The 144179-nt window shown below is 39.9% G+C and overlaps 4 protein-coding genes and 2 long non-coding RNA genes across 12 annotated transcripts; 2 read left to right on the top strand and 4 right to left on the bottom strand.

Annotated features, from left to right (window-relative positions):
* Nucleotides 1–10068: 10068 nt before the first annotated feature.
* Nucleotides 10069–23058, bottom strand: bmf2 (BCL2 modifying factor 2). 3 transcript variants are annotated; one of them, XM_037751681.1, is made up of 4 exons: nucleotides 22625–23058; nucleotides 19264–19512; nucleotides 17621–17841; nucleotides 10069–13872 (listed from the first exon to the last, which is right to left on the bottom strand). In XM_037751681.1, exons 2-4 carry the CDS (start codon nucleotides 19487–19489, stop codon nucleotides 13753–13755), a joined length of 567 nt encoding a protein of 188 aa, XP_037607609.1. In that variant the 5' UTR covers nucleotides 19490–19512; nucleotides 22625–23058; the 3' UTR covers nucleotides 10069–13752. The 3 variants fall into 3 exon arrangements, with proteins under 3 accessions (XP_037607609.1, XP_037607608.1, XP_037607610.1); XM_037751680.1 differs by lacking the exon at nucleotides 22625–23058 and adding an exon at nucleotides 22289–22597; XM_037751682.1 differs by lacking the exon at nucleotides 22625–23058 and adding an exon at nucleotides 22369–22596.
* LOC119477557 lies at nucleotides 22633–53884 on the top strand. 2 transcript variants are annotated; one of them, XR_005204254.1, is made up of 4 exons: nucleotides 22667–22722; nucleotides 49345–49539; nucleotides 51674–51881; nucleotides 53751–53884. It is a non-coding gene; the product is annotated as an uncharacterized LOC119477557 (long non-coding RNA). The 2 variants fall into 2 exon arrangements; XR_005204255.1 differs by lacking the exon at nucleotides 49345–49539 and having other exon boundaries at nucleotides 22633–22722.
* A 1451-nt stretch (nucleotides 53885–55335) lies between these two features.
* Nucleotides 55336–79082, top strand: ptk2bb (protein tyrosine kinase 2 beta, b). Of its 4 annotated transcripts, XM_037751630.1 has the most exons (32): nucleotides 55428–55464; nucleotides 55729–55811; nucleotides 63574–63809; nucleotides 64088–64266; nucleotides 64743–64830; nucleotides 65086–65165; nucleotides 65603–65665; nucleotides 65903–65957; nucleotides 66076–66216; nucleotides 66331–66405; nucleotides 67038–67139; nucleotides 67286–67403; nucleotides 68432–68471; nucleotides 68684–68715; nucleotides 68849–68890; nucleotides 68983–69080; nucleotides 70490–70571; nucleotides 70663–70763; nucleotides 70878–70993; nucleotides 72937–73037; nucleotides 73262–73351; nucleotides 74266–74470; nucleotides 74888–74996; nucleotides 75089–75148; nucleotides 75258–75386; nucleotides 75536–75688; nucleotides 75926–75961; nucleotides 76317–76341; nucleotides 76458–76492; nucleotides 76752–76886; nucleotides 76986–77066; nucleotides 78117–79082. In XM_037751630.1, exons 3-32 carry the CDS (start codon nucleotides 63612–63614, stop codon nucleotides 78330–78332), a joined length of 2985 nt encoding a protein of 994 aa, XP_037607558.1. In that variant the 5' UTR covers nucleotides 55428–55464; nucleotides 55729–55811; nucleotides 63574–63611; the 3' UTR covers nucleotides 78333–79082. The 4 variants fall into 4 exon arrangements, with proteins under 4 accessions (XP_037607556.1, XP_037607558.1, XP_037607555.1 ...); XM_037751628.1 differs by lacking the exon at nucleotides 55729–55811 and having other exon boundaries at nucleotides 55336–55464; XM_037751627.1 differs by lacking the exons at nucleotides 55428–55464; nucleotides 55729–55811 and adding an exon at nucleotides 55822–55965.
* Nucleotides 77633–78105, bottom strand: LOC119477560. The gene is made up of 2 exons (XR_005204258.1): nucleotides 77894–78105; nucleotides 77633–77794 (listed from the first exon to the last, which is right to left on the bottom strand). It is a non-coding gene; the product is annotated as an uncharacterized LOC119477560 (long non-coding RNA).
* A 986-nt stretch (nucleotides 79083–80068) lies between the features above and the next one.
* chrna2b (cholinergic receptor, nicotinic, alpha 2b (neuronal)) lies at nucleotides 80069–90963 on the bottom strand. The gene is made up of 6 exons (XM_037751656.1): nucleotides 90083–90963; nucleotides 84956–85107; nucleotides 83679–83723; nucleotides 83409–83518; nucleotides 80646–81813; nucleotides 80069–80221 (listed from the first exon to the last, which is right to left on the bottom strand). Exons 1-6 carry the CDS (start codon nucleotides 90150–90152, stop codon nucleotides 80096–80098), a joined length of 1671 nt encoding a protein of 556 aa, XP_037607584.1. The 5' UTR covers nucleotides 90153–90963; the 3' UTR covers nucleotides 80069–80095.
* Nucleotides 90964–92056: 1093 nt separating this feature from the next.
* si:ch211-142k18.1 lies at nucleotides 92057–100140 on the bottom strand. The gene is made up of 3 exons (XM_037751678.1): nucleotides 99987–100140; nucleotides 94240–94784; nucleotides 92057–93569 (listed from the first exon to the last, which is right to left on the bottom strand). The coding sequence occupies exons 2-3, from the start codon at nucleotides 94776–94778 to the stop codon at nucleotides 93431–93433; spliced, it is 678 nt and encodes a 225-aa protein (XP_037607606.1). The 5' UTR covers nucleotides 94779–94784; nucleotides 99987–100140; the 3' UTR covers nucleotides 92057–93430.
* Nucleotides 100141–144179: the final 44039 nt, after the last annotated feature.

Here is a 144179-nt window from a genome sequence, read left to right on the forward strand (position 1 = left end):
TCAGACTTTAAATGTATTTATAAAACTGCTTTCACTGGCTGAGTAGTACTCACCGTGACGATCAAGTGAACATATTTTCATATGTAAAGTATTTTTGTCCAAAACATTTGCACGGAAATATATAAAAACTGATATTTTGGGTTGCTGTGAATGCTTACACACCCCTGCGGAACATTTGTGCCACGAAAAAATAATCGGACGGACCTTAATTTTGGAAATATATGTACGACCAAAGAAATCCTTTCTTCCATTCTGATCGCCGTCATTCTACATTCTTCACACCACATTACATTATTCTGCGGCTTGGAGGTGTGTTCTTTTGTTTCAGTCGAGAAGAGTGTCCTTTTTTGTTGTGTGGAGTGGACACAGGCACTATTTAGGAGGAAAATCATTTGGCCTCATTGACGAAACTGGAACACGGCATCGCGGATAATTCGCACCGGAATCGTTGTGCATAGTCCTCATGTGGAAAAGTGCACTGGTGAGAAACAGCTTTTAATAAACAAAAATACTATAAAAACAAAACACAAACAAGCTCAACCCTTATGTCTTTATATTGGACACCCTACATGCTCACACACTTTAATAGGCTACTCTATCAAAAAGTAAGCACAACTACAAGCCAAGTATACCTATCTGTAGGCCTATAAGACAAGAATACTTCATTATACTCTTCTTAAGTATATCTCGATCAAAAGATTAAGTACAAGTAGGCCTATAAGCCAAGTATACTTAGACTTTTCTAGTATACTATATTTTTGTTAAGTATATCTTTGATAAGTACATAAAAAGTAAACTGAAAGCATACTCTCCTATTCTAAGTTCAAAAGAAGTTTACTAATAGCACACTTGAATAAACTTCTTTTTGGTAAGGGCACACATTCATATACACCAAATAATAACAAAAACGGGACTTTCATACAAAAGTACTGCATTCTTTTAATAATCTCCTGCACATACTGTACAGTGTACTTGGAGTGGAAAAAACGCTATCAATTCAACAAAGAGATTTTTGTTTATCCTGCAATAAATCAACTAGTCAGTGCCTTTGTTCCCATCCCATACTCATCATCAGTCATCATTTCTATGCTTTCTATAAATATCTTGTCTGTCTACATGATCTGTTTGAAAGTACCGCAAAACCTATGTGGTGCTTTCATATAATTCATCTCTGTGAAAACACACAGAATTGTTTTCTGTCTTTCACAAAGCTAATTCATCACGCCAACGATGCACTGCAGGCTGGATATTGTTACTCCGCTGTTCATACACAATTAGTTACATATCACACATGTAGCTGACACGCAGGGCATCGTGTAACCAAGTCATTATGTCACTGTGTAAACTGATACCGCCACCAACTCAGGTTTCTGGAAGTATTCATGGCTGTTTGCAGAGTCAACAAACACGATCATAACAGTTTGACGCTCATCCAACAGGCAGACTGCCATAAACAAAACTTTCCGGTAAGGGACACACTAGATTCGCTATAAACATCTTTCAGATAACATCTGAGTGGGAACCACCGATGCAAATTCTATATCAGACACAGAGAGACATGTAGACACTAGAAACGAGAGCAATAGAGATGTAGTGACCAGGGAAATTGAGTATTTGAATACGACAGAGCAATAGTTTTGATGTTGACCCGTCTGCCAGTAGTGGGTGATACCAGTTAACAATATTTAAAATTTAAAACAGTCCTCATTTGTTGTTCTTTCAAAGTCAAATCTTTCTAAATGTCACAGTTGGGAGGACATCAGTTTAAGTACCGGTGTGTAAAATAACAGTTCTTTTATTTACGCTGGCAGTGTGGCTCTGGTGATGTTGACCATGTTGGTCGGTCCATCACTTTGTTCCAGACTGAAATATAGTAGTGGCTAGAAGGGAACCCACAAACTGGGGAAACTTTCGCAAGATTGTTAAAGTTAATGACCCGGAATGGTTAATGTTAGGATAGGTAGTCTGGCAGCAAGTCTCATGAGAGTTTTTGCAAGGTTTTGCAGATCTCAGGTCAGATTTCACGATTTGCGAACATAAAAATATAATAAAGGCTTAAAATAATTGGATGGATTTCCATGCAATTTGGTATATTGACACATTGATATTAAATTCCCCCACAGGATGAAATGTAGGCATATAATGCTAATTAGCAAAATGTTAGCATGCTCATAAGCCAAAGAAGCATGTTGAACATAATAAACATTATTCTTGCGATGAAATTGGCATGTTAGCACGGTCACTGTGAGCGTGTTAGCACGGTCACTGAAAGCGTGTTAGCACGTCAGCACGGTCACTGGGACTGCGTCAGCACGGTCAATTTGAGCGCATCAGCATGGTCACTGTAACCGCTTCAGCATGGTCACTGTGAGCGCGTCAGCATGGTCACTGAGAGCGCATCAGCATGGTCACTGAGAGCGCATCAGCATGGTCACTGTGAGCGCGTCAGCAAGGTCACTGTGACCGCATCAGCACGGTCACTGTGAGCGCGTTAGCAAAGGTCACTGTGAGCGCGTTAGCACGGTCACTGTGAGCACGTTAGCAAAGGTCACTGTGAGCGCGTCAGCAATGTCACTGAGCGCGTCAGCACGGTCACTGTGAGCGCGTTAGCAAAGATCACTGTGAGCGCGTTAGCACGGTCACTGTGAGCGCGTTAGCAAGGTCACTGTGAGCGCGTCAGCACGGTCACTGTGAGCGCGTCAGCACGGTCACTATGAGCGCGTTAGCACGGTCACTGTGAGCTTGTTAGCACGGCCACTGTGAGCATGTAAGCAAGGTCATTGTGAGCGTGCATGTTGACTCGGGTGACCATATTTTCAAACCCTCAAACCGGGACTCTTAAGTGTACCGCACATGCATGCACCTGCGCACATGCTAATAAGCCCGCACCATAGGCGTTTTCATCAGGATGGCTAACTTGGCGCACCTGTGGCGCCTTTGAGCACAGGGCGGGATATGAGAGAAGGCATTATTATAGGTGGTGGGTGCATTAGAGGCTGTGGCGAGACTTATCACATTCACTACTTTCACCTCTTTTAATCACAGGGCTATCCACGTCATTAGTCATGATGCACTGACAGTTTGGGAATCTTGTACAGAGTTTCCCACAGAGGAAACTTATTGTTGTCTGGGACTACGGAAAAATTATTTTTCAACTTTAGTTTTGAACCCGAACAATCTCTATCACATGTTGCTCGCTACAGCCACAGGCTATGTGATTCACAATGTTTTTGCCTACTTGCCTGTTGATGCACAGAAGAAACTGTGTCGAATAATTAATCAAAATGACACGTTTGATGTGCACATAAGCACGGGGGGGTTCTGTGGTTCAACAATCTGATGCTGGTTGCGGATCTGCTGCGTAATACTGTGAGTAATTGTGGCTTGACAGTGCGCAACATCACTTTACTTAGAGACTGCAGCGGGGTGCGCTGTGCTGTCATGAACATTACATACCACATTATCTGTCTGTGTATCACTAATGTTGTTAGATAAAATACTTGCAATTAGGTTGTAGGTTCTAAGTATTATAAGGTAGCTTGCCCTCTGCCAGATCTTCTCTAAGTCTGGAACAGATACTTTGTGATTTTGAATGGTCTGATGGTATTCTGTAGCACAAAATATATTATCATTTTATTACCTATTATCATATCTTCTTTTTTATCCCAGAGAGACAGAGACAACAAGAGAGAAAGAGGTTGTTCTTCAGTCTCCAGAGACTGTTTGGCCATCTGCTGCAGCCCTTTACCATCTCATCTGTCTTGAATTAGACAGCAGTCACCACAATATAAATACCCACTTATCATCTCAGTAGTTATCCTCCCCTGATACAGGCCTGAGATGACAGAGACAATAGCGGACGCCCATTGCACCAAGTCCCCCTGGAGGCATGTCTCGACTCAGGGGCTGCATTTAGCTTTTATTACCCAAGGAGATGGATTGGCGGCTCCCCACCCTTATTTGGTGGTGCGGTGTGTGTATATGAGGGGCTGTGGTTGTAAAGTGAAGGCAGCCTGGCTCAGCCTGAGCGGAGCCAGGTAACTGAGGAGCCCTGCCACCAATTTTGAAAAAGCTGCTCTCAAAGAAACTATTTTCTTTTTTTGTAGATTGTTTAATTTTGTCATGATACAGTAACTTGCAGCCCTGCAGGTTTGGTTTTGGAAAAAAGGTGATAAGAGCATCTCTAAAGCAGCAGGGTAAGAGGGGTTAACCCAAATCAATTGGCAGGCATCTATGTTGGGATGAAATTATTATTATTGACCTTTAGTTGCAAAAGATTTTTCTTTTGTTTCTGTGACATTTTGCCTCCCAGTCTTTTGATTTCAATTATATAATTAGTTCAACTTACAAAGGCTCACAAACTAAAAAACTAGCTTTAACTTGATTAAGTTCTGTTGTTTTAGCAGAAGGCTAGTTGAATGTTTCTCTGTGACAAAGTACAGCAAAGTATGACTTCTGTTGTTAAAAGAGCCCACAGATGACAGTTACTGCAAATTTGACATGCTGTTTTCTAAAAAAAAAAGAACAAATTTTTATTGCATAATGATTTTTTGATATGGTAAAACAGATTCCAAAAAATCACTCAATTTTGACCAAATATGAAGTTATACTGGCATTATAGGGCTGCATTCACAACACACTAATTGTGATCTTTTCTGACTGTATGGTCTTTAATCCCATTGTTTGATACCATTTTTTCTGCAACACTATTCTGCAGGATGTTTTTATACACATGCAAATAAATTGTCACCTCCAAAACACAGGTAGGCCTATAGGTGTGTTTTGACCCGAGTCAGTTATGGTCCACAGAGCAGAGACTCCTCTGTGAAGGAAGTCATGCTCCCCGAGCCGCCCGTCAGCTGCAGCTGCACCAACGTGTTTTGACCTAACACCCCACTAAAGTGCTACACCTGACATGTGTGCCCTTTCAGAGCGGCAGGGCCTATTCTCTGTGGACGGGAAGTTCATTTCCTCAGAGGATGGAGCCACACCTATTGAATTTTTGAACGCCATATTATTATTTCCCCCTCAAATGAAGCCTATTTCTCTTCTTTGTACTTTTCTTTGCGGCATTAAAAAATAAGCTTTTTACACTAACTGAACTTTAGAATTTTTTTTCTGTATACTATAGTTGAAAGTTTAGTAGCCTATATCTCAAGGCATATATGCACCAATAAAAATTCAGGAGTACAGCTCTGTAGGTGTTGACAAGATTGATTGAGAGTGATTATTTCTCACAGTAAAAACGGATGTTGCTGACATTCGCAGTGCAGGAAGATGCACCTACCGTGACCTCTCTCCCTGACGCCAACTGTAAGACACACAAAGCTTTTAGAAGGTGATAATTGAACTGTCATCACTCTGTGATATATCTCCTGAGATTGTTCTGTGGATTTATAAACCAGGCGAATATTGTGAGCTCATTTTTGTCCTCATTTTCTTAGTTCATCAGCAGCACAAAAAAGATGTGAAACAACTGAACAAAGGAACGAGATTATGGACCTGATTGTATAACAATCTGATAAAACTGCAAATTTGCAGAAACAGAGACACAAGAGAAGCTGGTGTGTGGCTGCTCCAAAGTGGTTAAACCTTCGAAAAGTGATGCACTGTAATTCGTCAATTTGTATGTAATCCACGAAATCGTGAACCATAAGTATAAATTTTTACGAGGTCGGGTTTCGCCCAGGAGACCGATTTCCACACCTCATGTGACACCAGAAGTAAACGTTGTTTTATTTGTCACTTAACTTCTGTACTTAAATTACGCTACTTCCGGAGTTAGTTTAACCTAAACCACGATCTTTTCATAAACCTAACTATGTTTTGTTGCATAAACCTAACCAAGTCCATCTTTTCTTAAACCTAACTAAGTGTTTTTTGTCATGCAACTGCCGTACTTAATTTACGCCACTTCCAGTGTGATTTGAACAGAAACCATGTTTTTTTCCTAAACCTATATAAGTAGTTTTATTGCCTAAACCTAACTAAGTATTTTTTATTGCCTAAACCTAACCAAGTCTATATTTTCCTAAACCTAACTAAGTAGTTTTAGTCACATAACTTCTGTAGGCCTACCTAATTTACGCCACTTCCAGTGTTATTTTAACAGAAATCACAATCTTTTCCTAAACCTATAAGTAGTTTTATTGTCTAAACCTAACCAAGTATTTTTGTTGCCTAAACCTAACCAAGTCAATCTTTTCCTAAACTTAACTAAGTAGGCTGGTTTGGTTGCCTAAACCTAACCATGTTAGGTTTGTTTTTCCAGTGAAGACTGGAAGTTTATTTTTAAAATACTGTATGCATGTAACGAGCAGAAATCAACACATTCGCTATGTGTTGCTGGACATTCATAGGAAAACGCACAAAAAATGAGGAATAACTTTTCGTATCAACCGTTGTATGAGAATATGTTGCATTATTGCCCCCAAAAATACATTTGAGTCTTTCCTTGTTGGCATCATTGCATGCTTATAGTCAGACACCGAAGGATTAATCTGTGACGCTCCCAGGCAGAGAGGCAGAAGTAAACAAAAAGAGCCAGGGACTAGAGCTTCTCTGGTAGCTGAAGTTGAGGCGTGACCCTCGAGATAGGCACCGGGCTATCATGAGGGCGTCTCCCTCAGAGTGACTGGCCAGGAGAACAGAGAGGCCTTTGTCAGGGCTGTGTGCGAAAAAGTGCTGAGCCAAGCAGTCCTTCACCCTCCCTCACCCCTCCTCCCCTCCCTCACCCCATGTTTTTTTTCTCTCTTTCTCCCTGAAGACACACACACACACATGCTCATACACACACTTGTCTGTATTTACCAGCAGTCCCAGGGGACGGCGGCTTTCGCTTCAGCTGGTGGGAGGTTAAGGAGGGGAGTACAGAGCCTGTTTTGTGGTTAAAGCCTGGATATGTTAAGCATTGCATTCTGGGATATGCACATTTAAGCTTCACCATAACCTGGCCCTTTCTAACAGTCTGCAGTTAAATCGACTTTGAGAGGAATGTCATCCTGCCTGGCAAAATGTCTGGTCTGTTATCTGTTAACCATGATGAAGATTAAAATAACTTTGTGCACAACAAACTCTGTGTTTACTGGTCTGCTTGGGATTTTCACAGGGAATTTTTTGCCAAGAGCACACACACAAAAATATAAAAAAAAATCATCAGACATCTTTTTGAGTGAGTTTATTTACTGCTCGGGCAAAATAAAATTGTTTCACCTAAAATAGGACAACAAATTATTCTGAAATTAGAAATGAGAATGAAAACATGTCAGCGTCTCATTAGGTCCATGTATAATGTGGTGTTCTCTGAGGCGTTCTGGGAATACAAACAGTGCAGCATTATTCTTCAAACTTCCAAATGTAGTCGTTTTTCTCATGATGTCTCTAAGACAATTTGTTCTGTGCAAATAAAAAGCAGACAGCCTGTCTGTTTAAACATACGGTTACTCTCATTTACATTAACACACTGTTTGCAAAAGCCTAATTAAGTATGCTTTTTCTGTGTGAGCAATAAAAACTGAAAAAAAAGCTCCGATGGTGGGCTTTTGAAATGATCAACTATATAAATAAATAACAACTGATATCAGTTTGCCCTGCAGCACAACACACTGTAATGTGTTAATCGTTTTGGGGTTCAGGTCAGGACCTTTGGAAACATGAATTTTCTATTTTCCTGAGGCCGTGTGTTTCTGCACACCCTTATCTGACACACATACGTACATATATACACTCCTTTAACCTTCCTCGCTGCCCCTGTCTACACAAAGCAGCTGCCTGAGGGAGATCACTTCAGAGAGAGCTGGTGACAGAAACGTGAATCACAGTTTATGTAAGCTTGCACCTTTACCCCAGAGGAAAGAGCATGTAGAAAAAAAAGAAGATGGGCTGAGCCCCAACACTGCCTCCAGGGCTTATGAAATGCCTCTATTGTTCATGTTAAATGAGCTTTTTCGGGGCTTTCAGTGAGTTGGTGTTTAGTCATAGAACAGGTTTTTATTCAGTGACTTTTTGGGATTGTAGCCTATTGTGAGGTGATTAACATGACATGACTCAGTATGTAAATTAAAATGATCCCATGGATGGCAATGTCCACCACTTTGTTTCAGACTGAAATATAACTACTGGACGGATTGAGATGACACTTTATACAGACATTCATGGTCCCCAGAAGCTGAATCCTAATGACTTTGGTGAACCCCTGACTTTTCCTACAGAGCCACCAGCAGGCCTAGGTTTTCACTTATTCTGTGAAATATCAAGGCGTCAACCTCCAGGTCTGAAAAGTGAAGCCAATGTGGAAATGCCTTAAACTTGCATTCTTTCTAACAGCCAGTAGGGGGCGACTCCTCTGGTTGCATAAATAAGTCTGATTGTACATAAGTCTATAAGAGAATGAGCCTACTTCTCACTTGATTTATTACCTCAGTAAACATTGTAAACATGAGTTTATGGTCTCAATCACTAGTTTCAAGTCTTCTTCAATACAGCATGATGTTCATTTAGTAAATTATGGTCCCATATAGAGTAAAATAGACCATAAAGCAGGGTATGCTTTAGGGCGTGGCTACCTTGTGATTGGCAGGTCGCTACCACGGCGTTGTCCGGTCTGGAAGTTGTCCGTGTTCTCGTCTCACAACTTTAACCCCGTCACAGCGTGTTTTCAATTAAGGAAAGTTAATTATAACTTTTTTGGTCGCCTAGAAATGTCTTATTCAGCATTAGGTTGTACTTAGCTCCGCCCTCTCGTGTCACTTCTGGTTAAAAAAACAAAAACAAGATGGCAACAGCCAAAGTTCCCAACTCGAGGCTTCAAAACGGTATTCCACAAACCAATGTGTGACTTTACGGTGACTACGTCCACTTCTTATATACAGTATGAAAATATCTCAACATCTACCACATGGATTTGCACAAAATCATTCTACAGACATTCGTGGTTCCCAGAGGATGAATGCTACTGACTTTGGTGATCCCCTGGCTTTTCCTCCAGTGCCACTATGGGGTTGGCATTTGTCGTTTTGACTGAAATGTCTAAATGATTAGATGATAACCATAAAATCTGGCACAGACATTCATAGCTACTCCCTCAGGATGAATTTGAATAAGTTGTGAACTCTTGACATTTTGTCTAGCGCCATCATCAGGTCGAAATTTCAATTATTTGGTGATGACACTTCCTTCACCCTCAGCTGTTGTTTGTATTTCTAATCTAAGATGTTAGCAATTCGCTCAAAGCGTAGGCACGTGCGGCCTCACAGAGCCTCTAGCATGGCTGTAGTCTCTAAAGTCTTGATACTGGATGTCTATTTAACTATTCAAATCAATTTCTCTTGCTTCATTGATTATGTTTACATCTGGTTTTGATCATTTGGAATATGACGTTTATTGGAAGATTGATTATTCAGCTCCCTGAATTCATGATGATAACAGCATCCAGGTTTCTGAGTGTGTGTGTTGCTGCAGGCGTGTCTTCGACTCTTTCACACCCAACAAATCTGTCATTTCTGAATCAACTGAGTCAAGAATAGAGTATGAAGTCACTTTAGTTTCTGGCTGCCTGGACTGAACTTACCATAGTGGTGGATTCATTTCTCCATCTGATCATTTAGTAATGGAAGAGATGAGAGCGACAAAAAAAAAAAATCCTTTTGCATTACCACTATCAGCATTTAGACCATCATTACATTGTTATCAGAAACCTGGATAAGCTATTTACAAGGCATAGTATCCCGGTTTCTATCGGAGTACTAGAAACTATGATGTGATGTTTACATGTGCAAACACAACACCAGTCCAGGATCTTTTTCTCCAGCCACATTTCCCCATTATTATTGTGGTTTTAAAATGAATGGGTAGGCTAGTCAAAGACCAGTCAAAACCAGTAATGGGAACCAGCAGCAAAAAGAGCTGCAGTTCTTCCAAATAACAACCAGTTTATGTGGACTGTAAATAGATTAAAAGAGGATTAGCGATGTGGTTTTCTTGCTGTTATTTATAGTAAAACTGTGTGTGTGCTTAAAAAAAACCATCTTTTCAGTTTTGTGTTTAGTAAAAGAAATGAAGCACAAGCCATTTTCAATTGTCCATAAAGTTTTAATGAAAAAAAAAACAGCAATGTACCCATTTAACAACAGAAGAAATTAAGAGAAATTGTAAGATTTTCGAGAGCCAAGCTCTTATGTACAGCATATTGCACTAGAAAAAGAACCAACATCCCCCGTCCTCCTCCTCCGTTCCCTCCATCGCTTCATTTCCTGCGCCGTTTGAAAACTGTGCAGTAGACACAGAGCAGTCCCAAAGATAACACAGCCAGTGCTTTAACAAAAACTGCTACATCTGGACTGGGTCTCGCTTCATTAGGACACGTGAATGTGAAATCCTTGAGACCACTCTGAACGTAAAGAAAGAAATGTGAAGACAATACAAACTCCCCGCGCGCGCAGCGCCAGGAGTCTGAAATAAGTTCCACTGTTCAGTTCATGTATTAAAAGAGATATCGTGGTTTTCACTCCATTAAATTACATTCAAACCCTTAAGATACAGATTTTTTCCAGGAATGTTGGACATGCATTTTTACTCCATTTACATATATTGAAAAAAGCCCTTGAACTGAGAGTGACACAGCAGACTTGGCAAATATCCAAAATTTAAAAAAAATGCCACAACATTGAAAAAAACGCAATCATAGAAAAGCAAAAAAAGTCGTGTTGTTGTAGATCTTTCTTCGTCTTATTACAAAAAGATGTGGAAAAATTTCTTGCTAAAAATGTTTTTATAAAGATAGCAACGATAGCTGTGTCAAATTCATGTCAAATGTATAAAAAAAACACCAAATCACAGCACTTGACAGTTAAGATGCACTCTTTCTTGGATATTCAAAAAAACTGATCGAAGAAATTTGATATTAAAGACACTGAAGGTTGAACGGATAACAAATGTTTCACTTGAGTTGCAACAGTGGTTGGTAACGACAGGCTCAGATCAACGCCGCGCCGACTGGCCGGCTGTTCAACCCGTTTCACGTACAAATAATACTGGGCACCATGGTGGCTCATTCCTCCGTCAAATGTAAACCCACAGCCCTACTAGATTGTAGATAATAAAGCACAAAAAAAACCCAGGCGAGCTGGGCCGATCCAGCATATTACAGATCTTAAAGAGTTTCTAGAAGGGGAAGTTCAGCACAGGAGTAGAAAGAGAGGCGCAAAATACAGTATACAGGTAAAAAAATGTTGTTTTTTTTACAGTGCACATTGATTGCAAACAGTCGTTTCTGATATTAAGAAGGTTCTGCGTGGTGAAACTCGCCGTTCGTGTTGAGAGATATCAAAGGTTGAGCCTGTGCCTCGTGAAACAGAATTTTTTTTTTTTTTGTATCAAGGCACAACGAACACGCCGTACTGTTTGTGCCAAACTCTATCGTATCAGAGCATGTTGTTCTCTCGCGGAGCCCGAGCGAAACGAGAGCAGTGACCAGTGACTTTTGGGTAATCATGCCAAATGTTGATGATGATGATGTGGCAGGTCTGTTACTCACAAGGCACATTTTGTACATTTGATTGTCTGTTGTTCACGTGATTTGTAAAAGACTCACATCAGTTTGTGTGAGGAACGCACACGAGGCACATGGCTTTAGTCCAACCTCCCCACACACAGGCATCAAACACACAACTGAATGCGCATCGGCAAACGAGAAGAAAAAAGGACTGTACACACTGAGATAGCATCTATACAGTAGCACTGAGCAAATATACACAAAATAAATTAGAATAAATTATCTGAAAGAAAGCAAAAAACAAAAATGAAACTTGTTCTCGATAAGGACAGGGAGTAGTTAAAGGTTTTCGGTGACGGAGGGCGAAGCTTTGGACTGGAGACCAGAGAGTGCGTCACGTCTATCTGAAATGGCTCAGCGTTCAGTGTTTGCAGGAAACAAACTTTTGGTTCAGCGTTTGTCGTTACAGAAAAAAACTATCTGTAACTCACTTGTTGATGTTGAGTTTGAAAAACATAAAATAAAACGTCTTTGCTTGTGCAGCGTCGTCTACGCTGCAAAGGCAAATTCATTTTCAAATATAATAAGCGTCAGGTAATTAACATGGCTCTTAACTACTCCCTGAAGAAAACATAAAGTAGGAAAAAAAATAACCCATCAGTGTCTTCAAAAGTTCATATCATGAATCTACAACAGACTGAAATAATACATCAAATGAGGAATTTTTAACATCTTATTTAAAGTCTTTAAAGACTTCTTCCTTGATAAACCTTACGTTGAGAAACAGTGGCTGTGTCGTTGCAAAATGCTAACGTAGCAGGTGTCACGTAAAGGGTGTATAAAACTTCTCCTGTACCCAAATGTGTCCGTGTGTCAGTAAAAATGTGTTTTTTTGAACTGTACAGAAGCTGAATATACCACTGGCAGTTTGGTGAAAAAAGCACTTGAATGAATAGGTTGATACGTACACGTATCAGCACGTCGGGATTGAATCAGTGCTCGAGACATTTACACCTGGAGTGAAATAAAATAAAAATGCATCTCTGTAACTTTAACCTAAAAATGTTTCTGTAACAAAGAGGTGTATATCATTGAGGACATATTTTTGGGAAACGTCCTTCTATGGATGATTGCAAATGCAACAGATCCCTAAGATTTTACTTCCTTCCACTGGCTCGAATATTGCTCGCCCATCAAAAACGCTGATAAATGTCATCTCTCCCACACGATGCAGCACAGGGCAAAATTGCGATTGTCAATCCAGCCAGTGAAAGCAAACAGTGAAAAGCTTTAGAACATGATGAAATTGATCCAAAGACTTTCAGCTGTGTGATTGTTTTTCCAGTTCCCTGATCGTGATCCCACAAAGGAGATTTTGTTTGTGCTTATTTGGTTTCAAAATGACTGCAGATTTTGGAAACAGTAAGCACACACTCCTACATACGCATGATCACAAATTCAAAGAGTAATTATGTCAGGTATTGAAGTCAAATATCTTCAGTACACCTACATTCAAGTATTTCTCCTTTTAAATCAACAGGATCTGAATCTACAGTGGGTCTTAAACATGAGTGGTACTGGAGATGGAGAGGCTGATGGATGAGACAGGCTGATATAACGTCCCTACGTCTACAGTGGAAGCTGGTAAAACGTCACGAAACGTCGTAAAACGACGTCACGGACAACCATTTTTCAAATTAGCCAGTGTGGAACAGTAAAGGATAAGTACAGGGCTTATTGTTTGTGTGAGAATAAATTAGAAATGTGCCTCGAGTCCTCAAGGTTTTTCAGTAACTTCAGCACAGAAATGTCCACGTCCACAGTTTGTCGCCAAAAAAAAGCGGCCTAATCGTAAAAATTAATCTCTTTTTTTTATGATTTCCTTGATGCAAAAGTACTGTGGCAGGAGAGAATAAGGCATTCCCTGGACTGATGGAGGTCCTTCAAGACTTGAAATACCAAATAAAAAGAGTACTGTACAAAATAGGTAATCTTACAAATATTTCGAAAATATCTCTTCAAACGCAATGGCTTCTTCTCGGAGAGGCGAAAAAAACAACCAAAAAAATTAAGAAAAAATTGTAATCGAGTCTCCGTCCAGCGGTGACCAGTGTTTTCTTCATCTCATCTTCAACTATAAAACAAAAAATTCCAAACCCGTGTTCCATCTTACAGTGCCATCTCTTAAAAAGTCTGGTCCCTTGACCCTGTCGGGGCGGGGGAACAAGGGGCTGAGGGGAAAGGCGAGCAGGAAGCCCTCTTCATCTCTGCTCTGCTCCTCTCAGGCGGGGGAACAGAGCCTCTCTGGGAAACAGAAAGCCAAACAGGGCCATCGTAAGGCGCATCCAGGCAGGCAGGTTTTGTCTCTGATGCCTCTGGAACTGCGAGGAGACAGAAAGATAAAACACAAATTAGATTATTCACATCGGGGAGGGCGTGTTAAATCACTATCAGACTTTCATCATTTCAGTAACCGCCGCAGATTTCATCAGGCTTTTGAGGTGAAGCCTCGTGAACTGTGGTAAACCCTGTGAGCTCAAGACCATGTGACCGAGTAGACTGGATGTTTCCACAACATTAGCTTGTGTGTCTAGCAAACATGTCTGTCACACGCACATCCTGCAGAACATACAGTATCAGGTGCTCTTAGGGACTCTCGTTCCCAGACTTAATTTGTTTGATGATAGGATGAAAATGACCGGACTAACAACTTGTAAAACGACCCCCGGGAGCTGCCACTCGTCGTCGGAACATCACTCCTCCCTCGAGTTATATTAAATGTGTTGACTTCTAAACAAGAACCTCAAAAAGTGAAATGCTTTCAGAGAACGCGCCGTCTATTTCATCACAGCTCTCTTGTTATATGAATAATTATCAAAACAAAAGCCGACGGAAAATGAATCTGCTCCCTCCTATGGAGCTGCCTTCTCCCCAGCTCTGTCATTTTCTATCGGGGGGCTGTGGACTACAGACAGATGAAGGGGTTCCTGCTGCAGCCTGCGATCTCCTCTCTCCCCCCATCCTCCTCGTCTCTGATCCTGCACAGCCCCCACCGGCTTTCTCAACAGCCGGGCTCAGATATTGCAGCCTGTTGCATAAGCATTCTTGTTACGATCTCTCTCTCTCTCTCTCTCTCCATCAAGGTCCCTACCAGCCTAGCAATCAGAGTCCGCCACAGGCTATTTGATGCAAAACTGGCAGACTGAACTGAATTGAACCAGCACCGCTAAATGCAACCCTAATTGTCCTTAATTGCCTTAATTCTACACTGCTGAGCTTATTTAAACAGTACCCTGGTTTATTCCACGTGAGGCTCCTCTTTCTGCTGTCATTTCACATGAGTAGTAGAGAATGACGTGTATTTTCTTTGCTCGTTTTTAGGTTAATGCGCCCCTTAAGAAAACTGACACAACATGCATGTTTTTGCACTCAATGTTGAACTTTTTTCCCCTGAAATTTCCCTGACAGTATTAGCATTTTATTGTCCAAAAAACTCAACGTTTAAGTAACTCAAACCACAAATACAATCTGCTTCACATCAACAACAAAAAAAACCACACATTAGCACACACCGGCAACTTCTGCTCGGATAGGCGAGTGAAAAAAAAAGTCTAACAATAGCAGCAGACACAATGCAGAAGGAGTGATATCAAAAAGGATCATTTGTGATTATTCTCCCTTTGGAATATTCCTACAGTATCAGATCCTGCAGGATAAAATAAAAAAACTCGAGTGCAGACAGCAGACAAAAAAGATAATTTTCTCTCTTATCTCTCTGTCACAGAGTTACAAACCAAAACACACACAAAGACACACACACTGAGGCAGTCAGCGGGACAACTGAGGTATTGTGGGTAGCCGTGAGTCAGACTCTATTTTTAGACGGCGTATAAACAGCCGGCCAAGTCTACCCAGACACAGACGTGCTGCTCACTCCTGTTCGTGACAGTCACGTCGATCTCACCTGCTCTTTGTCAATCTTAAGTCAAAATTTCTCACGCCATATATCACTTTCTTTCCGTTCTTTCTCTCGCTCTCTATTTCTGTCTTTCTCTACTCTCTCCTTCTCGGTTAACCACACAGTTAAGTACTTTATGAAACTTATCAACCACACCTTGTTGTCCCACAGACCCCATGGCTAAACGGTCACAACCGCAGATAAGAAACACAATGCCACTCCCAGTAAATTTGTACTTATTAACTAAGTTCAGAGTCATGTGACTCGTGTGGACTCTCAGTCAGACCAGTGGTTGCTTTACAAACACTGATAAAAAACAAGTAACCCCCTGGACCTGTTATCAAACACACTGTGACCTCGCCAAAGGAGACAACAGAAACATGCGAGAGCAGATTGGGGGTGTTGTCATCTGTAAGATTGTGACACAATGCCTGCCATGTTCCCGTGTGGATTTTATTTCTTGATATGCACGCAATTAATTACATATCACGAGCTACACAAGGTGCGTGTGCTGAGCTATTCCCACGGGAGCTTTGCAAACAGTGAGCCTTTACACGCTCAATTACCTTCATCATCAAGTCCCAAATTGTTTCATGCTTCGTGAGGTATGTTCAGCATAAAGAAGTCTACTCAAGACGCATGTACCGATCTGATGGTTGACGTTATCTTTTAAACTATAGAGCGCTGGCAAAGGGATAAAGGGTCAGAAGTGGATGTCATTTAATCTGCTCTTTTTAAAACAGATGACGGAATGGATTTCACTCGTTTGTTTTATTTCCTTCTGTCTTTGTAGACCAAGAAACATATTTCTAATAATCCCATTGACTTCAATGCCATTAGAGATTTTCCGATACCATTTTTTCCTTCCTGATACCGATTCCGATACCTAAACTTGTGGTATCGGCTGATACTGAGTACCGATCTGATACCAGCGTGAGGAAAAAAACATGTAGTTATAATTATAATTATTATTATTATTTAACAGCTGTTTACTACTGACCAGCTATGGATGTGATTTCTATCTTTGTTTTATGGCCTGGCTCAGGTTAAGCCCTGTGTAAAACATAAACAAATAGATACAGTGAATGAATGCTATAGAACTTTCTTTTATTATTCAGTTTTACTTGTGAAATATTGCCAAATGTCTGACATTTTCCTTGCTCCGACTACCGTTACACTCTCCACTAGCACCGCACTGTTGTTGTTCTATCGTCACGTGACAAACTACATGCAATCAGTTCTTCTTCGCTGCTCTAAAACAGTAGTTGCCAGTGGCAGCCATCAGGGCAACAGCACAGTGAAGGCTACTGTTTTGGAGCGTCGAAGTAAAATTGATTTTTTTCTGGGTTAATAAATAATGGTATCAGATCGGTGTATAGACTGGCGTACTCGCCGATACCCGATGCCGAATTTTGGGCAGTATTGGACGCATTTCCGATACTGGTATCGGTATCGGAAAAACTCTAAATGACATGGTATCAGTGTAGTCTATAACCCTCTGCTCAGGCTGAGGTACTGTTTTAGTAGTTTAAAAGACAAACATGACCTTGACCAAAGGGCCAAACTAAAAGTCAATATTTAGATATTGACCGGGACAAAGTGTGTTTGTATGTCCGTTTCATGTCACACCAACTGTGACACTGGCTGAATACATATTAGTTTTGTAGTTTTCATATCCTGTATGAAGTCACAATATCGTGCTGTATTAGTGATTTAGGATTTTTTCCTTCAGTGTGGCCAAGAAAGTGGTTGAATCACTGCACAGTCTATTTTTATCCAGTGTGGGTTGTGGCCAATCCAGCTGGCAAAATGTTCTGCCCCCTTTCTTCCCGAGAGTGAGCCACAAATTGGCACAAGGTAGCCTTGACTTGTGTCTCTAATCAAGTAAAAGCTGACACGCATGAATAGTTCACATGTGACATGCAAAACTTTTTGTCTCCGTCCCATGCTGCTGACACAGGCATACTGTATGTTTAACAGGCTAATAGAGCATTTACAGTACTTAAGTAATATCCATTTCTTCTTTGAGGCAATGTTAGTCCACTTGTGTTCATATTGTTTACACTTTGACACGTGCTTAGAAGTGCATACAGACTCAGCGGCTGCTCGTTTGAAGTGTGTGGGGGGGGGGCACTTAAGGATCCACTTTGCTGCTTGGGAGTGAGGCTTACCAGTTCAACGTGATCCTGATGGAACTTGTCTCCGATCTCCCGAAGTTTCCGACCGATTTGCGCCTCGACGCTCACCCCTGCCTGCTCCTCAGGCCTCTCTGCCATCCTGTCATCTTCCTCCCCTCTGCCCTCTTCCTCCTCCTCCTCTTCAATCTGCCTCTCTCCCCGGTCCTCCATGGGCTCAAACTGAGCGGGAAAATGTGAGCGTAATCCAGCGTTGCCTAAAAGGGAAACATCAAGCTTCTTAAAAACTTGTGTTGTTGTTGGATCTCTACAACACCAGAGAGGCCGTTGTCAGTGTCTGTGCCAAGATGAATATAAAAAGGCTGAGAGACATTACTGATATCAGTTCAGTGAAACCACTTATGTTTTCCTTTTTGACTTAAAACTAGACAGTGAAAAACCTCAGAAAACACTCTAAAGATCTCTAGACAGTCTAAAGATACGCCCTAGTATCTTGATTACTATTAATGGCCTCAAACACAGCTGTGTCTGACCAGCTAAGTCAAATAAACAGTAGCTACTTTACATTATATTGCTTTCTGAAACACAAACAGGTTTTATCAGATCGTGTCAGATGAGCAAATTACAAGGTAGGCACTCAAAGTACAACTGAAGAATCCACAAACAACAAAGAGGGAGAGTGTTGGTAGATGGAAAACTCCTTATTAAATCAACAACAGCCTCGGTGAACTGCTACCTTTCTGTCGTGTCACCGAGTTCACTCATCGCCTCTAGCATGCGCTTCTGCAGTCATGCCACTTGGAAAAACATATTTTTTTTATGTCATCATGTGTGCAGAATAGCCTGCTATTCTGCCTCACAGAGGACCATAATACCTCTAAAGAAACTGAGCGTCCTGGACTTTGTTTGGGAGAAGACATGGCAGCGAGCCGAGTGCATGACACCCATTAGTGGGTAGATTACAATGAATGACAAGGTAATAACAGTCAGTGGTTTTTTATGTATTGGTGACTTTAAACCCGGAACAATGCGCACCTCTCACACACTGACACCGAGTCAACAAACAAAACAACATTCTATGTCAACGTTCGTTCAATTCAATTAGGGTGATGTCACACTGATTTGATTAGAGATGGGAATGCAATATTGGATTAAAAGTGAGGGACCCATTAGTGTAGGTATGTGCCTTTATGTATGTATGAAATAAGTGTTGTCTGTTTTCATGACATGTTCATTTAAAATCCAAAAAAAGAAACGGGCTGGAATGTCTTAATTTATCAGATTTAGGTTATATAAGTATTCGTAAAGATAATTAAAAATCGACACAGTAAACAAGCTGTTTCTTAGAATGTTTCTCAAGTTCTTAGCAAGCGTATAATAAGACATGGGGTTCTCCCAGCTACAAGGAAAATTGATATCTAAGCGTGTCTGTTTTGCAGTAGTAATTCAAAATTTAATTCAGTTTGTCTGATAGTCCAAGAACAAAGAAAGCAGCCGCCTCCCGTTCTCATCCTATCTGACACTCCTCAAATCAGATTGACAGTTTTAATCACTCAGGTCTATTAGGACAGGATGAAAGGATAAAAGGAATGACTAATAATGTAAGGTTGCACTAGAACATTCGATGCATCATCCCACATCACTTTCAGCCGGCTCACATGATCTCGCCTCCTCCTTACCGTGAAAGGGTATGCGAGGCTGCCAGTGCAAACTGCAGGGCAGCGTGTTGACGCAGATGCTGTTGTTGTTGTGGCTGTTGTGCGACGTGGGCACTGCGGCGGTGACGGCAGCGAGGGCCTGTCCGGCCACGATCTGTGTGGCGCGGTCTTCGTATTTGACGTCCCTAAAAGGCGTTCCCCAGACGTGCGAGATGGGCCGTGACATGTCCTCCTCCTCATCGTCCATCCGACGCCTCAGCGGTAAACTCCCTGGAGAGAGGAAAGGGGGACACGAGACGGAAAACTTTAGAATGACACGACAAGTATGTGTGTTAAACCATATTTGTGGGACTTGTGTTTATGATCTTTAGCTGGCAGGTAATTTGGGTGTGATTTGTTTAAAAAAACGTGCCAAATATCATCCTGTTATCAGTGGAAACTTTGCCCTCTGACAGATAGAAAATCATCTCACCCTGTCTGCATTAAATGAAAATAAATCATTAGTCATTAATGCCCAGTAAGAGGCTAATGTGTGAGGTAATACTGAAAACAAACAAGCACGGATGGATAGACTCGAAGGCACAGATGGACCTGCCAATGTAAACATACAAGATGTAGCTACGGCGATCATCTCTTATGATAAAGTGACGAGTAGCAACAGGAGCCAAACGTATGGAAACACCCTATGTAGGGGGTAAACAGTGAGCAGCTAGAAATGCTACGCCAAATCTGCCACCCTCCCACAACAGAAGTGTTCCTGCCAAATTGTAATTGAGTGCCAAAAGATCCAACGAAGAGGCTATTTTCCACCTTAATCTGGAACAGTGTTGCCACAGAGCAGAGTCGGGAGATTAGCTTCCTCCTGCACTATTCTACAGCCCAACATTAACACCTATGCTCGTTGTTCCCTCTCTATCTCTCAACCACACAATCACTGGATAGCTGCCTGTCTATAAACACCAACACACACATGCAGCAGCGGGTGGTGTGTGAGTGAAACCTCAGTGAAACCAAAGTCCTGGCTAGACTGTCATGTGCTGCATGCAGCAGCCGTTTCATGAGGGAGATAACGAGTTTCACTCCATTCTGCCTGCCGAACGCAAACACTCTTCTTCCTCCTTGGCCACATGCCACAATCTGAACTAGTGTTTCATCTTTTTTGTCAAGGGTGAGTGTATTTTTCCTTTTGTTGTGTGAGTGGGAGACAAATGGGTTGGGTTTGACTGGCAAATGCAAAAGTCGAAACTGGAAACTGGAAACTGGATTTGTGTTTACTGAGCGACACTTTGTGAAAGTGTCCATGTGCATGATGTCATATCATAGGGAGCCAAATGAGGAAACTACATTATAAACAACCTTGGAAAAACACTGTCTAACTATCCAGGCCTCATTATTATAACGCAAGTCTCTGAATATGGAGCTTTTTGGTAAACAAAAAAAATAATTGACCCACACATCCTCTGGCCTCCATTATTCCCAGGGCATTAAATAGTGAAACTGCACACTAATTAGTTTTGCATTACAGAAACTCAAAACAACCCTCATCTGCATTAACTTCTCCTCCAGGCCAGTTAAGTAGTACATTAATTAATGCTATGCAAGCAGTAGCCTAAGACCCTCTCTCTGCAGCTGTACCACAAGTTTCACTTAGATCAACCGTGCACTTGTGTGTCATTGGCAAGACGAGCCCTGTCTTGAATTTCCACTGGCAGTCAACAGAGGACTGGCAAGATTACTATAGTGTCAGACACATAAAAAAAACAAACATAGACAGGGAGACACACAGAAAGACATCACACACACACATACACACTGATATACACACACAGTGCCCGGGGGCAGCAGGGAGGCCTGGCAGCCACCACAGTGCTGGTCAGAGGCTCAAAGCTGCAGCAGAAAGTGGCTCCCTCTGCTGCACCATCTGTGCACCGGGCTCTCCTCCATGCACAACCATGGATGGGTGGGGGTGCACTCAAGGTGAGCTCTGCTGCTATTTATCCTACTGTATACTGATCATTATCAGTGTGCTAGTGACAAGGTGCCGATAAAGTCATTAACTTTCCTTATAACTGGAAAGAGCCAGTTAAAGTGCTCATGTCATCAACTTTAGCCGTTTACAGCGATTAAAAAGTTGCACCTAATAGATTCTGTGCTGCAGAGGAATGGTAATCAAGCAGTGTCCCTAAACTGCTACTGCTCTTTAAAGGAACAGTGTGTAACATTTAAGGGCAGGGGTCAGCAACCTTTACTATCAAAAGAGCCATTTTAGGCAAATAAAATAAAAAAAAATATGTCTGGAGCCGCAAAACATTTGATCATTGTGATGAAGGTAACACAGTTTATAGTCTAAGTATATAGTATCTAAGTCTAATGCAGTGTTGTATTTGTATGATGGATGTTTTTTGTTGTTGTTGTTGATGTAAGTTACCACTGAGATGCAAAAGTATTCTCTACACAGTTGTTAAAAAAAAAAAAAAAAAAGTTAAGATTTTCATCCTTTAAAATCTTGAGGCTCCGGAGGACCACCGGGGAATGTGCTGCATCTTTATCCGCGTTAGGAGCACAATTCCCGGGGAGAGCTCACCGCGGAAACACGCGGAGGAGCCTGAACAGTTCATTACTTAGAGACATAACATTCCACATAACTGGCAACCACTACTGTATATCTAGTGAAGAAACAGTATGCTGCTAACACGTGGTGCAAAAACACAAATTGTGGATTAAAACTTATTTAATCATCTTTTTTAAAGAAGATAAAAGTTTAGCTATAACTATTTAAACAAACTAGCTACGGTAAAATTTAAAAAAACGTGTTATAACAGTGTTACTCGCATTATCCCACTTTGACACTTTCTCCTCCACTTCAACTCTTCACCAAAACAAACAAGATAACGGAGCAGATATGTTAAAGAGCCGATTGGTGAAATATAAAAAGAGGACAAGTTATTTTTACTGTACTATTTTACTTAAACAACGCCTATTGGCTGTAATATTGTTAATTAATGACAAAAAAACTACATCCCAACGGTTAATGTTTCCCACAGACCTGGCAACATCAGCCGGGACGATGAGAATTCCACGCGCGAGAGAGCGGTTGATGGATAGAACGCTTCGTCAGTTACTCACTTCGTCCGTTAAAGGTTCAAACAAGAGAAGAATAAGCCTCGCTGGTGTGAAGAACGGGGGCAGAAATACACCTATAACGCTAAATTCTCCCTGCCAGCGCTCCGGTAAGTCTCTGCCCGTCTCTACCCGTCTCTGCCCGGGCATGCCCGCACATTTGTTGACAAACTCCCACCAACAGGCGAAGCGCGCGACGGTACGGTTGTAGTAGAACGTTCTCTCGCTTTTAAATGTTTGAATAAACAGACGTTACACTCACCGCCAGCAAACGTTCTATCCGTTGTGATCGGCGGTATCTTGACAACTCTCCGTTAACCTCGTGTTGCTACAGGACGGACTGTGTGTTGATGATGGCTTGTATGTATCCCCTCTTCTTTGCATTACACTCACTCACTCAGACATGATTGCTGACTAGAGAGAGAGGGGTTGTTTTTTTTCTCCCTGTGTAAAAAAGAGGTCCGCCCCAGATGACAGAAGGGAACCGCCCCTTCTTCTTATAATAATAATGTGAAAGGAACAGAGTCAGCTACACTCAGTGTTATGCAAATACTACACACTGAAAGGATATTAAATGCAGTTATTGCTTTAAAAATAGTATTTTTAAAGCAAATGGTCAGTGGTGAAGGAAGTATTCAGTTCATTTGCTTGAGTACAAGTAGAATACCAGACTGTAAAAATACTCATTGCACTGAAAATCAGTCAATGATGCACTTATTGACTGTTTTATGGTGTTTTTGTAAATCCCTTTTTAAGGCAAGATTATAGTATATATATACTTGTATATATATACTATATACTGCCCATTAAAATGTCAAATAATTAATTACATTGTAATTTAGTCAATTTATTCATAGATTAATACAAACAAATGTATTAATGTTTTTTTTGTATAATTACTTATTAATCACTATTTACGTGACTCATGTAGTCCTCCATATATGTTAGGCTACTCAATCCAGAAATATGACCCTTGTGAGACTCATACTATTATTTGTTTTACTTATAATGTGTAAGTAGCATTTCACTTTTATAGTTGATCAAGGTGGCACTATATTGTTATATTATTATATAGTATTTTATATAGGGGTATTTTAATCTATATATCTCATATAAGCACATCTTGTGTTTTATATGCAAAATTGTAATGTGTAGTAGCCTAACTATAGCTGTCAAATAAATAAGTATCAAATGGAAGTACACAAGTACCTCAATTTTGTACTTACTAAGCTATACGACCCCACCACTGCAAATGCGTTGATGCCATCTTTTGCCAAATTAATCCACTATTCTCCATTTGGGTGCCTGAATAATATTTAAAATAAAAATATTAAAAGCTGCTGCATACATTATTTGGTCCCTGCATAACATGTTGAGCTCATGCTGTATTGTTGTTGAGAGGTGGAAAAAAAAAAAATATTGTGTCTGGCCCTTTAAGAGAACAGTCCTCCTCGCCACCATAAGCTGGTGACAAGCAGTAGTCCAATCAGATGGTTTGTTTTGGTCCCGCCTTCTGCTCCGTGTATCTTGACACGTGGAGGGGGAAAAACACAAACCCAGATAAGACATGTGACTGCTCTCAGCGCTCTGCTCAGCTGATTGGGAGCTGCTGCTAGATAGAGTGATTGTACCCACCCAATTACTGATGGTTGTCGGTGTGATGATGATGATGTGTACTGTCAAGGCAACAAATAGATTCATAAATTTCATTGTCACACATTGCATGTCAGTGTCCCATTTATATAGCATGATATTTTGTTATGTTTAAACATGTGTCATGCAAACATAAAGTGACATAACACAACATAACCTATAATTAAATACAACTAAGTATAATCATTTAAGGTAGTCCAATTCAAAAACGTACTTTACTTGACTGTTACCATGTTATGCAACTTTATACTTACACCTCATTTCAGAGACTAATATTGTATCTTTTACTCCACTATATTTATGGTACAGCTATAGTTTCTAGTACCTTTGCAGAATATGATTTTACATACAAAACCTATGATTAGCTTATGAAAAGTGAAATGAAATTGCTGTATCACTATTGTATCACTATGACATAACACTGGACAGGGGCTTCTGCATAATGAGTGCTTTTACTTTTAATAGGCTACTTTAAATACATTTTGCAGATAGTACGGCTCTACTTATATTTATGCCAAATTTAAATACAGGGATTTTACTAGTAAAGTATTTTTTACATTGTGGTATTTCTATTTTTACTGAATACGATCTGAATACTTCTTCCACTATTGAACATAACATAGCACATAGCATAGCATAGCATAGCATAGCATAGCATAATATAACATAGCATAACATAATATAGCATAGCATAGCATAGCATAGCATAGCATAGCATAATATAACATAGCATAACATAATATAGCATAGCATAGCATAGCATAGCATAATATAACATAGCATAACATAACATAACATAACATAACATAAAATAACACAACCTAGCATAATATAGCATAGCTTAGCATAACAGAACAGTACAGAACCTAGCATGATATGGCATAGCAAAACATAACATGGATAGCATATCATAACATAGCATAACATAACATAGCATAGCATAGCATAGCATAGCATAACATAGCCTAACCTAGCATAACATAACATAACATAACATAACAAAACATAACATATCATAGCATAGCATAGCATAGCATAGCATAACACAACAGAACAGAACAGAACCTAGCGTAATATAGGATAGCATAGCATAACATAGCATAGCATAGCATAGCAAACCATACCATAACATAACATAACATAACATAACAAAACAAAACAAAACAAAACATAGCATATCATATCATAGCATAGCATAGCATAGCATAGCATAGCACAGCATAGCATAGCCTAACCTAGCATACCATAACATAACATAACATAATAAAACATAACAAAACTAGCACAGCACAGCACAGCACAACACAACACAACACAACACATCACAGCACAGCAGAGCAGAGCAGAGCATAGCATAGCATAACATAACATAACATAACATAACATAGTAGGATTCAAATGTCATTAAATGCATCGTGGCTTCATAATGGCTTGACAACCATGTATTGATATAAGCATATAGAGCCATTTTCAGCTCAGCCCCTGAGGGCATCCATTGTTGAACATGGTGTCTGATGGATGCACTGTGACAGTGGAATAAACAGCAGCCATGACTGGTGACCCTCATTGCAGGGTGCGGGCACGCCTACCCATGGCATCACTCGAAAGAGGAAGGAAAAAAAGTACAGTGAAATCAAGCCTTATCTGCAAAAAGGGGTTACTGAGTGCAAAACAGGCAGGCAAGTAGAGTGAGACTATTTGATCCACCGTGTGAGTCAGATTTTTCCCAGGAGACAATTTCTGGATGAAAGCAGATGCTGTAGCGTTTGTGTGGCGCGTTGGTCAGCCCGTGCAGGATGTTATGTTTTCACACTGTCCTTTATTGTACAGCTGGTAACGTGTGAAGTGTGATTTTCACAACTTTTGACAACATTCCCATGCACAGTTTGCTGGCAGACCAGCAAACAACCCCTGCTCAGCCTTGTTTAAGCTGCCGCTTAACAGCTCCCAACCCCCCATACACACCAACCCCCCTCCAACTCCAATCCTGCAGCGCGAGAGAGGGACCCCACCCAAAATTTGGAAGAGGAGATCAGATGGTGGTTGTTTTTGCTGAACATTCAAGCTTTGCATGCATAGGAATGAACAAAAATAACACAATGTTTCAGCTATTTAGCTAAATCTGCACACTCCTAACAAGTGTTAAATCCTATTTGCACGCATGCTGCATTAAAAATATAGAGTAAAAATAGAAAAGAAGACCAACTGACTCGTTGCGTCTATGAATATTGCTGCTTCTTTGACTGTATTTTGGACGTAATTGCACTCAAACTGAGATCATATTTGTATTTCATAGCGACAACATGGAGGTGTCAAAAGGAAATGTACTAAGTAATTTAAATGAACCCAGTTTTATGTTATTAATATTTTATCTGCTCAGATATTTATGATTTGAAGGACACAGCTGTGTTATGTGAATAACTACTAATAAATACCTCGTCATTAAAGCACCTTTTGAGGAATACAAATTGGAATTGGAATGGAAAATTAAAAAGTTTAAAATATCAGTTTTGCAACAGTTTGATGTGGTATTCAGGCATTTTAAAAACTACCTTTCAAAGGCAGAACATTTCAAAAATTAATTAGTCCTCTGTGTGCTGCATTTGAAAAACAAAGAAACAAAAAAAAAAATCAAATTGCCCATAAGCATTTCATCGCTTTTTCTTCTCCCCCGAGTTCCCTTTATCAATAACTAATTAATGTTCCAAAACAATAGCTCCGAGAATAGTGCGTTTCAATCATAGTCAGTTGTCCCATTGTCAGTGGACCCTGGGGTATAGAGTAGTTTTTCATCAGTTAAACTGCAGTTTGGTGAAGTCTTGTTGTCTCTTTGAACACAGAGCTGTTAACCACATTTGTGTTGCAAATCAGATTTTTTTTCCCTCCGTTTTGGCAGAGAACATAACATGATGCGCTGTCAATGCAAGAGATTCAGAAACACAAACGTCATGCATTGTGCAATCTCATCCACTGTTTTAAAGTCATTTGCATTCTTTTACTTTCAAGCGCTGCCGCTCCAACCCCTTTGAAGAGGGAAAACAGCCTTTGTGTTGGCGCTGAACTCAGAACTTGTCATCTAAACTGAAACTTCCAGTACCTCTAATGTGTCAGGTGCGGTGGCAGACAATGTGTCCCAGCCCATTTTTATTCCAGCAATTTTCCCCAGCGAGACAGTCAAAATTTATCCTCAGTGAGTTATTTCTGACTACGTGCTGCCAGCCGAGGTGATAAGGCTCTGGATGTTGAAATATTTCAAAGTTCACTGCATAATGATACAATTTGCTTTGTGGCTTTTTCCCTAATGGTGCCTGACGTCCAGACGCTTTGTCTTCAATCTTCAATCCGTTCCACACCCAAACAACTCCGTCAGTGTTTGTGCTTGTACTCGATGCACTTCCTCGTCACAATTTCATGCTTTCGACACCCTTGCCATTTAATTATCTACCTACATCCTTGTTTTAGGCGGCTGTTTTTCACATAAATTGATTGTGAAATTACGTGACAGAGATGCCAAGTTTTCACAGGTTATTGGAAACCTCTGTCCGCCTCCACCCCCTCCTCCTCCTCCTGTCTATTCTGTCAACACCTCTTGATTTTAACCACAGGTACAGCAGGGGCTCAGCCAATCATCATGGCTCCCCCAGAGTTCATCCAAAGGTAACACATTTGAAGCCCAGAACCACCCGAGGGAAATCCGTCCTTACCATTATGTGTATTCTGACACCACTTTAATGCCAGGAACATCAGTAATGCTGGGCATGTTTCAGATGAAGTGTTATATGGAAATACATTCATTGTGTCTTTCAGTTTGTCTTCACGTGTTTCCAGCTGCGATGCCAAGTCGAAGTAAATGAACGCTTAATGATTACTGAACAGCAGCAGCCTCAGCTCAGGTGGTAAACAAACCATTTGTCAGGCAGACTGGCAGCCTGATGACACCTGTGCAACATCCAAAACAGTCCCTAGATCCAATTTGCAGGTGTCCTTGCACTGGTGTTGTCGTTGCATTGTTACAGTTTGACATCCCTGTACTAAACCTGTTATTACTTGAAATCCTATGTTATTTTACTCATCTTTTAATAGATAGATTGTGCCATGAAACAACACACACATAACACACTTTGTCCAAATCATTTATCTGGGAGCTGTGAGTCAAAGGCAACCACACTTGTTTGGTGTTAGAGACAATTCAACACTCATCCAACAGGCTGCAACACTTAATCAGTCGGAACTGATTGACTCACTACTAGAAATCTTATGAATTAGATGACTAAGATTATTTAGGTTGGCCTTGCAGTTAAAAAAAAGAGCACCAGAACAGACAACTTTATGAATTACCAGTGACAAAGTGCTCTTGAACTACCACCAGACTCTATAGAGGCGCATCTGTGCAATGACCTCTGCAGAACCATTAACCTGACCCGCCAGATGGTTTGCTACACAGAACCATCTGAGAAGCTGTCATTGGAAACCATTTGTAAAAGGGCAGGCACTTTCAAAAAAATACTTGGAAGGTGATTGGATGAACGATCTGTCAATCAAACTCTTGCAGAAGCCAGTCGGGAGAAGAGTGAAAACATCTTTTCCATCAAGAAAATCCTTCAGCACCATTCTTTGCTCTTCTTTCAATGAATCTAGTCCTGATATAACTGATGCTATTGTAGCATCTACACTAACCTCTTCAGGAGCTGCTGTTGTTGTTTAGCACAAACAGTCGCCTCTCTGTGTCATCACACACTCCTAAGCCAAGCCCGTAGCTGCCAGTAGCTCCTCACAGGACGCTGATCGGTCCGTGCACTGGCTTGCTGTACACATTACTTGAATCCTGACAAGATGGATTTTCGTGATATGTGATCCAGCGATTTTCGCGCGAACTTGTGACATTGTGGGAATCTAGCTGCCGTCCAAGGTAACTTTTATCCAGCCCTACATTTTTAGGTTAGTATTACTAGCCGTGTACTGCCGACAACATAAAAGCTGCATTCATTAATTTTTTCTTTTCTTATGGCCACTTGGGCAGAACAAGCTGATAACACAACATCTAACTTATCGTCACCTTATGAAGTTTAAATGGAGACACGGAGCAACATCAGGTGTTTCTGTCCACCTAATGAATAAAAGTTTATTAATTTGCTCTCCTTAAAGCTCTGTTTTGTTCTCCACCGCCACGCCCAAAGCTGCCAGTAGCTCCTCCAAGGGTGCTGATTGGTCCGTGGTCTTGCTTGCCGGACGCAAACGCATTACTTGAGGTCTGACAAGATGGATTTTCGTGTGATAAGTGATCCAACGATTCTCGTGTGATCTTATGACATCGCGAGAATCCAGTTGCCATGCAAGCTAATGCAACTATGTGAATTTAAAGGATAATTTATGAAAACTTAAGATCTTTTTTTTAGAATTTTAGGCTAATGGTTACCTTGTAATCTTATGGAATCACTTTACTCACCAGTGTAAATGCTGAAATGAGGAACCCGGAAACCAGACAGGTTGTAAACAAACCAACAGATTATCTAAACCACTTTTGGAGAAGTTAGAAAACTTGAAATGTCGGTCATGATTTGATCAGGAAAATGGTGTGTGTAAAGTTGAACCAGGAAGTTGTTTTTTGTGAACTATGATGGATGTTTATAATTTAATTTGGGGTTTTCTTTCCTGTCTTTAAAAACCCATCGTTGTATCTTAGGAATTACGTCCATATTGGATGATTCCACACCCAAACGATTTATGTCCAATGTGTTTACGTTCAGTGCTAATGCAGGAAGTAGCGTGCTCTTTATGTAGCAAGGTTGAAAGTGAGGTCATGGAGGTCACGGTGGTGGATAGGTGTGTATGAATTTGACTTTTAATGCAAAGTTGCCATCTTTCCAGATCTCAACAATTAATTTGGTGAGTGCAGTATTATTCATACCAATAAGAATGACGGCCAAAGCTATGAAAATAAGAACCAAGTTGCAATAAACCAGAATTATCCTGTAACATGAAGATATAGAAACACATCTTTTTTGAATAGAAGAATTAGCTCTCAAATTTAGTGCTGGAGGTTTTTTTTGTGACTTTGAGATATAAGAGACTATGTCATTTTGAGGTCGCTCAACCCTTCCTTGTTGTGCTTTTTAAGGGAGAATGAAGTGGATGCACAGTGGTCGTCTGTCCGCTCACTTGCTCTCCGCTTTAATTCTCGTAACTCAGTGTGCACTCAAGTGGCAATAATGGGATTTTGGGAAGCCCATGTCAGATGTGATGAACTGCCTCCCTCTGTTAACACAGAGTTCAAGGGGGGCGGGGGAGATAACGTGTTGGCGAAAGATATGTCTGAGTTTGTTTTTAGGGTGGGGGAGACCAAGCGATTCTGTGAAACACAGTTAATCTTGTTACCTCGTAGTCTTAACACGTCTGACAGAGCTCAAAAGTTCAGGTGGCACTGTACAAGTCAGCATGTGCTTCTGCAGCTCTTCATCTCTGCTTATATACACTTCCTCTTCAGAGATGTCACATCATTTTCTAAATACTTCATTGGCTGCTAAAGTGTTGGTAGGTAGGTGCTGTTCGGTGGATTAAAAAAAAAAAAGCAACGTTAAATCATTGAAGGAAGGAGACATGGATGGAAATAGAGTTGGAGTTGCTCTTGTTTCTACGGTAACTGTCGACGGGGAGGTACCAGGGATGAAAGTGGAGGGAAAACAAACCTCCCCGCTCCGATGGCAACAGCACAGCAATTGGTTCTCGTTTCCTGCGAGGACAGGAAGAAAAAAAAAAAAACATAACAAGGTCCCCTAGTAGCCCAGGAGACAGTTCGATGTTGCATCAGAAAGCAAGAGGCAGGGCAAAATGAACACGCGCTTGTGAACACGCACGCTCAAACTTGCACACGCACATACACACACCCGCTCGCTCTCACACGCGCAACCACGATCACATGCTCCACTTCACCCCGCAGCCGCCCCTCCCTCTCCCGCTCTCTCACTCTCCCGCCAAAACATCCACAGCACGTGAAACCTGCCTAGAAACCGAGGGGAAACTTCCGCCTTGCTCTGATTGGCGGAGCTCCCTAGCAACCGCGTATGCCCAACCAGCCAGTCAGGCGCGTTGTGAGAGGCACACTGACCCAATGAAACAGATTATTCAGAGGCGCGGGCAGGCGCTGTGACCTGGTAACAGTCAGGAGAAGAAGTCAGGGAGACGCTGGAGGGGGAGAAGGAAGGCTTTCTGCGATTGGCTCACGGATTTCCTCTTTGTTCCGATTGGCTTGATGCTCTTTCTCTTTGCAGTCATTCATACATTTCTCTGCCTGCCTCAGCACTAGCTGCACTGTTTCCTCCACCCTCAGCCAGTTCGTTCAACTTCCACAGTGGCCACCCTGCCCTCAAGGAAATCCACTGCCCAAGGTCAAGGCAGAGACTGCGCAGCTGAAATGGGATTGGTTTAGACAGGCAGGAGCAGAACAAGATCCTAGTAACAAGTCTACCTCATCATGTCAGTGCAGGATTAAAGCTTGTGATCAACAACTTGTTAAACAACACAAGGGCTCTCGCTGTTGCTGCCGTCGCTGATGAGCTTGTTATTGTGTTGCTTGTAATGGACAAGGGCCAGTGAAAGGCGTAATTAGCTTTTCACTTCATAATGCAGCATTTGACAGGGCTGTTCTCCGGGCAAGGTTGCAAGACACAAATTAGCAAAATGGTTAGTTTGTTTTGGAAAACTTAGCTTTTTTGAAAGCAGCCCGGGCGAGGTTTGCAGAGTCTTTCAAACTGCTTGCTCCAGTAGTGTGGGGAATTAATGTCAATACCCTGCAGGATCAGGAGTTCACATTGAATAGTTAATGAGTTGGGGGAGAGAAGGACCCAAATAATTCTGCGAATGGAGCATGCCATGCATACTGCCTAATTTAACATAACTGCAGGCAAAAACTCGCTCAGGCAGGAACATTATACTGCTATGATTAGTAAAAACAACATTACCATCCAACGCAGAAATTGCTCACAGCTCCCTAACAAATTAGTTTACTCGGGTTGGAAGATAAACTGAATCTATATTAGGGAATTTATTTTTCGCTTTCATCAATAAATGCTGCACTGTTGTTATTTGTTCTGCACTGAATGTTTCATTTTACATTATGATTTGGAGCTAATAAGTGTTTTCAAGCTTGTTACAAATAGTACAATAGTGTACTGTTTACCAGAAACTGCATCAAATAACCAATGATGAAATGTTAGATAACTATCTCAACCCACAAGGAGTGCAGTCAGACAACCAAATACAACCCCCCATGTCAGTGATGATGACGTAAATGTAAGTAGGTCCTCCGTTATCCCTAATGACGATTGAATACAACTCATGTCAGTCAAATATTTGTCAAATTAAATGAGTCAATAATATGAGTGAGTGGACACAACGAAGTTTACTGAATTTTTGTATCTGTGTTTTTGATCATAAAATGACTTGTGTGAATGCTTGTTTGGTAATATTGTTTTTACAATATTTACCAAACAAGCCTTGCCAAATTTAATCTACCAGCCCAACACTATTTTCCCAGCCCAACTTAATCAAAAGCAGCCCAACTGAGCATAAACCAGCCCATTCTGGCAACACTGGTTAAAGGTGAAGTGAAAGATTTTATTGCCCTCTAATGCACTCACCTGACTGTTTATTTGGTACAACTGCAGTCTGATACAGCCCTGCAATAAAACCTTCCTTGAGACTGGAGGGAAATAACAGAAAGAACAGAAAGGACTGGAGTTCCTGCTGAGATCTGAAGACAAACACACAGACAACCTTGGTGCGTTTGTTGTTAGCTAGCTTAAAGCTGACGTCTGTACAGTTGGTACATTGGCAGCTTGGGGCGAATAAACACAAACAGTCCAGCAGCCAATGTTGCACGAATGACGCAATGCAAAAACTTGCTTTCTGTCTGAGCACAACTTTACACGGCATTAGTTTTAGCTACCTGATAGACTGGCATCTAAGAGTAATTCAAGACTTTTAAAGGAGTAGTTCCACATTTTGGAAAATACCATAGACTGTATAAGAAGTGGACTGCCATTTTGAAGCCACGAGATCGGCATTTTGGCCGTCGCCATCTTGGTTTTTGGCAACCAGAAGTTACATGAGAGGGTGGAGCTAAATACAACCAAACACTGAATAAGACATTTCTAGGTGACCAAATGTGTTATAATTAACTTTCATAAACTGAAAACACACTGCAAAAGGTTAAAGTTGTAAGATGAAAACACTTAAAACTCCCAGACCGGACAACGCCGCGCTAGTGACCTGTCAATCACAAGGTAGCCACGCCCTAAAGCATCCCCTGCCTTATGGTCTATTTGACTCTAAATGGGACCATAATTTACTAAGTGAACATCATGCTGTATTGAAGAAGACTTGAAACTAGTGATTGAGACCATAAACTCATGTTTACAATGTTTACTCGGGTAATAAATCAAGGGAGAAGTAGGGTCATTTCTCATAGAGTTCTATACAATGAGACTTCTTTTTGCAACCAGAGGAGTCGCCCCCTGCTGGCTATTAGAGAGAATGCAAGTTTAAGGCACTTCAGCATTGGCTTCACTTTTCAGACCCAGAGGTCACACACTGCCCTTCACTTATTTGCTTTCTTGGATGAGAAAGATGAAGCACCTCACCAATCAAGCTCACTAATATACATGTTATATCTAGTTTGTTTATTAATTGAGTTTCTGCTGGTTGCCTGGCAACCTTGCAGTGACAACAAGACTCCAGGAAGATACTGCTCCTGGCCAAAGAATAGTTTGGCACATAACCGCGACGTGTTGTTTTTACACTTTGGTATTTTGTACAAATCAAACAATCAAGATATGACATGTTAATTAGTGTGGTTTAGAGGTAGGTGTATTTTGTTACCTTTGGGCAGAGCTAGGCTAGCTGTTTCCCCCTGATTCCAGTCTTTCTGCCAAGCTAAGCTAAAAAGCTGCTGGCTGTAGCTTCATATTGAACGGACATGAGAGTGGTATCGATCTTCTCATCTAACTCTCGGCATTAAAGTGACTAAGTGTATTTTCCAGAAGGTTGAACTATTTCTTATGCTAGCTCAGTGAAGTGTGTCCCCTGATAAAATGGGACTTTTACTCCTTATTGTTAGCCTTGCCCTTCTGCATTTTGCGTGTGTGCAGGTGTGCATAATGCATTTGAGTTAGTCAGTATGCATGCTCTGTTGTATATGATGGAAGCTGACTTTGTTCCCCAAATGAATTGCTATTCGTCCCCTGGGTCCTTGGTAGCCTGAGGAATCATGAGATAAAGATCACACTGCATTTAGCAGTAATCACAGCAGGATCTCTCATAGGGATATGTACTTTTGTGAAATCTTAGATGTTGGTTCCTAACATATACTTATTGTCAAGATGAATATTAGCTCATGGGAGCTACATGGCGTGTACAGTTGAGATTAAAGGAACCCTAGCAGATGTTCTATATCATAAAACAAATCAGACATCAGAAGGTTTGATCTTCAAAGTTGAAACCGTCAGCAACCCAAGAAATTTTGCAGACCTTGCTGGGGTCAGCGCTGAACTCTTTTATTTTCTGCGCAGTGAGACCTTTATCTAACTTGTTAAAGGTCGGCGATCTTAGTTTCTCTCTTTGCCAAGGCCTCATTAATGTCAGAGGGGATGACTTCAAGACAAACAACCCTTGAGGGCCTCTCCAAATGGCCTGGAGCAACAGATGACTCACCTAATTTAGAGTTGCGTTTTAGGGGCCCGTAAATCCTCCCTTTCAATACGCGCCTCCATCTTTCACCAGCCTGGCAGCTTCTCAGAAGCCGATATGTGTCATGATTTTGGAGATTTTATGTTTGGCATTACGTCATCCCTCCAAGCTATAGGGATTTACATATCCTTTGGTTTTTTTGGGAGGGGGTGGGGGGGATCTGCCGTATACCGTGCTCATCCGTGAAATGACCTATTCAACTATTTTTTTGTTTTGTTTGGCCTGTAGAGGATCGCCTCTGCGGTCTGTGTGAAGCTAATTGGATACAGCAGAGCACCAAGCCAGGCTTCACAGCCAGGAGGAATAATTCCAGGAAGTAAAGCGTAGAGGTTTTTGTCTCCGTGAAAACAGTGTGCGTTCAGCATTTTAAGCACATCACCGTCGCCGGAAAGGACTGGCAGGAAAAATGAAAGACGGTAGACAGGTCTGTGAATAGACAGCAAAATCTTCTCTCGTCCTCTAAACACTGACACACACTTCCTCCTAGTTTGGGATAAAGTATTATCATGCAAATAATGACTTTAGCAGGAAATGCCAAGGAAGGGATTAACATATGCAATATTCATTCATATTAAAAGAAGTCCACAATGTTTAGCTATGAATCCTCCAAATGCTGCTTAGCCTTATCATCTTGACACACTAGCTGCATGGTTGTCGTGGTGGTATAATTAAAAACTGAATGTACTCCTCGTGGAAAGAGAATTTTAAATGAAACAAATGTTGGGAACTTAGCAGCTTTAATTGCTTCTCGTCTGACCTACATAGCAACTTCTCCCAAAAATCATTTATCAACCAAATCAATTATCCCCTCTTGGATTAGCAGACATGAAAGACCGGTTAGGATTCCACAACATCACCTCTCTGACATGGTTTAGAGAGACAGCAACCGAAATCAATTGAGCATCTGCTCCTTTCTTTGAAACCTCTCGCACTGGTGCAGCATCCTGGGCAGCCCCGGTGGATCTCAGGGGGGTCAGCGGCTCTGAAGGATCTCCACTGCGCTGCTGCTGAAGATTGCCTGGAGGTGTGACAGCCGCCCTCTGATCTACCGGCGCCTCTGAAGATCTGAGGACAGGCTTTGCCCGTTTCGTCAGTCGCAAGCGCTCCTCACATTAAAGCGGTGGCACTTGAGCGAGCCAAGCAGGCACGCAGCGTGAGCCCTGATTTCCACCGTCTCCCTGAAAATAAAGAGCCGGAGAATATCTCGCAGAGGAAGGCAGATACTGACACTGTAACCGAGCCAGTCGCCGGCATGTTCTGAATAATTTTGAGGTTGTCTTAATTAGACAGCCATTATCCAATATCTCAGTCAGTGCACACTAGAGTGGTGGTGCAAAGCATTTTAACTAACACCCACCACGCTTCACACCTCAAATGTGAGAATATGCTGAATGCAATTTTGTACCCCTCAGCAGCGGCTTTGCTGGTATTTGTGTTAAGAAATGATCCAGTTACCACTGAGGAATTTTATGCTTCACAATTCTATTTTCTGGTCAATTTAAGGAAGAAGGAGGCTGCATGACTGAGCTGCAAATTAATTTTACTGTCTTTACTGTCTCTGGCGTCCTTCCTTTTTTCCCAGGGGCTTTTGATTTTTGGGTGACTGACTGAGCCTTACACAGCTTTCTGTCACTGCTGCGAACAGCACATGGGCAGCAGATGTTAGAAGCCTGTGTGCCGGGATGGTGTTGGTCTCCTTGTCGACAGATGTGGCTCCATTTCAGGTTGACAAACACACCTGTGGCCAGGACCACCTGCTTTTGACGACCAGCACATTCCTGCAGCTCGCAGTCAGTGGAATTAATAGGTTGTTCTGAATTCACGGTGTGTGTGGGAGGAACAGCTATACCGCACTACAAATATTGCTTTGACACACACTTCCCTAATACATTAACAAGGCCAGGGGTCAACTACAGACATGTTAGTGGCTCTGTGAGGCTCAGAGCAGTGCTTTGAGTTAAATGGTAATGCCTGCATGCTAACATGCTGATGTTTAGTAGTGTCACAGTTTGGCTCAGTGCCCAGAGGCCCTCAGACCTTTTGTTAATACTTTAGACTATCTATCTTGCAATGTTTTAGCGGCTTATAATAGTTCTAATTTGTCTAGAGGATTTTGGTTTCTAGGTTTTGGGGTTTTCTGTTAAATTCCTTGTTTCGTTTCCTTTTATTTTGATAAGCTAACTCCTCGTGTCATGTTTGGTTTTATTCCTGTCTTTGTGTGTTTTCCCACCTCTTTGATTATCCTCACATGCCCTCAATTACTCACCTGCCCCTGATTTTGCCATTAGTCTTCCCTGTTTATACTCCCTTGTTTTGTTTTGGTCTAAAGGCCCTGACACACCAAGCCGACGGTCAGCCGTCGGATAGTTTGGGGCTTTCGATGAACGAAAGTGAGGAAAGCAAGCCAATAATTAAAGTCAAGAGGAAAAACACTCTTTTCATTTTTCATCTTCATCTCATCTGATCATTCCAATGCACGGATATTTCCACAACGACATGGTCATCTGGAATGAAGCTAAGTGGTGAGTGAGAGTGGTGTGAAAATGCTTAGCAAACGCCACTTTGTTTCATGTACGTATCATAACAACGGCTTGTATATCCGCCGTCCTCGGTCTTCCGGTTTCCCTTTTTGAATGACGAATACAGGCTACCGCCGTCTGCTGGTGTGGACAGTTGTTTCTTCTCATGCAGGCGCAGAACGTCCGTGCTAATTGTCCGTCGGTTGTAGTCTTTGCGTTGTGTTCGAGTGCAACTTGTTGGCCAAAACAAAGGTGATGTGAGGCGACCCAGCTTGTGGCCTTCGTCGCTGCTAGTTCTTTGGTGTCGGCTTGGTGTGTCCCCAGCTTAAAACCAAAGTATTTTCAGATTCCTGCAGTTTACGGGTTACCTTCTAGACACAACCCTATTTCAAACTTTTGATAATGGCGATCGAGGAAGCTGCAGTAGTTGCGATTGAAACGATGAACACCGAACTATACAAATGTAATGTGTTATTTTTCACCACTATAGTACCGCTATACTGTAGTCAGATATTGGGTTAATTTCCCTTTTTGGTTTAAGATTTTTTTCTCAAAGGAGAACACAACACATACAATTTACAGAGCAGATATGTATGCTGAATAAGACAAAAAATGCAATTTAATTTCAGTTGGACTTTAAGGGATCACCAAAGTTATCACAATTCATCCTGAATGAATGTACCAAACCTCACAATGTTTTTAAGATGTTTTTCAGTCTGGACCAAAGTGGTCCACACCGCTAGTTTGGCTACTTCACCTCAGGCCATGCCATATCTGAGAGACACAGAGTGGGGGGACATACATTAATAAAAGCTAAAGATCAATGTAGTCAAAAGAGGACGCCACTTGTTCAAAGCTTGAGCATAAAATATGATGATGATGAGCTGTGTTCAGGACCTGTCTTTGGATTTTCAAGAAATGGCATTTAATATTTATGAAGATGTTCCCATGGCAGATATTTTTTAATTGTGAGAGATTTCCCCTCTGCCTAGTTAATAATAGAATATACCAGATAGACACCTAACTAGCAGTATAATGGCTGGAGACATTGTCTTGTGCCCAGAGCATTTTTGTGCGGATCAAACGATCATCCAGGAGCGCTCACACACACTCAGACAGCATTGTGACAGCTCACAGCTATGCCTTAAATCCAGGAGTTCAGAAAGGCGAATATGTCTCTGCCTACTTGAGAGAGGATGAGTAGATTTTGGCATAGTGGATACGAGCTGCAGCTGGCTGGTCCTCCATCGCCAGCAGTCACAGTCAGCCTCCTCATCTTCCCTCAGTCAGCGTCCCAGGGGAAGCAGGAATTGACGTGCCATTAAAGAGGCTTTGAAGAGAGGCGACTGTCAGCATGACTGCCTCCGCTTTTTAGCAGTGAAGGAATGGAAGCACAGATCTGGGTGCATTAAGGACACAGGGAACAGCTCTGGAAATACATTTCACTGTGTCTTGTGTGCTACAAGGACTGGGAGATGGGTAGAGCTGTCTCTGAAGCAAAAAACTGTGATGGAGAAAGTTTTTTTTCCAGCAGACAAAAGATTACAAGAACAATATGAGTCACATACGGAAAAACTAGATAGCTACCTGTGATTGTTTAACAGGCATTTGCCATTGAACGCAGAGATACAGCTGTGAATAAACAGTCACAGGAGCATCAATAAGTCATCATATCATAATTTAGAATACATTAAACATATATTGAGGAGTTTTTTGTCCCTGTATTTCAGTTTGTCCATGACCTTAGTGACATCACAAAGACCTAATTATCTCAAACACACACCAAAGGGGAACCAAGCGTAACCAAACCCACAATGATGTCATGTGTTCAGTAGCCGGTACAGTGACTCGGCAGAGGAGATGACCTCATTTCCTATGTGGTTGCCATTAGAAAAAAAAGGAGTTTTGGGGACTTTCTATGTCCCTCAATGTTATCATTAAGATTTAAATTTCACAAAAACAACATAATGCATGGTTGCTTTTACATCCTCAAAAATTAGGCAAAAGTGAAGATACAGTAAGAGAGTGTGAACGGTTGAACCGATCTACTGTATCTAAAAGACAACCTGGTCTAACAGAAAGGCGTATAAATAGCACATTACACAGACATTCAGCATGTCATTAGGACGCATTTTAGGCTATTCGCGTGTCATCTGTAAGCCGCTTTTCACGTGTCTTTTGTATGGCACGCATCAGCACTACTGGTTCAGAAACGTCGCCATTCAACGTATCCGTGGTTTGCAGAAATGTCCAATGGCAACCTTTTTTTCTGGCGACTGGGTTGCGAAAACCGGTCTCCTGGTTAAAAATCCTGTGTTTGTTGGACCCATCCACCTCCCCACCCGCCACACTTACCTCACTACCTCTGAGCGTGGCATGTTTACACGGATGCGTTTACATTGCAGTCAGTACAGATTACATGGTGTACAAATGACACGCTAAAAGCAAGAAGGCATTCGTATTGCACGCTAAATGCTTTGCGCATGTTATTCATACACATTTTCATGCAAAGTGGCTGCCAAGGAAAAGTGGCTGCAAAATGGCATTTATGTGTATGTCAGAGCTGTGTCCTACAGAACATAACATCATGAGTTGGATGTCATGAATACATTCTATGCATGTCATAAAATAAATAACACCCGAGAGCCATTTTGTCTCTTATCCACATCAAGCCGGTTCATGCCACACGGCACATTAACACCGAAAAAACAGCATTACACTCGCTTGGTTTCAGTATAGCATTCACACTGCAACCTTCATGGCTCATTTTGCATACTGTTCCGTGAATGGTTTTGTTCGTTGTTTGTCTCCTGAGTGTCTCTGAATAAGCATGTGCCCCGCCCCTCCCTACAAGCACCGCCGCCACGTCTGGCAGCACAACTGGTGTGGGATCAAAAGAAGTCGTGTAAACAAACCCATGAAAAGGGTTATGTTACGGATGACACCATCACTTAATTACAGTGTCTTTTACGCAAAGCTGAGGCTCGCTTGTTGCCATGGAGGGATGCACAGCCATCCAGATGATGCTTGCTGTTACTGAGCTGCAGTAAAACCAGTAAAATGTTTCATAGAGAATTAAACAAACATGGGTCACCGTTGCAGTAAGTAGCTTATCACGAAACCTCTTTCTGAATATAAGATCCTGCTGTCCATTTAGCCTCCTTTGATGCATGTAAGTCCACGACTTAAGTACACAAGTATGGTTTAACTAATGAAGAAGGATTTGGAGCGCTGAGGTCACGTCATATGACCTTTGACCTTCTTTGTGTGACTGTCCCCTCTGGCGTAGGATGAGATCAGAAACCCTGGGCCCCATCTAGTTTCTCACAAATCTGCAAAAATGGACAAACCAAACGAACACATTCTCACTCCCAACTCGTCAAATACTGCCACTTGGTCAGTGCCCCTCGGCATCGGAGGCCGACGCACGGGGTACCCCTTTTGCGTTACTTTTCGACAGACCAGGAACGGCGTGTCAATATACGCTCAATACATGCATAGAGTCCTTCCAAAATAAACTTCCGTTTTCAAAGGAAGTTAGGTTTAAGCAACACAACAACTTAGGTAGGGTTAGGAAACGGTCGTGGTTGACGTTAACTTCATTGACTAGCAACTCACAGGACTTAGTTTCACAAGGGACACCAACACTGGTCTCCGGGTTGAAAGTCCTGTGTTTGTTTGACCCTTACGTCCGCCCTTAGCGGACTCTCACGCTATTAATTCTACGTCACCAGCTCCGACCGTCGAATAACGCCGCAGGTTGGTTTACATTGGAGTTAGATAAAAGCACAGTTCGTCACATACTGTGGCTAAAGAGTACTTGCGTACGTCGGTTTCCAATGCTGAGGGGCACTGACCAAACGGTGGTATTTGACTAGTTGGGAGTGAGAACGGGTTGACCAAACAACTTTTGATCCCTCATATTGAGCAGATGTAAGCACAAGTGTACACCGTCATTACTTCTATCTATAGCGAGTCATCATCATACAACAGAGGTAATGACAAGCTATGGTCTTTTCATTTCCATCACACATTCTTGTGAGGAAGTGAGAAAATGTCTTGCACTTTCAGGGGCTAATTACAGTACCTGCTATAAGTACCTCATTAAAACAGATGATGTCTGCCATCTTTAACCAACAAGTCAGCTTTTCTTGTAGCGTTCATTAGCAAACCCCAAAAATAGTTCATTCATAATCCTTCTCATTTCTTGACTATAGTTTCAAAGTGATCTTGTGGGGTTATTTTTAGCATTGGTTTTATATTTTTAGTCCTACAGCTCTTTCAGGGCAGCTACATTCCCAGAAGTGAAGCTCATCTGACCAGACTGAACTTAAAAGACGACCACAACATCTACAAGCTGACTTCTTTTTCCCTGAAAATCCCTACATGTTGTCAGACTGGGATTTTTTTTTTTAGAGCAATTGCTTTGAAGCTCTCGCCCTGATTTAGCAGAGGAAGTGAATGTTTGCTCAGTAGAAAGTCGAGGGAGAGGCACGCAGGTGGACAAAAATAGCTGCAAAAACTTTCGCCCCTCTTTTAGGTGGGTGGACAGGACTTTGGGGCGGCAGCGGAGGCAAACAATGACATCAGGATCACCTCCCACGCACATTTCAGTGCACAGCCTCCGCTCCTGCTCCTGTGGTGACCGAGGCGTCGACATGTTAGGATCAAGTGATGTCATCCCATAAGCAGCTCTTCTGTGGTCTCCCTCTGGGGCCTCTGTGACCCCTCAGGAGCCACCTGCAGTTCATAAACATCACCCGTGTGCACTGTCGGGAGGGTTCACAGGAAAGTCCACGGCCCCAGATGGCCATCAAAGAGCGTCAGAGATGCAAAGGGCCTAAAACAAGGCACCACAACATTCCTGTTGCATGTTGTCAGCCTGATGAGGGGAAATCCACCTCAGGAATGAGTATGACGACAGCCTGCTAATATGCTGGCTCTGCAACCTTGTTAGTTTGACACTATTTTTGATTAAATCAGATCAGAACAGACTCTAATTCAATTTTAACTACTACAGCTAAGCCACTAATGTCTTACCAATCAGAGTATACCAGAAATGTTTAATCAAAACAGTTTTGAATGTAGTTCATTCTTGAACTTGGGAACAGTAGTTTGACAAAATAATCTTAACTCAAGGTCTGCTAACTAGCTTTTGATGACTGGAAAGATGTGGGAAATCCACCTTCAAATAAGTGGATCTTGAGTTAAAGGAATAGTTTCACATTTAGGGAAATATACTTTTTCGCTTTTTTTGCCAAGAGTTAAATGAGATTGATACCACTCTCACATCTGTACAATAAATATGAAGCTACTGCCAGCAACCAGTTAACTTAGCTAAAGGTGGAATTATAATTTCCATGTCCATCACGTGATGCCTTTGGGCCCAAAAGTACTTTTTCCCATAGACTTACATTGGGAAAGAGACATCTGTATCTCAGGTAAATCAACTCCCCAGTATGAACACTTGAATAGCCCTTATTTAAATCATTAGGTCCTAAAAGTTGTAAAATGCACTAATAGCTGAATCCAGAGTTATTTTCCTTCCTCCGTTCATGTGAATGAGGGCTGGGAGGCGGGGTTAAAGGAAACCCTACTGCGCCTGCTATAAGGGCCCAATGACTGCGGAAGATTGGCGGATGATCCGGGTACTTTATCACTCGGCAGTCGAGCCATTTTGGCTTCATGCGCCACTGAGCAACTCTCATAGGAATGAACGGGAGCCCGCAATTAGCTCAAGATAGCACATTAAAATGTTGAGCATGTAATAGACCGTTGTTGCATGTCATCCTTCCTCTCTCTCCCCTCATTTGCTGTCATCTTGTCAACGTCACTATCCCCCAAAAAAGGCACAAATACCACAAAAACTACTGTAAAAAAAAGTATTTGGGTTGCCAGATTGTAAAAAAAATCCATTTGACAGGTGTATATCCCCCTCTTGCATAACTTGCTTTGTATTTTTAGAAATTAACTGAATGTTTGACCACTTAAGCAACTCAACCAAAATCTTTTTATTTATTTATTGACAGTAAAAACATTTACAACTGCAGGCCTGCCCTGATGACTTATTATATGGCTAGAAACTCATGGCCCTTTGTTAATGATCACCTCACTCAAGGTGAATTAAAGGGCCAATGAAAAAGAGGAGGAGAATCTGTTGAATGTCTTACTGCTGATCTAAAAAACATGAACAAATGATTTAATAAAGCCAATAGTTATTAGAGAGCGGTACCAAATTTGTTTCTGTTCCTGAGAACGTTTCCCCAGCAGCTCTGTACCTGCGCTGCAACTTATTAATGAGGAACTAAGCACAGGAACCCTGAGAGCATTTAGTATTACTGTAGGTACCTCAGTGACACTTCAGGTGCCGGAGAATGTCTCTACATCTTAATTAGTGTTTCTACTATCCATCCAGCAAGGAGAAACTGTGTCACAAACAGCCCAGGGGTGATAGAAACAGGCCCACTCCTGTACAGACATTGATGCGTGTCTAATGAGTCCATCAGCCTGACAGCACGGCGTCCTGGGGGACCATTGGCTCATGATTACCAGTGTATCACAGATGAATGTTCCTGTATTGAGAATGCCATCTGTCATTACATCTGAGTGTATGTTTACCAAACAGGGGGCGCTTGGTAATTCATGTGCAAGTGCACCTGTTTGTTGTTTTGGCAAATTAAAACAACTTCCCATCACATATCTTGCATTTCCTCGGTCAAATGTGAGTGTGCGTGTGTGTGTTTGTGACAGACGAGGTTCAAGGCCATTAAAATGTAAGTCTCTATATGTCAAAAGCCACCGAGATATGAATGATTTATCGTACATACCTCAAGAGCGCACACAGTATATTAAAGTTTCAATAATTGATGCTCCATCCCGTTGGTCCCCAACACAATTTTCACACATCAGGTGAGGCAATCAAAGTGAAAATGATGTATATCAACTTAACTTTGCATCGCAGGATTGAAAAAGGCTCCCCGGGGAGACACAATGAGGTGGAAGTACTCGTAATATAAAAAAAAAAAGCTGTTGCACGCACATCAGCAACCTCTTAGCTCTTCATGCTGAATGGTTTTAACCCTCACATTCTGTCAGCACTTGGTAAAATCAACCTCCTTTCACTCGGATATAGTAAATATTTTCACCTTTTTTTAGCGATCAGCTTGAAGATGGAAAGCCTTTTCATCAGTCGACATGACTAGCTAGCATGTAAACATCACATGGCATGTCATCATTCGGTAATTGACTTGTATCTCTCGCTATGTACAGGTGCAGCTCTCTCTATAGTGGTGAGAAATCTTAAAACCAGGTCAAATGAGATGAGAAAATAACGCATGAGTGAGAGTGGGTGTGTTTGATTTGCCAAACATGATTTAACTGAACACACTTGAGCCTTTTGACACATCACGTAAGCATGTATCCATTAAAAACTGAAAATAACAGTCTGCTGTGAAGAAATCCTGCAGCTTTGTTGCTTAACATTTAGTCTGTCATTGGCTAAAACCAAATATCACTATATCCTTTTTTTACTTCAACATTTCCAACACTGAGTTTCCTGACCCAGTGCAGCGCTCCATGTTTTCTTCATCATTATATCATTGTTATGTAACATATTTTATTTTACAACATGTTTTCTTTAAAATACATTAAAAGCATGTTAATATTCCCAGAGATATTCCGTATTAAAGTCAAATGTTTACTATAACTTTAATTAAAAACTTGTTGAATGTTGATGTTGAATGTATCCAGTCTTAAAGGTGCAGTGTATAGGATTTGGTGGCATCTAGTGGTGTGGTTGCAGATTGCAACCAACTGAGTACCCCTCCGCTCACTCCTCCATTTCCAAGACTGCGGGAACTGCCGTGGTAACGTCGTAAGCCTCGCTTAGAGGCCATCCTTAATCTGTCGTGGAGCTTTGTAGAGGCAGCAGGTTAAATGTCTAATATGTAAAATATCAATATAAAATGAGCGCAAGGAACGCCATTCACTGTTTATAGGCAACAACAACAGTTGAAGCTGTTGTCATTGGTTGCTCTTTGAAGGTCAGAGACAACCTAGGTCAAAGTTGAAATAATTGGAACTTTGAGCGCAGGGCTCGGTGGCGATTTTGAGCGGTGTTCCACGCCAAGAGTAGCGATTCTGCCTCGTCGGGCGGCACCGTTGTCCTCATAGGAAAACAATGGCATTAGCGATTTTACCGCTGATTATGTGTTGACGGCTTTACCATAATAACACTACTTTAGGAGCAATGGAAGTCAGATGGTGGCTGGCAGTACCACGGTTTTGCACTCTGCAACTCACGTTACCGCAGTTTCTCAAGTGTGTCGGAGAACTACGGTGACCTTCAGGTAACATTAAAACATGAAAGGCTCTCTCTAGAACCAGTGTTTGGTTTGTCCGTTCTGGGCTACTGTAGAAACATGGTGGAGCAACATGTCAGACTCCGTGAAGAGGACCCGCTCCCTATGTAGATATGAAGGACTCATTCTAAGCTAACGAAAACACAACGATTCTTAGTTTCAGGTGATTATACACTAATGAAAACATAGTTATGAATATTTTATTCCATTTCTGCTAATACATCCCCTGAAATGTTGCACACTGTTCCTTTAAATTGGTACACCTAAAAGGAATAACAGCTACAGAATTAAAAAAACACTGCTACATCCTGATTTTTCACAGCGACAGTTTGTGCGTTGCGCGGAGTGAATAACAGCGTGCCATGTGTTACATTTCCGCTGTGTTTAGCTGCCATGCTGCCTTGTTATTGCTCATGTTCATATTCTGCACACATTCGTGTGGACAGTTGTTCTTTCCACGGTTGCAACATGTGCTCTGGTTTCTGGTCGACTTCCTCTAGGTGTGAAGGGAAGCCTTCTGTGCCCTCGTGATTCAAGTGTGTGACATATGAAAAAACAATCATATGATAAGACAGATGCTTATGGTTTCAGAAAGCTCTTTTTGCCCAGATACAGCCTGAGTGTATGTGTGTGTGTGTGGCGGTGTGGGTGGGGGGTGGGAACTTGTTTACAGCTCACACACGCTGCTTTTGAGTCCTCTCGACAGGGGAAGAAAGACGGCGTACCAGAACTTGGCAGAGTGAAAGTGCAGCACACTAGTGGTGAGTTTTTCAGGGATAAAAATACTGCTACCGGTGAGCAGCCTCCAGCTCAGCGGTGAGACTAGAGGTACAACAGCCTTTGGGCTTTGAAGCATCACTATCTGTGGCAATCAGCCCAGTGTGCTGAAGTAGGTTAAACCAAATCTCCATAATATGCAAATGCACGGTCTTCGGATTAAACTTTCTGGGAAGTTGCCTTTACTGTATATACCATATAGAAGGTGTATTATGGTTTTTCACACGTGTCTTCAATCCTCTTTGAATCCCCCCACAGCATGCACATTTTCACAGCCAGCATAAGGCTGAGGAGCGGATAGAAACACTTAAGCCTGACTATAATACATAATATACTGCATTTCTGGACATAAATAGGGTTTGTGTGAAGTCAGGGAAACCTTAAATGAGCAGATCCTCAGGGTGAGGCGCTCAGCGAGGGACTCGGTGCCAACCAGCCCTGCAGCCTGGCAGCTCTCTGCTTGATTGGTCTCAGTGGGCAACTGGGACGGAGGGCAGAAATGTACATAGACATGCAGGCCGTACACATGCTGAAAGTGATGCGCACAAATGCTTTAACAACATAAAAACGCCAGTTAAAACAGTGGCGAGAGAAAGCACAGCCATATACACCCACATATTAAAACACATACCACCCACATCCAAACACATGACACCCACATCACACCCACACACATTAAGAGTCTCACATATGAGCACAGCACGGGGGGCTGGGTTCACATTGCCTGCGTGCTCAGTGCCTATTCAAAAGCTAATTCTTCTGCGCCGCGATTCAAAAGAGCTTTGGCCGGCCACCTGCACTGATGATGATGAGGATGAGGAGAGAGGGAGGAAGGACAGTATAGGGGAAAGAAAGGGAGGAGGGGGGAGGTAGCAGTGGAAGAATGACATCACCTCCCCTGAAATGTCACCATTATCTCAAGCCTCGGCTAAGCTGCTGTCTACAGAGGTGACATCATCCTCTCTTCGCCCCTCCCCCCTCTGTTCTCAGCGAGGTTGAATGTGGTGAAGGGGAGCGTGTTTGTTTTTGTGCATGTGCACGCAGGCGTGTGTGAGTGAGTGAGTGTAGGAAATCAAGGGAAGCATGAGTGGATGTTTGTCTGCGCTCTCCGTCTTTCATGCCTTTTTAAAACCGACAGAAAATAAAGCCTACTTCAATGACAATTAATTTGCCTCAGTTAGTGTGGATAGGATTATAATCAGTGTTTTTATGTTGACAGAAATGTGATTCGGTTTCTATGTTGTTTTGCATGTCGATTTGCACATATTAGAATCTAAAGTAGGCTATATAATCCATGTAAACGATACCAAATGTTAAAACACATCATCTCTCTTGCCTCTAGTTTGTTGTTTCTCTTTCTTTACAGGACAGGAGACAACGCGCATTCAAATTTTAATAACATCAATGTAAAAACATGCCAGGGTTAGCTCAACAGCTAATAACTAAATCAATCAATCTGTAAAAACACCAGATCATTCATGAGTGCATCTGAGTAGATTTTAACCATAACTTAAATGTTTTTGTTTTAAAAGATATTGCATGCAGTGTAGTTCCTTATTTACATTTATTACATAGGTAGAATATAATATAATAAGGTTTGATGCTCTCACAGAAAATGCTGATTGACAATGTTGCTGCATCTGAATGGTATTTAGCCATTTGGTTTTGAGTAATCAGTCTCTGAGATTTCTGCCTCCACCACGATACAATAGAGGTCAATGATATTTTGTTTTTGGTGCATAAACTAGAGAAAAAATGACATTTGAAAAATTCAGCAGAAACATCTCAGTCCAGATATAGTGTCATTATTAGGACCCGATCAGACAGAGCGCTTTCAACAGCCTGGGGCAGCTTTTTGTATTTGTTTTCAATGAGAGTGAAGTGTTTTTCCTTTTCAACTCAGAGCGGAAAAGTGCCTGACAACGCCTGGCCTTTTTTCTCATTTTGGTGACATTTGCTGAAGCTTTATGACTTTACCAACTTTAGTTACAGCCCAGGGCGTCAAATACCGACGCTTTGTCACGATCCTGCTGCACGAGGCATCCCTTACCACCAGGCTTTCCATTAACTACAATGTAAACCCCTCCGCGGCACCAGTAAACCTGTGACATAGTTTAAAGCGCGAAGGAGACACATAGGGCTCCCGTGAGGGGAGGTGGATGGGTCCAACAAACACAAGACTTTCATCCAGGAGACCTCTGTTCATGTCCCATGTTCACAATGTTCAGTGTCATTTTCACTGTACAGTAGTAGTTTTAAGCCCAACCATGTATTCCTTTCCTAACCTAACTATAGTGGTTTTGATGACGAACATATAGTGACCTCAAGGAGCATGACAAATCGGCAATATGTGACGAGTTGGAATGTGAACGTGGTGTGTCACCCGGTCCGTCACTCTGGATAATCCAGGGACAGATTTAGATTAGTCAGAGAGTAGTCCCTAGTAAATTCTAATTTCAAATTTGGGTGAACTGACCCTTTAATGTCACTTCTGAGTCCTCCACGTAGTGCGTGGTCACATTTGCTTTAAAACATTCAGTGACAGGATCACAAATAAACATCTAATCAATATAACTTTTCTTTTTTTTTATATAAAAATGTACTTTTCCGGCTGTTTGGGTGCCGACTATGAGCCGCTGCGTACCTGTTCCCATCTGGCCGGGGACCTTTGTTGCATGTCATCCCTCATTCCCTGTCATCTCTCTACTGTTGGCTATATCTAATAAAGACAAAATAGGCCCCCTGAAGTGTACTTTTCTCCCTCCATGGTATGTTAAAGGGCCTCAATAACACAAGTCCCTTATAAATAATGTCTCACAAACCTTATTTACAATTTACGGCAGCGCACAGATGCACATAAACCACCTCACAAACTCACCCCACCCCATTAGGCCACTGCTCTAATCTTCATCATGTGTCTCCACTGCGAGGATTGACCTCTGTCATGTTATTACACCATCTGATGCCATCGCCAGCTGACGCTCATGAAATCCGCCGAAGCATGCCGGCCATGCCATCACTGCCCTTTGTACGTGTCCCAACACTCCCCGAATATACTCACCCTGGACGACGTCCCGCAGATGCCTCGTTTGGATCGCGTCAGAGGAGAACGGAGGGTGTGACAGGTAAATGTGTCATCTCAAGACTAATTATCCCAGTATAGTTCTGTTACAGTTTGTGCATCACTCTACAAACCTGAGAGAACCTGCTGACCTTGTGGCGTCACTGGAAAGTAAAATAAAGATCTGAAAAAGGGCGGTGACAAGCAGAACGCTTTAAGTTACCACACCAAAAATAACTTCATATTCAGGCATTTATAGCAGGTGTGTGACCTGGAATTTAAACCTCATTTGAATGTGAGCCATCCCACAAAAATGTTATGGGTCAACAAAATCAACGCCCCATTTACGTCATGTCTTTAGAGTCGAGCCGTATTTGACATCTTACTGAAGGCAGTGCTCGGTGTACAGTTTCTAAATTAAAGTCAATATTTTTATATTAACAACGGATCAAATGACTGCGTGTAATGTAAAAGGTGTTGCTTGTAGTGACAAACGCACAGAGAGTTATCACCCAGCGGAACATTTTAACAGCTTTTGGCTCATTATACTCTCTTTTTTTCTTTACTGTTTTGGTTCATTCTCACCACCACATAATTGTATTTTGTCTTATTAACTTCAATATCTACCACAAAAACTCAGTGACATTCAACTCTTTTTGATCTATCGACCAAGTTGTAGTAAAACAGGAAAACAATCTGCTCATTTTTTTATGGCAACTTCCTTGTCTCCTAACTTTATTTGACTATTTTTGTATCAAAATACGTTTGCATATATAGCAAGTTGTCCAAAGTGGGGCCAGCGGGCCAAAGTTGGCCTGCCATAAGGTTTGATTTGGCCTTTCTAGCGAAAAATAAATAAATAAATAAATCATTGTTTATGCTGTAATATTTTTGTGAGGTAAAAAAGCTCTTTAGGATCCCTAATTATTAATTATATTTCATAATCTGAGCACATTTTATGTATTGTAGATGCTCATGGTGTATATAGTAGGCCTGTCACAACATCAGATTTTCACTACGCAATTATTGTGGCCAAAGAATTCATGATAACGATATTATCTATAATACATTTAAAAAAAAATACTATTAGTCAAATCCATCTTTGTTTATTGTGCGTTTTGTCTCTTTTTTGGTGAATGAATGAGAGACTGTAATGGATTATTTACACAACATGATCATTTGGGTATTATTAACATGAAAAATATCACGGTTATTGTCCATACCGGTATGTCGTGAAACCCCTAGTACATAGTATTCTAGTTTTTAAAGTTACTTATGTAAAGTTACTCTATACTATGTAGAGCTGCGACGATTAATCAATTAATCAATTAATTAGTTGTCAACTATTAAATTAATCGCCAACTATTTTTGTAATTGATTAATCTGTTATTTAAGAAAGAGAAGTAAAAATTCTCTGATTCCAGCTTCTTAAATATGAATATTTTCTGTTTCTTTACTCCTCTATGACAGTAAACTGAATATCTTTGAGTTGTGGACAAAACGAGACATTTGAGGACGTCATCTTTGGCTTTGGAAACATTGATTGACATTTTCCACCATTTCATAGACCAAATAACTAACTGATTAATTGAGAAAATAATCAACAATGAAAATAAATGTTATTTGCAGCCCTTATACTATGCATCTTATTATTCTAAATTCCCCTGCATGGGATCAATAAAGTTGATCTTATGTCATATTATCTTTATCACTATGATAAGGTTTTATGTTTTACTGAAATTTTACTGAAATGTTGACCTAAGATCAGTACTTTTCTGTTTCCTTGTGTAATTTTGAGGCCAAAAAACAACACCTGAGACACTTTAAACGAGCGTTTTGCCTATTTGACAATAGAATCAGCTCCACAAAAGCTTATCATTTAACGCCACATTTCCACAACATTTGCGAGACCATGTGAAAATTCAAATAGGCTTTTGTGATGTTATCAGCCTTGTCTGACCTGTGTTGTTTACCAGTCTAACCTGTCTTTAATGACCTGCTGTTTTTTTGATGCCTTTAGTACTATTTAACCACCACTGTGCCCTTTATTCTTTCCTCCAGGAGGTTTAATTGTATACCATTTCAAACAGCAGCTCTCTATTCAGACTCCCTCTTTAAGGATACGCATGGGATATTTGTGTTGTTTGCTGAGCTGTAATGTTGGGCCCCTGCTGTTTCTCACCTCTATTGTAACACAGGCCAGGTTTATAATCCACTCCTGGCCCGGGCCACTTCACACCTCGGTGAGCACCGTGGACTCCCGCTGAGTTTGGATGGGATTCAATGACCAACCCTTTACAGGGCACACCAGAGACCTACACACCTGCTACCCAAACCAAATAACTCCTCCAGCGCTCTGCTGTCCCGTCTCTTTGTCCTGCAGGTGTCCGTTCCACGAGTCAAAAGGTTAGCAAATAGAGAAGTCATAGCTAACCATTACTCAGAGTAGCGATGTCAACAAAGTTTTGACCTCAGAGGTCACCGTTGGAGGAATGTGGACTTAATGACCATCAGGGGAAAGATAAATATTCCAGACGTCATTAAACAGACAGAAGGTGGGGCACAGATTTCTATAATGAGTTAGTAGGAGCTGGAGAGGGGAGGGGAGCGGACCTATAAGATCAAAGCATACCACCTCACAGCAAGCTTTCAGGGTGTGGACTTCAGTCATTAGGGTGGGAGTCATCAGAGCTTTTATAACACTTCATCCCTCATAAAAGGGCAGTCTCTAAAAATACCTAAATGTCTCTGACAGGTTTAACAGCAATATTTGCTCTTTGTGTCACACTGGTAGAATACAGACATTCATTAAGGTTGTTAAACATGACAAACCATATTTTATGCATCATCAGATAATTTGTGTTATGAATCCTCTTGTGGACGGAGACAGAACTGCAACCAGCTGCTACATAAAAATGCCAGTTAAAGGCAGTATGAGTTGGATTTTCCTAAAAAAAAACACACAAAAAAAACAATGTATAGAATATATTATCACTTTAGAAATCATCATTTATGACCCACTAGAAGTGTGTGTCTGTATCTGAACCCTGCAGTCTTCTGCCTGGATTTTCTTATTTTGCTGTGTTTGGGATGTTTAATGGGCGTCAACCTCTATAAAAACATAGTGACCAGGTGTCAGATCATAAGGACACATGGCGGAAACAGCGCCACAAAAAATATAGCAAGTCGAAACGCCAGGCAGACAGAGCTTTTCACCCACTGGCAAGCACCCTAACCCTTATAGTACATGTCCACAGGGGCGTTTTTTATCATGACGCTGCCACTATACACAAGACACCTGATTGGACGAAATATTTCCCTCGCCGGCTGCAGCTCCCAGCTTTGAAACTGGAACCAACATGGCGGCTTGTTTGGAAACTTTCATCTCTTATTTCACAAAAATAGTTCATCGAAATGTGTTTCTGAAAACATTTTATGCGAGAAATAAGCTATGCAGTTGCTGAATCTGTCTTTATTTTGGATTCACAATGCTTAGTTTAAAAGTTTCTCGGGAGTTTCCAGAGGCGGTGAGTTGCGCCGGACGCCCCAGATTTGCATAAAGTAGCCTGGAGCTCAACTTTATGCAAATGAGGACCGGGTGACGTGACGGTCTGTCTCTACAGTTGCACCGCCAAGCTACCAGAATGCATTGAATGGCTGCTTACGTAGACAATGAATGGGACGCGTGGAAAGGACGGAGGCTACGCTCCTCATTTGCATAAAGTTGAGGTCTAGGCTACTTTAAGCAAATCAGGGGCGTCCGGCGCAACTCGCCGCCTCTGGAAACTCCCAAAAAACGTTTAAACTAAACGTTGTCGATCTAAAATAAAGACAGATTCAGCAACTGCAGGGCTTATTTCTTGCATAAAATGTTTTCAGAAACACATTTTGAATTTGTTTGTGAACTATTTTTGTAATATTAGAGATGAAAGTTTCCAAACGAGCCACCATGTGTGCATTTGTGGGAAGCGAGGTGATCCCTCTCGTCCAAAAACGCCCATGTGGACACGTACCATAACCGAGGACAGGGGGCGTGCACTTCTGTTGTCGTTGAGCCGGTCAACTGTGAATGTTGTGTTAACTAACCGTAACCAACAAATCCTACTCATTCTGCCTTTAAGTTAATGATAATTAATGTACTTTTGATTAACTTATTGCTAGGACATTTACCTGTGAATTTGCTCTTGCCTTCACCACTGCACTTAAGAAATACTTGCTAAAATATTACACCCATATCCATGTTCAGTTCAAGTTTTTGTTTACTTGTCATTCCAGCTATAAAATCTCTCAAGACCTGGGTATAAAATCAACAAAGCATCAGACACAACATAACTGTGCAGTCTGCTTGAATGTTTTTCATTCTATCATCACGTTATACACCCACGATGACAGGACGGCCAGAATAACAGTGAATCATATTATTAGCTCCTTTGCTGCCATAACATATCTGATACTTCTCCCTCAACACCTCAGTCTCCCTGGAGAAGAGACACTCTGAATGCCACAACGCCACCTGTGTGCCCCTGAGTTTATGTTTCTAAATACCGGCACAGCTCAACGTGGGGAGGTGGCACCCAGCAAGGACACTGGTGGAGAAGGAGGAGGGTGTGATGGTGAGCATTTAGGAGTTTCAGGGCAGGAGGGGTCTCAGAACGTCAGTGTTAATGATCACATAGAGCCCAGTGAACAGTGAAACCATTGTAACTGCTGAAGCTCACCATCGCAGAGCCCGTGCCTGCTACTGTCTGAATGCATGCAAATCCGAGCTTGACGGGCACCTGTTGTGGATTCTTGCCCTTGACACCGCTCCGGTCTGCTGGGTGCTGGGTGTTGTTTGGTCTCGTTCTGACCCAGACTTGAACTCCCTCACAGCTGTCACTGATCCACAGCTATTCCAAACTCCTCTGGCATAGAGAGCAGTACTGGATGATACAACGAGGGAATGAAAGATGCCACTGACGAGTCTAAAAGTCAATGCATTTTCCATTTTCCATTAAGATTACTCTGTATGTGCTGTTGAGAACATACAGGCTGCACGTTTATTAAAAATATGTTGTATTTCAGCTATAAGTAACTTTTTTTTGGGACAGTTTATATCATCGGTTGAAAGTAACAAAGCACTTTTACTCGAGTACTTGTACTTTACTTCAGTGTTTCCATGCATTTTATGCTACTTTCCACTTCTACTCTACTACATTTCAGGAGCAAATATTGCACTTTTTTACTTGTTACTATGCAGATTCTAATTTAAAAAAAAATAAATATGATCAGTCAATTAAATCTGTTTTTTAATGTCTGTTTTTTAATGTTGTTGTTTCCTGTGTTTGGTGAGCCGAAGAGAAATTTCCACCCTGGTGGACAATAAAGATTTATTGTATTGTATTATTGTATTGTAAATAAATAATATAATAAAAAAGGATAACAATAATAAATCTTTTTTGAAAAGCATTTTAAATAACTAGGTTGTAATAATAAGGAAGGAATTAAAAATAATAATAATAAATATTTTAATTCCATCCCTTCAATCTTTTTTTTTTTTTTTTTTTTGCTCAAATCTACTCTTTTTTTTTTTTTTTAAACAAAACCAAAAAAAGGATGAAATAGTCACAATAATTTTAGCAACAAAATCTTAAATAAATTATGTATCTGTTGTTTTTTTTTTTTTTTTTTTTTTACAAATATCCACCCAACAATAAGGATTTATTGTATTGTATTATTGTGTTGTAAAAAAAAAAAGGTAACAATAATATTTTTTGGGGTTAAAATATTAAGGAAGGAATCAAAAATAATAAATATCTTTATTCCATTCCTTCAAATATTTATTAATCTAGTTATAAAGTATAAACATGGCTGGTCCTTTAAGTCCTGTGTCTTTGTTTAGCTTGTGTCGCCCTCTGCTGTTCAGGCAGTGTAATTACACCACTACAACACCAATAACAGAACAGTTCAGTGAAGACGACTGGAAATAGAGGGACACTTGTGTTGTAAGGTAAGCTATAAATTAAACACCAAATTAAATGCACACAAAGTGTCATATTCCTCCGAGGCATGAGGACTTTAATTAGGTTGTAAAATAACTATTGTGTATGTTAAAGTCGTTATTTCGAGCTAAAACTTTAGTCACTCGACGTTTTGCAACTAAAGCAAAGATTTTGAAATTGACCAAAACATTTCAAAATCACTCCATGCTTCTGAAAGAGTCATTGCGAGACTCAACAGACAAACTTTTTGTTTTACTTTGGAAACTTTGTAGGTAAATAAGCAGCAGTGAATCCGCCATTATTCCCAGTTTATGAGGTTTTCCTGAAATGAGGAAGTGAGCCCACCTGACCGCAGGTAGGTGAGGGAGTGGCCACCTGCAACCTTCTGCTCGACCAAACTAACTAACTAACAGTGTGAGACACACAATCTGTCAGGCCTGGACTCACCGAGAGGAATTACACTTTCTGTCAAGCTTTTATTCTGTTAGAGGGAATTAAACCAGAATAAGGTAAGACACAAGATTTATACATGCTTATGTTTATTTCAGCAGAGGGAATCACAACTTTACTGCTGCTGAGGTGAGTCATTACAACTAATACAAGTGCTTGCATGCAATAGGCCCACATATATAGAGGTTAAACTGCATTTAAACCATTACATAAGCTTAGAATTCAGCTTATTTGTTAAACTGGTTCTGTTTTTTCCTCTTTTTAATATATTTTCTTTCTTGTTTAGGCTATATCAAGTGTCAAACTTGTCTTTGAAGCTTGAATTATTGTGTTTTTTGTCAAGATATTGATTATAATGGCACAATGTGAAGCACTAGCTGCCATTTTCACCCAAAGAGAGAGAAAGAGAGATAGAGAGAAAGAGGAGTTTGTTCATTATCAAAGCAAGTCTGTGCAGGTGAAGCAGCAGCCAGCCACATTCCTGTGCCTGGGGTCATGACAGTGCAGTGTGCAGACCCTCAGCAGCAGCACAACACTGTGTGTAGACAGCTCAGGCCTGTCTGATGAATACCTGCCTGTGTTGACAAGCTCCGAGCAGGAAAAAGAGGCTTCACTATAACCACTGTACTCACTCTGTGTTTTTGTTTAATGTTTAATTCAGTGATTTGTCGATATACTTGTTATACATGCGTCAGATCTTTATCTCAAAAACATTCTTTACTCAAATTACTGATAAAAAAAAGTCCCTTCTGTTGGATAGGTAGCTTAGGTGTAATGTGATTTCTGACAGTTTGTTGCTGAGTGTTTTCCCAGAATGCCCACAAACACCATCTGATGACACTTCTTGAAGGAATTGATGTTAATACAGTCAGTTGTGCATGTCATGACACATTCTGGCAAAGGCAGTGTCTTCTATTGCACCACAGTCAAGGGTTGAACCTGTGTAGGAACCGTAGCATAGCTGCAACTAACGATTATTTTCATTGTCGATTAATCTCATAAAATGGTGAAAAATGTCGATCAGTGTTTCCCAAAGCCCAAGATAACGTCCTCAAAAAAAATGCTAACTTGAAGTGTCTCAGTTGTTTTGCTTTTTTTAAATCAAAATTACACAAGGAAACAGAAAAGTACTGATCTTGGGTCTAAATATCAGTAAAATTTCAGTAAAACATAAAGCCTTATCAAGGTGATAAAGATAATATGACATAAGATCAATTTTGTTGATCCCATGCAGGAGAATTTATAATAATAAGATGCATAGTATTAGGGCTGCAACTACTGATTATTTTCTTTGTTGATTAATCTGTTAATCATTTAATTGAGAAAATAATCAGTTGTTTGGTCTATAAAATGGTGGAACTGTCGATCAGTGTTTCCCAAAGCCCAGGATGACGTCCTCAAATGTCTTGTTTTGTCCACAACTCAAAGATATTCAGTTTACAGTCATAGAGGAGTAAAGAAACCAGAAAATATTCACATTTAAGAAGCTGGAATCAGAGAATTTAGACCTTTTTTCTTAAAAAATTACCCAAACTGGTTAATCAATTATCAAAATAGTTGGTGATTAATTTAATAGTTGTCGAATAATCGTTGCAGCTCTAAACTGTAGCCTGACTGATACTGGATTTTTCAGATATTTTAAAAATCTAATAACAATATGTATCTGCCCACAGTAAAAATAACATAAACTAACAATCTTTGGATTTGATTCCTTTGATTTAAAAAAACAAACAAACATTTTTTAGATTTTGAACAAGATACATACTGAGCGAGACATCGCAACTTGGCATTGTTCTCTGATGTAAAGGTGACACTGTCTCTAATTTAAAGTAATAATCTTTAAGATTTTCATTTAAATAAATGTCTGTTAAGTCACCATCTATGGCCGAATAAGGCAACTCAGTGGTGATTGAGCTTATGGCCCACTGATGTTCACTGTGAAAGCCCTTGTATTTGCAGTATTACGAACTGGGGTTGTGTTCCAAATCGCATACTTTTTCTTTTTACTTTTAGTACATACTACATTTACAAGTACGTACTGTTGCATGCAGTAAGCATACAATTGGGACGTACTACTTCGTCATAACATTGTTCCTTGAACTTTGACCCTCTTGCTCATTTATCCGCTGCACAGAGGATTGTGGGTCAGATGCTGGCTTGCATACGGCAAAATGCAACCAGATGTAGTAGAACATCCTGGTATTTTTGGCATACTGCATTTGATGTACTATGTATTGGGACATTCTAAGTATTTTTTTGGCATACTAAATAGTATGGTAGTATGGGTAAATGGTTACTATGGCCGAACAAACAAAGAAAAGAGCGATGACTACAGACGATGAAACTATAAAAACAAATGCAAAACCAAAAATTATTTAAAAACAAATTCGACGTCACAAAGGCACCACACCAAAAATACACCTGTAATTACAATTTATCGCCAAAGGTGCCGCCAAAGAGAATGAAATAGATGTCTTTGAGATGTAACTTTAACTCAAAGCCATTGGACAACCTCCGGATCTGAAGTGAAGCCAATGTGGAAGTGTCTTAAACTTGCATCCTTTCTAATAGCCAGCAGGGGGCGACTTCTTCAATACAGCATGATGTTCATTTAGTAAATTATGGCCCCATTTAGAGTCAAATAGACCTTAAAGCAGGATATGCTTTAGGGCGTGGCTACCTTGTGAATGACAGGTCGCTACCACGGCGTTGTCCGGTCTGGGAGTTGTCCGTGTTTTGGTCTTACAACTTTCACCCTTTCACCGTGTGTTTTCAGTTCATGAAAGTTAATTGTAACATTATGGTCGTCTAAAAATATCTTGATTCGGCGTTCGGTTGTACTTAGCTCTACCCTCTCGTGCCACTTCTGGTTGCAAAATACCAAGATGGCGACGGCCAAAAATCAGAATTCGAGGCTTCAAAACAGCAGTCCACAAACCAATGGGAGACGTCACGGTGACTACGTCCACTTATATAGAGTCTGTGCTCAAAACTGGTTTGATTATTGTCTCGTTGAATTGCTTAGTCTTTAAAAGTCAGAAAATAGTGAGAAATGTACATCACTCTCTCAAATATCCAAAATCTTGTTTGTATGACCAAAGGTCCAACATAAAGATGATGAATGATTAATTGACTATGAAAGTAGTTGCAGAATATTTTTCTTTTGATCCACTATTAATCGACTGACAGATCATTGCTGCTCTACACAAACACGATACAGATCTGCAGTAAGCGAATATCGCTTGATATATCGGCTTGAACAGTTTATTGGTCTCCTCTCTTTATCAAGTGGAGCCTTGGTGAAGTTTGCAGCTGCTCCATCAGGAATTTAATTCTCATTTATCAAAATGTGTCACCCTGAGTCAGTCCCTGTCATTCACCTCCTAGATATACTGTACAGTACGTTCCTAACAAAACACACAAGAGTTCAGAAATGTAAGAGCGGCAGCAGTAATGTGCAGGAATAACTCCTGATGTTGACAATTGTTTGGGTACTGAATATTCCCTCTGAAGCGTTTGTTGTGGCTGAGCGTTGAAAGAGTTTGTTCAGTCCACCTTGCTTTCAGTTCAGGATAAGAATCTCCCTCGGGAACAGTTGTTACCATAACAACTCAAGTGCCAGCATGACAGTGTGTGTGAGAGGCAACAACACTGTGTGCGTGTGCCTGGAAAAGTGTTGCTTTTGTTCACTTAAAAAAAAAAAATAGAGAGTTGTTAGAAACACGTCGAAACACTTCATGGCCGTCAGTGATTTTAAAAAGGGGCTTTTTGTTGTTGACAAAACTCTCCTGCTGTTAAAATAACCACTAGACTGTTGCCCAACAAAATTACAATATGGCCTGGCATCGTTTCCACATTTTCGAGACTAATGCTAATACGATATGAGTTTTGGAACGATACCAAAAGCCTTTTTGGATATCTTACTTTGACAAATTTAAACATATTTTTCCACAAAATCCTTGTTTTATATTCAGCAAATTAAGCCAAACTTCTCAAATGTTAAATGTTGTCTAACATACTAGCAGCTGAAAACTTACAAAAACAGTTTAAAATTGTCAATATTATGATTTAAACCCATAATTGTCTGATTAAAGAATAAGTAACCAAGGCTGTGAGTTGATGGCAACTTTCAATGCCAGACCATGACCCGTATTTATCAAACTTCTAAAAATTACACCTAATAAAAGAGCCAATTTAGGAGTGAACCTGTTATTTAAGACACATTTATGAAGCAGCTTACTCCGATTTACAGCAAAGTGTAAGTGGAACCTTTAAGAGCAGACGTTTGCTACATTTAATCTTGTTCATCTTCTAAAATGTCCTTTTAATTTTACTCAGTGATATGTTTTTCTACGATTATTTTATTCTCGTGAAATCTGTAATATGTCCAGCAGCAATTATCATGTGAAATTAACGATAATCTAATGAAATAAAAATGTATAAATGAGGATGAAATAACAGGAAATTGGCTTAAAAAATTTAAACTTTTGGAGCTACCCCCTCTTTTTGGTCTTAATATTTTTTTAGTTGATTAGTCATTTTTTATGTTTTTCTCATGCTGAATGACTTATTTCTAAGAAACTTATGAGCACATCTCTGTAAGCACAAGATTTAAAGTGGTGCTGAGAAACTGATCTGTCGATTAAATCGATTAGTCGACAAAATCGTGTGAGTGTTAGTCGACTAAGAATTTCTTTTGTCAAGAACAGCTCAAGAAACTTTATCTTTTCAGTCCTTTCTCTATACCTCATTGTTCTGGGTTTAAGTGTTTAAGTGTTAAGAATTAAAACTAGACAAACATCAAGTCTCACACACTTGTTGCCTGATGTAGACTGGAGGTCACGGGGATTCAACAATGACGCAGAAAACAGGCCTAAATCTTCACCATTCATCATTCAGTCTTGACTTTTTCTTTCCAGATTTCCTTCTTTGTGTTTTGTTTTTGTAACTTAGCTTTTGTCCAGCAGATTATGCAATGCTGTATGAGCAATTGTAGTAATCTGTAATGTATATACTGTATGTCACCAGGTTAACTCATTGTTTATTCCACTCGAGCTAAGGAATGTATTTGTATATCCGCCTCCCCACGTACTTCAACCCGTGGATGTTTTTTTTTTCTCAGAAGTAATCTTAAACTTCGCCCTCGGCCTCCTCAATCCCCTCATGTCAGGCCTCCCACACCCAGGTGATGGTGGTGCAACATGCCGGCCACGCTGCACACTCATCCTCTCTCTCTCTCTTTCCCTTTCTCACCACACACAAACACACCCACACAGCCCTGCTGGGGAATTCATGGCCTCAGGCTAACAAAACACAACCTCGTCCAACAGCGGCGGAAAAGCCCTGAGAGAAACTAACACGGCTTAGCAGCTCCCTCGCAGCACTACTGCCAGCATGGAGCTTCGTTTATGAGAAAACACGTTATGACACTTTTCTGACGGACACTGTTGTGAGGTGGGTAACCCGACAGAAATATCACAGCTGGCTGCGTTGTCAAGGTTGTTTTAAAGTATTTAGCTCTGTTTGCTGAGTTAACATGCCCTCAGATGTTTGATTGACAGATTGATTAATGTGAGGAGTGGAGAGTTATGTTTGGGGGCTTAAAGGTGCTGAGAGTATTTTCGTGATTTTTTTATTTCATGTATCAGTTGGTTGCTGCCCGTCTCTATGCTAGATGTAACCTGAAAGTTCAATCAGAATGTGTGCAAGCTTTCAGCTTTTTTCACCCATGGGTGCACTGCAGTGAAAAGATTTCGGTCGACTGTTTCCAGGTGTGTAGCAGCGCCTGTGACTTTGGCTGCGTGCATATGGTTTTTATGATGTTTAGTAAGCGTCCGTCACCATGTTTGTTTAAGGCTAAGTGGTTGGAGCAGAATCTCAGGCAGCTGGGATGTGTTTTTTTATAAGGTATTCATGTCTTTTAAAGGCAGGGTTGGTAAAGATTTTAGAATTTTTTTTTGTTATATTTGTTGAAATTCTCATTACATATTGACAGCAATCAATAAATCAAATGCTCTGGCAAAAAAAAGAAAAACATCTGGTATCTGTGGCTGTTTCAGGACTGTAATAAACCCGTCCAATTATTTAATTCGGCCTGAATGTAATGATTGGATGGGCTAACTGCCTACCTGCGCCGTTCACGTTCATTGGGATTGTCTTTGGAGGGAGGCCTGAAGTGACGGACTTCATTCTCTCTAGATTTAGCGACTTTTGGAGCTATAGTGCTGCGAGCTACTTTCATTCGAAAAGAGTTGGCAACACTGGGCTTGTTTTTTGCTAGTTTAAAAAACTAGTTTTCTCTTACTAGTTTTTCAAGATCACCCACCCTGCCTTTAAAGGAATAGACATTTGAGAAAAACTCTTACTCACAAGAGTTAGATGAGAAGATCGATACCAGTCTCTGCATTTCTGTACGGTAAATATGTATCTGGAGGTAGCAGCCCGTTAGCATAGCTTAGCATAAAGACTGGAAACAGGGGGAAACAGCTAGCCTGCTTTGTCCAAAGGTTACAAAAAATCAACCTACTAGCACCGCTAAAGCTAATGAGCTGAAGTGTAAAGCAGGAAGTCATTGCCAGGAAATACTCCGCTAAGTCACATAGCCCCCTTTAAAACCACACAAATTGTCATTTTTACTTTTTGTTTTTTGTACAACAAGATATAGCGTGTTAAATATTGAACTATGGAGGTGCTGGTAGGCAGAAATTGTTACCCTCAGACAGAGCCAGGCTAGCTGTTTCCCTCTGTTTCCAGTCTGTATGCTAAGCTAACCATACCATCTCCTGGCTCTAGTTTAAAGGAACAGTGTGTAACATTTCGGGGGAACCGCTGTCCGGCGTTTTGAATGTAGTATTTTTTATAACAATTATTATGGTAAGGATGGCCTCTGAGCAAAGCGAACGGTGTTACAGAGGTTTTGCACTCGGCGGCTCACGTTACCACAGTCTTGGAAAGGGAGGAGTGGGCGAAGGGGTCCTCAGTTGGTTGCAATCTGCAACCACACCGCTAGATGCCACCAAATCCTACACACTTTTATATTGAATGGACAGATATGAGAGTGGTGTCAATCTATGTGGTGTCTATCTCAATGTACACTACATCCCAAAATGTCAAATTATTCCTTTAAGAAGGACAAGAAGTCATCACTGTTGTTTGGTTTCGGACAGATTTAGGTATCGTTTCGGTTTACGAAACAGGTTGTCCCTGTCAGCCAGTAGACAGCTAGTTTCTCCTTCAATACGGCAAATGTTATGAAATGTAAGTTGAAGAAGATGATACAAGTCTGCACACTGTCAACATTTTGCTTTATGAATCACACAGGCCCTCACTTGAAATCACGGTTAGGAAGGAATTTAATCAGGCGGATCTCTGAATCAAATGATATGAGTCATAGACGCCACATGGCACAAGATCACAGCATGAAAATGAAGCTTAGCATGACTGTAGTACTATGATGAAGCAAGTCACAGAACAGTGTGTACTCTTGTTTTGAAGACACATCGTCACTACACTTAAATCTTGATACTATATGAAACAGGATTTCCTCTTCCGTGTGTCGAATTTGTCTACTTCAGGGTTAAAGATATCAGCCAGTTAAGGACCCCTGGCGTTTCACTACTCATTCTAAATCTTAATTAAAGTCTTTTTCCCCCTTTGTCTGTCGAAAGGATGTTACGGATATGATGGTGCCGACCCAGCCTTGAAGATGTATGAGGTGATGTCCGGTGACACCCTGTCCTGGAAGGTACCCAGTCCAAGACAAAACAGCACAGACTCCAGCCCCGAATCGCAATTCACTGGGGACGGAGGGCCCGTCAAGATCCTCAAAGTGTGCTTCTGCACCAACAACAACCTGGGCAAGAACTTCAAGCTGGTTAAATGTGACGGCTCCTGGCAAATAAGGGTGAGAGTACTCTACAAAGATATGGGGAAGGGAGGTGATGTGTCAGAAGACAGATATCTGTTTTATTTGGCCTCCTTAACATGCTGGAAAGTTAATACATCGTTTATCACTGCACAAACAATCTAAAAAAATGTCAACATTTCTTTTACAGCTAATTTGTTAGCCCTTACACGTAAAGATGAAGAAACCACAAAGTGCAATAACTGGAAGGGTGACAAAAAATACACGATATTTAAATTTTTTTTTAAAATTTTTTTTTTAAATTTTGTCTCCTTCAGGCCATCATACGTTCGATTCTGATCTCTGGTCGATTGGGCCCGGACATCGAACATGTAGGATGCTACGGTCTCCTGTTGAAGCACATCAAGTCAGAAGAGCTTCACTGGCTGCATCCAGATCTGACCATCGGAGAGGTGGAGCAACGCTACGAGAGCCATCATGTGGAAGCTGAGTGGAGGTACAGATCCATTACTAGGTTGTTTGTGTCTGATTTGATCTTGTAGAGCGAGCGTTTGAAGGTCATCTGTTTAGAGACATCTTAGGGCTGCATTATTTTGAAAAAATATTTAACTGTGATTATTTTGACTGATATTGCGATATATCATTAGAGGGAATGATAATTTATTAAATCATTATTCTCATTTTCATTGAGACACAAATTAAACTGATTATGGTGTGATTTTTGCAGGGATCTGTACCAAACAAAGATGTTTTCTTAAGTCTGTAGTATATGGTGTGTAGGCCAGGACATCTCTGCAGCACCACAGTATTTAATCTGCGCCTCCTGCGATTTGAAAATCGCAGCAGGCCATATTCTGATTTCGATAACATTTCGATTAATTGTGCAGCCCTAAGGCATCTACACTGTTTTGATATTAAAATACGGCATTTAACAAGCTTGCATGGTGTATCACTTTTCTTTTTCAAATGCAGGTATGACCTTCGGATCAGATATGTTCCTGTCAATTTCTTGGAAAGATTCAAAGATGACAGATCTACGTTAGTGTATTTTTACCAACAGGTAAGTGTATTTCATTTTTTTACTTTTTGGCTGGTATACAATTCATTGTGCCGATGGATATTTGGCAATAAGAGGTGTTGTTTTCAGCAGCTGTCAATATGTCCACTGGTTTTGTGATGATAAAGTTTCATTTTCTGCAGGTGGCTCTCTTTTTGTTTTGAACAAATCTACATACGACTAGAAAAGTCCACTCAGTAGAGTATTGGTGTGTGTATGTATTGGTATATCAGATTTCTCTGTTTGATTTTATGACAGGTGCGTAGTGATTACATGCAGTATCATGCCAGCAAGGTCAGTGATGGGATGGCGCTGCAGCTCGGTTGTTTGGAGATCAGGTGAGTCACCGCACTCTTCTCATTCTTTGGCTCTCAAACTCTTAATTGCATTTATTTTATTGAATGCAGTGATGATGGTGACTTGATGGAGTCGTTAGAGTTATACTGACAAGTGTTATACAGAATGTACTGTGGTAAGTTTCACGTTAGTGATTTGGGTTATTTTGGGATAGAGCGACAAGGATTAGTCGACTAATTGATTATTCAATCAACAGAGAAATAATCGCCAACTCTTTTGATAATCAATTAATTGTTAAAGTAATGTTTAAATGCTGTTTCCAGCCTCTCAATTATGACAATTTTCTGCTTTTCTCTTGTTTTATATCATATTAAACTGAATATCTTTCATTTCTATTAGACATTTTATAGATCAAATGATTAATCTAGAAAATAATTGGCCGATTAATCAACAATGAAAACATTTTTTTTTTTTACAGGAGATTCTACAAAGACATGAATGCAAAAGGTCTCGAGAAGAAGTCCAACTTTGAGCTGCTAGAGTAAGTTTATATTTTACATTAATCTTGTAACTTTGGTGACATAAATTCACTCATTATTCTGTATGGATTGATAGTCAACCCTTTTAAAAGCCCCACTGGATAACGCACCTTGTAGCAGCTTGATTACATCTTTTGTAGATCATTAAAAGTCGACATATAGAACATGATGTTTTAATCTGGTAGCAATTTTTCATTTAAATCCCTACTTTTTTTCTGAATGTTGCTTTACAAATGAAGAAAAGAAGTGGGCCTGGACCTCTTCTTTCCTCAACAGCTGATTAACAGCATGAAGGTAAACTATGTTAAGACAACCACATATGTATTTTCCATATTTACTACTGGCTGGTCGATCAGACCTTCCTCATAGTACACATGAAATAATATTTAAAATGTCCCTGCTTGTGATCCAGTCAAGGCATCTACGGAAGTTGATCCAGCAAACGTTTCAACAGTACGCAACACTCAAGGAGGACGACTGCATGATCAAGTTTTTTGAGACCCTCAAAGACTTCGCCAATTATGATGAAGAGGTTTTCCCATGTGAACTAGTGGTGAGTAGCTCCCTAAGTGCTACCGTAGTTATAAACATCAGGAGCTCCAAACATTAATCTGCTCTTTTTTTACAGTAATATTACAAACATTTAACCACCGTCACTTGTCAACAGCAAGGTTGGAGTCTAGCGGTGGAGCTGGTCATCGGAGGGAGGGGGATTCGCCAACGCACACAGAAGGATTCAGCGGTAAGCATGGTGAAGATTTACTTGAGAGGGCTTTGACCTTTCATCATATATCACATTGTGTTGTGAAAATCTATCTAGTTCCAGGATTTTGTTTAATGAATAGTTGGACATGATATGAGTGATATGCAAAGGAAAAATTCTACATTAATAAATAAATAAATGCATAAATACGTAAACAAATACATACATTTAAAAAATAAATATAAAATAAAAAAATAAATGCTAAAATAAATAAATACAATTTAAAATTAATAAAAATAAATACATAAATAAATAAAAGGGAAAATTAAACAAAAGAGTAAATAAATAAGGGAATTAATACAAAGATAAATAAATAAAGAAGCAAATTAAAACAGAAATATCAGTTTTTATTATATTGTATCAATTAATTAATGGCTACATTTATTTTTGATACATTCATTTGTTCAATTTATGACATATTTATCTATGTATTATTGAGTCATTTATTTATTTGTTAATTTATTTTTTATTTTGGCAGGTTCTGTCCTCCACAGATGCTACGTCATTATTGTATTATAATATATATATATATATAAAACACAGCTTGCCAAATGTCATCAGTCCCATGATCATAATTCAACTTATTGCATTCCTCCTTTTTCTTGCCTCAGCCTGTTTTTATGGCCGACTTCAAGCAGATCAAGAAAATACAATGCTTAGCTCAGAGCGACGGCAAGGCTCTCCTAGACCTCAACATAGAGGGGGCCAGACAAGTGAGTACAACAACACTATCTACCTTTTATACAATAGTACTTTGTCCAGTGTTAAGAATCAGAATAGCTAAAATAAGTAAATACATTTACTATAGAGAGCGTCTGCACAGGAAATGTGACCCGATACATGTGCTTCTTTCTGATAGTGTCTATCGATCAATGTGGCCACGGTCCCGATGGCAGAGAACATGATGGACCTTATTGATGGCTACTGTCGCTTGGAAAATGACTCAGATGATACTGTTATCTACCGAGCAGATAAAGGTGTGTACGACTCAGCCTCTTCCCCCCTGTTGCAACATCACCGTGGTTAAAAGCGTACAATATATATTGTTTTTAAAGATGGAGCATAGTTGGATGCCTTATTGTGACACACTACAGGCGAAAACATTGTTTTTCATGCACTGGTCAATTTTGAGATTTTGGGCTATTCTGCTTCCATAACATGTCTTCTTTCAGACTAGTGGAAAGAAAACACATTTAGGTGTTTGTTTTACTACTTTGTCTTTTTGCGTCTGCAGATTTCTCCTAGATTTACCCAAAATTACCATTAGATAACGCCTCATTTGCATATTTAAACATAACATTTCAGAAAACTTGTAATACAAAAAAATATTTTTCTTAATGTAAGTAATCAATTGGGGGAAGTTTCATGGTGATATCTATTAGTTAAAGATGTTTACCCTATTCACCTGCAGTGTCTTCTACCATCTATATCTTTAAAGACTGTTTTCTCAAAATGAGTTTTTTCTCATACTCTGAGCCAGAAATCTCCACTTCAGTAGCAATGACATACACCAAACTTTCCAATTTCATTCCTATCTATATTCTGAAGGTTTTTACCGAGGGGTTTGTTTATATATCATTCACAGCCTGATTTATAGAACATTTTATCCCTAAAAACATGGTGAAAATTGATTTGTTTTTATGGCTGTCCACAGTATTTTCTAAGATACAAAGAGATATCTATAATTCCCTCTGTAAAAACCTCTGAAGCCAATACGTCGACAAAATGAAACAAGAATTTTGAACCTGGCTTTATCCAACGTTTAGATTTCTGTTTTAACACAAATCTGACAAGATAATGCGTTATTTGCATACTTAAACATACCTTTGCAGAAAACTTGTAATACAAAAAATGATTTGTCTTAATGTAAGTAAATCAACTGGGGAAGTTCCATGGTGATATCTATTAGTTAGAATTTGTACCCTGTAGAGTCTCCCCTTAAAATCTGTATGAAAGACATTTAAAATGTATTATTTAAACTTAACTGGACTGATTTCTCTCCTAGATGCCAGTACACGGTGCGCCCTGCCTGAGATTCCTACAGAGTGAGTGGATGTTGGCTGTTTTACGACGTTGAATGATTTGTGCCCTCCCTCAGAGTCCAAGCTGTGGTTTGGTTGTAATATGAAATGAAAAGTTATAGTTATTGATGAGAGAGGCTGTTTTATTGAATCATTCTGTCGGCGCTCTGAGGGAGCCATAAGTTAGAAATTTATGAGCAGGGTTTTTCTCTCATTTTGTCTTTTTTCTGGAGCAGTAGAGACACCACCTCGCTCAGACACAGTATGGGTGAGCTAACCATTTCATGACCTCCTCCATGTATAATACAACACGTAGCATCTTCAAATCCAAACTTGTTTTGTCATTACCTTACAAGAACAACAAGTAAAAGCATGTTGATCTTTCTTTTGTGTTTTTTTAGGGTCAGATATCTATTGTGAGATAGATGAAAGGCCGAAATCAGGTTTGTTTAACGTTTGTATTCATGTCTTTTGCAGAATAATAACGGTGTGAACTCACTTTCCAACCTTCATTTATGTAAATCTTTTTCTATAGTTGTTAAGTACGGGATCGACCGAAGTGACATTGTTCTCGGCCGAATCCTTGGTGAGGGTTTTTTCGGGGAAGTCTACGATGGAGTTTACAAAAAAGACGTAAGTGTATCTCCCTAGTTGAAGTATATCAATACTAACAGCAAAAACAGATTTAAAAAAAAAACTATAAAACTATATATAGACTATAATAGTGGGAAACTGGTTGGAGAAATATAAATTTATACAATACTTATGTTACCAGGAGTCACAATTGCTGTAGTTATAGAATATGAAATCTTATTAACGGCATCTTAACTTGCATTACATGTGCATTAGGGCAGCAACTAACAATTATTTTAATTGTCGATTACTCTGCTGCTGCTAATACTGCCTATCACATTTATCTAAAGCCTAAATTAAGATCTTCAGATTACAAGTTATGTCTGTCCAACAGTCCAACCCCAGAAATATCAGTTTACTGTCACATAAGACAGAGGAAAGCAGCAAATTGTCACAATTGGAACCAGAGAATATTCTGTGTTTTTGCTTGACTCAAAGGGATAGTAGTTTTGAAGTGAGGTACTTATCCATAGTCAGTGTTTTACCTACAGTAGATGACGGTCGACCTGTTTGGAGAAGCAGACAGGAGTTACTGCACAGGAGCAAAGCAATGTACTGCTGTGGACGGGGCCGGCAGCAAAACGTATTTTAGCCACCTAAAAGAAAGGCCCACCTGAAAAAATCAATATCACTTTAGGTGTACACTATATTTAGAATATTTTCACCACTTTACCTTGCTGTGAGTCAGCCCTTCCAGACAGGGAACTGAAGCTGTTATATCCATCTATGCTCTCGCCAAAGCCACCAGACTCCATTGAAAAAACTTGCAGAACACAGGGAGTTGCTGGTCTACTGCTGCCTTAATCAGTTCATTTGTTTGTGCTATTTTGTTGACTTTGGTTGAATCTGAAGGTCACACTATAGCACAAACAAACTAACCGATCAAGGCAGCGGTAGACCAGCAACCCCCTGTGCTCTGCGAGGTAAAATTACTGTTTTTTTCAATGGAGTCTGGTTGCTTTGGCGTGAGCATAGCTAGCGGCTTTAGATCCCCTTCGGAAACATAGACTGTATAGCTGTCTCATTGCAAGGTAAACCAGCAAAAATATTCTAAATATAGCTTACACCTTACATTGATTTTTTTTAGGTGGCTTAAATATGTTTTGCTGCCGGTCCCGTCAACAGCACTACATTGCTTTGCTCCCATGTCGGTACTCCTGTCTGCTTCTCCAAGCTTGGGGCGTGCCGACCGTCATCTACTGTAGGTAATACACTGACTAAAGATAAGTACCTCATACAACCCCACTTTAAAACACTCAAGCTATCCCTTTTAAATTATGAATCAATTATCAGAATAGTTGCAGAATAATTTTTCTGTCGGCTACAGTCTGTTTGCGTAAACGCTCTTACTAGTTTCCATTCAAATGTCCACAGCATCACTGTGTCTTTTTCGGTTGTTGAATCAACAGAATGGCGAGAGGGTTAATGTGGCAGTGAAGACCTGCAAAGACTGCACACCTGATGTGATGGAGAAGTTCACGAGTGAAGCAGGTAATTAGAAAAATGTGCAGAAGATCATGAAATAAATGTGATAACATTATTAACTATGAAGATAACTTTGTGAACTTTGTGTGTTTGCCAGTGATTATGAAGAACCTCGATCATCAGCACATCGTCAAACTGATTGGAATCATAGAGGAAGACCCTGTGTGGATCGTCATGGAGCTTTATGAGTTCGGAGAGGTCAGTGCCAATCTTAATGTCGTGATTTTGGTGTTAAAGCAATCATACCTTTTATAAATGATGTAGATGTGGAATAAGTCAATTCCTGTCTTTACTTAAATGTTGACATTGCAGCTCGGGAATTACCTGACTGAGAACGAGAAGACGTTGACAAGAACAACTCTGGTGCTCTTCAGCCTGCAGATCTGCAAAGCTCTCGTCTACCTCGATGGGGTCAACATGGTGCACAGGTGAGAGGCTCCTTTTATTTTTGGTGCTGTTATCCAGGAAGTGTTATTATCCTGGCTGAAAAAAAGAATCAAATAATAATCATGAATCAGGATCAATTTCTCCATATGGAGCCATGTTGTAACCAAGCAGCAACCTCTGGTGCTGAGAAGTGAAGCTAATGCAGAAGTGCCTCAAACTTGCATTCTCTCTAATAGCCAGCAGGGGGCGACTCCTCTGGTTACAACAAGAAGTCTGATTGTATAGAAGTCTATGAGAAAAATGAGCCTACTTCTCACCTGATTTATTACCTCAGTAAACATTGTAAACATGAATTTATGATCTCAATCGCTAGTTTCAAGTCTTCTTCAATACAGCATGATGTTCATTTAGTAAATTATGGTCCCATTTAGAGTCAAATAGACCATTAAGCAGGGTATGCTTTAGGGCGTGGCTACCTTGTGATTGACAGGTCGCTACTACGGCGTTGTCCGGTCTGGGAGTTGTCCATGTTTTCATCTTACAACTTTAACCCTTCACAGTGTGTTTTCAGTTCAGGAAAGTTAATTATAACCTTTTTGGTTGCTTAAAATTGTCTTATGCAGCGTTCAGTTGTACTTATCTCCACCCTTTCGTGTCACTTCTGGTTGCAAAAAAACAAGACAGTCACGGCCAAAAGGCCGAACTCAAGGCTTCAAAACGGCAGTCCAAAAAACGAATAAATTACGTCATGGTGACTTGTATACAGTTTATGATTGTAACCAAGTGGCAATGTCCGGTGCCAAAACGAGTACCAAAAACTGCAGTTCTTTGCTCCAAAAGCAAGTCAATCACCATAGACCCCCATGTTAAAATGCCCAACTTTACAGTAGAAATACACGTGTTTACAACCTGGTACAAAGACGGTTTTGGTCTCGATAGCTAATTTCCCCGTTCATGTACGGGGGTGGATTTTTCTATAACTCACCTGAATTATATTAAAGGCTTAAATTTCGGAATAATTGAGGGCTTGGCCGCTTTGAGTGACAGGTGGGTGCCGTACCAGGTCACTAGCTGTTTGCTCTGCTGCGTCACCAAGGCCGTGATATTCCGAATCCTACCATAGTGAAGGCATGACCCACCCTACTCTGCCTCTGATTGGTTACCATGACATTCTCACCCTAATCCTAACCAATCTCACTCCTCATGACTAAACCTAATCAATCCAACCAACGAAGGCAGCGAGTACTAGCCAATCAGAGGCAGAGTCACCATGACCAGCTAACCTGTACTGATTTTGTATGAAATGATAATGTCTGTGCTGAAACTCTGCTTATTTCCTCAGGCAGGAGTGTATAATAAATTAGCTCTTTTGTTACTGTCATACGAAAAGAGGCACAACCTGTAATGTTCTGGGTTACAGTACGTTCTTGAAATAATAAGACAAATTTGAGTGTGATTTTCTGCACAGTGTTGATTCACAGGGATGGTGACGAAAAAGGAAAGTTGACAGTGTTATCGATACATATAGTTAGAAAAAACAAAAACAGCATCTGGATGTAAAGTGGAGTCATATCAGGTCGTGACAGTAGAAAACTTTTTTTTCATTTAAACTTGAAATATTTATACTAAGACACAACATTACAGAAAGCCGATGTGAGATGACAGAAAAACATGTCAGCGCTCAGTTGTTTCTGCAGAATGTTATCAACAGGTTTCAGGCAGCGAAGCAGCCGCTCTGGATTCAATCTCCTGTGAAGGAAAAAAACACAGACGAAGGAAATTACTTTCTGCCTGTGTGGAAAATGCAAAGATTCCTTCTGTTTTACTTTCTGCTGCGATCGTGGCAGCGCTGCAGTGGTCGAGAGGCAAATTCAGGTCAATCAGAGAGGGCTTAGGGCCGTTTAAGAAACTCTGCTTGTTTAATCTGCATTTTTTATCATCCCCATCTGACCTTTCTTTCTGTCTTATTCGGGTTTTGTCACAGAGATATTGCGGTTCGGAACGTGCTAGTCGCCAGTCCAGACTGTGTGAAGCTCGGAGACTTCGGTCTGTCGAGATACATTGAGGATGAAGAATACTACAAAGGTAAAAGAGGCACTTTGGAAGCTGATTTCGCTGTTGCACTTTTTCCTCTCGGCCACCTAATTGTCTACATTGTAATGCATACATAGAGTACATACTGTATATCCTTGACAGAATAGACAGACTAATAAAGAGGGAACATGAAATAATACAGAGGCCTCTTTATGTTCCTGTTCAACAATGAAAAATATTGACCACAAAATCTCCCATTTCCCATTTCTTCACAGCGTCTGTTACTCGGTTGCCTATCAAGTGGATGGCCCCAGAATCCATCAACTTCAGACGTTTCACCTCAGCCAGTGATGTCTGGATGTTTGGTGAGCTTGTGATACGCTAACATACAGTACAACAGCTCAGGGAAAAGACATTAAGCGGGTTTAGCACATGGCAAAAGGCAGGTGGCTGGTTAATCTTCAACACAAACAAGCATGATTTTATGAGATGGTAAAAATGATTTGATAATGATCAGAATTAAATTGAGTTTCCAAGGTACTGTAGACACAGAATTATCTCCTCCTTAGGTGCACACATGGATGATGGGTTAGAAACCACTTTATACATTTGTATAGAGCGTGTACAGGATCTCTTAATTACATGATTCAATTATTAGGTTACAGTATCATCTGTTATCACCTCTCTCTCTACTGTACCTGTCTTCACTCTAATCAAATCAGCACCATCCTGTGGTCCACTTCATAACCACACTGCGATGGTCTTCTCTGGTGCATTTCATACCAACAGACGTATCACAATCAAATAGTGCACAATACACATCTTAGTGTAGTTCGGTTCATTTGGTCCGGACCACGGGAAAGAATTATACATTTTTGCATTTTAGTTCTGATCCGGCTCACACTGCCTTTTTACAAACGATTTAGAGGAGTTCCTTTTCAGGCGGTTTTCGACAGTTGTTGGGTCCGCAACAGGGTTTGATTGACAGCTTTCACACCAGCCCAAACAAACGTTACACCCTCATCTTTTTGAAGATTTGTTGGGTGGATTCTCTTCTTCTTTGTTTGGCTTTGATTCTGCAAAATGCTGCGTGTATGCCCTCATGACCACAACATGTTCCGGTTAAGGCTGTTTTTTCGTTTCCCCTTATGGAAGTTGAAAGGAGAAATGAAACAATCCAATATTATTGCAATGGGCACATGAATAATGACGAGCATGATAATGTTTTAACCTCATGTCTAAGCATTTTTTGTTTCTCTTTGTCTACACTGATCAATAGCTGTATGTATGTGGGAGATAATGAGTTGTGGAAACCAGCCGTTCTTCTGGCTGGAGAACAGAGACGTGATCAACCAGCTGGAGCAGGGAATCAGGCTGCCCAAGCCAGACAACTGCCCTCCTGCCCTCTACTCACTCATGACCCGCTGCTGGTCCTACGATCCCAGAGAGAGACCCAACTTCACTGAGCTGGTGTTCAAGATCAGGTACTCCTTTATTCAATATAGAAAGAGCTCTAATGAGACCCTCTAATTAAGGTTGGATCTACGGTGATGAGCTTTCTGTAATGATTTCTTCTCAGTATTGATGTATGATAAAAATACACTACTACAGTTCATATACAGTAAATATATGTCAAGTGTTTTACAAGTACATTTTTTGCGACTCTCAATTGGCAATTTCTGTTGCCGTCTTAAAAATTGTCTTAATTTAATGTATTAATCCAACTACCTTCCCAGAGTAAATTCAATAAACAAGATGTTCGATCCATTGATCGCTGGTTAGTTTTATGCTGTATCAATTTTTCCCCATCCCTAGCATGTAGTTACCTGCAGTAGTAGATGTGTTTTTTGTACCTCTCTTAAGACATAATGTACCGTAACGTATTGTCTAAAATCTGTCAGTGATGTCCACAAGATGGAGAAGGAGCAGGAAGTGGAGAGAGAGCGGGACAGAGCGCGCTCCACAAAATATTTCGACCCCAAGTTCAACTTCAACGAGCCTCCTCCCAAGGTACGGATCCCTGTCCAATTCAGCCACTGTTATAGGTTGCAGAACATTGATGTAGTGCATGTTTTAATACATATTTTGAATATTTACTCCAGCCCACAAGGCAGAAACCAGGGCGGTTCGCGAGCACGCTCAGTATTGGTCTACAATTTCAGGTACAGTAGCGTACCCAGTAGCCTTTCACCTGTCTCCTCAGGTGAGGATGACTTCAAATCTAGATTTTGTAAGTGATGTGTGTATGTGTGTGTGTGTGTATCTGTGCAGCTGAGGCACGATGCTTTGTGTGCCAGCTCACCTGACCTGGCGAGCCCGTGTGAATACCAGTCCCCCGTCGACTCCATGAGCTCTCTGGCGTTGCCGGACAGCAGGTCCCCTCGGCGCCGCAGCGTGGGGGTAAGAAAGACTCAGCACTTTGTCTGAACATCTAACCTTGTCTGACAATTTTCTCACATTTGAGGTCACATGTTCAAATGTTGATAAAGCTGGAGTTAAAACTGAGACCAAAAAAAGGCGTTCCCATCATTCTTCCTCTGCACTTCTAGGAGGGCGAGTTTTTCCGAGCGGAATCGAACAGCAGGGAGGAGGCGGCGCGCCTGTGGCAGAGGGAGAGGCAGAACATGCAGAGCACTCTCCGCCGGCAGAAACAGCAGATGATGGAGGATGAGAAGTGGCTGGAGACGGAGACGAGACTCCTGGTGGGAAACAGAGCGTCATTAACTTGTGTCAACCCCCTCTCTGTGTCTCTGTGTCCCCCCACTCAGTTCAACGTGGCCCTGGAGGCTACGTGGAACGAGGCCTCGTTAAACAATACCAACCCGCTCGGTCACTCTCGACTCCCCGCTAGCCTTAAATTGAATGTTTCCCTGAAAACAGTCCCAAAGAGAGGGTCCATGTCCATATTGTATAAAATGAACCTGCCTGTTCTTTTGCAGGACCCCATGGGACCAGAGGACACTGCCGGCCCAGCGGTAGGTGTCCGCCTACACACGCTGTGATTTCAGACTCAGATTAAAAGGAAAAAAACACACTGTTAACGAATGTTTTTTTTGCATCTCACATTTCTGAGCCCAGTTTGTTTTCTTTGGCAACATATTCTTCTTATTCCCATTGGACAAGTGAGCAAATATGGTCAGCATGATGCCGCACGACATGTAGTAGTTTGTGTAGTCAGCATAATGTATTAAGTGCAGCTGCATTGATGATTAAAACAGCTACAACCACAGGCATCAACTATGATTATGTTGGTCATGGGTTTCATACATATAGACAGCACTGTTTTATTGTCTAGTCCTCATGAGATTGATCTTTTTCTATTCTTTTTAGTCCTCTGAAGCTGATGCAGAACACGGTAAGTGCTCCAAAGAAATTCACATTTTTATTCTGAGTCCTTCTGAGCACTTTCATGTCTCTCTAAACTCAACTTCTTTCTGTGTCTCTCATATTGTTCATCTCTCTGCCCTGCAGCACCTCCAGAGAAGCCCCCAAGGCTCACAGCACATGTAATTATATTGATTAATTTTTTGGGGATTGCAACATCTTTTTTTAGCAAAAGACTAATTTAATTTTATTAGCTTTGATTTTTAGATAAAGAGAATTTATAATGAACTCAGTCGTCTCAAGAAGAAGTCAAATTACCCTTCAAGTGAAAGGGAATTGATGCCACCATGCATTAAAATTAGCGCCCAGTGGATCCTTGTGGTGTAAAGTAATGAGGATGAGTATTTTAATTATTATAACACATGATTCTCTCTCACTCAGCCTGCGCCCACAGCCGAGCTGGACCGCTCTGACGACAAAGTGTACAGCAATGTCATGAACCTCGTCAAAGTTGTTGTCCAACTCAAGAACGACATCACAGAGGTGCCTCCGGAAAAATATATCACCCTTGTCAAGGTACGCCGAGACAAATTTCTGTTTTTCACGCAAATTGAAGGAATTGTAATGGAAAGCAAACCTCTCCAGTCATAGTGCTGATTAATTCTCTGCCCACAGTCTGTCGGGATGGCTTTACGAGATCTGATTCACAGTGTGGATGACATCCTGCCCACCTTACACGAGACTGTCACGACTGAGGTACAGTATATTATCTGCAGCCTGTTTGCCATCTTTTCTCATCTCCTTGCTCCCTCTCTTTATTGATTTTGTTTTTCTTTCTCCCTGCTGTTTGTGCCTGGAACAAAAAATGACAGAAATCTTCTTCAAAGGAGGAAATGACCATTTCTTGTTTACTATTCTGGCACCCAAAATCCATAGCTTGCATATTAGAGCTGTTTCTACAAAGCCGTATTTATCAATTTATCACATAGAATTTGATGCATTTTTGCAAACTTGAAACCACCAGCTGATATGCACAGGTGTTTATAGGCCTTTTACACAGCAGACATTTTGACTTCTCATAGGAAGAAAAGCACTGGTGTTAATACCCGTGATGGATGAAGTACTTGAAAGCCACATGCCACATTGAATGACTTAAGTAGAAGTTAAAGTCACCTATTAGAATATTACTTGAGTAAAAGTCTTAAATTGTTTGATATTTTCTGTACTTTACTAATTTTCTGATATTAATGTAGGTATTAAAATTAAAAGTACAAGTAAATGCTGTTAATAAAACAGCAAGCACATCAGAATTTTGAGAAATATTAAGTTTATTCCTCTTAAAATGTACACCAACTTAAAAATGGAGGCTACATTACACTTGAAGAAAAACAAGGTCTTCACAACTTAAAGGATTTAAAGAACACAATCCAGTTTTTCCTTCCCTAGTAGTTGCAGGTAGCATGTAGCATGATCTGACATGCAGCCTGGACTTCAGCGGAAATCAAAACTTAACTACGGCTTCGAGAGCACTTTGTTGGCACTTGCCCATCACGTGAATGATGCAACTTGCAAGCTAGGACCACTAATTCGCCAAACCTGCTTGCTTCCAATAGTAATGAGTAACGAAGATGCTTAGGGGAAATGTAACAGAGTAAAAGTATACATTTTATTTAGGAAATGTAGTGGAGTAAAAGGGAAAGTTGACTGAAATATAAAAACTCAAGTTACGTACAGATACTCCCAAAAAATACAAAGTAAAAAGGTCGACAGTTCCCATCCGTCATGTCTGCTTACCGTCCCCCACAGATCGAGGGCACCCAGAAGCTGCTGAACAACGACATGGCGGAGCTGATCAGCAAAATGCGGCTGGCCCAGCAGAACGCCATCACCTCCTTGAAGGAGGAATGTAAGAAACAGATGCTGGCTGCAGCGCACACTCTGGCGATGGACAGCAAGAACATGTTGGACGCTGTGGACCAGGCCAGAGTCAGGGCCAACTTAGCCAAGCCTGTGGCCCCCTAGTGGACTGTAAGCTCTCTTACTCAGTTCACACATCAAGCTAATGATTCACATCTGTCAGTCAGATACAATATTTGCACACAGTTGAGCATTTCCGTTGTCATCACACTGCTTAAGTTAAGGTTCTCAAATGAATGTTATGGACATTCATTTATATGTAAAAGTCCCGCACTTCAGCTTTAAGTTTAAATATGATGCTACAACGCAGTGGATATGGATGTGGTTGTGTGCTTACTAAGGTAGTATGTACACTGAAAGTAATGATGGTCTATTGGCATCATAGTTACGATGCCGTCATTTCAGACGAACTGTGTAATTTTTGAGCTTTTGACTTAATTATCTGCTCAGAAATTGAATTATCCTTGTAAATATAAAATGTGTCTTGTGAAAAGTTTTTACAGCAAAGAAAAAGAAAAAAATAGTGCAAATTAAAATACAAGTAAATGGTTAACCCTTTCATACCTGTCAACAGTAACCTGAGTGAAATGTAAAGATGACAAAACCTAAACGGTTAGTCAGCCATTCAAAATCATGTTAGATAGATATACAGTACATATCTCAAGTTTGACTATGACGCATTATGATAAAATGACGAGATGAAGACTAGAGCAGTGTGGATAATGGATAGTCAGATATGTGTCAGGTACTCTTGAAAGAAGAAAGGTTTTTGTATAATGTCCATTATCATTATTATAAAATATGAAATTCTAGCATGTAAATCAAGCGGTATAAAAATAAATATCATAACGTATACTGCTGTACTCGCCTGTTCATTGAAACACATCTCTTGTAGGAATGACACAACCTGTTTGTTGCTGCTCTTAGGTCATTTTCACACCACTCAATAAATGCTATATAGACGGGTTTTTAAAGGTTTCATGAGGGTATTTATTACATAGTATGATCATTCAAAAATAATTGTAATCATGGTGGCGTGGCCTAAAAGAAAAACCTGTAAAAAAGAAAATCTTTCCAAACCAGCACAAATGACCCCAGTTAGTGTGTCCAGTATATTATAGACTCCCAGTACAGCATGCCACTGATGGTCAAAACCAAAGAAAGTTGAGAAACTTAGAAACGTAAAAGCCATCCTATCTTAGGTGGAATGAAGTTCCTGACTTTTTTTTAGCATCTCATTACATATGTTTTCTATATTTATTTTAATCAATGTTGAAAGTGTGGCTGAATCAGTCCGTCACTGTGTCAGTCCAACATCTGATTGACAACTTGGATGGGTTACCCTGAAATTTGGTTCATTAATATTCCCAAGAAGATGAATCCTAATGACTTTGGTTATCCCCTTACTATTCTCATCAAACATCACCAACAGTAGACCTATAGGCTACTGCACGTTAACGTGTATGCTTGCAGGCCAAATTGTCATTTAAACATTAGCATGTTAACAAATGCCAACTCTGGGCTTGTTAACATGCTAATGTTGGCATTCAGGTCAAACTTAACCTAAGTAACAATACAGGTGAGGCTGAGGAAGTACACCTGAGGCCGACTAAGTGCAGCTTAAACGGATGAAAGTTGAGCCAAGTGACGAGCTGTACAGAGAATAAACCCTTTTTTTTAAGTTATATGGTCTAAATTTAGCAAAATTCTGGTTTGGTGGTGTGTAAAGAGCGTTGTAGCTCTTGTAACAGCGTACGACATAAACTTGTCACATTCAGTGTTGAACTAGAGTTCAGCTACATTTTGAATGTCAAACATCACTAACTAGTGGTGGTTATGGATTTTTTTTTCACACCTTCGCACACGAGCTAGATCATGCCAGCTAGCCAAGGGGGTAGGAAGAGGCCGATGGTCCCGAGCAGGCACACAATAATGAACATCCACAGGAAGATACGGTCAATCACCATGGCGACATACTTCCAATCCTCTTTCACCTGTGTAGAGTTAAGAGCAACAGAAAGGGATGGAGAGAAAACAAGAAATAAAAAAAAGTGAATAATGTCCATAGTGTGTTTGTTAGCAGACAGTTATTCATTTACACACAAGGTTTTCCCTCCTGTTGTTAGCGTACAACAACAGTACAAGTGTTTGTCCCAGGGATGTTGGTAAGCTCGGGAGTATGTACTACACTTTAGGATCAAAAGAAATCTTGGGACCTCACATTCACGGGGCTGGAGGGAATACTATGACTTCACATTTTATATTAGTGCTATAACAAAGTGCACTTTGGGCATATAGTACATTCACATGGGCACATAATCCACATATTTAGAGGAAGTTTTTGCAGGCCAACAGTGATGCAAATGACTTTAAGTGTCATTCTGATAAAAGTAGATTTGGTATTTCATTGATACTCACGCTGAAGTCAGCATCCTCAGCCCTCAGATGGTCTGCGATGTAGTGCACCCCTTCCAGAGCGCGTATAACACTTGGTGAAAGCAGGATTGTTGAGTCTGATACTGTATTGTCAGCTTTAGCTGGCCTCTGAGTGGGATTGGCTTTGGCCCCTGTTAAATGTCTGTTTGTCACTACAGGCCCCTCGTGTTGGCTCAGGCTGTTCTGTGGGTTCTTCTGTTGTGGAGGGGGAGTCGACCCCGGAGGTCTGGGCGAAGGGGGGCGGAAGGAGAAATACGACGTCAGCGTTCCCAGCTCTAAATCCTCATAAGAGCTTCTCTCGGGGTCTTCTAACGTGGTCCCGTCTCTTAACCAGGTCGCCGAGGTGCTGAGGCAGTTACCAGATTTGTACCCAAATATTCGGCCCTGCCGCCGCTCCAATGCCGCCTCCTGCTGCAGCAGCAGCAGCCTGCGACGCCGGCCATCTGGCGCAGGCCGCCGCATGAACAGCCAGCGCGGGATCATGTCCAGGAACACAGAGTGGACCCAGCGGGGCATCTTGTGAGTGCTGGGAGAGCGATGGTGCACGTTGAGCACGAAGACGGTGATGACGATGGAGAGGGTGACGAAAATCATAGTGAAGAGGAGGTACTCGCCGATGAGCGGGATGACGAGGGATGTGGACGGTATGATCTCGGTGATGAGGAGGAGAAACACAGTGAGGGACAGAAGCACAGAGATGCACAGGGTGATCTTCTCACCGCAGTCTGAGGGGAGATAGAAAACCAGAACGGTGAGGCAGGAGATCAGCAAACAGGGGATGATGAGGTTGATGGTGTAAAACAAGGGGAGCCTTCGGATGATGAAGAAGTACGTGATGTCTGGGTAGATCTCATGGCAGCAGTCGTATTTCTTTGTATTGTACGTCCCCACGGCGTTGATGATGGCCCATTCGCCGCTCTCCCAGTAGTTGTTCAGGTCTACTGCTTTTTCAGTTGTCTCCAGGTCGATCTTGGCCTTGTCGTACGTCCAGGAGCCAAATTTCATTTTACAGTTCTGCTGATCGAAGGGGAAGAAGGTGACGTCGATGCTGCAGGAGCTCTTGTAAATGGCGGGAGGGACCCAGCGGACTTTACCGTTGTGGAACAGGTGAGCCTTCGTCATGTGGGTCACAGCGAACTCTCCATCAGCGCTGGAAGAGCAGAAGTTGTCACATGAGTGATGGTAACATACAGTAAAAAAGCAGATAAATAATCACATCCTGCCTCTACGACCTTTTGTGCTGAGAAAATGATCTTTTCCTACTTAGAAACCATGCAGTGGAAAAAAGTATTATGATTTCCCAATAATAATCTCCATTAATCTCCCCTCCTTTCATCGCTTTAATGGGGATAATAGCTTAAGCTGAAAACGTAATGATGTGTCGTTATCATTTAATCAGTTTCACACCTTTTTTTAATTTCACTTACAGATTGTGATCACACCGGCTCGATGGAGCAGAACTCCATCATCAACTCTCTCGCTTTAATCTCCATGAGGTGGATTTAGGGTGAAGGGATAGGTTTCTCAAAATAGATTCATACTGAAGCAACACAGGTATGAAGGTTGTCTTCATTTTCAAATAAATAAACTGCTTCAAAATATATTTACAGAGATGCACAATACAAATGCAGTTAATAGAAATGTTTAAGCTTACAATTTGAGACAGGAAGTCTGTTTGTTATAGTTATATCATAATTTGACTTAAAGCTGTTTTTTCCAATGAAGTTGTAGAATGTTTTATTATCACTAGATGGCGCCATTTTCATATCATACATCATCCAGTAAAAAGGCATCAATTTGAACCAATTTATCATTGTAGGAGTGTAGCTGTTACTCTTCTCTTCAGTTTGTCTGCTGTTACAAGCATCCACTGTGGCATGTTATGAAAAGAAAAGTTTTGGTATGAACATATCAGTGCAGTAGACAGAAATATTTGGCTTAACCTGACTATAAAACAGATTAAATAACATGCTTATGTTGAGTTGATCTGAATAGATTTTCCAATTAATCAGTTAGCTGATTGACAGAAAAATAATCTGCAACTATTTGAATAATCAATTTGTCATTTAAGCAATGGAAATGCAAAAAAAAAAAAAAAATTCAAGCTTCTCGGATGTGAATATTTTAAGGTTTCTTTATCCTTTATAACTGTAAACTTTGGGCTTTGGACTGTTGGTTGGAACAAAAGTAATCTTCAACTCTTGGAGATTGTGATTGCCATTGTTCCCTATTTCCTGACATTTAATCAAGAGAATAATCAACAGATTAAACAATAATGAAAATAATTCAAAGGAACAGTGTGTAGGATCTGATGGTATCTAGCAGTGAGGTTGTTGTAAGAGTAGAATGAGTGTGTGTGTACGTGGGAGGTGAGCGGTGAAGCAAGAGAGAGAGAGCGGCGGCGACGGGAGGGAGTAACGTTTTCGACTCCGGCCTAAGCAGGAAAAGTTATCAGTGATTGGTTTGTCCGTTCTGGGCTACTGTAGAAATGTGGCGGAGCAACATGGCGTTCTCCATGAAGAGGACCGGCTCCGTACGTAGATATGAAGGGCTCATTCTAAGCTAACGAAAACACAACGGTTCTTATTTTCAAGTGATTATACACTAAAGAAAATATAATATTATATTCCAATTCTGCCAATAGGTACCTAAATCCTAAATGTTACACACTGGTCCTTTAAGTTAATTTCAGGCATAATGTTAAGATTCTTTTGTACTGTTATGTTAGTCTCTTATCACACTTACTTGTTGTATAGAACGATGTCCGGTACCCATATGAGCTCTGACGGCACTCTTATGGACGTCACGTTGTCATAGTCGGAAGGTTTCCAGCGAAGTTTGTAGTCATTCCACTCCTGAGAGATGCAAATAACATGTTCAATTCCTCATAAACTTTATCAAACGAGCTCCGTAGCGGAAGGTTTTCATATACTTAACATTTTATATCACAAGATCCCCTCTGAGAAAAAAAAAAAACCTTAATAATAAATCAACAGTGACACACATTTTTCTGACCTGTTTAAGCCACACGTTGGTTGTCATCATTTGGTTCTTCTCATCCTAGCAGACAGACAGACAGACGGAGAGAGAGAGACTGAGTTAAGGCTGTCAACTCAGGCCAGAGGAATATATGAGAGAGGTTCTTGGAGGTTTGTCAAAGCAGACCCAAATATAGCTCGCAGCAACTTTACTTCAATAACTTGATGGATGTGAAGTGTTCTGTCACAGTTTTTTTTTCTGTGACGGGGCAGAGGGAGCATAATGTAGTCTTCCTAAGTTTGTTTTTGCTACTGTATAAAAAAATACCAAAACATACTGTTGAAAAAACACACGTAGCAGAGTAAAGAGGGTTAAAGTTGCAGTGCCTTAGCTTTTAGTTAGTATAGGGAGTATTAATCATACTAATTAAAGCGCTAGGGATACGTTATTGCATTTAAAAATAAACTAAAATGCCTTCTACTCCTTAAGGGACCCGTTTTCTATCATTGAGTAAAATGATGACCCCTGGTGTCATTTGTCAAGTGACATTTTATTCATATTTCATATTATATTTAATGCATAACAATAACAGTACAGAACAACTGATAAACTGTACAATTAACCCAAATAGTGAACACATTAACTGTAGAAAGTTTGTGTAAAATTAGCAATTTGGATGCTTAATAGGCTTCTTTTTCGACAAATTCAGGGATTTCTTCTCCCTGATGTTTGGCCATTGTTCCATTAGCTCTTTGGTTGTTTTAACTGCTTACTTTTTCTAATTTTTAAGTTTATATCTTAAATAGTAATCCAAACTTTAAAAATAACAATGTCATTTAGTTTTCTTTACAGAAATGAATGAAAAGCTGAGATAAAGGCCAACTGTATATATATATATATTTTTAAAAGATCTAGAATTCCTTGCGACCCCCCGAGAAGCTTTGGCGACCCGCAGTAGGGGTCGGGCCCCCCAGGTTGGGAACCAGTGTTCTACTCAGTCTGTGTGTATGGATGCATGTCTTTCGATTTTCTCAAAAACTGTTCGTCCGATTGACGTCACACTTGGCAGGTGTGTTGCTGAGGACCCAAAGAAGTGCAGTGTCGAGTGGGAAGCTGTTTGGATGAACGGTTCTTGAGAAAGCTGCAAGCAGCAACACCACACCCCCAAGTAATCGGTCTGTTCTGAACAGGCATATTTTGACCAGGCACTGCACGAGTACATAAAAATCCACATCTTTAATAAAACAAACATTTCACTTCTATTAATGTCTTGAATATATCTATGAATTGGACAAACGTGCATGATGACTCACCACATCAATGAGCTGTGCTATGGACAGTCCAAACTTGACGATGACCACGTCAGAGATGTTCGGCACGGGCCTCGACCACTTGCTGTAACCAGCGAACAGCGTCTTGAAGAGCTCATCCTCAGCGTGAGAGTGGGTCTTCTCATGACAAAGAACTGTAGATAACATGAGGACGGATACAATATGAGAGTGATGGGATTTATAAATTGGTCACATTTATTCAACACTTTGCCAATTAAACTCATTGCATTTAATATTTCTTGAAACTCCTCTTGAAGTTTTTCAACATTTAAATAAGCTAATATGAAAGTGTTAAAACAAAAGTAATTAATGATAGCGTGAATTTCCTTTTGACATTTTGACATTAAGGTCATTTGGACAGTTTTAACTATGCTTTGTGGCATTCAGCAGTTAATATTTGATGGTATGATAACAACAAATACATGTAAAGCGAGTTCTGTGGGAAGAGGACAGGAGTAAGATGCACAATATATAGCGATCATATCCATGTTCTCTCAGCCGTGTCTCCTCTAATCCTCACTTAACAAACAGCGGTAAATCCGACTTGCATGATATTGTGGCTTTTGGGAGTGAAGGTGAGTGTTGTGAACATCTCATGTTTCAGCCCAGAAGCCTCCTCTAAACACCTAAAACCTTTCTTGGTAAAGTCTTATCGACTTTTCCACATCTTAGCAAATCTTTTGATCTCTTGATCTGAGCTCTCTCCGTGTGGGTCGTCTGCTGAAACCTCTCGAGGTGAGCAGGTGGAGATTGTGGGAGCGTTTCCCTCGGCAACCTCTCTTTATCTCTCAAATATTATGATCATGGACGTGTTGCTTCACAATGAGAGGTGGCTTAATCAAATTGATTTTGAATATGCCGTCTAGACAGATTTGCGTACACGCTCAGACTGAGTCACTGTATTATTTTTCTGCAGAGTGAAAAGCATGGAAATAGACAGTAAATCCCGCCCCCTTGGGGATTACGGCTTCCACCCTCATCAATGTAGTCAGAGTCAATTACACACATCGTTGCTTGCTTGTGTTAAGTGGAGGTGAGCTAATTTCTCACTAGTGAAGGGTGTTTATTGTCGAGCTGTCTGTCACTCTGTGTTACAGCTGATGCATGAAACAATTAACTCAGTTTTCGCTTGAAGCAGAGGGTGACGATAGTGTGTTTACTAGGGGTGTAGGGGTGTGGGGGGATCAATACAGCATAGTAGCGCAATATTTTGCGTGGCAATATTGTATCAATACACAGATGTGAAGTATCTTTTATTATGTTAACTATTAATACTGCAAATACAGTGTAGACTCTAATACAAACAGATCAGGTTGTCAGGTGCTTGATGCAACATTTATGTTTTCATGACAGCATTGGTGAGTCTGTCTGCTTGACTGACGATCCCATTTTACTGAAGTGAGATAAACGGAGTGAAACTATCTTATTAGATAAAACAGATGTTGACAAACTGCATAATTTGCAGTTGGAAAAAAAGGAAATAAATCACAATATATCGCAATATATCTTATTGCAATACTCAGCATATTGCAGAATGTTTAAAATTGCAATAACTTTGTATCGTGACTTCAGTATCGTGATAATATCGTATTGTGGGACCTCTGGTGATTCCCACCCCTAGTGTTTACATTTGTGTATACTATATCCTGATTGATACTAGATTTTTGAAACCCATATTTGATATTTAAGAGTTTTTTTTAAAAAATCTGATGATCCTGTAGCGTCACTATTTGTTGTTTTAAAATAAATACAAAACTAAGACCAAAATCAACAAATAAAAGGATCCCTTTAATTTGTTTTTCTACAGAATTGCGACCAAGATACGTACTGAGTGAGACACATTTAACTTAACTATGTTGTAATGTTGTATATAATGACAAAACCGCAAAACTTGTTATCAATTTTGACAACGTAATTGTGTATCTTGATATATGATTTCATCACGATACGATTCCACTGAAGGATGATATCATATTGAATTATCGCCCGGCCATATTATTAACTACCCCAAACATATCATTGGCTTTACTGTATTGGAATTTCTTGTAATATCTACCGACTGATTTAGGATACCACTGATAACTGCAATAAGCCAATATCTGCCAATTTATCGGTTCTATAGTGTATAGAGTATGTGTTGACCTGCATTAGTAATTCATTCTCCTGTCATGTTTTTACAAATGCATGACATGTATTCATTGTTTAATGCATAGAAAGAGAACTTATAAATAAATATCTCATGGCAGCTTTCTATAGATTTATATAAGGAAATGTCGAATTAAAGCATCACATCAAATCAATATATCAAAACACATTTGGTTTACATGCCATTAACACCCACTGGTCCCACTCTCTCTGGATCTCTGATTGACAGTGTGAGGATGTAATGCAACCTGATGAAGTGTGCTTCCGTCGAAGATCCTAAAACGAGACCTTGGACCGCCTGCATCTGGCAGCAGTCATGGTTGCTTAGCCAAGGCCATGTCAATACCTGACCATGGGTGAGTTGACCGCATTGACAGGTATTTACAACCCCTTATAGTCCAGTGGAGGATAACCAGATGAGGGGCTTTAAATGTTGCATGGAGTTAACCTGAGGGACACATGCAAATCTGTTTAAATGATTTATTGTCCATGCTAATTCATTGGCCTGAGGGTCTTTAACAGAGGAAGCCTGGACACATATGCAGATGAAGTCTCTATGTAATGCAGCAGTGTGGATATCATGTAAAGTGACAATTTAGGCAAGACATAATTATTTTAGCGATAGTTTATAAAAAGGAGGCATTAGATGAATTCAGAGTTAATTTGCCCATGGTGCACTTGGGCTCATCTCCTGCACTCATGGACTAATTTCATTCTGGCAAACAAGCATGCACCAGAGACTTCTTATCTGCTCTCTTGACAGTCAGGGCGGGGGACGTTCATCTGTCCGTGCATCTGGGAAGGACCAGATGTGGGGCTTAAAAAAAGAAAAGAAAAAGAAAAGGCTCCTGTGTGCCATAGATCAAAGGCTGCTGCCAGCGGAGACTTGAAATGAGATGACACCTCCAACATCCAGCACGCTAGGCCGTGCACGTTGGACCGTGGCCAAGCACCTTTGGCGAGGTGTACGAAACACTGACCAGTTTAGATGATCGAGTCAGCAGCTTCTCAAGCCAGAGGCGCTCTCGTGAAATTGGGCTGTCAAATATTTAAGAGTAAAAAAGTTCACTAAAAAAAACAACATGCAACAATTTTTCCTTGAGTTGACTAAAATTGCAGGACTCGAGTCAGAAAGCTAATAATGAGATGTTATTATTGGCACGAGATCAAGCACCTGCACATCTGATTGCTGTAGCATGTCAAGATGGAGGGAGGGGACATCTCATGTGCGCCACAAGAAGACATATGTTATCTTAGACCTCGTAAGAGAGCACTGGTATGTGCATACAAATAAAAGAAATGTAGAATGATAAATAGAGCTGCCCTGAGTTCCACACTAACCAAACTGAAACTAACTATTATCATCTCAGTCAGTCTCCAGAAATATGTTTAAAAAAAGGTGTTATCCTCTTGAAAAATGTGCACAATGGATGCAGTATAATAATAATAATGAGGAGAATTAAAATTTCAGCTTGACTTTGGGGTTAAAGCTTGATATCTGCTCCACTGAATATGCATCTTCCTTCTCATCCATTGTTGTTTTTGAGAAACAAATATGTGTCTGACCATTATTCTATTTTCACGAAGTTATTTATTCTCTGTATTTTATTTCTGATTTGTTGTCTGATGCCTGTAAAGCACTTTGAGCTCCATTTCTATGTATTAAAGGTGCTATACAAATAAAGTTATTATTAAAAGGTATTATTAGCAAAATATAACTACTATGCATAAGCTGTTGAAGCATATTGTGTGGAATATCTTCTAGGACTGCACAATATAGCCTGTATTTTTTTTTAATCATCATCGCAATGTCAACTTGCGTAATAAACACATCGCAAAAAAAATGCGATATTGCAATCTGATTGTTTTTTTTAGTAAATTGAGTATCTGTTGAAAACTACACTTTGAAATGTAACTATCATTCTTTTTTTGTGCTGGTGCCTTTTGTTTTCAATTTGTTAGATAAAGAATATTGGAAATAATTCCCTTTCATTTTTTATTAAATTCAACAAGCAGTTTGTTGTATTTTAGCAGAATACTGACAGCAGTAGAAAGGCAGAACTGAGTACACTTTAATAACACTAACTGTTTATGTATAAGTAATATCGTTATGGCGATATGCAAACAACTATCGCATATTTTCCTCAAATTGTGCAGCCTTAAAGGTCCCATATTGTAAAAAGTGAGATTTTCATGTTTTTTATATTATAAAGCAGGTTTGAGTGCCATATAAATCCTGTTAAACTATCAAAACGCTCAATATACGGAGAAATACACACAGCCCGTATTCAGAAACTGTGCGTTTGAAACAAGCTGCAAGAATTTCTGTCCATTTGTGATGTCACAAATATACAATATTTAGACCCATTACGCAGTTTTAAACGTAAACATTCTAAATGTGTCCCAGTTTATTTCCTGTTACAGTGTATGTGAATGACATGAGCTGGCAGGAAGTAAACATGGACCCAAATTGTTGCCTAGCAACGCAATTCCGTTGCAATTCCGTCGAAATGCGCTAAAACGGAGCGTTTCTGGCAGAAGGTGAATACAGGTATATTCAGGCAGACAGTATGAGGAAAATAAAGGTTTTTTTTAACATTACATAGTGTAAACATGTTCTAGTAGAAACACAAGATAAAAGTATGAACTTGAAAATGGGCATGATATGGGACCTTTAATATTTTCTCACACTGTTTTGAGGATTTGTAAAAAATGTTGTGACTGCAACTTCTTACTTTGCATGGTTAATGAAGGATACCAAACTCTCAGATGGTCTTTGTGTGCTTTGAGTGCTTTGTAAGTGAAATAAAATGTTTAATAGCACTCTGACTGTTGAAGAGTTATCATATTGCTGTCTTAAAATGTCAAAACATCACATTTTTGGGTTGCCAGTTTAGCCAACTTCTCCGTTTAAGACACGTAAAGTCCACAATAAAACATATGTATAAACTGTTTTTAACTTACCTGACTGACACGAGAGTAGCGAGCATAAAACAGCCGTCCTCACCACAGAGAACAGGTGGTTGTGTCCCATTTTGTACTCTGCTGAGAAGAAGAAGTCCAACTTCACTGGAGCTGTTTCCGTCCGCTGTCAAACTGTTACCTTGAAACCGGGATTTGTGCGCAAAATGTGTCATCTTCGCAGCCAGCTGGGAGGCATATCAGGACAACTTTACCACTACTGTTAGTATCTGTGGGTTGGGAGTGAGTATGACGTTATATTTACTGAATATCTTTACTTTCTTTACCGTAAAAGCTCTGCATATGTGTCACTCTTTACACTTTAAGCCGTGCGTAACCAGGGTGATGTACCTCTTCTTGTCTCCGAGCAACCGAGCCATCCGGTGCTGAATCAGGAAGCGACACCGTAGCTTACTTACTGTGGTGTGTTTACAGATTTAAAAGCACAAGTTCATGCTTTAAATCCGGTCTCACGAAATGAAATCTACGGAAAAATAGTCCACTTTGTTGCTGTGTACTGTTTTATCCAAAACAACTCCACCTTTTTACGCACGGTGCCAAGAATTTTACGCGTCCTTTTGTGACCTTAATCTAAGACTTTGATATCCATGAACTGGTGATTTAAGCACCAGTTCATGCTTTAAATCCGGTTTCAAGAAATGTAATCTACGGAAAAATAGTCCGATTTCTTGCTGTGTACATTTTTATCCAAAACAATTCCACCTTTTTTACGCACGGTGCCAAGAATTTACGCGTCCTTGGTGACCTAAATCTAAGAAATTAGCAGCTTTTCCATGATTAAAAAGCCATTATTAGTGGTCAACCTGGTCTATTAGGTCCGCAAAAACCCACACCATCCACTGTGAAAAGACAGGACTCATCTGAGTACTTCTTCTGCGTCTTCTCATCTGGTATACCTATAACAGTCCCTCCTCCCTTTCTCTCTCTTGCTCTTTCACACACACACACACAAACAGGATTCACAGTAAAAGTGGTAACTTGAATAGCCCATATAGGAAATGATCGAGCAACAACTCCCAATTACTACCCGTTTGCTCCAAAAGAGTAAATACTGGTCGTTTATTTGATTTGTAAAACATTAAAAGGATGTGTAAATAAGTGAGTGACACATGTGCATCTGAAATGGGATATTTCTGTGGGAGACAGCTAGAGGGCAGACTAGGGGAGTGAATATGCCTTGTGAAGTTTGAGTAACATATTGATATGAGTAGAAGATGTGAAAGCATTGGCAACACATGCAGAAACAAAATAAAAAATAAACAAAAAGTTGATTCATTGTTTATTGCTGTTTACTGGATAAAGCATATTTCATATCATTTTTTTTCAACCTTTATTTAAAGGGATTATTTGTAACTTTCAGAAATGCTTGTTAAAGCAGTGAGGCGTCACACGTCAGCTAAAACCACAATATCACTCTATATTTCACCTGCTTAGCACCCGGCACCCGGTTGGAGACGGTAACGTTTCTCTTCCTGCGTCAGCCCCGCTGATAACGTTTCTCGCTGCGGAGCCCCGTCACTTCACAAGACACGGAAAACCTCTGTTGGTCTGGAGGAGCTGCAGCATTTATTTCTGCACAAACGTCCACTGTACATTCACTAGATATTCTCAGAGCTAAACTAACTCTTCTGCAGTGTGGAGTGAGCGTGGTGTGTGTGTGAAGGCGAGCAGGCAGAGGAGCAGAGACTCCGGCCACACGCGAGCGCACATATGCGAGCGCGCATGTGTCCCGACCCCGTACATTTATACGCTTAAAAAGTTACAAACAGTCCCTTTAACCAGGTTAGTCCCTTTGAGATTAAGAACCTCTTTTCCAAGGGAGACCTGGCCAAGACGGTCAGCAGCAAGAACACAAAGTTGCAGACACAAATAGAGATAAAATATAATTCACAAACACTAAAAGCACTAAAATTTGCATTAAAATAGAACTATCTAAAGACAGAAGGGTGGACAAAAAGGAACTTTTCTTGGAGTCAGCTGTACAACAAGGGGGCTAAAAACATTGGCATGCCATAGAGTTTGCTTCTAAAGCCTTCATTTGAGATTTTTGAAAATATTTAATGATACAAGCTCCTTCATTATCTCTTATTGGTCATACATTGTACATTATTACACTTCATGATTTCAAACATGAAAGAAATCTCTCACACAAGTCCTGACAGGGTTAAAGAGAGAATAGCACAATGGAGCTGGATGCACAGCGAAAGCGTTTCACATATTTGAACGGGTAAATCCAGCTGAGACGCACAAATTGTTTTTCTTTTCTGATCCTAAGGTTCACATTCGGTGTGAAATCTCACAAGCGTTCATTTTAAAACAGTGGTTTTCAATCTGTTTCGTGTCTAGGACCCCTAAATTCATACACATGAAGTCACAGACCCCCATTTGATAAGTTTTCGCTTCAGTGACCTCCATCTGAAAACATTTTCGTGGTTAGATAAGACTATAATTATATCGGAATCGGAACTCTTATGACTCTTAATCACATCGGGCTCACTGCTCACTTCTATAGTGAATTAAATAGTGAAAATAAACTATTCCCTATTTTTCTGGGGACCCCCTGGAATTCCCTCGAGGTCCTCTGGGGGTCCCCGGACCGCTGGTTGAGAACCACTGCTTTTAATGTTGTGCAGATTCAGAGGTGTTATGTTTTATGAGCTTTATCAAGTTTTCTTATGGTGTGTTTCCTGCTAATTTCTTCCCGATCACAGGAATCGTCTAATTCTTTATACAATATCTTAATCCTCATCAACAGGTTTATTGCAGAGTTTTCTCCAAAACAACAGATAACAATGCTTGATAACCAGTTGCAATCTTCTTCTTTTTTTGTTGCAAAAACAAATTGTCCAACTGGAACACACTAATCATCCTAAGCATATCCTGGCCTCCATCCTCACCCTGGAACCAGATGGCCGATCCAAGACTTACAGAGCCATTATGTTTGGTCTCTGACGGCCAATCAAGTTTGAACCATACACACTCAACTTGGCTTACAACTGCACCGCATACTGTTACCACATTTGACCTCAACCAATTCCATGAATAATGCCTGGATGGAAAATAATATTTTATGGGTGATGTGGGTTATAACTTCAGCTGAAAGGGTAACACGTTTTTTTTAATCCAACGATTCTTTTTTGCCTTCAGCTTTCCTGTCATCTTTTATCCATGTTGATGTAATCGCCGACCTTGACACACATAGTTAAATTAATTAAAAATATTGAATTGCAGGAAGGTTTATTTCCCTTATTTTGGGTCTCGCACAGGATACCAAAGATCCTCACCAAGCTGGAGGATGACATGAGAGCAGCGACTCTTTTCAACACTTCCTTAGCGATGAATCTTGGCAATGTCTTTCAGCTGCTTGGTGAATGAAGCGTGCAGGGCCTGCGATGAGATCTCCAGCCTGTTGGCGATGTCCGCTGCGGCACGGAGCATGTCTTCAAAGGCCAAGGACTCCTCTCTGATTCTGCTCCGGAAAGACGAACAATCCAGGTCACCAGGTGGAGTGACGGGATGGAAGAAACAACGACAGATGTGGAGACAGACAGAGTAAGTGTGAGAGGAGCGGAGAGCACGTTAAATACAGTATAATTAGGAGTAATACATATGGTTGCGGTTAAAGCTGGTTATGTAATGGGAAAGATTGTGTAAAGGGGAACATATATAATGCAAAGCATGACCGAGGGTTGTTTAGAGGTGCTCCAAACCACGTATAATAATATCTGTAAGTGTAGACATGAATGCTCTTTAGTATTCATGTAGTAAACAGAAACCTTGATAGCAATCTAGACTGCAAGCAGAGACACAATGCAGGAGCCCCGCATCATGATATTAATAATTTTGCTCATTTCTTTTGATTGACATGTGCATTATGAAAGACAACGCAGTCGCCTGTGCTCTGATAAAAGGCAAAAGATTGCCTGTCTCTGCCGTCATTTAAACGCAGATTTTCGCTCTCAATTTCTCCAATTTCTGTCACCAGCATTAATTTGTTTACTTCGTCAGTACGTCAACAAACAAGAACTGAAACAAGAAAGATCTTTTGTTTGCTGCACTTTTTACATTTCAGCCTTTACCTTTCTGAAGCTCTGCTCAAACACATTCCTCTGAACTTCTTGAAAAAACTGATTACTTACTTCTGCATCCCAGCGCTCAACACTTCCCCTTCCAGCTGCTTTTCCATATCTTCTTCAGCTTTCTCTACCACCTCGTGGCAACTCTTGTGGTCCTCTTGGGTGCCGATGACATTTTCCTTAATCACGTCCTCGTAGCTCTGATCTCCCAGCTCTGCCCCCACAAACTGCACCAAGTTCTCCATCACTGCCTTGTTCCCATGCTGGATGGCCTGCAGATAGGCCAGCTCCTCTTTCTGGGCCTTCAGACGTCGAGCCAAAGCAGGGTTAGTGCTGAAGTGGACTGAGCACTTGTCCGGTTGAGTCTCGTACTGCAGCGTAGACGAGGCTGATGATGGTGATGATGGTGAGAAAGCTGCTGATGTGATCCAGTCTTGATCGTTTCTTATCCTCACAGGCTCATCACCGACATGAGATGTGTCATTGGCGGCCATTATCGCAGAGTCGATATCAAAGCCTGAACCCCAGTCTCCACTTTGGCAGAGCGTTGGGGTTGCCATGGATACCCAGGCCAAGATGAAGGGCATCCAACAACGCCACATGGTAACCTGAAAAGAAGAAGAGGAGGTGAGTGACTGTGAATAACTTGACCAACAGGTGAAGAGGCACCTTAAGGGAGTTGTATGACACTTTGGTTTTTCTACAGATTAAACAAACATCATATAATGTGTTAAATAGTGAGCTTTAGAGGTGCTGGTTGGCAGATTTTGTTATCTTCGGACAGATCCAGACTAGCTGTTTCCCGTCTTTATACCAAGCTAAGTTTAACTGGCTGCTTGCTGTAGCTTCATGTTTAACAGATATGAGAGTGATATCAATCTTCTCATCTAACACTCTGCCAAAAGCAATTAAGCGTGTTCCCCAAAATCTCATATTGAAATATACATTTTAGGGTGCTGGTTTAGCCCAGACCATACAAGTTACACGTTTAGTGTGATTTCGGTTCAAACAGCAGTCCTTAAACCTTTTTTTATGTTGTTTTTATCCGTGTCTCCAGTGGTACTTACCAAATAAGTCACGACGCTAAGATAAATAAATGTAAATTCATGTTTAAATACATCTTTTAAAGAAGTCAATATCTCTGCAGAACTTTGAAGCACTCAGGGAATATTAAGTGTGAACCCTCATTTGTCCACCATCACCTTTTTAAATCAAAGCTTCTCCTCTCTGCTCCTTCAGTCATCAGGGATAAACACTTTAATTTTTACAGGATTGAAGTGTGACTCCAAAAAGACCACAGGCTTTTCATTACATTAGCACAGCTAAAAGTCTAATCTAAAGGTTTCCCATTGTGTTTTCTGCATCTGTCATGTTCTGGCTGTGCCAGTCTCTGGTTATTTACTTTTGTGATTTTGGATTTGGTGTCTTCTATATTATTCCGGTGTTTCCTGTTTTATTTTGGTAATTCACTCCTCCTGTGTCTTGTCTGGTTTTACTTCCCTCCTTTGTTTGTTTTCCTGCCTTTTGTTGATTGTCTGCCCCGCCCTGATTTGTTTCACCTGTGTGTAATCATGTCTTGTATTTAAGCCTGTGTGTTCCCCTCTGTCCTTGTCGGTTCGTTTGTCTCTCCAGCCCCGTCTACCTTGTCCTCCGTGTTCCTTGTTTCCTCCTGCTCTGATCCTGGTGTTCCTCGTGTTTCCCTGGTTTGTAATTTTTGGTTTTGGTCCTCTGTTTGGTTTTTGTTGTTTGTTTCTATTTGTTCTTTTGGTACTTGGTTCCCCTCCCTGCCTTTTGTTGTTTTGGATTTTTCAGCTCTATTAAAGCTCGCTTTTATTTCTAACTACCTGTCCTGCCTGTTACTCTGCGATTGGGTCAACTTTGTAAACTCACCATACGACAGCATCTCCATGTTTTAGACAGCTTTATTGAAATCATGATTTCTGGATAGATATTCTGCCATGGGAAGGGTGCTCTGGTGGTTTCAAAGGCTAAACCGCATTAAGGGGATTTAACTCTGACCTCTCATGACCTTTAGACATTTATCGTATGCATTTCCCAGTTGTCATTCCTTCTGTCACACTGTACCTTTCGGTAACATAGAAATGGCTTCTATTTAATCTTTAATATTGTAGAGGCTCAAAAATGTGACACTCTGAATGTCACACTGCATATTTTAGCAGTGATCATTTCGTACCAATGTATAGTTTATCAGCTAACATTTCCTTTTTTAATATGTCACTGACACCTTTATATAATAGTATAAAATCCAATATATAGTATTTAATCCAAAAAGCAGGACCCACCGAATGATTGTATAGCTCTGTCATATTTTCATACAAGTCTTTCCTGGAGAAATTCATCCTTTTCCCTGTTTTCTAACATCGATGCTGTAAAAATGTTACGTTAAGTTGTGCTGCTTGTGTTGTGTTTATATACTGGAGAAGGCCTCACACTCTGTCGTCGGGCCATGGCTTAGCAGATGCATGAGTTGTGTTACGTTAGGGCCTGTAAGAGCCGACATAGCCCATTGCAGCAGTGTTTGTGTTGTTTTTGGTAACTGGCAGCTGTCTGGGGATCTTTCACAACATCTTTTCACCTCGTAAATCCTTACAACTCATGAAAGAGCAGTGCGGGAGCTGTTTTTGCAAAAATGTGTAACATCAGATTTGTTTTCTCAAAGTGTTTGCCCCTACTCTCTACATGTGGTACAGTCAAACAGCAACAGTGTCACTTTATCATTTTTGCAGACTCATTTCTCTCTGGAAATATATTTGAAAACCCGAACCAGGCCTGTGAGGTAGAGGCAAAGCAGAGCTCTTTATGCTGTCGGAGCACATTCGGTTTCAGCAGCAGTTTACTTTCACAGCAGTCTTGAAACTATTTCAAACTTCTCATTGCTGGAGGGAAAATTCGAATTTGTTCACTTGCACCGCTTGCCATATTTTGTCGAGAAACGCAGAATGAATGGCCTGTCACGCTTGCTACAACGGACACCGTAAAATTGTGTATTTATTTTTTTAGTTGAGTTGTGGTGTGGCCCAAATCCATAAAACAACCAACTGTTGGCTGCTTTCTCTCTCACTCTCTCTGTTTCTGATTACTTTACAGTAAGTGGTGACCTCACACATATGTCACAGCAGATATAAGAAGAGTTTTAAACAGAAAACCAGTTCAGACCTATCAAGACTGCAGGAAGAGAGAGTAATACATTTGCTCATTTCTTTTGATTGACATGTGCACTGTAAGTGACAGGCTGGAATAAAACAGATTTAATGAGTTATTTCCAGCGGTGACGCATGTCAAGATGATTGAGATTTGTTATTTGGACGGTTTGAATATTTCAGATATTATTTACGCCATGAGCATTTACAAACATTATTGGACTATAATATATATCTGCTGCTTCACTGTGACTAGTCATTCTTTGTCCTTAAACCCACCATTCATATAGTGTGTACCCTCAAGTGTGCAAATCTTAAAAAACATGGGTTAACAAGATTCAGAAAGCACACTTGTTGGTGAGTTTACTGTGAAACTTGAGAGCAGAAAACACTGAATGCTGAATGGCGTCTCCATCTTCTAATTGGAGAGCCGCAGAACAACATGTCCAAAACTTTTTATTACTCTGAACGTTTACTGGACTTGTTTGGATGTAAACCAAAACCTTATGGCATAGAGTGACAACGCTCTCAGCCTTATTACAGAATGCAGCCAGTGGAAATATAATTCATCCAAAAATATCACTTTATTGTGTCTGAGTTCATTTACCATCGCAGCAGTAGAAGGCGCAAGTCAAAGGACATTTAGTGACATTAATTCAGTCTCCCTGCTAACTAGAAGCACACATGCTCCTGTCTGTGTCACAGATTGGCAGGAGCACTGGCCTTTGTCTTTGGAAAATGTCTGCACAATTTCCACGCTGGCGTCTTATGGTTTAGATGAAACAGTGTTTGTGTTAGACTCTCCGTGGCCTGTAGTGACATTTTTTTGGCTTCGCTGTGAAGGATCTGTCATTGTGAAGTGGTTTTTATAGGCTGACTTTTCTTTTGGCTTAAAATAGCAGGAGCTCGCCTGCAGAGAGAAAGAAGTCCACCGCCAAGAGCTCAGAACACCATTAGGATATTTCAGTTCTTGTGTTTAATCTTAAAAGAAACACCTTGTTTAGTGGTTCTTGTCACAGCAGTGTAGTGATTGTTGATTGATTGATTGATTTACTATAGTACTTCAAATAAATTCTTCCACTTTTGCTGTTAATTATCCAGAACAACTTCTTACTACTACTTTGACTATAGCCAGTATGCATACTGATGCTGCAGTATAGGCTGCACAATGACATTAAAATATGCAAGAATTGTAATATTGAAGAAATCCGGATCAATTTTCCCACCTTGATTGAATAAATCAATCAGTACTACAGCTAATGATTACTTTCTCAATTGATCGATTAATCATTTGATGGTCTATTTGACTCTAAATGGGACCATAATTTACTAAATGAACATCGTGCTGTATTGAAGAAGACTTGAAACTAGTGATTGAGACCATAAACTCATGTTTACAATGTTTACTGAGGTAATAAATCAAGTGAGAGGTAGGGTCATTTTCTCATAGACTTCTATACGATCAGACTTCTTTTTGCAACCAGAGGAGTCGCCCCCTGCTGGCTATTAGAGAGAATGCAAGTTTAAGGCACTTCAGCATTGGCTTCACTTCTCAGACCCAGAGGTTGCCCACTGGTTTGGTCCATAAAATGTCAGAAAAAAGTACAAAAAATGCTTATCACAATTTCCTTAAGATCAAGTTGAAGTCTCCAAATTGCTTGTTTTGTACGACCATCTATCCAAAACTAAAAGGTTTTCAATTTATGATCAGAAAAGCAGCAAAAAAAGAAGCTGGAACAAGGAGATGTTTGGCATATTTACCTGAAAAGTGACTAATGCGATTCATCGATTATCGAAATAGTTACCAAATTATACTTGTCACTCACTAATTGTTTCATCCTAAAAATGAATAGGATGAATTGATAAATTTTGTCACTTGGTCGTGACACATTTACCAATGAAATCTTTGTTTGTCCAGTCTTTTAGTTGTCAAAGTGCATCTTGAATTTGACACTCGTCCCTGGCAACTTCTTTAGCCGTGGGTCAGAGCTAATCTGAGTGTTTGTGGTGTAGCTGCAGCTCGACCCTGTGGCCCCTCTTGTCAAAGCCTGAACAGGTGTGTTTCACAGGTGTCGCAACACTCAACTCAATTCAGTGTTGTTATGGCAACAAGGTCTTTGCCAATAAGCTAGTACAGCACAGAGAGGCCTCTCAGTGTTGATATACAGTTCAATGATAGGTAATCATGTAAATTGGAGACATTCTTGGCAGCATAATAATCAGTACGTTTGCACACACACACCTAAACATATACACACACATATCCATAATAATAATTATAATAGTAACAATAATACATTTATTTTATATAGCGCTTTAAAAAGTACTAAAAGGCACTTAACATGATAACAACAAAAACAGTAAAAGCCAATAAAAACAGACACATTACATTTGAACAGTCTAAAGACAATTGCATTACATATCAACATGTACTGTACATACATTTCTATTCTTCTCTAAAGCAACCATCCACATCAGTAACAGTATTCTACAACCACACACAAATTTAATTATCGGTATATAATACGTATAAATGCCATAAAAAGGTAACAGTAGGCTGTTTGAGTGGAGTGCCAGGTGAGAAAACCCCCAGCATCCCATTAAACTCTAAACTAACTAAAGTTTTATAAATCCAAAAACCAAACTTACCAAACTCCACAGCTAAATTCTGCCACCTCCACTGTTTCAGTCAAGCAAAACGACTGAAAAGGCTCAGGACTAGCATTCACAGGCACAGTGAACAAAATACTCACTTGGTTTCCTTCTTCATGTCAGGGAAAAAAATGCAGACACACGCACACACAATTAGGGTTTGGCTGGAGAGTGTGGTCGTCTGTGTGCCCCTGTCTGCTGTTGGGAGGGGAAGGTAGGGGAGGGCGGGGTGCGTGTAGAAAAAGGCTGAAACTCAATGATTTCTTTCTTTGCAGTGGAAAGAGGGGCTGGCAAAAAGAGGGTTAAAGAGGGGGAGTAATCTACTTCACATCTGTGGGCTCTGGTGGGGGACAGAGGAAGCAGGAGGGTTCCTTTACTATAGGGGAAATACATATACATTTCCTATTTATTTTAGGAATGGTCCCCTTAAAATGTGTCTGAAGTGTGCACTTGTGAAATGTGAAAAGAAAACACCAAGCTCTTTTTCCCAGCAGATATTATTCCAAACCAAGACAGTGTACAGTACTGCCAGATTAATAATACATTGTAAAGTAAGGTTGGCAGGGTTTATAAAGCTCCGATAATGTGGTTTAATTGCATTTGCTTTTATGAAATGTATCCTTAAAAAGTACTAGAAAGGAGGTGTACTTCTCACCTCGTATCCAGCTCTGACTAGTGAAACTTAATTTAAAACATATCTTTTCTACTTGCAGCAAAATACTAAAAACTGATGCTAAAAACGGATTCTTTAAACTTCTTAGTTTTGCAAGTGAATTCCTAAAACACACAACATTACATCAGTGTTTCAGGGTTGAAGCACGGCCAAGGAGCTTTTATCACATTTACACCTGGTATTAAAGGGCAATTTTGTCTGGAAATGTTTGCTTTTCTATCTGTAATTTACTTTACAGTTAAGTTTATTCTTCTATAATCCCTGTAAACAGATATCTACATATGAATGATTTTTGTATCGGTATGTGGTTTCCGTTTGTAGTCCAAGCAGTATTGACCAATCACGTTCGAGCAGGCTTTGGTTGCATGCAGGTAAACAGTCCCGGTGGAGAGCGAAAGAGGCGGAATGCATCAGCCGAAATGCAATCTCGGAACCCACCGGCTATCCTCTGACGATGATTTACCTTTTTCTAATTTATTTATCTGCATTCATATGCAGATATCTGTTTATAGAGATTAGCTATCTCGCTCAACTCCAATTCTGTTTTTGCGTTTCAAGTTGCTAATCGGACTCTAAACGATGACCCGTGCACGGAAGAGGAAGTCTTGGCCCAGATATCCGTTATCCGTTATCCAAAATATTGGCTGGTGCCCCGGGAGGTTAAATCGGCGTCAGACCGATAGCTGTTGAGCTCCAAGATTGACTCTTCCAAAACTGCAAAACACTAAAGCTTCAGGCTTCAGGGTAACTGCAAAATTGAATACAGCAGGTCTCCGTATAGTGTGAGTGTTATTTTGTTGAAGGTATACTTTGGGTGCTTTCGGGATAATCTTATACCCTATTAGACTGTATTGGAATGCGGCGCTTCCTGCTGACTTGGAGGTATATAGAGCTTTACAGTGAAAAACTGTACACTTTTTAATTTTAAACAATATTAATCAGTGTACAAAAACTAGGAAAGCAAGAATAGAGTCGGAATTAATGAAATTATTTCCTTAAAAAGCAACTTATCTTGTCTCAGCCCAGTATTCTCATGAATTGTGCCCCTATAGGACGATTCTGTAGCGCACGATTTACATCTGAAGTAAGAAGTAGCGAGCCCTTTATGTAGTGAGGTGAAAAGGTAAGGTAAGGTTGTAACATGTCTGACTTTCATGCAAGAGACCGGAGTTTGTGTCTTGATAACAGACCTGCAATTCAGTTTCTTTTATTAACCTTAACCAAGGGTTTCACAGTAGTTGCCTAACGTTAATCTTACCATAGTTTAGTTACCATAACCGTGATCTGTCCCTGTCTGTAACCATTGTTATAATGTGCAAGAAGTAAATAACTTTGGTATTGGACATAAAAAAACATACTGCAAAATCACCAGCCACAACCTTCTTCTGGTTGCTGATCTTTTGTGTGTAAATCAAGTCTGTGGATCAAGTCTGTCTTTTACTAGCTTAATCAATGAAGTGTGCTTCCAGTGAATAAGTCACAGTTCACAGCTGCTGCACCACACAATTGGATAAAATGAACATGATTTCAGAAGAGCCATAAAAGACGATGCTTCGAGGCTTACCATTTACAATAAAACCGAGACGGAACAGCTTCTCATCTAATGACCGAGCCGTGTTTGTTTTGTTGACAATGCCACATCCACAGAGTGCTTTTTAACACCAGGTATAAATGGGATCTTTTTTCATTTCCTCTCCCCCTCCCTGCACAGATGTTTTTGTCTCTTCAATGCAGAATAATAGGCAGCAAAAAAAAAAAAATGCTAGAAAAGATAATGCTCATGTTTCTGGAGTAGTGCCACAGGCACTTAATCTTAAAGGTACAAATCCATGACAGCTGCTGATGGCAACCAGAAATCCAGATCAGCAATGAGTTCAATGATTCATGATACCTACTGCAGAACAATGTTTCACCAGAGGCTGAATTTTAAAAGGGCATGGAAGAGATCTCTGATTTTTATCGAGCTCTAATCGGCAACCAAGACATAACAACACTGACAGGTCTCTGGCATGTTTAACTTATCTAAGAAGAGGATTAAACACATTTCAAATCATGGATAAGCTGTTATACAGTAAGCATGTGTCATCACAGTGTCTGGCTGTTGTGTTGAAAGGACATATTTAGTTTGCCCTTTTTAGGATGCTTTAATAACCACATTAATCACCCTTTAATGCAACTTTGAATTAGGATATTAAACATGATCATTTTATCCTCACCTCACATTGTATTTTATGTCACTTTCACATCTGTAGTTCGGTTCATTTGGTCCTGATAAAAATGTTGCATTGTTGTCTTTTAGTTCTGGCAAACAGTTAGAAACTCAGATGACTGACAGCAGGTCTTGCAGCACTTACCTGCTATCTATCTATCTAGAGATCTAGATATATAGATATATATATATATATATATATATGATTGATTTGGGAAAATCCCTGCACCCATGCTGACACACACGTGTTACCATGGTTGCCAAATTATTTGCATAAATATATTTGCCCCTTGTAGAGATCACTTATAGATTTTTTCGTTGCCAGTTCACAGCCAGAAAATGTGTTCAATAGTTTATGTTGTAAATTCATGCTGAAATCACTTATTTATTTTGCTTTCATACCATAAACAAACTGCACCGGGGTCCAACTGAGAGCAAAGTGAGCCTCCATTCTTCTAGGTGGTCTTAGTCTGTTTTTTTTTTTTTGGTCCGCACCACAGTTTTCACACCAGACTAGATGAACTAACGCACTAATCAGGCAAATGCACCATAATTTGGTTGAAACAAAACAAACACGTTAGGTGAGAAAGCCTCCTTAGTCATCTAAATCAACATAATGATTTACATTTCTATTTCAGTGGTTCAAGTTTAGTTTACTAAACCACAACTAGTGTTTTTATAAGCCCTCTCATAACATAAACAGAATATTTTCTATATTTTTCATCGAAAAACAATCCAGCCTCTACAACATTTAAAGCAAATTTCCTTTTTTTATTGTATTATTTGCATATTTCTTACTCTAACATTTCGAAGAATCTGGAAAAAAGACTCGACAACAGCACTTTTGAGTCACACATGTTCCCCTCATGTTGCAGCAGACCAGATGGTCTTGTCAAACATCAGTGTTCAAAGCCCTCAGCCGTGTTTAGACATGCATGTAGCATGTGCAAGATGCTCCATTTTACCCAGGAAGGAAGGCACCATATGGGAGCTGTTTTTCATTCTCAATGTAAACAATGTCGCATAACTCACTGCAAAATCCTTGTCTTCTGCAATGAATGTCACATGAAATGTAGCAGCTTCCATTGCGTCTGTAGGAAAAAATGTTTTAGAGTGCTTTGCTGTTTGGAGACATAGAGGATTTATCTCATGTGACACGTCCTGATGATTAAAGCTTAATAATGAAACCTTTTTAAAACATTTCAGTATGCAAGACATAATAAATTAACTTTTCAAAATATGTCAAAATATTACTTATATTTGTAAAAACACTGTCTACTATACTGTCTTTAATTTTTAAATGACAGCAAAATATGAATTCACACGGCATTCTACTGGAGTGTTGACAAAATACATAGTAGATTAGACTGTGACCATGAATATATTGACCAAGAAACTGTTTCAGCATTTTCTAATTGACCAGCACCTTGTGTACCCCGAGGGCTGTTATTGACCAAGGCCAAGGACTCAGTGCTCTCTGCAGCCACTTATCCACGGCAGTGCACAAGCAATGAGTGCCACAGTGTGCTGGTGTTGATAAACTCTGCTAATCCACTCTGGGAGCCAAACACAGCTCAGACTTCTCTTAGTGCTCAGAACCAGTGAACTCCATGTTCCCTTTTACAGCTCAGATTGGGGAGCGTTGGGAGTAACAGGCAGGGATTTGTGATAATGTTCACTTTTTATGTCTCCACGCCGGCAACAGCCGTCCGTATGTCCATCCCGTTCTCGTGAACGCAAAATCTCAGGAACACCTTGAGGGGAATTCTTCAAATTTGGCACAAACGTCCACCTGGACTCAAGGATGAACCGATTAAATTTTAGTGGTTATAGGTCAAGGTCAATGTGACCTCACAAAACACGTTTTTGGCCTTAACTCATGAATTCATATGCTAATTATGACAATTTCACAAACATGTCAAACAGGATAAAATGATGTAGTGATGACATTTTGGACAGACATGGATGTAAACTGCAACTTGACTTGTTGGCAGAGGCATACAACCACAAGTTAAATCTATAACATGTCACGTTGTGTGCAGCAGTTAATAAATCTGTCACTGGAAATGTTCTGTGAAATGTAGGGCTGTTGCCAGTGGATATTCTGTAACAGTGACAAATTATCTTTCTTAGGGCCCTGACACACCAGACTGACCTCAATAACAAGCACCAACAAAGACCCACTAATAAAGTCGAACGCACAACAAAGCAGCCGACGGCCAGCTAACATACATACACAATCTGCCATGCCATGCACACTCTGCATGAGAGGAAATACAGTATGCAACTAAGCAAAAGTTGAATCTGAAAATCAAAAGGAAACAAAACAATCTGTCCTACAACAATAAAGGGTATTTTTGTATGTTCACAATATGAACTGAGAATATATCTGATGAAAAATTGCAGCTGGTAGTGTCACGAGTAACGAGGAGCGTGACGAATAAACAACCCGAAAATTGGAAATACTGGCCTGCGAATATTATATGTCTACGGTAGGGCTGTCAAAGTTAACACGATAATAGCACGCTAACGCAAATTAATTTTAACGCCACTAATTTCTTTAAAGCATTAACGCAATTTAGCCCGGCCGCTTTTCAATATTTGGGAGTATTCCATTGGTACCAAACATGACATACTATCTTGTCACACTCCAAACTAAGTGCAGTACCTGTGAGGGTTTCTGGACAATATTTGTCATTGTTTTGTGTTAATTGATTTCCAATAATAAATATATACATACATTTGTATAAAGCAAACATATTTGCCCACTCCCATGTTGATAAGAGTATTAAATACTTGACAAATCTCCCTTTAAGGTATATTTTGAATAGATAAAAAATGTGTGATTAATTTGCGATAAATCACAATTAACTACGGACGATGATGCGATTAATCACGATTATCGATTGACAGCCCTAGTCTAGGGCTTTTATTGTGAAAAGTAACAATGGATGGCGTAGTATTTGCATTCTGTGTGAAAGTATTCAAGACAAAAACAACAGTTTGAAAAAATATATTGACGTGCAAATTAATCGCAAGAAAATAAAATCAACAGTGTGTAAAGGCATTTACAGTCAGCTAAACGGCTAATGATTTTTTAACATGAAAATGGTTTCAGTGCTCAGTGTGGTATGGACCATGCTTCAGGTCAGTAAAGTACTGTAGAGTAGACCAAAAGAAAAGGAATTGAAATTGTATTTAACTACCAATTCTAGTTCCTTTTAAAAAATCATACATTATTCAACCATTGGACATTACAAGATAGCCAGCTAGCAAAATACAATTTTACTCTGAATTACTCCAGTAAATGAGATTACACTGTAGATTGTTTTGTAATTCTTACTGGCATCTGTCTACAGCAGCTTGTAGGCTCTATGAAGACCTTCAGTAGATTGACTCTTGATTAAATCTTGTGCAGCCAGCATCAGGATGTTGTAGAACAACCAAACAAACATTTGTGCTATTGTATTTCACACAGCTTTTCAGTTTCTGCAGTGCAACCGTTGGAGATGGTGATATACTCAAGATTGGCTATATCGTGGCTTGTTGTGATCTAAAATAAAATCGTGCATCATTATGCATATTACGCTCATTTGTGACTGAGCTTAGAAAAAGAGAATTTGACATGTGGTGTGTTTTTTAAATATATATTTATATTGATTTATTTGAGCTGCCATATGATTACATTGCACATCCTGACCAAAAATATGAGTCTGCTCTTTAGAAAAGTTGGCCAGGACTCTGCTGATGCTGCATTAGCAAATTGTCAGTATGTTATGGTAGCTAGAGCAGTGCTTTCAAAGGCACAAGATGAGCTGTGATTGGCTATGATTGATGTAAGCCTCTAGCACACCCACTGCTGTGTGATATTGGTCCCCTTTTAATCCCACCCCATTACCAAGAGGGCCACAGGTCACAAAGATACCAAAAGGGGCCATCCCGCCCTCTGCAAACTGCACACTTGACCGCACTTAATGCTGCACATCTTGTTCGGCAAAAATAGGAGCCTAAACCCTCAATGGCGTCAAAGTGGAAACTGCAAAGCTATAAGTTGCATCCCTGGTGCAGCCAAAGGGCACTTTGTTCTGCACAAGCTGTCTGGGCTTTGTTAAGTGTTTCACAACAGATGCCACCCTCGAAAAAAGAAAAACGCAGACCTCCATCCAGACTCATTATATACGTCAAGCAGCAGGAAATGAGACAGCCTGAGGATATTGTGAACACTGATCAATCAGACTGACACTGATTTGGACCAATGGAAATACAAAGTGTCCGCACATATCAAAGGCAGTGTTCTTTTTCATCCCTGTTCTCTTAATGTAATTAAATATCCCTGGATAAATACAAGATAAATGGCTAGAAGGCAGGTCCAAATTTAATAAGGCAAACATAATTAGCCAGTTTGTATGCTTCCTGGAGACCATGAGGACAGGATAGATGACTACATAATGGAAGTCATTGCTTGACTGCGTCATCTTACCGTTATGTCACCACTTATCCTAAAGGCTACAAAACAATATTACATGTAAAATCAATATGAATATTGTATTATGAAGTAACATTGCACAATGTCACTGGAGGATATTAAGCTTGTAAGATGTTAGCATATAGAAGGAATTTCTTCATTATTAAATGCCTGATGTGTTTGTTTCCATATACTATAACATAGACATATATTTGGAACTAACACTTCAAACTGTTAAATTATACTCTTAATCCAGACAACTTTGCACTTTTTTGAAGTTCTGTTGACTATTTAACTGTAATATCAATAAAAGCTTGGACCTCTTCCACAGTGGCGCTCACTGATCATTGAATTCAAGGGGAAATAACGCACTGTTGACTCCTTGCTCACTATTTTGCTGTGGTTCTTTCATTGATTTATGTGGCTTCGGAGAGACGTGTTGTTCCAGCAGGAGGGGAATACACTGCTGGAGAGAAGCCAGAAGAAGCTTTGATCGCCTCAGCGAGACCGAGAGGTGTAAAGTAAATGGGGTGTCGGATGTTACAGATTACTAATTTCAAAAGAAGTAGTTTTTCATGCTGGTAAATCTTAAGTGTGTCTATTACTGAGTATATAGTGCGGTTTAGTGTCTAGTCCACATTATTGGGATCTCAGTCTCGGTCTTGCTTGCAGTTTTACTCACCTATTCTCAGACTAAGGTGGCACAGTCTTGGACCAGAAAGAATCTAGTGACATAGAAATGGTTGGACACCTATTTTTAAAATGACCATAAATTAGAGATTAGTTCATCAGATTTCTGCCTTATTAAAGTATTTTAAATAGAAACAGACCTGCAGAACGGTATATTCCATCTTAGGTTCCTTCATTAATTATTATCATGAGCTGCGTAATTTGTTAAACACAGAAATATTGTATTCACATTCTAAACAAATATACATTTCCTATAAGTAAAATATGCATGTATAGCAGTGGGATACCTCGGGGTCTGAAAATTGAAGCCAATACAGAATTCCTTAAACTTGCATTCTTTCTAATAGCCAGCAGGGGGCGCCTCCTCTGGTTGCAAAAAGGAGTCTGATTGTATAGAAGTCTATGAGAAAATGACCCTACTTCTCACTCGCTTAATTAATTTTTCAGGCAAATATGCCAAACGTCCCCTTGTTCCAGCTTCTGAATTGGGAAGATGTGCTGTTTTTCTGATCATAAATTGAAGACCTTTTAGTTTTGGATAGTTGGTCGTACAAAATAAGCAATTTGGAGACGTCAACTTGAGCTGAAGGAATTGTGATAAACATTTTTTTCTAACTTTTTTCTGAAATTTTTTTGACCAAATCGGGCAACCATTCCAGTTTAGACAAGTGAAGCCAATGCAGAAGATCCTTAAACTTGCATTCTTTCTAATAACCAGCAGGGGGCGACTTCTCTGGTTGCAAAAAGAAGTCTGATTGTATAGAAGTCTATGAGAAAATGACCCTACTTCTCACTTGATTTATTACCTCAGTAAACATTGTAAACGTGAGTTTATGGTCTCAATCACTAGTTTCAAGACTTCTTCAATACAGCATGATGTTCATTCAGTAAATTATGGTCCCATTTAGAGTCAAATAGACCATAAAGCAGGGGATGCTTTAGGGCGTGGCTACCTTATGATTGACAGGTCGCTACCAGGGCTTTGTCCGGTCTGGGAGTTGTCTGCATTTTCATCTTACAACTTTAACTTCAACCCTTTCACAGTGTGTTTTCAGTTCATGAAAGTTAATTATAACCTTTTTGGTCGCATAAAAATATCTTATTCAACCAACCATTCAACCAAGATGGTGACGGCCAAAAAGAAGATGGTTATGGCTAAAAAGGAGATGGTGATGGCCAAAAAGCGAATTTGAGGCTTCAAAACGGCAGTCCACATCATCCAATGGGTGATGTCACGGTGACTACGTCCACTTCTTATATGCAGTCTATGGTGTATAGCTGTGACGTGTTTTGTTTACACAAAGAACATTGACTATTAGTTACCCTTTCAAGATTGAATCACCCAAGAGAAAGTGGAGAAGGTTAGAAGGATTTTTTTTTTCAGCTTGAATTTTGATTATGTCCATCATCATACTGTACTGCCGGGGAGAAATGCAGGTGAGGGGGGTCCAGTTAGCTAATAATATTATTGTTTTGATTTTCAGTATTACAAGCACTGTTGCCTGAAGCAAGATGGAAAATAGCAAATGTTATCACAGGAGTTGGACACCATTACAATAATGCAATGTGGGAATTTGGCCTGGACATTTACCATATAGTTGTTTGAACAGCACTCCCAACACAATTTCAGCAAAACTGAATCATCACAAAGGACCCATTGTATTGGATTTCCTCTGATTATACAGATGTTCATGCTGTGTCCACCTCATCCACAGTATGTGCTGACTTTATGTGGCCTTTGCTGGTGTTTTGAGTTGGACTTCCTGTCGTTGATTTAGCCAGTAACTGTGCATGAAAATGCATACCTTGCATGTTTTGCCAATTTAAAGTAGCTGTGACAGCAATGATTAGAGGAGTGGTGATAAAAGAGCTTTCTCTGATGGAATATTTATTTGTCTGGAAATGAAAGTATTTAAAGCTGGCACCTGATGGTGTTGGTACCCAGTGGTATATGTGATTCATTCACATACCTATAACTTAATTTGTATAGAGGTCATCCATATCATCTTCTCATTGTGAAGTAATGCCACTTACAATATTACATTTCTTTATTTATAAGGACAATGCACATTAATCTACATTTCTGTAACTGTGCCAGTGTTGGCCAGCCTGCTAATATTTAACCGCAGTCCTTTGGCAAAATGCTCAAAAACCAATGAAGTGACAGGTTAAGAAATACAAAACATAAAACAATAAAATGCCAAAATGACAGCAAAAGCAACAAAATCGAGCACCTGAGCGGGCTTAGGCATTTAGTGGCATCACACCCAAATCTGCGTTACCATTCGGTCTGGTATGTACGCGCCGTATAGAAACCGCTGCCATATTTGCACCAGGTTTCAGTACCCAACCCTATGCATGCTGCATCTCAGCTGAACTCAATTAGTTGTGCTCTGCTACTGTTAGATGTTTTGGTCTGGTTTTACTGGCTTCCAGTTTAACAGTGAAAGATGAGCTTTTTTACTGAAAAGCATGTTTCTCTTTATAGTGCACGCCCTCCATCCCACCCACTGGCAGAGGTTTACTGCATAGTCCTACAGTCTGACCCATTCACGTTGTTTGTTTGATGTGATAATGTCAATAATACAGGCCTCTGGTCACTTAGCTTGCTGTAGTCCTTGAAGTAAATAGGAGAAATCACAGCAGGATAGGAAATAACTCTAAAGAAAACACTTGATGTTCATTCGCCACGGTCAAGCCGAACGATCCTCAAATAGTAAAGTAAAACTCTTCAGCAGGGAACATGCCTTAAAGTTTTTTTTTTTGCTTCTCCAGTGCTTTTTTTTTTCTTCTTTCTTGCTTTTTTAAGTCTCCTGCAATCTCCTGCACGCTAATCCCTATTTTTGGTCCTTTTTTATCATCTTTTTTCCCCCCCCTGTCTCCCCCCTTTCCCTGCAAATACCCATGAAGTTAAGAATATTGTTAGAAAAGCGATAAGGGACCTTTAGGCAACAATTTACTCAATATAGCAAGTAAAGAACTAAGTCTGTTATACCATGTAAGTCACAGTTGGAGATTCGCTTGCTGAGGTTGCTTGATTAAGGTTGATCTTTTTTTACGATTATGATACGTTTGATCTTTTCCATACATCTACTGTACGTGAATAGAATTTGAGAACCTGTACTGTATCAGAGATTGGGGCATGGATGTGTTTGACTGCATCTAGGAAAACTCAACTTTTTATTACAAATGTGCAGGGATGCATCATGAAATGTTTTGAGCAGTTTTCCCTCTGAGATTGTTTTATTTGAAGTATTTTAGAGGCCTGAAGAGGTGAGAGTATGTAGTATTTGACAAGAAAAAGATAGATTTACATAATTTTGTGTTTTCTTTCATCATTTCTAAAAATAAAATCTCCATTTTTATCAAGTAATTTCTGTCTCTTAATATCCTTAAAGGGAACCTATTATACTTTTGTGCTTTTTCCCTTTAGTGTGTTATAGAGTTTTGTGTGCATGTAAAAGGTCTGCAAAGTTACAATGCCCAAAGTCAACACCAAAGGGAGTTACTCTCCCCAGAATCACTGCTCCTGAACTACCTGAAACACCTTGCTTGAAGTCCCTCCTTTTCTTCTGTAACGTGATGATGTCACCAAGTTACACATTTGCATAATACCTGCCTAGCGGCTAGTTTGGCAGCCGTTATGAGAAAAATAAAGCACTCTTTGAACATTAAAGCAAGTAAACATGTTCTAGTAGAGATCCAAAATACAAATATGCACCTGAAAATAAGCATAATAGGTCCTCTTTAAAACAGTGAGACTTTCAAGCAGTTTCCAACAGACTGGTTTCAAGAATTTTCTATAAATTAGTGTCTTGAAATGAGAATGAATAACATTGTTTGCTGCTGTGTTGAAGAGAAATGAAACTTTATTTCATATTTTAAACCAATTGATTGGTTGGAAGAAAATTGTGGTTTGTAATCTATGTGAGGTGGGCATTTCTAAAACCACAACAAGAAGGAAAGTAGGAAATAGTGTTAGCAAGTCAGCTGAGGTGAGTCTCACTTGTATCCACTGCATCCTCTATCGCTCTGTGCCTCTCTGGTTGGTAATGGAGGGAGGGCAGCAAGAGAAAAGTGAGAATCAAGACCCCAGCTGTGTCCTCATCCAAGCAGGGACTCTTAATCAATACCAGGCAGCCAAAAGAGGCACATTGAGAAATAGTGAGGGTCAGGGTCACAAATATCAGGGCAGTCTAGTGTGCCAAATTGAACACTGGGATTCCAGGGGTGCCGAGGGTCTTTGGGTGCTGATCCATCTGAATGAAGACAAAGAATAGAAAGAATCTATTTTATTTTTCCCCCTATAGCTCAATAAAAATTCGACTTCAAGTTTCATCAGAAAGAAGTTATGGAAGAAGTTTTTACCTTTATTCTCTACCACAGGATTGTTTTTTTTCTCTTCAAACGTGACATTTGATTGGAAAGAGCATTCAATTCAACCCTTCACATATCCTTTCTTGATGTTGGTTTTCAAACGGGCACACTGCTCCGCTATACCTGCCATTGGCATTCAGATCACACCGGTGTCAAATGCACTCAGGATAGCTCCGAGGGAATCAAGTTGAGGTTTGCCTTAATAATGGGATTTCCACACATTACATACAAACTCACTGGGCGCTAATGTGGTTGAATAATATTACCTTGAAAAGGTGCGCTCGAGTCCCAAATTTAATTTACAACGTGACATTGACTTTAAAAAGAGGGCTGTGGCACGCGTAATGCCCAGGAAATAATAGTGTGCTCCACTGGGCAGCCAAGCACCGAGCAGAGGATTAAACGGTGGTGCTGCCACACACTGGGAATCTCTCAGTACGGTTCAAACATTAACACTGATTTTAAGCTTACTGTAAATACGTTGTAGTTGAACAATTGTAGTGCTGCTATCCAGAAGCACGCTGGGACTGGAATTTCTGGTGTTTTGGCTTCTTGGTCCTCATTTCCTTTTGTGTTACCTGCTCTCTCACCTTTGTGCAAATACACACACAAGCACACACACACACACACAAATACACTCGCACAGTCATTAGTGGCACAATATTTCATGAAATTTGACAACAGCTGAATATGCTCAGTGATCGCATTAACACATGGACATTACCTGTCTACAAAGCTCCGTCTAAAGCAAGCATCACACAAATGGATTGCATACTGTTGCATTTTAATGAAATGCTTGATCTCTCAAGGTGGAAGGAACTATACCCCAGGAATGGATCAGCATAGATATTGCTGCTGATAAAGCATTGTCTAAACAAATATCCGTGAGCAATTTCTCGACGCAGCCTTTTATGTGTATTGTATTGTTTTATGATTATGGACGGTGTCACTCATGCATCTTTCATGTCTTACTTGTGGATTCCAGTGCAGCTTTCCGGCTAGAATCCTAAATGTTGCTGTATGCATGAGCAGATGGGCTGTTGGTGATGTTTCCAGACACCTCCACCTGCTCTTTGTTTGGGGAGAAAACCCCACTGAGATGATTTAGTTGTTTATCAGGTGGTTGCCTTCCAAACCCAAAAGGCAAAGGAGGCAAGAGGAGCAAACAGAGGACAGACAGGCACCTAGTTTGTCAACTAAAATATGTTTTATAAGCTACACCGAGAGAGACTTTATTGATGATGCAAGTAATTCTGTGTGTGTGTGTGTGTGTTGTGTGTGTTTATACTGCCTGAACTGCTGAGTTATCACTCTACAGCCCATTACTGGATGATGAGACACCGTCACTGCCAGTAATAGTTTTGACTCTGCTAAAAGTAACCGTACACGCCTTTCCGCATCAGAACATTTTATTTAGTCATATTGTAAATAGGCACTTCACCGTTAGCACAACAATGAAATCTTATTTTATCACTGAAATAACGTTTGTAGCGGGACAGTCAATCACAACTCATGGTGGACACAAAATATGTTGATGCAAATGTAGTCAGTAAGCATTTTTTCAACAAATATTAGTGTCATTCTCATTTTGGAAAATGGGCTTGAATGGCAGTGTTATAGTTCTGTTACATAAGGAAGTATTAAACATTATGAATTTATTGTTTGTTTTTGTTGCAACCAACAATGTAAACTAATGAAACAACACTGGCCATGAAAATTGGCATGACATTTTCAATTCAATTCATTTTTTATATAGCCATAAAGTCATTTTGTAGGGATAGTCATGGTCCCCAAAGGATGATTCTACTAATCATCACTAGGGCTCCAACTAATGGTTATTTTCAGTGTTGATTAATCTGTCGATTATTTTCTCGATTAGTTGTTTGGTCTATAAAATATCAGAAAATGGTGAAAAACGTCAATCAGTGTTTCCCAAAGCCCAAGATGACGTCCTTGAATGTCTTGTTTGTCCAGAACTCGAAGATATCCAATTTACTGTCATAGAGGAGTAAAGAAACCAGAAAATATTAACAGTTAAAAAGCTGGAATCAGAGAATTTAGACTCAAACCAATTAATGGATTATCAAAATAGTTTCTGATTAATTTAATAGTTGACAACTAATCGATATATCGTTGCAGCTCTAATCATCACCTGACCTTTAACACCACTGTCAGGTCAAAATGCCCATGTGCATACAAGATGTATCATAGTGTAAGAGGATTGTAAATAAGACATTCATGCTCCCCAGGGAATTTTAGCTGTGACTGTATGGCCTTATAGTACCTGTAGCGCCACCCTCAGGACAAATTTTATCCGCAACGCTGTTGATGCTCTAACAGTAGCAAATCATGAGTGTGTTGTTTGACAAAAGCATCTTTTCACTAATAAATTGGGCCTTTTTGTTGAGTAGTAGTCAAGGTCAAAAATAAACCTTTAAGCTCAAAATGACAGTTTTGTTGTTCCTTCCAAGACTATTGTATTGGCTGTTGTGCCTCTATGTGCTGCTAGCATGGCTTTAGACATGCAATCTTGTTCCTGTGTCATGCTTTGAGTTCAGCAGCAGTATAGCTTGTTCATCTGTCAAACACATCAAGTGTGTATTTGTCTGTCAATGCTTCAGTGAAGCAAGCAGTTAGAAGCTGCAACTATCAAGGCCAGCAGTGAGAACCCATTGCAAGGTTCACTGTTGGCATGTATAAGAAGCTATTCATTACATCTACTTGAATGATTGTTTATCATATTCATTTATTCATGTTTTTTTCTTATATATTGTTCTTACATGTGTTTTGTTCTTATATATTGTTCTTATATGTGGCTCAACAACACACAAAAGCAGTGTTTGCTACAGTATGACACAGTCTCGTTGAATTGCTGTCAGTGTTCCTCTCAAGGTCAACTCTTTTTGGCCTGCTGTAAAACCTTCTTCAGAGATTGGACACGTTTTATGGTTTAAGTGATTATTAAATTGAAGCACCGAAGCTGATAATATATTGTATCCTTGTAAAGCCAGGTGGTCTGCTACGAGAAGTGAACAAAAATGTCAGAAACTTTAAAGGTCAGCCTTGTCATGGTTGGTCTATTGAATATCTAACTATAAAGCAAGGAATCTTTCTGTCTGTCTGTCTCTGGGCATGTACTGTATGTATGTGTGTCCTTCCTGCATATCTCGAGAACCGCTTATCCGATCTACTTCACACTTGGCGGGTGTATCGCTGGGGACCCCATGGAGTGCTTTGTCGAAGTTGTTACAATTTGGACAGGCAACACGTTCAATATTAATAAACTTTGAATAAACAAGCGATAGCACTCTGTGCAGCAGCTGGGGCCGCTCTGAATGGGCTGGGCATGCTCTCTGAACGGCCACGCCATGAACGGGCACTGCACTAGTCTAACTAAAATGGAAGGAGCCTCTTTCTGCCTGTCCTTTGATTTTCTCGACAACCGTTCATCCGTTCGACTTCACTCTTGGCGGATGTATTGCTGAAGACCCAAGGAAGTGCAGTGTTTAGTGAGAGGTTGTTTGGATGAGCGGTTCTTGAGAAAGCTGCAAGCAGCAATACCAGAGGCCAAGCAATCGGTATCTGAACAGGCACATTCTGAACGGGCACTGCACTAGTCTAATCAAAATGCACAAAGAGGTTTGATTCAGAGGGTGAACGCTCTTGAACCTTGAAGGATTTCATTCTCACTGCCGAGATATATTTCTTTGTAGCTGTCAATCTGCACAAAGAAATCTGTTTCAAAAGAAGCTTTTTTTCCTGCGTTAGCCTTTTGCACTTATGAACTACATTCCTCCTTAATACCCTTGTCCATTGATGACAGTTATACAACACATTTCCTAAACAGTATGGTCAACACCGCTTCTGTCTGTGTGTGCTGTTCTGGGTCAAGGGCTCAGTTCAGGACAATGCTGTCTTGCTCCTCTCACATTACTGTGCTTAGTTACAAAACAAGCTGATGGCATGGCTTTAGTCAGGGTCAAACACTGTCGTCCATCTCTATAGATCAAATTCCATGTTGATGCAGAGAACTATAATTTAGCTCTCATTATGGCTCAGTGCTGGTGGACAATACATGTACAGCACAAGGCACTGGTCCAAAACTGCATAACACTCTTTTTTTTTTGTGCTTCTACCAGAAAGATGTATGTTGTGAGAATGCTGGGCTCACATTTCACAGATAATGGGAAATCAAGTCAGTGTATCAACAATCGGGCCTCAGTATTTCTTTTTATGTTATGTAACGCTCGTATGTAGGGTGAGAGATGATGGTTTGGTTGTTGTCAGGACTTTATGCTTACATTCCCACACTGGCAGATTATCGCCACTAATGGCTCCTGCTGGATCCTCTGTGCCTGAAACCCACTTCTTTATCAGAGTGATTATTGGAGCTGAGGGGTACTGGCAGGCTTTGGTAATTGGCATATCAGATTTCATTAGCTCTATTTAGTCACTTTAGAAATTCCCATTTGCTTAAACTCTACAAAGCATTCTAAAGCCATGCTGTCAGTGGTGCTTTTATTTTGTGAGTTGTGGGCTGATAAGTTACAATATTGTTACCTCCATTATCCATAAGGGAAGTAGTCTGTAATAGCCGTATCATTTTGCATCATTTTAGCCATCATCAGGTCAAAGGTTTGAGTTGTCCAATATTTTGGTTTAGGACCAAACTAATGACATTCCCTCCATGGTAAAAACATGGTCAAAATGGATCGTGTCTAGAAGTTAATCCCAAAGTTGTGAAAACTCTCGTGAGACTCACTAACCGACGACCTATCCTAACCCTAACCATTCAAGGTCAATGCCTAACCTCAACCATCTTGCGAGAGTTTTACAACTTGAGGGTTACCTTCTAGACACGACCGTAAAAAACGATACCTTCTAAACAGTAGCATGTTGATGTTAGCTCTTAGTGCAGAGCTTAACTATAGCCTCACACACAGTTGCTAGCTATTTAATGATTTAACCGGTGTCAACAGTGTGCACAAGCTGATTTTTGTTACTTTGACCTGAATACCAGAGCGCAATGATCAATTCTCCAGTTTCGGTGATGAGAACCAAAATAACTCTCCTCCAGTAGATGTGGATGTTCAAGGATAAGTCATCAAAAGAGTATTTCCATCAACACTGACCCAGCTCACACATGATTAAACATCTGAAATAACTCTAAAAGTCTGTGTCAGATAACAGCACAATAGAAACCAAACACACTATAATTGTGCGTGTGATGAGTAAATGAGTCCTAACAAGGTTATATATATTTTGGAAGGAGTTATTTGAATTCATGTTGCTTAACCTGGCAAGGTCACCGTACTTTGTTCCAGTGTCATTTCTGTTTACAAACATCTTTTCATTGCTTTGAGCCGATGTTGAAGTCACAGAAAATGTTCCAATTATGCAAATAGGATACAAGCTTATTAGTTTTGAAAGGTATAAACTGTGTTTGTTTATAGAATGTCAACTAAACAAACTGCTGAGAGGACCGTAAGCTTGTTGGCAATTATCTTTCAAAACAAAAATGACTCAATATTTTGGTTTGAAATGTATTTACCTAACCAGCGTCTTTAAGAAAAGAGGGTCACCCTTCCTTTTGAAGCCTACAGTTTCATTCACGCTCTGCATATTTCACTACAGTTTAAAAATGTATTCAAATGGATGTGGAGGAATGATGACCACAGGGAAGAGGTGAGTGAGGTCCGCTACAGCGAAGATAAGATTTCAGCAATTACTGCCAAAGGTTTTTTTAGAGTGGAGTGGAGGAGTCTCTCCCCAAAGGTCTCTGGAGGTTTGTAGTGCTGGCACTCCCGACATTTTTACCACTTCCAGTAGAGATGAAAAGTGGCATGGGCTTTCACAGAGCTTCTACAATCTAGAAACTTGCTAAATTAGCTCAGAACACCAGCAATATTGATAATAAAGGCAAACATATTGTTATCATTAAATTAGAACTGAAATGATTAGTCAATTCACTGACTAGTGGATCAACAGATAATGAATCTGTAACAATTTCCATAATCAATTATCAGTTAACTTTCAGCAGAAATTGTTCCAGCTCCTCAAATGGGCTTTTTATGGTCTTCTATGATAGTAAACTTATTATCTTTGGGTTTTGGTCTGTTGGTTTGACAAAAGAAGGCATTTGGAGACAATAACTTTGGCTTTGGAAAATTGTGACATGATAGATGAAACTATTAATCACTTAAAGCTGCAGTTGGTAACTCCGAGACAATATGATGAAAAAGTTATTTTTATAAAACGGTCACTATATCCTGACAGTAGCGCTTGAGACGGATAATCTGTGAAAAAAAATAATGTTCCTCTGTGTCCTCCTGTGCTTCTAATGGCATTTGGAAGATTTCAACGTGCCCGAAGGAAAACAACCAATCAGAGCCGAGCAGTCTCTGGGCAGCTGTCAATCACTGCTCGCAAAGCTTGTGAACTCCGACCAAACGGTCAAAGTAGGCAGCGCTGATCAAATATGAATAAGTATTCTGTTACTGTAAAACTTATTTCTCGCCTCAAATGTTTTCAGAAACATACTTTAGTGTACGGTTTAGCTGTAAAATGAGAAAGTTTGCTCCAGATGAGGGGCGGTGCTTGGTTTTGGCTTGACTGTTTTCAACATGGCGGTCGGGTCACAAACTTTCTCATTCCTTTCCTTCGAGCATGATGCAATCTTGAAAATGCCATTATAGGATCACTAGGTTGAGGCAGAGGAACATGATGTTTTTCACAGAGTATCTGTCTCAAGCACTACTGTCAGGATAAAGTGACAGTTTTATAAAAAAATAACTTTTTATCACATTTGCTGAAAGTTACCGACTGCCGTTTTAATTAAGAAAATAATCAGCAGATTAGTCAACAATGAAATGATATTGCAACTTTGCATTAAACTCAACTGGTCATAGATAAATAACGGGCTTGTTTTCCAAAAAGTGAGCAGGAGTGCATGGGAAACAGGTGGTGACAGTTATGATTTTGTATTTTTTAAATTTGTAATTTTCTTGCTGTACTGTTGCTATGTGCAACCAGTGACTGTCTTGAAGATAAGAAACCGATTCATCCATCTAAAAAGCTATGGTGCTTTTTGAGAATGGTTGGCAGCAATACAACATTTCAATGAGCTCAAATACACAAACACGTTGGTATGCTCCTTTAATACACTTTGTAGATTCTTCCTCCTTGAAGATCCTGTACTTCTTAAATGCAGTTCTTAGTCACACACTTTTATAGAGGACTTCCAGGGAGCACTCTGCAGCTTCGTGCAATTCCCCAATTCATTCTCATCACAGTAAGTGAAAGTGAGAAGACATTTGAGTGCCTTAAAGGGAAAGTCAATTAAGGAATCCTGGGTGATTTATTGTTTGCTGCAAATACAATTTCTACTTGCCATTTGACACCAATTTTACAACTTATTTTAATTAAGTCTATAGGCGTTATCATAAGTGCTCCTGCAGCACTGTATTGGTGTCAGTCTGACACCTAAAAAAGCTTATGACACAGATTTATGATACCTTTTCAGTGTTTGAATGAAATATAAACCATCAATCTCATTTACCTTTGACAAAGAAAACATCTTGATCCTATCAAAATATGTCTGAGTCAATTTGACAAATGAACTATAAGTACACAAAGTATGATGCTTGTCTAATGTAGATGAAATAACTACCTGTTATATGCAGATTAACGCTGCTCTCCAGTAAAAGTTTCTGATATTATTCTACATACGCTAATAGACACAGTATGGTAAATACAGTAATTATACAACTCATTATTTCTTAGTAAGTCCTGAACAAACAAGTGTGCCTGGAGTTTTCACCGGTCAGGAGTTATGCATAATGAGTAAATCTCCAGGTTACAATAGCAAAGTGCTGTGATAGAGTAGCAGTGTTGCTGGAACTAAAAACAATCATGGAGCAAAATTATTAATTCATATGTTTGCAAGTAGAGTTAAAAAAAATCATGGATACTTCTTGTTACGTGAATGTACAGCGCAAAAGCCTAAAGCTGTTGAGGATTGGTTGACGTCTACCAAAGTGCCTGTAGTATGAATAAAGTATAAAGGGGCACAAATTAGACAAAAAGAAGCAGAGGCCAATATCTTGACTTTTTGTCCCTCAAGCTCCAAAAACACTGGATATTATCATCAGAGGCTATTTCCTTAATGTTTGTTCACACTGAATTTTTGCAGTCCGTGCTTATTCAACCCCAAAAAGCCAAAATACCAACTGCAGTGTGGCGTGTGTCTTGTGTGTTGCAGCTCAGCCTCAGACTTTATCTCAAAACATACCAGGAACTCCAGATCGTTCTGGTATTCTCCTGCAGACGCCTCCTTTTTTTCACGTCTCCATACATTCATTCAGTGGAAACATAAAGTCATGGAGTGGCCCTTTAACAGTTTGTACTTTACCGTAACTCTCCTTAACAGTACACACTGTAAAATTGTGACAGATTCAGAAATCACACAGACCGTAGTGTTATTTTAAAATAAATATGCAAATTGGAGAATAATTGATCGTTCTATCAAACTCTGAATAAATTGAGACCACAGAGAATAAACAACTACTATTTTGAAACACATTCATCACAGTCTATCAAAGGCCTCCATGGTCCTGTAGTGTGACAAATGGACCTATTAGGTGCTAATTAGGCCGAGATTAAGGTGATGGAAAGCAGTGACAGAGTGAAGGATGTACTTCCACTGTGAGGAGGCACAGGGGGCATGACTAATAATGTTTTTAGCCCTTAAGTCTCGCTCGTGACTGACAGTTTTGATAGCTTCTAGTGTTCATCATCAATAGAGATGTTTGCCAACACCCCAGAGAGGTCATTTCTCCCGAGGCTGAGAAATGAATTAAACTTTTGAAAGGGCCACATAACAGTGTAACAAAAAAAACCTGAACTGTTTTCTGTCTCTTGGTTGTGTTTATGTTTCATAGATTGAATAACTAAGCAGGCTTCTAAAGCCAAACTGAGGTTTTCTGTGTTCTCAATGTGTACTGGCAGTGATGTAGGGCGTTTGCATGTTCTGTTGTACTCTGCATCACATCCTACTTTTCCATTTTCTACAACAGCGTAGCAAAAGGTCTTAGCCACATTAGCTGCCATGACATTTTGAACAGACATTTATGGTTCCCAGTCAATGAATCCTACCTATAACTTTGATGATCCAGTGAATTTTTACCTTGTGCCATCACGATGTTGATATTTTGGGGGTTTTAGTGATATTTTCGGACAGATTTTGAATGCATTGTCATCAAATTTGCTACATACATTCATGGTGACTTGTGGATGAATCCTAATGACTTTGGTGATCCACTGGTTTTTCATCTAGCGCCACGATGAGGCTGACAGTTGTAGTTTTGTGTGAAATGTCGTCGACTAACGGATGGATTACCATGAAATTTGGTACAGACCTTCATGTCGGCCTCAGGATGAACTGTAATGAGTTTGATTGTGCCCTGACTTTGTCATCCAGTTCCATTATCTGGTAATCTGACCTGCCAGATGGTTTGTTTACATAGAACAATCTGAGAAGCCGTCATTGGAAACTGTTTGGAAAAGGGTAGGCCCTTTCTAAAAAATACTAGGCAGGTGATTGGATGAACCATCTGTCAATCAAACTCGTGCTGAAGCCAGTCGGGAGAAGAGCGAAAACGTTTTTTGGGGAAAAGCCATCAATGCCGTTCTTTGCTCTTCTTTCAATGAAGAAATACTCTCCGGCTCTGATATAACTGATGCTATGGCAGCATCTGCGCTAACCTTTTAGAATAACAATAACAAGAATAAAAGATGAATACTAAATACTGAACAGAGCATTTTTCTGGAAAATATGTTTGACCTTTTTACTTCTAATTTAGTTTAGCTCTGACAAGATGACTCTGAACTCTTTTGTAGTGTGGCAAAATGATCTTTCCTGTAGTACCTATGCCAAATGAGCCTATTTAGAAATATTTCTGCTGCTGGAGTGCTGCAGCTGTGCAGTGTGGCGAAGTGGCGCTCACTTCAATGAGTCTGCCTGCAGAAATTCATTATCTTGAAAGCAAGCGTGGCAAAGACCATGGCCAGGTGGTATGGGTAATTTCACATTTCTCCTGTGCCCTGTGAGTGAAGATGCCACTTTGTATTACCTCTCTGTAGTGGAAGAGCACATTGGCGCGGCCTGTCCAACTACACCTGAAACGAGCCGCTGTAGATAGCCAGCTGATTAAAAGAGGAGGCACTGCAGTAATCCATCTTCACTTTCTAACTTCAGCGTACCAGCAAATACTTTTCTGATTGGGTTTCATGGCTAATAGTATAACAGCAATTGTCATATGCAGTATTTTCAAGGTTGCAACAATGGTCACAAACATAGCAGGTTGTTTTGTTGAGCTTGTGAAGTGAATTGTCATCAAATCTCTCTCTCACACTGAAATCCCAACAGAGATTTGGAGGCATGTGGAGCGATGTGAGCCATATTGATCTTGTTGCCCAGCACATTGAGAGCCATATAACTGGGGATCATTGTACTTGAGACTCTGCTGAGGCTTTGTGTGTGTACTGATGCAAAAGAAAGAGAAACTCTGGAGCCACCCGGCTGTGCAAGGTGGCACAGATGTAATGGTGTTAAAAAGTCTGTTTAAAAGGAAGTGCTCAAGATTAATGGACAGGGTTGGTAATCTTGAAAAACTCTTTTCCAATGAAAGTAGCTGGCAGCACTTGCTCCAAAAGTTGCTAAATCTAGCCAGAAAGTTGCCAAGTCCGCAACATCGACAGTCCGTCCTTTCAGGCCTCCACCAAAATTATCATTATGAACATAAACACAGAACATGGCTATTGTTAGTACTCACAGCTGTCAAGCTTAGCAGCTCGTGGAAGACTCCTGTGATGCACAATGAGTGCACGGGCATTTGATTTATTGATTGCTGTCGGGATGTAATGATAATTTCGATAAATATAATAAAAAACGTATTTGAACAACACAACCAACCCTACCTTTAATCTTTAACATCTGCAACAGCATGTCATCATTATCTGAAGCTGTATCTTAGGAGGCTAAGCCCCTTATCTAACAGAGATGTATCTTTCAAAATTCCCAGTTTGAAGTACACTCACATTTGTGTAAGCTTAGGGTGGAAGCAGTGCAAGAATCCTGATGTAGTTTCACCTGATACACATAGTTTCTATTTTCAGGAGAGCTTGCAGAACATGTCTAACATAGGACACCCTGCTCAAATGTGTGATGAACTGCCTCACCACTGTAAACATAGCCCCCTATTCTGATCTTGCTAAATTTGGCTCTGCCACAACGATCTGATCTCACGACACAGATGTTATCATAGATTTTCACGGTTATCTTGAAAGCCCTTTCCTGAACAGCATGACAACACGTTGGTGTGTACCACAGGTGCACATAGGAGAGACATCATGTGTGCACCCAGTTCATCACAGGTGGGAGTTTATTTGCTGTCTTTCATCATCACTCAGTCAACACACACATACACTACCAACACACACTGTGCTCTCTCTCCTGCTGATGCAGAGTTGGCACCATTAATACCCACTTTGCTGTCCTGGACACTTTTCCTTTCCATTGTTTATACTGGAGCAGCAGAGTGATTGTACTAATCAGGTGTGGGATAGACTCTCAACATAAACTCTCTGCTGCCGAGAAGTCTACGAAGAGATTAGAGGACAATACGTCCCAGCTCCCATTGCTCGCTATGAATGGGAATCCAATTTAATTTCAGATATAATGCATTATTTATATTGTCTCTTACACAAACATCAATACAAAGTATTTGCGTTGCAGCGTGTAGCAATGTTTATTACCGGTGGTGCGATAAATGTAAATGTTCTGTGGACCGCAATTTCATCTGTTTGCAGCTGATGTTTCTTGTAGATGCAAAACAAGGATGATGAAATTAATACATGTGGAACACTGAAATTACCATCCTGCTATATGCATGAGGCAGCAAAGTTAGCTCAGACCAGCCAATATACGAAAAGTTAATTTATTGGTAGGTGTTATAAAAATATGTATGGAATGACATCAATGCATTTTTTTTATATAATGGTGAATTAAAAACCCCAGAAAATGATATGCAATATAAGTCAGTGATATGGAAGTAATGATGTGGTTAAAAAAAAATAGAATTGGAAAGAAAAGCAAAGCCACAGTATGTATGTATGTCTAGTAATACCAATCTAAACCTGGCCTCAAGCAGTGGAGATGGAGAATGGCAAGCACGGTTTCTCATTAGGTGTTTACCACCGTCAGTGGGTATGTAAATAAGGAGCACTGCGGAGAAAAAAATAAATATAATAATAATAATCAGAAGCCAAAATGATTTTTTTTTTCCTGTATCATATCTCTGTTTGCCAGTGCACCATGGTGTAATATTGCAGACTATAAATTAAATACATTTGTCGTTGGCCAAGGGTCACAATCCCATCAACTGTGTCCTAGTGTAGATAGGATTTCATTATTCTGTATCAAAACATATTTCAGGGGGGAAAAAAAGCAAAATAAATTACAGTTTGAAATGAATGACAGTTTGTCCAAGGACAAACATCAAAGTATTTATTTATTTTATAAGCAAGCTCACCTTGATATAGTACAGTACATAGGGCGCTGCAAGAGTCTGGTAAACAGACTTCACAAAGTGACTTTTCAAAGACAGTGATACTTTGAAATGCACTGCCATCTTGAAATCCAATATAACATGATGGTAAAGACATTTGTAGCATTTTTCAAACCTGGGTCCAAATTTGACTTTGATTATTGGACCTCCCCTGTGCAGCCTACGTCTACTTTCATGACACAAGGTCATTGGTTCTTTGCTGATCAATGAGAACCAGCATTGGAAAGGAATAGCAGTTATGACTAAATGGTAAATGGACTGCATTTATATTTACTGCGCCTCTCTACCTTACTGGGCAAAGCACTTTTACAATTCGCCTCTCATTCACCCATTCACACACACATTCTTTCACCAATGCATGCCTTTCAAGGCTCTGGCCTGCCCATCGGGAGCAACTTGGGGTTCAGTGTCTTGCTCAAGGTGCAGACAGGAGGAGCTGGGGATCGAACCTCCAACCTTGTGGTTAAAAGATGACCCGCTCTAACTCTTAAGCCACAGCCGCCCCTAACCTCATAAGACAAGTGATGATGTGTTTAATACAATTTATAGTGATTGGATACTGAGGCTCTGCAAAGGATAAATTGAGCAAAAAGGTCTGACATGAGTGCCAGTAATTGCAGTGTCGTGATCTGTACTATGTAAAAAAAAATGACCTCTTTCTGGTTGATTTAATGCATTAGTATAAATTAGAGTATATTAAACACGGGGCAACTGTGGATCTCCTCTATGGAGGGCTGAAGGACTTTTTACAGTAATAGCAGGTAATGAAAAACATGGCTGTGTCATCACTCCAATTTACTACATAGTGTACTATACAGTATGTGCAGTATTGTCCACAATTTTATTTTAGTGTCTGATTTCTTTTTGTGAAATTTATGCACTATAGAGCCATCAAATATTCCAACAAAATAAGTAGTGTCCACGTCATGTACACTATTTTCTGCTAACAAATGTATATTGCATTGAGTCATTTTGTAGAGGGGAGAATTACAGTCTTGCTCTGGTGTCAGTTACAGTATTGTTTCTTGAAGTACAGGTCAGATTTGTACCACACAGTACGATATAAATATGTTACATAATGTGAGACTCTTACAGCCTATTTAAATGATCTGTAGCGCACGGTCTGAAGTGCATGGCGCAAGTGCATTTAGGGCGTATCCAACTTCACTTTTGCGAGTTAAACGGTGCATAATCTGGGCGCAAGGAACAATGGGGTTGTATTTAGTGTCTTAATTAATCATAGATGTGTTTTGGGCATAACAAAAATCCAACTCTTTAAAAGCCAGGTGTAACTGCACCTGGTGCATTGCTATAAAAATGGCGGATTCAGCAAATTGGAGTAGCGAGCCATTTTCTGCAGTGAAAATGTTGTTTTTGAAAGGCTAAACGCCAACAAATGTGGATTGAAGCAGAACATTTTGTTGGATAAAAATTACATTGGGAATTTTGGATATAATTATATCTACGGTATAGTATCTTTTTTCAATAAATAAAATAAATAATAAAAATAAAATAAATAAAAACACTAATATTATTAGTATTAAACTATTTGCAGAATTACATTCCAGTGGTGGCTGCGTAGGATTGTTTCCGACTCATGTGATCCAAACATTTCCAATAACTCCTGAGCGTTGTAACGTCCAAAATCACTTAGCCACCACTGGAATCTAATTCTACAAATAATATGATATTAATAATATTAGTGTAACCTGATCTTTATCTGCAGCTGTGCCCTTAGATTTGTGGGTATCATGGTATTATCTTTTTTTTCTGATTTGTAATTAAATTCATTGAATTTGTTGTCCAGTACTTTAATTTTTTGCAGTTGCACAACTGCTTCCAGCGAAGACCTTAAAGGCCAACTGCTGTCATCAACCTTTATTGGAAGTGTGTTTATGCTCCATATTGTTTGCCTTTATTTGACAAGTACAAATGACTACAGCATGTGTCTTTATCCTGATTGAGGTCTTCATGCAAAGCTCTAATTATCAAAGTCATTTGTTGGAAATAGATCCAGTTCCTTGTAATTGTGTGTCCTCTCGTTCTTTGTAATATTCAGAGCTATTAAAAAGGTCATATTTTCCAGTCATATGGCCAAATGACATTTCCCAATTGATTTTTATGGCTGCAGTCAACACTGAACAGTTTAGCCATTATTCTGAATGCCATATTTGTCGGGCATGAAAGTTATAATAGCTTTTATTAAATGGACTTTGTGCTTTAAACGAAGCACAAAACGTTAGCCTTCAAACATAGCTCTTGTACAGTTAATCAATAACAGATTTATTTTGCATCTCAAAACAAGGACAGAATGTCAGCGGATGTTTACTTGCCAAAAATTCCTCATCAAATTACAATCACTCCACTGTTGTGATTGAAGAGGACACTGTCTATGCTCATATAATGAAACACATCTGTGAGCATTGTTGATGGCAGAGAGCAAGATGTCTAAGGACAGGGGAGTTGTTTGCTTATGAACCCAAAGTTTGCCATGAAGTTTGTCTAATTAGCGTTTCCAAGGTGACCTCACTGTTAAAACGTAACGGATGGACGCAAGAAAGTTAGCTCCTTCTGAAACACTTTGTACTTTCTGTGGGTGCACAACATCCTCTTAGGGACAACAGAACATGTTCTCAGCTGTCACATGTGCAGAACAATGCCAAATATGTTTTATTCTCTCTGGACTGCAAAGCCTTGAGACAGAGGCTCTCTCCTGTAAAATAAGTGCATGATGGCAGACCTGTAAATGCCTGTGAATCACCGCATCATAAATCTCTTAACTTCAGAGTGGAGGACGAGGATGAGGTACTATCTCATGAGTGACATGTCAATTATTCCTCCCCCTCCACCTCCACCCATATTATATGTGGCTACTTGCCGTAAACACACCATCAACTGACAGCTATCTCAGACATCTTGAATCTTGCACCGGACAGACGCATAATTGATGTACAGTCCACCTTCCTCGTCACCTGGGGCCAGGATTACTCTTGATCTGAATAATTCATCCAACCTGTATGTAATCTTCATCACTTTATCTTTGAGGCTCGGGCCGCTGTTAAATTGGAAAACCTCGAGTCGGTGGCGACTCGTTTCTTCCTCTGACACACAGACATCTGTGATTACAATTAGAGGTAATTGTGTCTTTTTAAATGCGGATGCGGGAGGCTATCGATATTGACCAGCAGGCGTTTCATAAGTGAGGTGACCGGTGTCATAGCAACACACACCACATCAAAACTGCCCCCTGTCTAAAGGTGGTTTTAAAAAAAAAAATGCTGTTGTTTGCAGTTTGCTGTAGGTATGTGAGATGCTTAGCTGTCATTTTGTTCGCAATGCTGACAACGGGAATTAAATTCACCACGGGGAAATCTTGCGACTAAATATTTCACCGGCTCAACCTCACCTTGACATTTATTCATCCGTGACGCGATCATAAATTTAAGAAGTTCTGTCAAAGCTATTTAGGAGCAGTTGTTTTTTAACACTTCTTATAATGTGTCACTTCCAATAAAGAGTTTTTGTTAGGTTGAAAATGAGTATTAGAGAACGTAAATTCTCAGTAATTCTGCAGCAAGAATTTCTTCACAAATGTAACACAAATAGTCACACTCATTTGGCTCAATATATATTTATCACCCCTGAAGCAGCTGTTTGCTGTTATTGATCACCAGTATGACATTGTATAATGTTCAGTGGCTGTGATATGACTTACTGCTTGAATAGGAGGAGGGCCATTTGTGATAAAGTATAATTAATATGTTGATGATCGCATATTTTATCCCTCCGACCCACATTTCTGCTGAGACGGTAATCAATAGCTTAACCCGAGCGGAGTCATATATTACAGGACAATCAATGAGTTTGTACCCTGATTCAGTATCGCTATCAAAGATAAATATTGCAGAGAGATGACTACACCAACATGCAAACCACTGTGACTTCCATGACATCTATAGTAGAACAAGATTCCTAATGTCTCTTTAATCACATGATTTGCTTTCCTTCTATTCCCTTTAGGTTTTCAGTAAACAAGACTAACATTCATGTGCTCTCAACCCCTGAGTGACGGCAACTAACACTAGCTAGCTCCTAATCTGTCATTCACTTAAGAGATGAAACAGTGTCCAGCCCAATATCATCAATAGCCAGGCACGGCTATAGTCAGTATTAATCACAGGCACAGGTTGGTTGGCAGAGACTGAAGCCATCTGTATTCTCAACTGCCTGTTCAGGGGCATCACCCAATATGCTATGACACCTATACTGTAACCTTGCCAAAGGGATAGGAATATTTGACAGGAAGTTTCCTGAAATCTGTCAAATACAATCTGAGGATATAGGAGAATACTTATGCTGAGTATAAACAGATAAACAATCCTATTATCTTGAACACCACTAGGGATGACGGTTCACTTTTTTTGATTGTTTTGATGTCATATATTCATAAAAGGATATCTTTTGATGAGAGATTTAGATTCTGATATATTTTGTTTTTTTGTAGCACGACTTTCCATTTTATGCGGATAAAAGAGTCTTGGGAGCAAAAAGCTGAACCACAAAATGCTTTCTTTTTATATACACTTTATGGTTGGAACAGGTCAAAGCATTCCAGGTTGAAAAAAATAGGTGTCACAACCTGTCTTCACACATCACACACAAACAACCCATCACATCAGTAATGCCACGGTGACATGTACAGAAAAGTGCTGTTTAGCCCGAAGGTCAGGCCTCAGCCTTGAATCACCTCTGCAGACCCCCGAGCTAACACTTATAATTCTTCTGCCAGAGGCCATGATTTAAGACCAAACTGTCAGTGCAATTCAGAATAGTGTCAGGAATAGTTATGACCACGGTAGATGCTGACCCAGTGTCGGTAGTGCTAGGCGCCTCAAGAAAAGGTGCAAAAATTCACGAAACAAAAATGTGTTATAACTAAACAAAATAGCAATGGTAGTTTGAAAATGTCAGAATATTTGTGCCTGTCTTAGTGCCAACCTGAGCCCAGATAATGATGATGAAGATGGTTTGTGAGTGTGCGCGCATATTTGGACGGTCTTGCCTGTAACCTGCATGTCTGAGGATGTCTACGAAGATAAATTAGCAACCTTGTAACCCTGACAGCAGCCAGTCATCATCTGTTAGTGTGACGCTCATCCACATCCGTGGATCACATGAAAATATTCTACTGAGAGTCCCTCTGACGCATTCAAAGGGTTGTGGTCAGGAACAATGAATAGCCCACTGAAAATAATTACCAGCATAAATAAGTCCTCCCTCAGTATTAACTAGTATTTAGCCTAAATGTCTGTGATCAAAAAAACGTCTGTATAAATTACAGGTTAGTACGAGCAGAAATAAAGCAACGTGGTTTTGTGTTGTGTTTACAGATAATTCGAGGTCACAGTTTTGGAAATTACTGCAATTTAAACCGTCTCTTTGAATAACTGAAATACATAACAGATGGGCACGGACAGCCATTCAAGGCAGACAATAAAGCTGCAATGTGTTTGTTTTATGCCATCTGCATTTGTAATGTGAATAACCGGACCGAATTGGACTGACACCCTTGTTTTAGGGAAAATGTACAGCTGGTGGTGCTCATTTAGTGTCTCAAGCCAATGTCAATTGTATTCTTCAGCCATGACCATCTTGGTCACTTGAGAGCGGCAGAAACCAGCTGTAAACATAATACTGACATATTATCACCTTTAAATTTGATGAGGCAAACTTGTTAGTTTGGTTATTTGGTCTGCACCAGGGTTCGTTTAGCAGCTTTCACACCAGCCCAAACAAACCGTACTAAGTAGGCAAATGGACCTGAGTTTGTTTTGACCAAACAGGAAACAGTCTAAAGCTGGTTTCACACCTAACCTGTTTGGTGCTGGGCAGGTAGTGTACGGTGGGTTTATCAGAGAATTTTCTTTTGTAGAATTTAGGGAAGTGCAGAGTTGGTGATAATATCTGTGCATTTGTCAATAAGAGCAATCCCTCTCACATACTGTACATGCAGTTATTTGATCCAATTTTAATATAAAAATAATGATTATAGCTGCTTTTACCATGTTTTAGTTGGGACGTGCAGATACTAGAGGAATACCTAACGGAAAAATATTGACAGTAAATATTCTGCACATACGCTCAAAATTAACATTTTGGGTAACATTATTTTTCTCACAAAATATATTTTGTCAATGCAAAAAAAGTTGCAGGACATAAGGAAACAAAAACCAATTCCTTTATCAACTTCATTATAGATCGTAACCTTGTTTCTCTCTCACTGTAACAAAGTACCATTTGAGGTCTCTCTGTGTTGGTCTGAATCTAGTGACAGGCTCTAATTTGTCATTTCCAATCACTGATTACGGATTGTGATCAATGATTGCCTTCAGCTACAGTAGCTTCTTAACAGAATGAGACTGCACCTGAATGAAACTGGAAGGCTTTTGTCAAGGCTCTACATCAATAGCTGCTATTGATTTATTGTTTTTCCTCTCTCTTTATGGGTGCATATTCTCTCCACTCTAATAACCTCCTCCTCACACACACACACACACACACACTTAAGCAGGAGCCACCATGCTGAGTCATTTGACAAGGCAATCGTTCCTGAAGTCTATTAGGACTGCCAAGTCGACAATGTCAAATAGGGGAAGAAGAAGTTCCTGGAGTGTTGCATTCGTTTAATCACAGATTCACATTTAGCCATTTTTTTACATGTTAAACTTTAAACTTGTTAACTCTATTGTAGAAAGCGAAGGTGCCAAATGTTTTCTTATTTTTGGATGAAACAATCAAGCTAACCAATTTACAATGCATAAATCCAAAATTACAAAAAGCATACTGTGATATTTTGTAATTTTGTTTATTTACATTTGAATTAAGAAATATAAAGGTAGCTTATTCATAAATACCTACTGCTATGTAAATTGACGGCATTTGAATTAACGTCAGAACGCAGACTGTACCCAGAATAGAGTGGGTGACATAAAGATTGACGTAGCAAAATTCAGTACGAGGGAGGAGAACAATTCATTTAAACAGCCAGAATATGGCATTCATCATCCACTGCCATGGTTATTGTTTGTTTTTGTTTGTTTTTCAATCATGAGTAATAAATAATACATTTTGTAAATTTTATTGAATAAGTTAAAAGATGTTTGAACAGAAATAATTGTAAAACTAAAGACAGTAATCAATGTGTATATAAGGTACTAATACATAAAAGAGAATTATTTATTAAAGAATATACATTATTTATTCCGCTCCCGTCATTAGCTATGCTTGATGATGCTGTACATCAAATGAGAAACTCTCCTTTGTCTGTGCTGACAGCTGTTCAATACCAACATCCACAGCAATGACAAGATGATAAAGCGTCAATGTTATTAATGGACAGTGGTGCCAATACGGCTGTGGTCGTAAAAGGCCTGGATTTCAGTTGTCAGCCGACAGTACGCTGCCATAGTGAGAAGCTTAGTTCACAAATGAAATGCACTCAAGGGGATCAGAAATCCCCCCTATCTGTTGTTACATGACATCACATTGAGGTTGCAGTTGCTTATACTGTCTGTATGTATGAACAAATGTACACATCAGTCAGGGCAACGTGCACTCAAAATGACTTTCCCTGTTATAAGTGAAATGCTTGCTCGCTTCAGTGACTTCACCATCCTGTGTGGAAAACACTGCAATTGCAAAAATATTTTTAAAGTATGCGTGCATCCATTTTCCAGTTCATTAAATTCATTTGATATGAGTGTGTGCATATGTACATTTTTCTTAGTGATAAAATAGATAAATAAGTACAAAAACTTTCCCCTTGCTTGGTGCACTTTCTCTGAAGGGTTTTCTGCAAACATGCTAAAAAAAAATAGGGAAAAACGCAGGAAGGTACGTGATAATATACCATATAAAAAAAGTCAATACAAACAATGTGAAATACGTACACTATTAGTAAGTACAGTAGTATTAAACACAGCATCATCTTATACTGTTGGTACCATAGGATAACAGTCGTGTAACATGATTATGTGTTTAGTTGTGTCTCCAATTCATAGTTTGTCCACCAGAGAGCACTGACAAGTTTATTTAGCGACGGTAAAATGTTTGGTTCAGAACGTAAGGGACCCCGATCAAAAATATTAGTTTGTTATAAGTTTATTTAAAAAAAATTAAAAAAAATAAAAATGTATATAGATACATCGGTCATTATACTGTTCATCAGATTTTTTAACTCTCAAATATTGATATCCTTATCAGCCACAAAACTCCAATATTGGCCGGGCTCTACTACTTAGCGTGCTTTCACGAGCCATAGTCTGTTTGGCTAGTCAATCAGAGTGAAATTTATACTTTTGGTTCATTTTGTATTTAGTCTGCTTTAGTTTCACTGCATGAATAAAAGCAGACCAAATAAAACAACAAAAATTGCTGAGCGGCGTGAACGAAGGAGCAGAGCCCAAGTGTTTTCATTTTGACTCGGCACTGATCTACTGTGTGCACGAATCCCCTCTCATCCAGTTTATCTCGAATGAATTTATAAACATCACTATATGTGTGCATTTTATTTAGTAAATTCTAACATATTCTGTATGTTCTCTACGACCCAGATGTCAAGCAAACATCGGGCTTCTGCAGAAGTCCAAGTCAGTCGTCTCCCACTCATGTTAACCTAACCTGTGTCCATCTCAACAAATGCCCGAGCAGGCAGCCTGTAATCTCCTGTATTTTGGTTCACTTCCTGCAATTATGTTCTCACTGCAATCGAGACGAGCCCACTTGCGAAAGGTGGTCTCGGAATGGTTGTTTTGGTCCACACCGGAGTACAGTTACTGCGTTCAAAACTGCCAAAACAAGCCGCATCGTAGTTTGATTAAAACTGTCTAAATGTTGGCTTGTGAAAGCGCCCTTAGTGTCTTTTTATACAAAATAAGGTTCTTATAAAAGGTAGGAACAGAAACTTTCACAAAATGACAATATGTTACATGCCAGGGTGCATTTTGTGAGGAGCAGCAGAAAAAGCACAGAGCATGCAGCCACCACACTTTCATTCTTGACGGTTCATTCCCGTTCTGTCTCCCGACTTATTTGTACTGGAGAATCAATTTGAACCAGCTGTCTTCATGTTCCATCAGACCTCCTGAAATGAGAATAAATAAACATATTCAAAGTGACAACCTGCTTGCCAGTATCTGAATGCAGCGGCTATGCTTGGATTGAACCGGCGACTGGCAAATGAGACTGGCACTCAAATAGCAGAGGCTCCTGATTGGATGACAGATTGGATCTAAACCTTATTTTTTTATTTGCTTCTTGCTCTGAATCGGTTTCTTACGTAACTTCCCAACCTGATGCCACAGAGTATCACACTCACACTCCTCTCCTTCACCATTTTCTATTGTCTATTCTGATATAACAGAACAAAATAGAACTAACTTCACCAGTGATTATAGTCATCATTAGAGGAGCATAAAATTCTAACCTAATATGCTATTTAAACCCATTTTGCCTTGTCCTGTGTGTCCTCTACAACATACTTGTAAAAATAGCTTGACCTTGGCATGTGTCACTCAGTTTAGTGTTTCTGAAGGTAATCTATGTATTGATCTCTGTGCTACTTGATGAATGTTGAAAGCCTATACATGGGTGTTGAAGGTCAATAATGACATTCGACTGAATGACTCCTTAATGGTGCAGACACTACAATGTTTCATTTATCTACTGGTTCATTTGTTCAAACTGGAACAAGATTGATCATGTTATCGTTGTTTCTGTGCTGTATGATGACAGCTGTGAACTGAGGTTTCATGTTTATCTCAACAAGGGGAATAGATGTAACAAGAAGTTGTAATCTTAAACAAAATGACACTCTACGATCATTTTTATCCTCGATCTAATTTCCACTACTATATCTTTTAAAGGTTATATCAGACTAACTATAAGAAATGTTTTGCAGACGTGCAATGTGGAATAACAGATTTGTGAAAATGACTCATGACAGGTTCCCAGAACATAAAAATTATATAAAATCCCGGGGGTTCGCTGGGACAAAGAACGTGTTAGCTCCCAGTTTTGTCTTTATTATTTGTTGACAGCCTCAAAAGAAAAATATTACTGTTCCCTCTTCAAAGCCACCGAGCTGTTAAGCGGGTGGCGGCTGCCAATTTCCCAAACAAATTATGTGATATCATCCTTCCCCTGAATTAGGTAATAACACCATTTGAGTTAAATTACCTGAATTGAATTAGATTGCTACCCAGAGGATGATAAAGCTTTTACTGGTGTTGAATGAAAATTGTTCTGCGAAGCAAAAGCAAAGCCTGCTGAGCTGTAAATAACCACAGGGAGCACACTCATAAAATACGCCGCTACTGCACTATTAAAGAAATTAATTTGACCAGGCTGCCTAGTAGAGTTTCAAGCAATATTTCACTCAGACTAAATATGTAAAATATACAATTTATTGCAGTACGTGTACTAATTAGAGTTGATGAGGAATTATGTAATTTTCAGGTTTGATATCAGAACTTTATTCAACAGATTGGTAGTGTAAATGTTTAAAACCTAAATTACAATCATTGTGGAATTATATTCTTAAATTTGTTATAATTATATCCATTGTCTTTCTTTTTATTTTTTTTCTACCGTCTTCCTCACCAAGTCTGGGAGGCCAGTTTCTTAAAAAGGTGAGTCATATTACTGTATTGATTATAATTGGTTGAAATAGTGTTATAGCTGCTTGCTGTGGGAGACGTCTGGCTAATGAACAATTAAATTAGCTTGATCTTGATCCCTGTGCCTTTAATGTGTTCAGGCTCATCCCTACAATAATGCATCCTTCAGAACTGAGATTACATTAGAGACACAACATTTATATTAGCTGCAAAGGTCACATGATGCCAGGAGAGTCTTTGCACGGTTAAACGTGACTTCACCTCTTGATAGACAGTTTGTTTATGAGAGGCGATTGCTTCGCTTGATACACGTACAATGAAGAAGAGGAAACTAAATTCAGCACTTTTATTGCACAGCTGAGCCACCCATCCTTCACGGTTATCAAAGTGTGCCAAAAGGATTGGCTACAGCCGGAATTCACTCTTCCCATTCCCATTTTGCAGCTATTTTTAGGGTCACTGGAGCTGTTGCTTGAATGTATTGTTCCCTTGGTGGCAGCCAAGCTGTTATCGGTGCCTTTTCTAGCCTGGAAAGTTGTATTTAAAAACCTTCATATTATAGAATAAGAAGGCTGGTGACAGTTGAGCATATGGAGCTTTTTCACTATCTTTATTCAAGAGCCTGGTCTTTCAATTTGAGAGCATGACTTGTTGATTTCACGGTCAGATTTTGTTATGCTTTCACTCAAAAGTTTGTCCTTGAGCATGTATTTTGCTTCATGCAAGTTACAAACATGTAGTAATAATAAAAAAGCTATGTGTAAATATTAAGTTCTTCCATTTATCTGAAATTGTACAGCAACAATGAGCAAAGCAGTGCAACACAAACGTCTTTGTAATACAAACAATACTGTAGGGAAGTGGTGTAATGCATTATCTTTAATTTTAAGACAATGTAGAAAACCTTCAGTACTAGCAGTCTGACAGGTCTCAGACTAGCTCAAACCACAAAGTTCATATATAGTATGCAACAATATTTTACGGAAAATCTGAAGTTTCAAACTGCTAATAAAGTTTGACAAAACGAGTTAACTCAAGGTCCACTGACTAGCTTTTTCCGGAGCGTTCTATCGTATCCAATAACAAAGACTGTCTTTGAACAGAGACACGAGTTACAATGGAGCTATATATGACGTCATCGCAATTACATATTTAGGTCACATGCTGATTAGCTAGTTCTACAAATGGACCTTGAATTAAGATTTTAATGCCTTCGTGCCGGCAACAGCCGCGACCGTTATGTTTTCGGGTTGTACGTTTGGACGTCCGTCCGATCCATTATTGTGAACGCCATATCAGGAACGCCTTGAGCGAATTTATTCAAATTTGGTACAAACGTCCACTTACTGTAAAGTCAAGGATAAACTGAATCGATTTTGGTAGTCAAAGGTCAAGGTCACTGTGATCTCACGTCCGTTCCATTGTCGTGATATCTCAGGAACGCCTTGAGCAAATTTCTTCAGATTTGCATAGTACAACCTAATTTGTGTCTGAGAGAGTGGAGGTGGACTTTGCAGTTGTAGCTCCTAAAGCTTTCCTCTTTCAGACAGGCTGTTGTTCTTTACTCTTGTCATTTTTATTTTTAGTAGTACTACAGTAATGCCAACATAACAAGCAAAAATGAATCACGCAGGGCCATACATATTGAAAGAACTGTGTAGTTTCTGTACCAGGCAGCTTACAACTTTGAGCCTATATTTCAATACCTGCAATGATAAGAAGACAATGGAATCACTGGAAGTACGTGCATACTTGTAGTCGTGGCAAATGTCTTCTGTTCTAGATGCTGGGGGTCAGGAGGAGGTGGACAAAACAAAACAAGCAGTTGTTTTCCCCTGATGGTAATTATGCTCCTTTCATGATCAGTCACAGTGAGTCGAGGGCCGAACCCTCACGTACCCCGCACAATAATGGATGTTGATTGAAGGAGCCATTTCCTCGGGGATCCAATTATTAATTATCATCTGTCTGGGAAACTTGGAAGGGTTCAGATTTCATAGATTCCAGTGACCTCACAGGCTGATTGGCGGCTGTTGGTGGTGCGTTAAGTGTGGCCGGTGTGTTTCGTGCCAGTTGATGTGCTCAGGGTAGCACCTTGTCACAGGCACTGACGGAGCACCTGTGCCGACACACTGAAGAACCATTATTCATAGCTGTCTCATTCACACAGGCAGTATTCAGAGACGCTGTGAGATTAGGTTGCATTGCAATCACTTACAGTAGCGCACTATCTGGGCTTAAGTTTAATATATAAACAATCACACGCTGAGACACCATAGTGTTATGATAGTGTAGGTCACAGGTTGACAAAGACCATGTACTATATTGTACTTCAGTGTTAGTATAAGTACAGATTCTGTGCATTTGTGGCAGTATGGACCCAATTAATTAGCACTTTATTTGAAAGTTATCTCATCTCTCTCTGGCTCGCTAGTAAATGAGCATCATTTTTACAGAGAGTCTAATTATACCTAATTTTATCACAGCAGCTTATAATATCAGCTAAACTCATTTAGAAGAGCGGCTGCTCTGAAGTTTTCATTGTAATAGAATTTTTCTCACTTTGATTAATTTGATATCGGTCTGTAAAAATAGACATGATCTACAGATAATGATTTCTATAACAGTTTAAATTAAAGGTACCAGATTTTGCCCATTGATAGTGCTGTGGACCAAATAATGATCAGGTCACCAAATGATGCAGGTTTCAAATGAATCCATTAAATATGTTTGTAAGACTTCAAGGATATACACAGTGCATGCTTGTGAGGAATGTTCAGTTCAAACAGAATTGTAATTATGCACAATTAAAGCCCCACTGAGGGCCTTTAATTGGGCCAGAATAGAGATGTGAAGTGTTTTGCCCTGATTAACTGACCTGTTTGTCTTCTGCATTTGTGTTTTCCAGCAACGATTACTACACCATCTGACATGGTGGACATGATGGATGAGGTTTTTAGAGGTGATTCATTATAACACTGTTGTACTGGTCATGTGGTTAATTTGGACAGGGGTTCCCAAACTTTTCCATGCTAAGCTCCCCCAAATAGCATTAGCTTATGGTCGGGGCTCCCCTTTTGCAAGATGCTTTAAAAAAATAAAAAAATAAGTAGAATAAAACATTTCCTTACTTTTAGTAATGTAATAATTATATTCTATATATATATATATATATATATATATATATATATATATATATATATATTTTTTATAAATTATTTTTAATAATAATAATACAATTTTATTTTTTCAAAATGTTTTTTTTTATCTTCCCTCCAATTTGCTGGCCCCCCCTGGTGGCCCCCACTTTGAAATTCACTGAATTAGGAAGGTCAACATTTGACCTTTGAAGTCGAACATGACATTTTGCTGACTTCTCTCCGTCACTCGTGTATACGACTGAATGATGGAGCCAGATGTTAATTGGAAAGTTCCACTGAGTTGCATCACAGAGCAGCAACTATAGTGATAATTACCATCTGTTGAGCATCATGCCAGCGTGTCGATTTTTCGGGAAAATCCATATGGCATTGCCATAGCAAACCAGATTGGACAATATCAAAACTTGCCATGCGCTTTGACCAAATGGTTTTGGGGAGATGCTACATGAAAAAAAAGTCCATGCCTTTCTGCAACATAAATTACAATCTGTTAATATTACTAGAAGAAGAAGAAAACTCCATATTGTAAGCTGATTTGACGGTGATTGTGTGACACTGAATTTAAAATATTGCAGTAATCCTAATTCTGTATCTACATTTTTAGTAGGGCTGTCGATTTAAGTATTTAATACTCGTATCAACATGGGAGTGGACAAATATGCTTGCTTTATATAAATGTATGTATATATATTTATTACTGGAAATCAATTAACATCACAAAACAATGACAGATATTGTCCAGAAACCCTCACAGGTACTGCATTTAGCATAAAAAATATGCTCAAATCATAACATGGCAAACTGCAGCCCAACAGGCAACAACAGCTGTCAGTGTGTCAGTGTGCTGACTTGACTATGACTTGCCCCAAACTGCATGTGATTATCATAAAGTGGGCATGTCTGTAAAGAGGAGACTCGTGGGTACACATAGAACCCATTTTCATTCGCATATCTTGAAGTCAGAGGTCGAGGGACCCCTGTGAAAATGGCCAAATGACAGTTTTTCCTCGCCAAAATTTAGCACAAGTTTGAAGCGTTTTTTAACCTCCTTCACGACAAGCTAGTATGACACGGTTGGTACCAATGGATTCCTTACGTTTTAGTAGTTTCATATGGTACCATTATCTTCACTCTAGCTCTAAAACTGAGCCCGCTACAACCTCTGGAAGATCGAGTGTGTTAATGTGTTAAAGAAATTTTAGTAATTCCGCTTTTGTTTGATCTCACCCGCACACCTGGTTCTGAGGAAACAAGGAAGACGATGTTGCATCAAACTGAGTGTCACATTAATGGGTAGTTGTGGAACAAGGGCAGCCTGTAATCCACTTTTGCTTATATTTTGTTCTCTTGGGTCTTACATCATGCTCATGCACAGCATTGCAGACTTTTTACAGAATTTGCTTCATCCATCAAATAATGTGCATCTTGGATTAGATGGGACAGCTGGCGTCACTGCAATAGCAAAAGCAGTATCTGCTGTGACTTTCACTGTGGTGGCAGCGTTCATAATGTTGGCTGAATCTCAACTTGTGTGATTCAAGCCACCCATAATAACGATAATACAAAGTTTAAAAGTATTGTTTGATAAAAGAAAAAAAAAAACCTACTACCTGCTTCACTGATCCGAGAGATTGGTCACGACACCTCAACAGACGCCATCCTTGCAATAATAATGGTGCGCTTTATGCAAAGCCCCATTAGTGGATGTGCTCACACTGTTAATGGGATCCAGTTACTTTCTATCCCAGTGGCTGTCATGTAATGCAGCCCCGTCTTTGATCTCTGCTCAGTGTTTGCACTGGACACTCTAATTGGCCTGCTGTGATCGGCTTGAGCTTTGATCGTGTCTTGCAGGCACAGCAGCTCTGCATTTCTCAAAGAAATAAAATAAAAAACCTCATCAGTGCCGCATCTTTTATCATGAGTGCACCTTTTGGGTGATCATAATCATTGTCAAGTCAGAGTTTGGAGTTCGGGGTGAAGGGAGGTCAAACCTCTTCTCTTCCAGTGGATGATGGCTGATTGTGGATGGTACTTCAGCATTGCCTCACACTGCCTTGCTGTCAGTTGGGCACATCTGCCCACTTCTGGCCACGGGAAGAAAGCGTATTCATGCTGTACTGGAACTGTTAAAACAATGCATTGTCTTGGAGTAGCTCATAAACTATAAAATGTTTACAGATTGGCAGACTTTGGAGCACTTGTAAGTCGTCTTCCTCCTGCCTGTGGCAGTGGATGTGAAGTAGTCAGCATTAACCTAATTAACTATGAACTGCTAAGTTTCAGATCTTTTTTTCTTGCTCCTACCTCAAGGAAGAACACAAGAGAGGCAGGAAGCAGATAAACTTCTGGTCTGTCTCATAGAATATGTGGAATAAAGGCCAGACTGCCAAACTGTATTTGATTAAACATTTCAAGAGAGTGGAAGAACAACAACACAAATAATACTCAATACAATTCAGTCATATATTCACAGTGCCATTGCTTAAAAATGACAGAGGCAGATACTTTAGACTTTACTCTTTTTCAATAAATCCTGAAAGTGTCGTACTACATTCATGTGAGGAATTAGTCTTGGCAAGTCCACATTTGACAACAGTCCAGCATTTTGATTCAATAATTAGTGTTTTTAAAATCTAGTAGAGGAGTGCAGTACACAAGTGCCTTCAGGACAGCTGTAAAGACAAATATAATGTAATTCATCCCCTTTGTTGCTGCGGAAAATCCGCCAACTATTTGATATAAATCAAACGGTGAGTGTGAAATTTATCTTTTATAATAAAAAGCAAGGCCCTGTGATGAAATACATCTGTTGGCTCCAAAGCAGAGGGAGCCGCTTGTGAATACAAATGACAGATATTTATTATTTCATTATTTGTTTGTTCTATTATTTATCAAAGAGAAGCATGTTTTGTTTCTGTAAAAATCCAGCATTTGTCACCTTTTTTTAGGTACGGTGTTGAACATGGGTATTTAACAATAGACTTATCAAGCTATACTCCTTGTCTACTTTAAACATTACATGAATAAATGGAGACCAGCTTCAGCGACAACAGAACTGCCAAAGTAAATCTGGGGAGAAATAAATATTGTAGGCAGATAATTCACTCCAAAAACCTTTTACAATAATAATACTGTACTACAAGTACTGTATCATGTATAAAACATCATTGAGCAGTTGTTTTGGCTTTGTCTAAATCCCAAATCTCTGTTGGATGTGTTTCACTTAAAGAAAGGCAAATAGTGGCGAGTTAGGCAATAACAGTCAAGTTTTACAACTGGATTAAAAGTGTTTACATTATTCATCTCATCTACTATGTGTATCAATTTACTGTCTTACATACTGCAGGAATCTCACTAGATATATAGTAAGTATAAATTAAAATTATGAATGTGAACATCTGCCGCTCAGTCAAGGAGCTAGTCTGAAAAAGCCATACAGTATCACACTGGCTGTCACATAACCTCGCCAGAAATGTCTGAGAATTTGTGACTAAAGACTTTTTTTGAAAGTAGTCAGGGTCAGCGGATAAAAACGGTCTTTGTCAGATTTCCAGATTCAGATTGTCAGATTCACTGCCCATTGTTCTTTAGAAAAATATGCGGATGAGCTTGATTAGAGTTTGCAAGCTCACTGTTTCAGGTAAAATTGGAGAGCAAAGTCCTAGCGTTTATAACATAGATACTGACTGCAAAAGCAAAATATTTTTCAGATGAAAAATATTTTTTTATGGACCCATCCCTACTACCTACCGTAGACTGTATCTTCTGAAAATTAGTATATATATATATATATGGTCTACCATACAGGTCATTTTTGTGCATTTATTTCTTTTTCTGGTGAGGATTGAGGATGTGAATTCTGGATAGACATTTAACCAGAAATGAGAAGACTTGTCTGGGACACCCTTGCATCATTTGTATATAACTTATTTAACTACAAATTTGCTTTGCCTTTTTGCCCTAGAAAGCCCCATTTCCAATAGTTTAGTTTATTTTAGTATATTTGAGAAGGGACAGTGCAAAATTAATAAATATATGTGGTATAAAATAAATGCCAGAATTACCCAAAAGACTATTTTTCATCTGTTGTCCCTGGCCAAGGTGTTACAAAAGGCTTCCTAAAATACATAAAAACAAAAACAGGGCATGCAGTTAAAAATAGATGAAGGCTCATGTATTCTGTGGCCAATGTGTCTGACTGAAGCCCAATGTCCTTCGTCCTCTGCAAGCTTTTATAAATACAGTTTTCATACACAAAGTTCCCTCTGTAGTCAAACAAATGGCAAGATGTTTAAATCCATTAAAGATAGACAAAACTAAAACTGCAGGCAAATTTAGGAAAAGATGCAAAAACTTTGGTCTGAATATAATAATAGTAATTAGAATTGACAAAGGATTTTAGGAAAGACAATATTGTGTTCATAAGAAACTGGTAGTAAGCAGCAGTTGAAACTGTAATGTAGGCTTACTCTTAATGTCTTGTGCAATATTCTCCCCAAAAAATTTGTGCAATCATCTCTCTTAAACAGTTTTGCTTTTACTACAATATAATATAATATCTAAATTGCTTTGATGCCCAAAACTTAAGATCCAAGCCAAGGAGTCACACTGAGAACTGGCTGCTGCAGACTGCTGTGGACTTGCCATTGAAGTTAGACGACAGTCCCTTTAGGTTGGTGCACTTAGAAGTTGTAGAATGAGTCCAAACGTGGGCATTTATAAGCACATAGTACTGTACTTATTTTACAAGTTTGGTTAATTATAAGGAAGGAAATGGAGGGGTGTTGCAGAGTTGTACAGCTTCTACTGTACCTACTGCTAATGCTTTAATGTTTGATTTAGTCTCAATGAATTCAGTATGAGACACACTGTCCTGATTTATAAGAATACTGCTGCTTTGAATTTTGCAGTTCTGAAATACTAAACATATAAATATGATGTATGTGAGAAAAGGAGACATTGTTTGTTTTACTTGAGACAAATAATTATGCAGAAGTGTGAGTTTTTATAGCTCCACATTCAAAACGTCAAGGAGAAAATGTGTGATTCTCCATCTCCATCACAGCATGCTACAGTATAATACCCTGAGGGCAGTGTTTGGTCAGTCAACTCAAACAATGTATCCCTCATAGAGACCCACTGTGACCAATAGATAGAGCAAAACCAGAAAATAAGCCCGAGCATGTTTGTCAGAGAGGCTCTTTAGATCAGTGCCCTTTCAAAGCAGCTTTAGTTTGCCCCCACCGGGCAATCGAAGAGAATTAGATGTCATTCTTTTTCTCAGAAATAAAACCCGCCTGTTTCTGAGAG

Source organism: Sebastes umbrosus, chromosome 18 (genome assembly GCF_015220745.1).
Source record: "Sebastes umbrosus isolate fSebUmb1 chromosome 18, fSebUmb1.pri, whole genome shotgun sequence".
Classification (NCBI taxonomy): Eukaryota; Metazoa; Chordata; class Actinopteri; order Perciformes; family Sebastidae; genus Sebastes; species Sebastes umbrosus.

What these genes read in the sequence shown, in the direction of transcription:
- bmf2 (XM_037751680.1), bottom strand. An exon ending in GCCTCGCATACCCTTTCACG is followed by an intron (nt 17,842 to 19,263) that starts GTAAGGAGGAGG and finishes TTTCCCTTTTAG; the next exon opens with GCAACGCTGGATTACGCTCA. An exon ending in ATCAGGATCACGTTGAACTG is followed by an intron (nt 13,873 to 17,620) that starts GTAAGCCTCACT and finishes GTCTCCTCGCAG; the next exon opens with TTCCAGAGGCATCAGAGACA.
- ptk2bb (XM_037751628.1), top strand. Translation starts at nt 63,612, where the DNA reads ATGTATGAGGTGATGTCCGGTGACACCCTGTCCTGGAAGGTACCCAGT. An exon ending in ACGGCTCCTGGCAAATAAGG is followed by an intron (nt 63,810 to 64,087) that starts GTGAGAGTACTC and finishes TGTCTCCTTCAG; the next exon opens with GCCATCATACGTTCGATTCT. An exon ending in TATCTACCGAGCAGATAAAG is followed by an intron (nt 67,404 to 68,431) that starts GTGTGTACGACT and finishes TTTCTCTCCTAG; the next exon opens with ATGCCAGTACACGGTGCGCC.
- chrna2b (XM_037751656.1), bottom strand. Translation starts at nt 90,152, where the DNA reads ATGGGACACAACCACCTGTTCTCTGTGGTGAGGACGGCTGTTTTATGC. An exon ending in GCTACTCTCGTGTCAGTCAG is followed by an intron (nt 85,108 to 90,082) that starts GTAAGTTAAAAA and finishes TGTTATCTACAG; the next exon opens with TTCTTTGTCATGAGAAGACC. An exon ending in GACATCGTTCTATACAACAA is followed by an intron (nt 81,814 to 83,408) that starts GTAAGTGTGATA and finishes CTGCTCTTCCAG; the next exon opens with CGCTGATGGAGAGTTCGCTG.
- si:ch211-142k18.1 (XM_037751678.1), bottom strand. Translation starts at nt 94,778, where the DNA reads ATGTGGCGTTGTTGGATGCCCTTCATCTTGGCCTGGGTATCCATGGCA. An exon ending in TTGAGCGCTGGGATGCAGAA is followed by an intron (nt 93,570 to 94,239) that starts GTAAGTAATCAG and finishes TTTCCGGAGCAG; the next exon opens with AATCAGAGAGGAGTCCTTGG.